At 50.5% G+C, this 122,200-nt stretch overlaps 8 protein-coding genes and 2 pseudogenes across 9 annotated transcripts; 5 read left to right on the top strand and 5 right to left on the bottom strand.

The window, feature by feature from the left end:
• The first annotated feature begins 817 nt into the window (after positions 1-817).
• PPP2R5B (protein phosphatase 2 regulatory subunit B'beta) lies at positions 818-9,071 on the top strand. The gene is made up of 14 exons (XM_032879412.1): positions 818-1,172; positions 1,644-2,094; positions 2,841-3,037; positions 3,535-3,636; positions 3,986-4,078; positions 4,205-4,335; positions 5,404-5,463; positions 5,562-5,670; positions 6,201-6,254; positions 6,325-6,375; positions 6,494-6,613; positions 7,483-7,610; positions 7,828-7,929; positions 8,291-9,071. The coding sequence occupies exons 2-14, from the start codon at positions 1,896-1,898 to the stop codon at positions 8,436-8,438; spliced, it is 1,494 nt and encodes a 497-aa protein (XP_032735303.1). The 5' UTR covers positions 818-1,172; positions 1,644-1,895; the 3' UTR covers positions 8,439-9,071.
• Positions 9,072-9,081: 10 nt separating this feature from the next.
• Positions 9,082-10,339, bottom strand: GPHA2 (glycoprotein hormone subunit alpha 2). Its single transcript, XM_032879414.1, has 4 exons — positions 10,302-10,339; positions 9,889-9,991; positions 9,542-9,726; positions 9,082-9,411 (listed from the first exon to the last, which is right to left on the bottom strand). The coding sequence occupies exons 2-4, from the start codon at positions 9,983-9,985 to the stop codon at positions 9,310-9,312; spliced, it is 384 nt and encodes a 127-aa protein (XP_032735305.1). The 5' UTR covers positions 9,986-9,991; positions 10,302-10,339; the 3' UTR covers positions 9,082-9,309.
• A 1,908-nt stretch (positions 10,340-12,247) lies between these two features.
• MAJIN (membrane anchored junction protein) lies at positions 12,248-39,372 on the bottom strand. The gene is given in 13 exon segments (XM_032879413.1): positions 12,248-12,598; positions 13,206-13,323; positions 14,071-14,143; positions 17,962-18,025; positions 19,239-19,336; positions 19,338-19,362; positions 19,364-19,446; positions 19,645-19,676; positions 20,741-20,866; positions 21,038-21,113; positions 24,049-24,094; positions 31,523-31,640; positions 39,304-39,372. Coding segments are annotated over 12 exon segments (888 nt in total). The 5' UTR covers positions 31,624-31,640; positions 39,304-39,372; the 3' UTR covers positions 12,248-12,552.
• Positions 39,373-46,765: 7,393 nt separating this feature from the next.
• Positions 46,766-47,225, top strand: LOC116880372 (annotated as a pseudogene).
• Positions 47,226-56,099: 8,874 nt separating this feature from the next.
• On the bottom strand, positions 56,100-62,274 carry BATF2 (basic leucine zipper ATF-like transcription factor 2). Of its 2 annotated transcripts, none has more exons than XM_032879417.1 (3): positions 62,119-62,274; positions 60,701-60,802; positions 56,100-57,752 (listed from the first exon to the last, which is right to left on the bottom strand). In XM_032879417.1, exons 1-3 carry the CDS (start codon positions 62,155-62,157, stop codon positions 57,084-57,086), a joined length of 810 nt encoding a protein of 269 aa, XP_032735308.1. In that variant the 5' UTR covers positions 62,158-62,274; the 3' UTR covers positions 56,100-57,083. The 2 variants fall into 2 exon arrangements, with proteins under 2 accessions (XP_032735308.1, XP_032735307.1); XM_032879416.1 differs by having other exon boundaries at positions 56,100-57,755.
• A 12,438-nt stretch (positions 62,275-74,712) lies between these two features.
• On the top strand, positions 74,713-80,911 carry ARL2 (ADP ribosylation factor like GTPase 2). Its single transcript, XM_032879419.1, has 5 exons — positions 74,713-74,842; positions 77,626-77,736; positions 77,838-78,000; positions 79,510-79,590; positions 80,455-80,911. Exons 1-5 carry the CDS (start codon positions 74,778-74,780, stop codon positions 80,587-80,589), a joined length of 555 nt encoding a protein of 184 aa, XP_032735310.1. The 5' UTR covers positions 74,713-74,777; the 3' UTR covers positions 80,590-80,911.
• Positions 80,912-83,435: 2,524 nt separating this feature from the next.
• On the top strand, positions 83,436-94,817 carry SNX15 (sorting nexin 15). Its single transcript, XM_032879418.1, has 8 exons — positions 83,436-83,629; positions 88,692-88,727; positions 89,071-89,191; positions 90,565-90,680; positions 90,799-90,946; positions 91,268-91,411; positions 94,006-94,257; positions 94,556-94,817. Exons 1-8 carry the CDS (start codon positions 83,531-83,533, stop codon positions 94,660-94,662), a joined length of 1,023 nt encoding a protein of 340 aa, XP_032735309.1. The 5' UTR covers positions 83,436-83,530; the 3' UTR covers positions 94,663-94,817.
• Positions 94,818-95,574: 757 nt separating this feature from the next.
• Positions 95,575-98,021, top strand: SAC3D1 (SAC3 domain containing 1). Its single transcript, XM_032879420.1, has 3 exons — positions 95,575-95,659; positions 95,824-96,404; positions 97,418-98,021. The coding sequence occupies exons 2-3, from the start codon at positions 95,831-95,833 to the stop codon at positions 97,918-97,920; spliced, it is 1,077 nt and encodes a 358-aa protein (XP_032735311.1). The 5' UTR covers positions 95,575-95,659; positions 95,824-95,830; the 3' UTR covers positions 97,921-98,021.
• Positions 98,022-98,139: 118 nt separating this feature from the next.
• Positions 98,140-109,800, bottom strand: NAALADL1 (N-acetylated alpha-linked acidic dipeptidase like 1). Its single transcript, XM_032879421.1, has 18 exons — positions 109,607-109,800; positions 109,349-109,521; positions 109,138-109,259; positions 108,697-108,819; positions 106,678-106,961; positions 106,476-106,580; positions 104,539-104,624; positions 104,304-104,423; positions 101,348-101,433; positions 101,201-101,264; positions 101,048-101,115; positions 100,728-100,819; positions 100,556-100,646; positions 99,419-99,500; positions 99,159-99,332; positions 98,997-99,084; positions 98,796-98,888; positions 98,140-98,455 (listed from the first exon to the last, which is right to left on the bottom strand). The coding sequence occupies exons 1-18, from the start codon at positions 109,798-109,800 to the stop codon at positions 98,269-98,271; spliced, it is 2,232 nt and encodes a 743-aa protein (XP_032735312.1). The 3' UTR covers positions 98,140-98,268.
• A 6,342-nt stretch (positions 109,801-116,142) lies between these two features.
• On the bottom strand, positions 116,143-117,310 carry LOC116880602 (annotated as a pseudogene).
• Between the last annotated feature and the right edge of the window lie 4,890 nt (positions 117,311-122,200).

Raw genomic sequence — 122,200 nt, forward strand, 5'->3', positions numbered from 1 at the left:
GATATAAAGGATATTGGGGTCCAGGGTCCTAAGAAGGAGGCCCAAGACTGTAGGCTGGGAACATTTGTCCAGAACACCAAACTCCTGGAATCCCACCTGTACCTTGGATGCCCTGCAGTAGAGTTTTAACAAGAGACCCCACTATCACATCTTTGGGCCCAGAGGGGGCTAAGGGTCTGTCCAGGGAGGCCTGCTTGCCTGGGAGGGGGATGGCAGTGCCAGGGAGCACCTCCTACTTGGATGCTTTGCCATTCCAAGGCTGGCCCTTTAAACCCCAGACCATGATGTCACCATAGACAGCAAGGGATGGGAGGGGGACTGCAGGCCTGAGGGCGGACTGCATTTCCCAGCAGTCTTGGGTACACCACACCTCTCCCAGCAGGCACTGGCTCACTGCAGAATATTAACCAGTTCCGTGCCCGTTTCCAAGTGGGTTCTGGTGTCGGGCCATTCCGGGGTGAGGGTGGGATTCCCCAGTGGGTGGAATGCCTGGGGCACAGATGAAGCAGGTCAAATCTTTGGGCCTGGTGTAGGATTGGGCCTCTTTCCTGCCAGGGTTCTGGCATCACTCCCAACTTCCTGGTTCAGACTCCTGAGTCCTCTCTTCCGGTGCAGTCTCCTTCCTAGAACGCAGGAGCCTAGCCCCAGTTGGACCCCATCCCATTCTGCTTAAGCTTTGACCCCAGGCTCCTGCAGGGGTTACCCCTGGTCTGGCAGGACCCTTTAAGCCGGGCGGGGACTACATTTCCCAGCGGCCCCGGGAATTTCCTGACGCAGAACCCCCCCCACCCCACCCCCCCCAGCCCTCGGGGAGGTGCGGGCCGGGCGGGGGGAGGTGACTTGATGTCATCCTGAGCAGCTGGGCGGCGGGTGCCGGTGCGCACAGAGCCGGGGTTCCCGCGGCGCAGCGCGGCGCTGGGTCGGGTCCCAAGACTTGAGGAGAGGTCCACACACTGCCGGGTAGCCCAGAGCGCGCCGACCGCCTGCACCCCGACCTGGGGCTGAGCTGGGGGCATGCTCCGGCTCTCCCGGAGCCAGAGAGAGAACCCAGGAGCGCCGCCACCCAGAGCCAGCGCCCGGAGCGAAACCGCTGCGAAGGAGACCTGAACAGCCTACCCCTCCCCACTCGCAGCCCCCGGTGGTCGGGGGACGGAAGTCGGGGCTTCTGAGAAGTGAGTGGCCCCCACCAGGAGGCAGATGAGATTTGGGGGACGAGGAAGGAGGAGCTGAGGTAGAGGAGCTTGCCAGATTTTAGAAGGGAGGGGTGGCGTGGGGATAGGGCCCCCGTTCTTGGGGAAGTCTCTGGTGGCCTGGATTAGTGGAGAAGAAGGGGGCCCCATTCTGTTAGGGGCCAGGGATAAGGATGGGGCTCCCCATTCTACATAGGGACTGGTGTGGGGGATAGGCCCCATCCCAAGAGGGGTTGTTTTGGAGCCTGGGATCTTTCCATCTGGGAGACGGGCGGGACATGCTCCTCTGGGAAGGGGCTGCAGTTGTATTTAGGATCTGGGTGAGGGTAGGAGGGAAACGAAGACTTGAGCACTCAGACTTGGGCAGCCCCACACACTGTCTTTCCTGGAAGAACTGACAGGCTCTCTCTGTTTCTTTTGCTGGTCTCTCTGCCCTGACTTCATTTTCAAAAGAGCCAGGGTGAGAACCCTCACTGGACTCTTCGGGACCCCCAGGAAGGACCTGAGGCCTGAGCCATCATCCTCTCTACTCTGCCTGCCCCCCAGGACTGGGCAGTTGCCGAAGGCCCTGGGGGGGGGCCCAGACTGTGGTTGTGCCCCCCCCCCAGGATGGGCCCAAGTTAGTCAGCCTCACCCCATTCGGCATTCTCCAGGCCCAGAGGGAACCCCGGGGGCTCTGAAAGCTTGACCCACCACCTGGCTGCCATGGAGACGAAGCTGCCCCCCGCAAGCACACCCACCAGCCCTTCTTCCCCGGGGCTGTCGCCCGTGCCCCCACCCGACAAGGTGGATGGCTTCTCCCGCCGTTCCCTCCGCAGGGCCCGGCCCCGGCGCTCCCACAGCTCCTCTCAGTTCCGCTATCAGAGCAACCAGCAAGAGCTCACTCCGCTGCCCCTGCTCAAAGGTGAGCCGTGTGCTGGCTGCCAGGGTCCCTGAGCCTGACAGTGGGCAAGCAAGGCTGCAGCGGGTAGTGACAAGCAGCCGGCAGCTGTGGTTAGAGGGTTTAGATGGCCCCTTCCAGGCGAGGGACTCCACCACTGGAGATGACCCCCACCCCCCAGCCCTCCAGCCCTCTCTGCTGACGCATGGCCTGACTGGCCTGTCATCCTTGGAGGTGGGGCATCTGGAAGTGGCGCCACCCTGGGGGGCAGACCAGGGCCAAGGGTGGGGCGCATAGCGTGGCTTCCAGGAGGCCACAGCTAGGGTCCTGGAGCAGGTGCTCAGCCTGGCTCCCCGTGACCACCGTGTAGTCTCCCCACCGCTGGGCCACAGGGCCCCCGACTGGCTGAGCCAGGGAGCACCCAAGAGCTCCTCAGCCCCCACCGTCCTCCTCCTTTCTGGTTCTTAGAAGGAGAGGAAGGCATGGCGGTTTCAGGCACCTGTGGAAAGCCCAGGCTTCCGGGGTCCCTTCCCTGGCTCTGAGTCAGGCCATCATGCCGTCTGCGCCTGGGTTAGGAGGGAGAGATGCAGCTCCTCCACCCTGCAGGAATGGAGGATGGGACGGGAGTCGTTTGCTCCCTGCAGAGAGTGGGGGATGACACAAGAGCTGGGGGTCCGGGGCAGGGGAGGCCGCTCTGGATTCGGAGGGCAGGCCAAAGCCCGGAGCTGTGATAACTGGGGCACAGGCTCAGCCCCCTCCCTTCTCCCCAGATGTGCCAGCCTCTGAGCTGCATGAGCTGTTGAGCCGGAAGCTGGCCCAGTGTGGGGTGATGTTTGACTTTTTGGACTGTGTGGCTGACCTGAAGGGGAAGGAGGTGAAGCGGGCGGCACTCAATGAGCTGGTGGAGTGTGTGGGGAGCACCCGGGGGGTCCTCATTGAGCCTGTCTACCCAGACATCATCCGCATGGTAAGCGCCTGGCCCCTGACCTCTGGGGGAGGGCTGGGGGGACATGGAACCCTACTGACCTGCTTCTGCAAAGAATAACCCGCCACTACCGGTCCCCCAGCCCCACTGTGCCTCCCTCAGCGCCTCCTGGGCCTGACCCACCATGCACTTTGACTTATGCCCTCCCGAGGCCCGGTGTGCCCGCCCACCACGTCCCTTATTGCCTTGGCCTGGCTCAGGCGCTGCCTCTTCCACGGAGTTTCTTAACGTTCGAGCTAGAAATCTCCTTTGTGCTGACTAGAATGTCCATAGACCTTACCGCTTAACATCTTGTCTTCCCCGCTGGACTGTGCCCACTAGAGAGCAGGGATGTGTCTTGTTTATTTCTGGGTCCCCAGCCCCCTGCCCAGGGCTTCCGTGAGGCAGGCACTGAGGCTCATTAGAACTCTGGATAGGGGACCTCCTGGCTTCTGCCTCCGACGGCTCTTCCTAAAAGAACCCTGCCCCTGCCCCCCCAGATCTCAGTGAATATCTTCCGGACCCTACCACCCAGTGAGAACCCTGAATTTGATCCTGAAGAGGATGAACCCAACCTGGAGCCTTCTTGGCCACATCTGCAGGTATGGGGGCTGGGGAAGGCAGGAAGCGGAGTTTCAGTAGAGGGGAGAGGGTCTCCTATTCTGGCAGAGAGGGGGCCGTAGGGCCGGGGGAAGAGGGAGGCTGTTCCTGAACTCACCTTTTTTTTTTTTTTAATATTTTATTTATTTATTGGACAGAGAGAGATCACAACTAGACAGAGAAGCAGGCAGACAGAGAGAGGGAAAGCAGGCTCCCCACTGAGCAGAGAGCCCAATGCGGGACTCGATCCCAGGACCCTGAGATCATGACCTGAGCCTAAGACAGCGGCTTAACCCACTGAGCCACCCAGGCGCCCCCTGAACTCACCTTTTTGTCTGTCCCCTCTCCCAGCTGGTGTATGAGTTTTTCCTCCGTTTCCTGGAGAGCCCAGACTTCCAGCCCTCCGTGGCCAAGAGATATGTGGATCAAAAGTTTGTGCTGATGGTGAAGTGGGGAGCCCAGGCTGGGTGGTGCCATGGGACAGGGGCAGGCTCTCTGAGGGGTGTGGGGATAGGATGGAAGCAGCCTGGGCTTGGGCTCCCCCCTGATCCCTGACCCTGGGTCCCCTAGCTCCTGGAGCTATTTGATAGTGAGGACCCCCGGGAGCGCGAGTACCTCAAGACCATCCTGCACAGGGTCTATGGCAAGTTCCTGGGGCTCCGGGCCTACATCCGCAAACAGTGCAGCCACATCTTCCTCCGGTGGGTGCCTGCTGCCTGCCCAGCTGAGACCTGGGGAGGGAGGGGAGAGCTACAGGGGAGAAGAGGGAGGCAGAGTCTCCCGTGAGGTCAGCAGGGAAAGGGTATTTATTTCCATTTTACAGATGAGGAAATATAGACTGAGGGAGATGAATTGGTTTGCAGGGACTAGGTCAGTCCTGGGAGCCTAGGATCAAATCTTCTGACCTTTATTGTGGCCAAGCCATAAAGACCCAAGTAAAGAGATTGTTTCTGCAAACGTGGATTGAGCAACAGTGCCCAGTGGGGATAGGGGCCCACATGGCCTTGTAGTTGAGATTGGCTTTGGAGCTCAGTGGCCTGAGTTTGGTTCAAATGTTTAGGTGAACGTGGGCACATTATTTAAGTTCTCTCATCTCTAAAATGGAATGATAGCTCTACTCACCCAGGGATGGTCATCAGGGCGAAATGAGACAATGTCTTCAAAGCACACAGGATGTAGCTCTTTGGCCAAGGCTGGGAATCTGAAACATTAGCTCTTACAGTATTGGCTACAAAATAGCCGAGACCCGGTGCCTGTCCTCCAGGAGCTCCGGGTCCATCAGATCCCCGGCTTATTAACTTTGGGGCAGGAGTTATTGAACTGCTGAGCCTCGATTTCTTCATCTATATAATGGATCTAATAAACCCTATCTCACAGGATAATTTTGAGAAGTATGTAGCACAGAGTAGACACTCTTTAAGTGTTTGTCATTCTTTCGGTTGAAAGGCATGAAAGCGAAGGATGCAAGCTAGGGGCCTGCTGACTGGATGGGGTCCCGAAAATGAGAGTTAGGGTCTGGGGGAGAAAGAGACAAGTTGGAATGCCTCATAGAAGAGAGGTTTGAGCACCAGTGCCTGGGCTGAGGAGGGTGATTCAGAGGTGGGTGTGGATTTCAGTGGGGCCTGGTTTGGGAAGGGAGCACAGCCTCTGGGTTGGGAGACAGTCAGATTAGTGTGCAGGGTGGGGGCGGCAGGCACGACGGCTGAGGGGGGCGCTAGGCCGATTCTAATTGCTCTGAACCCTTCCGCAACCTTCCCTTCTTCTCACAGGTTCATCTATGAACTCGAGCACTTCAATGGTGTGGCCGAGCTGCTGGAGATCTTAGGAAGGTGACTCTCTGGGCCTTGGCTGGAGCCTTAGGAATCTGGGAGGAAAGACAGAGGCCGGGTCATCTGAGCCCTCCCCCTCTCTTCTTCCCCCGCCACAGCATCATCAATGGCTTTGCGCTGCCCTTGAAGACCGAGCACAAGCAGTTCCTGGTCCGGGTCCTGATTCCCCTACACTCTGTCAAGTCACTCTCCGTGTTTCACGCCCAGGTAAGGCCCAGGCCTGGCCCTGCCACAGGAGAGAGATCCTGGCAGAGTCAGGGCAGCCGTGGGGTCAGCCCGACACTCCGCTCCGCCCACACTAAGTCATGAACTACTGGGACCTTCCCTCACCTTTTTCTTTGCCAATTCTGTTCCGTCTACCATAGAGAATTTCCACGACACTTTAAAGCTGATGTTAGACATCAGCTTTGTGCAGCCTTCCCAGTCCTTTCCCTCCCAACCTGCTCTAGGCAGGATTAAATTCTTCTCTTTCCATATTCCCATAGATTATGATGTAGATTTCAATTATGGAAACTTTTGTGAAATTTATAAGGGCTATCTTGGTGCCTCTTCCCTCTGGAAGGACATGGTTGTGTCCCCGCACACAGAGCATGGTGCTTGGCCCAATCTAGGTAGTCAGTCGGTAAATGCTTGGTGAATGAGAGAGGAGACTAGGTAAGGGAGCAAACATCTGGCGTACGGTCACAGTCCCTTCCTGACCCCAGTCGTCTTTCTCCCCCCAATCCCCCCCACCTCAGCTGGCATACTGTGTGGTGCAGTTCCTGGAGAAGGATGCCACCTTGACAGAGCACGTGAGTACCTCTGGGGGGAAAGGCAGGCCGCACCCCTGCAGGTCTGACTCTCCTGCCTCAACTCCCACAGGTGATCCGGGGGCTGCTCAAATACTGGCCAAAGACCTGTACGCAGAAAGAGGTATGAGGAAGGGCTCTGATGTCCCCCAGAGGGGGCTTGGGGGGCCCCGGTTCCGGAGGGTGGTCACATGTGGGTGGGGGGAGATGGGAACTGCGATCTCCTGTGTCCCGAACCCCAGGTGATGTTTTTGGGGGAGATGGAAGAGATTCTTGATGTCATTGAGCCCTCCCAGTTTGTGAAGATCCAGGAGCCCCTCTTCAAGCAGGTGGCCCGCTGTGTGTCCAGCCCCCATTTCCAGGTATGGGGTGGGAACAGGTAGGGGTGGGATCCGGGATATGGACTAGGAGGGCTGGCCAGTTGACCTAACACAGCTCCCTCCAACCTCAGTTTCTCCTCTGGACCCACCAGGGTCTGATAACGGGGAGATAACTGGACTTCAGGTCGGGAGACCTAGGGTCAGGCCTCAGCCCTTTAACCCCACGGGCTAAAGGTCCCAGGCCGTCATTTGCCACTCGAATCTGATGACACTTCCTCATCTGTGGAGTGGACCACAGTAGTCTCTTCACAAGGTAGTGATGAGGACTAAGGAGAGTGTAGTGCCAACCTATCTGGTAAACTCAAGTGTGCTCCAAAATGGCGTGTTATCCCCGCTCCCCTCTTGGTGGCTTTTGATGTCAGGAGTCCCACTCCAGCGCCCAGCCAGGCAGTCCCACTTCCTCAGGCTGGTTGGAATTGCTATTTTCCTGCACGTGTGTGCAGACTTTCGCCCATTCGTCTGTGCCTTAACCTGGTGAAAGTCAAGTCTTCCTCACAGGGAGTCTGGCATTGAAGTTTATTAAAGACCTCGTTTGATTCTTACAACAGCCCTGGGGAGAGAGCTGTTAATAGCCCCATTTTACAGCTTAAAAGACTGAAGCTGAGAGGTTAAAGGCCTCACCCTAGGTCATCTGTCCAGTGTGTAGCAGAACTAGGATTCAACCTGAGCGGTGGACTCCAAATCCAGTGCTCTTTTGTCTTCACTATATTGTCTTCTCCAGTGGGTCAGATGAGCCCTTGGGTGTGTGGAGGGTGGGGCACCCTGGGTTTGGTGGGTAGAGGAAGATACCAGGCCTTGCACCTGCAGGGAAGCCACTGCCAGGCGCCCACTCTGCCACCTTGCTGTCCCAGGTTGCAGAGCGGGCTCTGTACTTCTGGAACAATGAGTATATCCTGAGCCTCATTGAGGACAACTGCCACACTGTGCTGCCTGCTGTGTTTGGGACCCTCTACCAAGTCTCTAAGGAACACTGGAATCAGTGAGTGCCTAGGCCTTGACCTAACCCACAGAAGCTGGGTCCAGGGCCGGCCGGTCCAGACCCGGGAGGGTCGGGGCTGGGGAAAGGGGCAGGCTGAGAGCAGAGCTGTTCAGAGCCGCGTGTGTGTTTGGGGAACAGGTAGGCAGAGTGCTAGGGAGGGAGATGGTGCCAAACTGAGCTGTCCCCATTTCCTCACCCCTCCCCGGACCCTGCCAAGAACCATCGTGTCTCTGATCTACAACGTGCTCAAGACGTTCATGGAGATGAACGGAAAGCTGTTTGATGAGCTCACAGCCTCCTACAAGCTAGAAAAGCAGCAGTGAGTGTTTGGCTGCACGTGGGGGGAGAGGGAAAAAGCGGGATGGAGCCGGCTCCTGTGGTTGGAAGGAGCCTAGGAGGACGGCCCCACAGCCTGTGTGATCAGTGTTTAGTCTCTGTGTTCCTGCTGGGCCGTCCACGCCCAGCTCCCCAGTGCAGCCTCCAGTCCTGTTCCCAAGTCGTCTCCCAGGTCTGGAGCTTCCTCCCCTTCAGCTCCATGACCACAGGCTGGGGCCTGTTTCCCAGCGCTCTCTTCCCTAAGTGGAAGGTCCCGTAAAGTCCCTTCATAGTTGGGTGGTGGTGAGCGAGGCTGGACGGTGGGTGGGCTCGGGTAGGGGAGCTGCCTCGCCCTCTCTCCTCAGGGAGCAGCAGAAGGCCCGGGAGCGTCAGGAGCTATGGCAAGGCCTGGAGGAGCTACGGCTACGCCGGTTACAGGGGACCCAAGGGGCCAAAGAGGCACCCCTCCAACGGCTTACACCCCAGGTGGCCACCAGCGGGGGTCAGAGCTAGAGATCCCCTAGAAGGGGAGGAGCTAAATCCAGAGCTATCAGTCCCTCCATCCCCTCTCCTACCCAGGGGCCTAGAGAGACGCGCACCTACCCCTGGCCTTGCCAGAGTGGGCTCGGAGGGCTCCCTGCCTGGCCCAGCGTGGGCAGCTTCCACTGTGGGGGAGGAGGAGAGGAGATGGTGGTCCTGGCAACAGAACTCTCAGGCCTTTGTGGCAGGACTTGACCAGGGCAGGCTTGGCCAGGAGGCTGCCGCTGGGGACTGCACCTGCCCCGCAAAGCTGGGCTCCAGACTGCAGGCAGGTTCTCCCCCTGCTCCTGCCTAGAGCAAGGGGACTCAGCCCCTCGCCTGCCCCGCCTCGTGCCAGCACGAGGTCCTTCCTCACCCTACCATGGGATCCATGGTTTATTTATTCTCCCCAGCTCACCCCCGACACCTGCCCCTGGGGCATCCTCTTCCCTCCTCTCCCTCACCCTGTACTTCCTGGTCCCCTTTTTATTTATTGGGCAGGGGAGGGGTGAGGGCATAGGCAGAAGAGATTCCGCGTGTCCTAGGGTGGGGGGTGGTGTCACAGTTAACCATGGTCTGTCCCCCTTCCCCTGGCTGGGGGTAGACTTAATAAAGAGAGAAACTTGAGAACTGCTTGCTTTATTTAGGGGTAGGGACAAAGAGCGGAGTGAAATGACGACAGACTGGTTAGGAGGCCAGGCCGAGGCAGGGGAGAGGCCGAAATTGCCCTCTTCTCTCGAGGTGACAATCACAGAATCTTAAGAGAGCTGGCTGGACCTGTTGTCCCCAAGGAGGCTCAGGATATAGAGGATATACTCCAGCTCAGACCCTCTGACCAAGGCAAAGGAAGAAGGGAGAGAACGGGCTAGTAGCGCGAGAGGCGACACATGTCACACTGGCAGGTCCTGGCCGTGAAGATCTCCAGCTCCTCCCTCCGGTCCCCCCCACACTGCAGCTGCACCTTCACCTGTGGGGGAGGGGGACCCGTGTTCCACTCATGTGGCCATCCATTCCATCCATTCTTGGGCCTTCTTGATCCCCGTCTCTTCTGTCTCTCCCCGCCCCCAAAGAGCCACTACTGGGCTGGGCTCTCTCACCTTCCTCAGGCCACTGATGGTACAGCACTGAGAGACGGAGGTCACGTTATGTCGATAGCCACTGGCCACCAGCACGGAGTACCGGGAAGGGAAGGCGCTAGACTCACAGTGGCCCACACAGGCCTGTACCACATGGGAGCCCTGGCAGGTGCCTTGGCGGTCACTTCGCACTGTCACATTGAAGGCTAGAAGGAGACAGGCGAGTGGCAGACAGTGCCTCTGCGAAGCCAAGCCTAGCTCCTGTCGCCGGAACCTCAGGGTGGGTCCATGGAGGGTGCTGCCCGCCCTTCCGTCCCATGCATTAGCTCTCTGCTCCCACCCAGCTGTCTGTTCCCAGGGTTACTCACGGTGCAGGTGGCAGCCTGGGATGGGTGCCTGGCGACCCCAACCTTCCATCACTGCCAGGACCAGCAGGCAGAGGAGCAGCGTTTGGGAGGATGCCATGGGGATCTGAAAGAGCGGTCTCTGGACAAGTGTGCAGGTGGGAGGGCCAGTCCTTTACTGTGTGCCTGCAGGTGAAGGAGCCAGAGTTAGGCTGGTTTTCCTGACTGGGGTGAGGCAAGCCCGGGAGTGGGGCTGTCTTTTCCTCTATTTGCCTTTGGGTGCATGGGCGAGAGTGTGAGCAGCTGTCAGCCCACTGCAGTGGTTCTCCCCCGGAATCTCTTCTACCATCTGGAGCACAAACATTGGCCTCCCCTCCATCTGCCCCATCTGCAGGCCCCAGGCCCTCCCGGGGCTCCTGCTGCCTCAGGGGGCTTACCACTTCCGAGGCCCAGGCACTGAGTGGCTCGCCGAATGGGTTCCTCAGATCTTCCGCCCGTCTCCGGACCGCTCGGCTCTCTGGATCTTTATTTGCCGGCGTCTGGAGCCACGCCCTCTTGGGGATCAGCTTACAGGCCTGCCTCCCGGGCAGAGGCCTCAGAGCAACCCCACCTGGGAGATGCAGCTCTTCTCTGAGGTGTGGTCCTCAGAGAGTGGCTGCTGCGGCTTTCTGCGCCCGAGGTCCAGGGCTGGGGGAAGTGAGATGTGGAAAAAAGCCCGGGAGCTGGTGGAGTGGACAGCTTATGTGCAGTTGGGGAGAGAGGGATCAAGCCTGGGCTGAGTTGTGGCCGCCAGGGTTCTTCTCTGCTGCGTGACTTTGGGCAAGACACGCCCCTGTTCGGGGCCTTACCACCCCAACCCTAGAGCTACTAAGCCTGTCCCTTATCCACTGCACAGGAAAAGGGTTGGGAGGATGTTTTTAAGGACAAAGGAACTGACACCAGTAAGGGGCTCCTGAAATACGCTGGGAGGCAGAACTGGGGAGATGGGGGGTTCTAAGTCCGTTTCAAAGCTTCATTTTCACTTGTCATCCTGGGGGTCAGCCACAGAGTGCGGCTCGCCCTTGACCCTGGAATAACAGGGACCTGACTCCTGGAACAGTCTGAAGCTGTCAACCCCAGCAAAGCCCGTCGTCCAGTCCGGCTCTGGCTCTGGTTTTACAGGTAAAGCAGCGAAGGCTTAGAGAAGGAAAGCTACCAGAGGTCACACAGTCAATGTCAGATCCAAGCTGCTCTCCATACCTGGTGCTAAATTACACTTGGGGCAAGAATGGGGCAAGTTGGAAAAGATCCCTGGTCAACAGTAGCTGCACGGGCTAGGGCACGGCAGAGATCAGAAAGAAGCCGGTGGTGATTTGGCCCTCCACACCCCAGGGCCACTGCCTCACTGACTGATTCAGAGACGCAGGGCCAGCCACACACACCACCCTAGCTTGAAGGTGCCTGAGAGCTCACTGAATCCTACCCCTTTGTTGTTCAGATGAGAAAGTCTGAACCAGAGAGGAAAGTGACTTTGCCAAGGCCTCACTGTAAGCTAGTCGGAGTCAGAGTGGCGCTTGGATCTCTAGATCCTGGAGTTGTGCCTTTCAGCAGCTTTGCAACGCAGGCCATGTTCGGTACCGTAGGACAAAGGCTATAAACTCAACAGTTCCCCTTTGGCCCTTCTCCCCTCAGGACTTGGGCCTGTCTACACCAGCCAGGTCTTCTCCCCATCCACGGTAACGCGGCCAAACAAGGAGACCCCAAGGGACTTCAACATTCCAGCCCCAATTCTGCCATTGATCACAGAAACCTAGCATCTGACAGATCATCAGTTCTGTTTAAAGACTAGAAGTGACAAGGACTCATTATCTCACAAGGTGGCCCATTCTAATACTGGATATTTATAACAGATTCCTTTGTTCTGAGCTAAACTGAGTTTCCCTAAATTCCCATCTATTTGATCTGTGGCCACACAACGCAAGTCTAACCTGTCTGTCCCAGATCAGCCCTTGGGTTACGTGAAGTCAGAGCTTGGGTGCCCCGGTCTTCTCTAGCAGCCCCAACCCGGGCCGACTTGCAGTTAATCTGAGAAGCTTTATTTTACTTTACTGTCAAAAGCCAGAGGGATAGGTGAATGGAAAGCATTTATCTCCTGAGAGTGTACTCTGGGGCCAAACTGCGTGAATTTGGGATAGATGATATCTTGAGGGTCAGCAGGGCTCAGGAAAGTGAGTCTTCTAAGACCCCATTCTCTAAGCCCTGGTGCGGAGGCTAAGGCTAAGGTTTGTAGTCGGGTATGGACCCCACCCACCCAAAGCATCCCCCCAACAGTAACTAGGCAGACCCAGGGGGAGGCTTCAGGCTTTGCTTCCCTGCATCTTCAGGGAAGAGTTTGCTCTCTCTCTACTTCATGAAATTCAGTCAATAACTCTTCATAAATAATTTATTTTCATTAGGATCCTAAGTGCTGGAGATGAAAGACCTAAACTGGCCCTTAGAGAAGTACAGTTCTCAGACTGGAACATTTTAGGAAGTTCTTTTCTTAGTGTTTTAAATTGAAAAAAAAAAAAATCCATTGTAAAGGGGCAAAGGATAGGACAAACCCACAAGGGGACTCCGGGAGTTTGGAGCCCGTGTTCCCCATGACAGAGGACGGAATGTGAAAAGTCAGTGCGAGAGGACACTCTTCCCCTGCTGCGTCTGGAAGGCTCACTGGCTGCTCCTTCTGAAGAAATAGCGAAAGGGGAAGAGAGAGCTGTGGGAAGGAGAGCAGAATGGTTTGAGATTCGGGAGGTCCCTCCCTTCTCCCAGTCCCATTAAGGCTCCATTAACGAGGGCATTTTTGCTTTGGGGAATCACTGTATGGATTCAACTCCGGAGCCGCATTTGAAAAGGTACCCAAGTTAGCTTATACTCAGGAGTGGGGCATGATGAAGGAGAATTGCAATGGGGCGGCTGAGCTATAGAGAGAGAGGGATCTGCTGACTATCTTCTGCAGAAAGGACTCTGAAGACACAGCCTAGATGCAGAGGGGGAGAATGGAAGCATTTTGGTAACCAAAGAGTCCGAATGACCCAACGATAAGACTAGTCTCTGTCCAAGCAGCATTTGTGGAATGAGGTCCAATGCCAGGCACATTGTCGGGGGGCGGTTTGTGTAAGACTGAACAAGACACAGTCTTTATTAGATTCAGTTAGGGCCCTTGTGCAGAGTCTCACTTCCCTCAAATATCCTGGGGGAAATAGAGATTATGCAGGTAATCTGTTTTCTTTTCTAATTTCCCTGAGAGACTCCACGAGGCCGACTCTGGAGCTGGACTGCCCTGGGTCTCAGTGTGATGGTAAAAGCGACACCTGTCCTACCTTAGAAACCCAAAGAAGCCACTGGTTCCCAGCTCTGGGGGTCCTTTAGGTGGAGGTGGATTGTTTTGCTGCAGTGGGGGGATGATCTGCTCAGCGAGGCTGTCCTCCCACTTAGAATCTGAGAGGAAAACAGGGAAAAAGTGTTAGTTTGCGGGCTGCTTTCATGGGACATAGTGTGGACCAAGGACAGCCTCACACCAAGACTTGTTTGTTCTGACCTTCCCAGTTTCATCTCAGCTCAGGAGATGTTATTCTAACCTTGGAATATTTTTAGTTGGGCCCCTGAGATTTTTTACACTGCTCAAGTCCTAGCCACCCACCACAGATGGTTTTCTCATGGAATGACGACTTGTTGAAGAACTCAACATGCTGACATCCCAGCATCTGTGAGGACTACGGTCCATACCGAATCCTTACGCTAGACAACTACCTTAACATGCATTCCCAGCCCCTCCCAAGCATCCACTGCACCTTCAATATTAACACTAATGCCCTGAAGGGAAGAGGGGGAGAGACAGCTTCCCAAAGATAACTCTTCAAAACAGTGAAACACATCCCTCCCAACTTTTCTGCAAAACTTATCACTCCATGTAGAAATGTTTTCAAATAGTGGGAGCATCATTTTCACCATCAGAAGCACAGGAAGTACATGCATTGTTTCCCTTTGCTTCTCTTGGGGGTTGGGGAGCTTTTATTATTCAAGGACAGGCCCCCGGACCCGGAGGATGGCCAACAGGCATCTCCACGGGAGCAAGACACATTGCCCAGCAAGTGTGCCCAGACTCAGAACTCCATGCTGCTCTGCTCATGAGAGAACTAAAGAGGACAGGACGATTATTAAGAGAATAAAATTCCCAGAACCTACCCTGTTCCTGGATATCAGCGGTGTTAAATGTTGGGGTCTCCTGCCATTCCTGCTGGGTTTTTCTTCCTCCATTCTGATAAAAAGAGGACAAAGAGAAGTTTTAAACTTCACTCCTATGGAGCTTGGTGAGCTGAATGCTATTTGTTGATTGGTGGTTAGCCAATGAAGACTTCATAGGGGAAGTGCTATTTGAATGGGGACTGATGGCTGAGTGGGATTTTGTCATAATTAGGGCGAGGAGATGGTCAGGGAGAGTAGGGCATTCTAGACAGGGACATGATGTACAAAGGCACAGTACATTAACAAGTAAATGTGATGAGTGTGACTAGAGCTGGGACAGTGTAAACATGACTATGGCCTAAGCAACAAGCACACTACAACTCAATCTTCTCCCTGGGGTACTCCTTTGTAGAACTTCTTTTGTACTTTGAAGGGGACATCTTATAACCCAGTTCCAAGCCCACAACATTTCCAGTGGACACCCTGATACTCAGAATCATGGTTCATGTATTTTCTTTGGTATTCTCTGCCAACTGGCCACTCCCCTCCCCTCACCTGGAAAGGACCTGAGGGCCTGACTACGTAGCAGTGCTGAGAGGTTCCTTGAGCCATTGTGCTGGTGAAGAATCCTACAGCAAGAACTATGTAGACTGGCAGGTGGGTCAGGAGGCAGAGGTATGATAAGCTTCTAGGAAAGTTAGGATGTAGCCCCCATCCAAAGCATAAGCTGTATTTCTTTTCTTTCTTTCTTTTTTTTTTTTTTAAGATTTGATTGATTGATTGATTTTTGAGAGAGATAGAGAGTGAGCCAAAGAGAGAGAGCGCAAGCCAGGAGGAGAGGCAGAGGGAGAAGCCGACTTCCCACGGAGCAGGGAGCCCAATGCGGCTGATGCCGGGCTTGATCACCAAACCCTGAGATTATGACCTGAGCTGAAGGCAGACGCTTCACCGACTGAGCCACCCAGGCACCCTAAGCTGTATTTCTAAGAGAAACTTTTCCACAAAACCTCATATTCCAGAACACATAGGCTGCTACTTAAGTAACATTCCTGTAAACATGAAAGGAAACTCTGGGGAGGAAGAAAACCATCTCTTACCTCTTCTACGTCTCTAGGAGCACTGGTTTATAGGGATACAGCTCTGATTTGTAGCTTGAGGAAATGATTCTTACAAATTTAATGAAACTATGATTGGAGCTTAAATTCTGCCGCATTGGCCCTAACGAAAGCATCTACTTAGGCTGACAGGGGACAGAAGGGCAGAGGCCCTGGGGCAAAGGTAAAGATCTCCCGACCAGGGGAGATTTCCCTCCCAAGACAGTCTAGCATTTGTGCTGTCCTGAAAACTTGACAGATGTCTTTTTAGGCAAATGTCATAAGAAAGGAAAAACACAGCCTGAAATAAGATTGAGGGCACCATCTGGGACTTCCAACAAGACGTAACGCGCTTACAACCCAACACAAGGCTGTTCTATATGTTCAGGGCCAGATCTGCTTAGATGTATAGTTGAAGCAGAGGTGGCAGAGGTGGCAAAAACAGGAGACAAAAAACTACACACATGACAATCTGTTTTACTTCTGAACTCTTCATCTGCTCTCCCCTACTTTTTATCCTTAGGAAGTATGGATCTCTAGTCTGGGACCTGAAGTTAATAAAGGGAATGGGTCTGCTTTTCCTTCCCATTCCCCCCAAAACACCTCTTATGAAACAGACCCCTTATTCAGATACATGTTGTGTTCTAAGCTTTCCCTGTACCAGATCCCAGTGGTGTCATGTTCAGACATGACCATCCACACTGACTGTGACCCAACACCCTGAGTTCCAAAAGGGGAGAGGAAATATTAAGCATTGGACCATAGGAGCAAATTCAATTTTTCCAGCTCAAGTGACTTACACTGAGAGTTACTGTGATCAGTCTAATTCAGGAGAAATCCTCTCTCCGGGAACAGGGTCTACAATGGAGACCGTCATTGGGCTTTGAGTCAAAATCAATAAACATGTTCCTTTTGGGTTTTTTTTTTCTTGTTTTTCTCTAAACCCAGTATCAGGTTGAAAAGGTAATTATGTTGAGTAAGAAACTGTGGGTACTGTTCTTGAAGGAGATGATGTGTCAAACTAAGAATAGGAAGGTATGAAGGATAGAGAGTGAGGGAAATGTTCTTTTAATAGTAATTATCTGGGTTGTATAAAGCGTCTTTGTTCTTCAGATCTTCATGTACTCCTCCTGTACTTTCTCATGTCTTTTTCTTCCTTCTTGAAAGGATGGGAGTATAGAAGAGGGCAATCATCTCCTACAATCACTCAGTGGGCCACTCTGCACAATGGGTCCTGTGCCCTGCCCCTACTCCCAGAGGTGGAGGTCCGAGTCCCTAAGGGTTCTCTCTTCCCCCAACTAAACAGTAAGTTACTGGAAAGAAACCAGGTTTTACATGTTTGCATGCATCCCAGCAACTAACACAGTATCTTGCAAACAGGAGGCAGAATAACCATTTAGAAATGAAAATCACTTCACTTTTCTACTTTAAAAATGTTTTAGGGAAATTTTTAGGGAAATCCTGTGCTCTTGGGGCGCCTGGGTGGCTCAGTGGCTTGAGCCTCTGCCTTCGGCTCAGGTCATGGTCTCAGGGTGCTGGGATCGAGCCCCGCATCGGGTTCTCTGCTCAGCGGGGAGCCTGCTTCCCCCTCTCTCTCTACCTGCCTCTCTGCCTATTTGTGATCTCTCTTTCGGTCAAATAAATAAATAAAATCTTAAAAAAAAAAAAAAAAAAAAGAAGGAAATCCTGTGCTCTTGAAGGCAGCCTTAAGCCCTTCATGATCCAGCCTGTGCCGACCTCTGCAGCAACATTTCTTAGCACTGTACTTTCACTTAAGCCAGGCCCCAGGTACACTGGCTTGTAGTCACCAAATGTGCTATACTCCTTCCTCTTGGTTAGTTCTTTGAGCTCCTCCAGGAGCTCTCCCTCACATCCACCTGATTTGGGTGAGGTTCCCCTTTGTGGTTCCTTTGTTCCCTGTACTTCCTTTATTCCCATACGTAGCACATCTATCAATAATTGCCTAGCTTTATACCGTTGGCATTTTTAGAGGAGGGCATGATATCTTTAACACATGGCACGCAGTAGACACCCAGTAAGTCTGTTGAATAAATGCATGGATAGGTGTTGGCTCTGTAACTGGTCATGCTGTGGGACTTGGGAAGGTGAGGGAGGTGAACTGGGAGTATTTAAATATGGAAGGTCAGAGCTACTTTAGAGAGATAAGTGAAAAGTAAGAAAAAGGCACAAATAACATCTATCTCAAGAGGGGAAGAAAAGAAAAAGAGCGCTCTTTTAGAGACTACTGTGGAACAGAGGCTCTGAAATGGAGTAGCAGCAGATATAGGAATATCTAATTGGGGAATAAGCCTCACAAATGGAATCAAATACTACTGGGGTCGGCCCGTGACTGCCCTGCATGAAGTTTTCTCTTACCAGTATCCCATGCTGATACATGCCTAGCTCATCTATAAAAACTAGATGTTCCCAGGCTCAGACCCCAGTGTAGATGATGGCAAAAAGGTTTCTAAAATGAAAAAATTCTCTATCGGATCCCACCACAATTCAACAGACCTGTTTTCTTATCTCACTGCAGAGTACAAGAAGCAGCCTTTTAAGCTAAGAAGAAAAGACCTTTTAACAAAAGGATTCACCCACGTGCAAAATGCAGCCATTTTGGGGACAGGTCGTGGCAAGGCTGGAATGGTTGGATATTGCTCTGCAGATGGTGAAACCGGAGAGTGAGTTCAGTCAGCTCCGTCTGTATTTAGGACCAAGATGTGCTGGTAACAGGAAGCCTGACTTGTAACAGAGCAGGACCAGCCAGAAGCCTTAAAGCCTCCATTTTGGTGCTTACCCTCCTGGTTTCCATAAGGGGCTTCTTTTTGCTGGGGCCTTGGCTGGAAATCCCCATCTTGGTCCTGAGTGGGGGAAAAGCCCAGGAAATGTTACTGGCAGCAGCAACATCACCACATTTAAGCAAATGTGGCCCAAATGAATATTTCAGCAGGTTGGCTATTTTTATACCACTCCTGGCCTGCAGAATAAATCGTGTGGCCAAATTCTCTTTGGGTGCTGCTTTAATTCACAGCAGAATCCCAATTTGAGACATTTAGCGATCTGGGGTTGAGAAAGGAAAAATGCGGTTGCCTGCAGGTAATCAGATTTTTAAATACTTGCCTGCATCAAACCCAGAGAAAGGCAAGACTGAGGCCTCATGCCCATGGAAAATTCAGTCAAACAGAACTGAGCAAAGCTTCATACCTCCAAGTACCTTCACATTCCACCTGGCTGGGAAAGAAATTTCCTAACTCTTCCCTGACATGTGCATCTGGAGGGTAGAGGGCTCAACTCCCTCATGGTCCACCCTTACCGCTCCTGTGGGAGACTGTATGGTCCCGGGAAGGGAGCAGCCGTTCTCCGTGAAAACAGGCTGAAAGCACATTGGGCTGGAGGGCAGACCACATCTTAGATTATTCCAGCTGCCGTCTCTGGGTGCTAATAAGAATGACTGTGTTACCTTACTGATCCACTCTGTCCCTGACAGAGACTGGGAAGAAGAAGATAAGTAACCCCCACGACAGCAACTTCGGCAGGTTAGGGATGGGCTCAAAATTGCCCCTAATGTTGCAGCATCTCACGCAGTAATTGGTACATAACCTCTTGCAGACATTTCCATTTTAGCCTACTCTATCTCTTAAGGTAGAATTCCAAATGTTTACAGCTTACTAGGTAAAACAGAGTTATATATATATTTTTCTCATTCTTTTGCAGGTTTCTCTATGTTCTTGTATAATATTTGGGGACTTCCGAAGTCTTACGCCTTCTGGTAACATGACCATACTAAATGTTCACTAAGTAGGAGTCTGATTCAATGGTATAGATCTGATTGCATTTCCTCCCAGCCATTGTCTGATGAACAGAAGAATCCCATTTTGCTGAAGAAGGAATTGTGTTCCAATTGTATTGCAAACATCAACTTGCCTCCTTCCCTTAGTCCACCCATGGAAATAGACAACTACCAATGAACCCAAGACAAAAAGTGACTCACTGAAGGTCAAGATTGCGTGGCAGCAATCATTGGCAAAGCCTAGCCAGGATGCAGGATTTAGATACTCTCCCAACACCACTGACCTGTCCAGCGCTGGCCTGCTGGGGGAGCTGGGCACTTCCACTCGTTTTCGTTTCCTCGTCATGGCTCCTGCCGCTTTCCTCTCTGCTAGGACCTTCAGAGAGGAACCCGACTCCTGTGACTCCTTTTCCAGAGCTGCTCACAGTTCACGAGGGCACAGTGAAGAGAACTCCCCATCTTTAAATTGCCAGAAGTGACTTTTAACACCAGCTTTTCAAGTAAGGATAGGCATTCTGTTAGAGACCGTCTCAGAAATCTAGCCACCAGGAAAAAGATGGTCTCATGTATACAATTCTGCCTGCATCTGAGCAGTAACTAAGGGGCAGAGGAATAGGTAAGAGCAGAACCTTTTGGACAACACAAGGCAATAAAGGCAATTGTCATCTTGTATAGAAAAGGCAAACTTACCAAGCCAAGAGGACTGTCATTTATTGGCTCCCCTACAACAGGAAATTTAAATGTCATAATGGATCAAGATGTTTCTTTTTTTTTTTTTAAAGATTTTATTTATTTATTTGACACACAGAGAGATCACAAGTAGGCAGAGAGGCAGGCACAGAGAGGGGGAAGCAGACTCCCTGCTGAGCAGAGAGCCTGAGGTGGGGTGCGATCCCAGGACCCTGAGATCATGACCTGAGCCAAAGGCAGAGGCTTAACCCACTGAGCCACCCAGGCATCCCAGGATGTGGTTACACTTGGATTTCTGGCTATCATTTATTTCTCAGAACTTGTCCTAGACAAAAACCTCTGTGTCTGCCCTTCTCCTTTCTGCCTGATACCACTTTTGGTAGAAGTACAATGTCTTCAAATTCTCTTCCTGCCCCATTTTAGAACTATTGTCATCTACAAGCTCAAAAGTATTACATTCGTACTGTATTCTAATGATATGCCACTTAAAAGGGAATGATCCTTACTAAAAGAAATAAGATGGAACTTCAAACATCAGTGATAAACAAACTGGGGAGATATTCTGAAGCAAGGCCTTTACGCTCTTTTCCCAATAAAACTGGCAGGTATGTTTGTCCCTCTATGAGTAAAAATAGCAATGGCCTTAAGAGATTAAAAATTGGGAATGCCTTTAAGACATCCCTAAGGTGAAAGTCACTGCATACTCTAAAGTGAAAGGAGGTATTTTTTATAATAGATCGCTTTTGCTGAGTGATTACTGTCAGACTTTGTACTCCCTTTCACCTACCAGTATGTATATATATTTAATCCTTTTAACAACCCAACGAGATAGGTGCCATTCTTATTCTTCATTTCACAAAGAAGGCACAGAAAGATGAACTAATTCATCTAAGGTCATACAACTGTTAAGTGGCAAATCCACCAGGATCTGAACCATGCGGTCTGGCTTGGAGCACTCGGTTCCTAACCTCTGCCCCGTGCAGTGCTGGGGCCCAGTCTGGCTGACCATTTTGCCATACTGAGCGTGCACTGCTAACCCACGGACATTCAGCCTTCCTATTTCTTTTCTACCTCTCACTGCCATCATTCTACTTACCAGGTGACAGGTTTTCATGAAACCATTTCATCTCCACATACAGAGTGAAAACAAATGGATAGGGGACCAAGACGATTTCCCCATGCTTGAATTTCAGGTGGGACACTCTCTCCCATTTGCTTTTATCTGGAAAACGGTGCTAAGGAGTGAGGAAAGAAGTCAGTGCGTATGAATCCTTGAGTACTACTTTAAGGATAAGACCCTCTCCTTTCCCTGGTTTGGCCTGTGGGTTTGCAGCTTCCATTTGGATCTCCAATGTGATCTGCAGCTCATTTCTATCCAGAAATGAAAGGATACAGGGAAATACAATGAAGTGCTCTGTAGCAAATGGCTGCAGATTATCCAAGTTTCCCAAGACTACACGAATAGAATCCTGGAAAACAGACAAACCAACCAACTTGAAATGACTTTAATACTGTCTGGTCCCGGCCAATCTTTCCGTTTATACCTGGCGCTGCTTTTTCTATACTCTATATTCCATTAAAGCTGAACTATTCCCTGAACATGCCTTCTGCTTCTCCATTTCTGTGCTCCTGCAGAGTCTGTTCCTCTGCCTGAAATGCCCTTTCTACCCAGCAGCCTATGTCCAAATCTTACCTATCTTTTAAGGGCCAGTTCAAAAGCGATCTCCTCCAGAAACTCTTCCCTGATTCCCCAAGTTGTAAATTAACTATTAGTCTCTAACTTCACAGTAGTTAGCCTTGGATCTTTATTACATTCCATTCACATATGTTTTATTTTCCTTACTGAGATATCTGGAGCTAGAATATACACCTGATTTATTTTGGCATCCCTTCTATGGTGTCTACCTCAAGTAAATGTATACTGACTGTGTGAATGAATAGTACTGGTATTTATTGATTTGTAGTTTTTTTTACTTTAGCTTAAGTTCAGCCTTTTCTTCTACTTTTTAAAAATCTTAACTGATTAGTCTCTAATTAACCTATGCTTATTAGTATTCACCAACTAAACAGTTTGGTATCATAAAAAGACTACTGGATTTCTATGGGAAAAACACCTGAATTTCAGTCTTAATTTTGTCATTTCTCTAAGCCTCGATTTCCTTGTATTGGGGCTCACAGAAAGCAGAAATGGTGCTTTATTTATTTTTTAAAGATTTTATTTATTTATTTGACAGAGATCACAAGTAGGCAGAGAGGCAGGCAGAGAGAGAGGGAGGAGGAAGCAGGCTCCCCACTGAGCAGAGAGCCCGATGCGGGGCTTGATTCCAGGACCCTGAGATCATGACCTGAGCCGAAGGCAGAGGCTTTAACCCACTGAGCCATCCAGGCACCCTGAAATGGTCTTTATTTATCTTTGTATTCTCTGTACTACCATAGTATGTGGCTTAAAATTTTTCAAGTTTATTTATAATCTCTATGCCCGACATGGGGCTCAAATTTATGATCTCAAGATCAAGTCATATGCTCCACCAACTGAACCAGCCAGGAGCCTCTGGCTTATAATCTTAATAGCTAATATTTATTGAATAATCATGATGTCAAGTGTTATTGTTACTATACACATTAACAGTTACAGAGACCTTATGAGATAGGCACTCTATTATCCCCATTTTATAGACAGGGAAGCCAAGAGAAAGAGAGGTGAAACAACTTACCCAGTTCCACAGATAGTAATGGTGGAGCCAACATAGGAACCCAGGCAGTGGGGTTCCAGAGTTTACCCTCCTAACCATGAGGCTCACTACCTATCAGTAAATACTTTCTGGATAAATGAAAGAGGATGGTAATGTCTGACTCAAAACTGAGAGTAAGAACATATAAGAAGCACTTAGAAAGATTTGGTGGGCTCATAAGTGCAGACAGACGCTCTCTAGCTGTGATGAGGTACAGAGCTGCTCACTGCGTGGCCAGCACTGCACACATCCAACTCGAGTCGTGACCACAGCCTGGAGACAGGGGCTTTTAGGAACTTCACTGACAGGTAGGAAAATAGGCTCAGAATACAGGTAACTTCCCCCAAATCCCAGTGTGAAGGCAGAACTTAACTCAGATCCAAATGTGAATGGCTCTAAGGTCTATGCTCTCTCCACTTTACTATGCTGCCTTAAGTTTTTCTCTGCCCGAATTAACTGAAGCAAAGTGAAATAAACACTGCTCTACTCACTATGAAAATAAGCAGAAAACTGTCATGGTCGTATATTAAAATAACTGTTAGTTATAATGATGTCTGTGAGCTCCTGCAAGAGCCTAACATATCTTTCAACACTTAGCCAAAGAGGGATGCCTGGGTGGCTCAGTCCTTAAGCTTCTGCCTTCAGCTCAGGTCATGATCCCAGGCTCCTGGGATCGGGTTCTGCATCAGGCTCCCTGCTCAGCGGGAAACCTGCTTCTCCCTCTCCCACTCCCTCTGCTTGTACTTCCTCTCCTGCTGTGTCTCTGTCAAATAAATAAATAAAATCTTAAAAAAAAAAAAACCAAAACACTTTGCCAAAGAGCTAGAGATATACCATACCTTAAGGCTAGGACTTAAATTTCTGGTTTCAGAGTTTTGTTTGTATGTTTCATTGTATTCAAATTCATTAAAATACGGCAACAGATGTGTTCATAAATTAGAACAGTCCTAAATCACGGAGTTGTGAAGTTAGAAGACAAATAACCTAGTTTAGCACTCTCATTTTATGAATGAGACAATTAAGACCACGAGAACAATTTGCTGGGGGGCTGCACAGCTAATTGGTGGCTCAGCCACGGCTGGAATCCAGGGCCAGCACCCAGGGCTCTACCTCCTTGGACAATGCTTTCACCAGTTTACAAAGCCGCTGACTTGCTCCATCTTCTCCCTGTGGGAGAACCTAAAGCTGGGTAGAAGAGGAATGAAAATGAAGTGGGAATAGAGCAAACTGCAAATGTTTCCAATTAAAGCGAAGGCACAGCAGTTTTGTCTGTGTATTTACAGTTGAGTTTCCTGAACGTCAAGTACAAGGCAGTAGTTGGGAGGGTGAGGTTTCCCAGAGCCCTGGAAGGCGGCAACCCTCCAGAAGCTTTCTCTATGCCAGTTGCCACAAAAGAGAGCTGTGGAGGGCCAGGGCCGGGAACTCTGGTGGAAAACAATAGAACTCCACCTCAAAGGTGCTGACACTTCAACTAGGAGAACTGACAAAGGATACAGGCTTTAATTTTCCTGGAAAAACTGAAGTTTCTTTGCAGAGGAAATACGGCCAGGAGGAGCCAAGAGATCAGGTGGAGGCTGTGACTCAGTTCACAGGAAATAATTAAGATCTGGATATGGACACATCCTTGGCTTACAGAATAACTTTCCCAGAAGTCGTCTGCTTCTTTCCCTACCTCCAGTTCCTTGACGATGACTTCCTTATTCTCTATTTCTTCCCCTCTAGAAGGTAAACAGATCAGAGGTAAGTAAACCGAGAAGGAAAACTGTGAAGACAGTAGACTCTACTGTCAGTAAAGTGAAGACTGTAGAACAAAAACGACACTTCCATTCACGACTAAGTAACCGTTGTGTGTGTTGACCCAGGGCTTGTGGGAAAAGGTGACCACCTAGGTGGTGTGGTCTGAGAACCGGTAGGAGGCGGTACCAAAATATCTTTTCCAGTAACCCGCCAAGACCTGAAATTCCCACTGTGAAAGTTAATTTGTTAGAGGTGTACTCAAGTGTAGCCTGTGGACCACCAGGAGTCTTCAAGACCCTTTCAAGGGATCTCAAAGGGCAAAACTATTTTTATAGTAATAATAAGATGTCATTTGCCCTTTTTTGCTGTGTTAACATTTTATTTTATTTTTTTTTAAGATTTTATTTATTTATTTGACAGACAGAGATCACAAGTAGGCAGAGAGGCAGGCAGAGAGAGGAAGGGAAATAGGCTCCCTGCTGAGCAGAGAACCCGATGCGAGGCTCGATCCCAGGACCCTGAGATCATGACCTGAGCTGAAGGCAGAGGCTTTACCCCACTGAGCCACCCAGGTACCCCTAACATTTTATTTTTTAAAAATTTTATTTATTTGGCAGAGAGAGACACAGCAAGACAGGAATACAAGCAGGGGGAGTGGGAGAGGGAGAAGCAGGCTTCCCCCTGAGCAGGGAGCCCGATGTGGGGCTCAATCCCAGAACCCTGGGGTCACAACCTGAGCCAAAGGCAGAGGCTTTAACCCACTGAACCACCCAGGTGCCCCCGCCCCACTTTTTTTTTTTTTAATATTTTATTTATTTTGCTATGTTAACATTTTAACCGTTAGCGCAAAAGCAGTAGAGGGCAAAATTGCTGGTGCCTTTGCACAAGTCTAGCCAGTTGCACTAAACTGTACTATCAGTTGTGGTCATCTTAACTGCCACACAGGAAAAAAAAATCCAGCTTCCTTTATATTTCAGGAAGCAGGAAAAATTAATAATTTATAAAATCTCAACCCTTAAATACATGTCTTTTTAATACATAATGTGATAAAATGGAAAGTACTCATACAGTACTTCTGCTGCACACCAAAATACGATGGCTGTCTTGAGGAAAAGCACTTGTACAATTGGTTAAATTGCAAACTGAACTAGCTGGTCTTTTCATGGGATGTTGTTTTACTTCAATGATCAGTTAACAGACAAACTGTTCAAACTATTCAGATTTAGGAATGTGACATTTTCTCATGAAGAGTGAGCTTATCAATTCAAGGAAAGCAACTGACAGGGCACCTGGGTGGCTCAGTGGGTTAAGCCTCTGCCTTTGGCTCAGGTCATGATCTCAGGGTCCTGGGTTCGAGGCCCACATTGGGCTCTCTACTCAGCAGGGAGCCTGCTTCCCCCTCTCTCTCTGCCTTCTTGTGATCTCTCTCTCTGTCAAATAAACAAATAAAAATTTAAAAAAGAAAAAGGAAAGCAACTGACAGTTTGTATCGATGATACATTTTAGGATTTCAAGCAAAAATTTGAAGTTTGGAAAACTTCTACCCACCACACTGAGGTTGACAGCTTTCAAATTTTTAAACACTTTTCTAAAATTGGTAGGGATATTAGCAAATATGATTTTACAAAGTTGCATAATGAAATGTGTCGACATTTGGATGATCTATATAAGTCAGTGAACCAATATTTTCCAAATGACCAATGAAACACACCACGTTACAAAATCATTATGGTTAAAGACTCATTTACAGCACAAGACAAACCAATGGGTTTTAGTGTAGCAGAGTTCAAAAAGTTCACTGATACGATTCAGATTCCATATTGCAACTAACCTTTAAAAAACTACTACATTGGGGCGCCTGGGTGGCTCAGTGGGTTAAAGCCTCTGCCTTCGGCTCAGGTCATGATCCCAGGGTCCTGGGATTGAACCCCGCATTGGGCTCTCTGCTCAGCAGGGAGCCTGCTTCCTCATCTCTCTCTGCCTGCCTCTCTGCCTGCTTGTGCTGTCAAATAAATAAACAAAATCTTAAAAAAAAAAAAAAAACCTACTACATTAACGGGGAACCTGGGTGGCTCAGTTGGCTGAACGACCAACTCTTGATTTCAGCCCTGGTCATTATCAATCCCAGGTCTTGGGACTGATCTCCATGTAGGACTCCAGGGTCTCTGCTCTGTGTTCAGTGCATAGTCTGCTTGAGATTGTCTCTTTCCCTCTCCTTCTGCTCCCCAAACCTGCCTGCCCTCTCTTTCTCTCTATCTAGACAAATAATAAAGTCTTAAAACAAAACAAAAAAACTACCACGTTAGGGAAGCCTGGGTGGTTTAGGCAGTTAAGCCCCCAACTCCAGCTTTTGGCTCAGGTCATGATCTCATGGGATGTGAGATAGAGCCCCGAGCCCAGCTCTGTGCTGTGTCTGCTTGGGATTCTTTGCCTCTCCCTCTCCCTCTGCCTCTACCCCTGCTCATGCACAGGCACACATTCTCTCTCTCAAATAAGTAAATAAAATCTTCAAAAAGAAAAAGACTCTCCCTCTGCTTCTCCACCTCCTCTCTTTCTCAAATAAATAAATCTTTTTAAAAAACTACATTAACGTGGCACCTGGGTGGCTCAGTCGGTTTAGAGTCTGCCTTTGTCTTCGGCTCAGGTAATGATCCCAGGGTCCTGGGATCAAGTTCTGCATGGGGCTCCCTGCTCAGCAGAGAGCCTGCTTCTCCCTCTCCCTCTGCCTGCTGCTCTGCCTATTTGTGCTTGCTCTCTGTCAAATAAATAGATAAAATTTTTAAGAACTACATTAAAACGAAACAACTACCACTTGTTAAGTTTTGATGAAGGGTCAAAGAAGAATATCCACGATGATCTGTGAAGGCTATTACCAAATCCCTACCTTTCCCAACTACACATCTATGTGGGGCTGGATTTTTTTCATATAACTCAACCAAAAAAAAAAAAAAATTCACAACAGATTGAATGTAGAAGCAGATATAATCTAGCAGCCTTCTATTAAGCCAGACACTAGTAAGATTCGCAAAAATTTAAAACGTCAATCTTCTAACGTTTTGTCTTGAAATATGGTTTTTCCAATAAAAATGTATTAGCATTTAATGGATATATTATTATTTTAAATTAACACACTTTAAAGTTGTAGTAAGATATATATAACCTAAAATTTGCCATTTTAAACATTTTTTTAAAGATTTTATTTATTTAAAAATGATTTTATTTATTTGACAGAGAGAAAGACACAGCGAGAAAGGGAGCACAAGCAGGGGGAGTGTGAGAGGGAGAAGCAGGCTTCCCTCCTAGCAGGGAGTGCGATGTGGGGCTCAATCCCAGGACCCTGGGATCATGACCTGAACTGAAGGCAGACGCTTAAAGGCACTCCTTTTTAAACATTTTTAAGTATACAATTCAGTGGTATTAATTACACTCATAACCATGGTGTGCAACAATCATCACTATTTTCAAAGTTTTATCTTCCCAAACAGAAACACTGTACTCATTTAGCAATAATTCCCCATTCTGCCCTCCACCTCACCCCTGATGAGCCCTATTCTACTTTCTCTCTATAAATTTTCCTATTTAATATTTCATGGAAGTGGAATCCTACAATATTTTTTCCTTTTGTTATTGGATTATTTCACTTAGCATAATGTTTTCAAGGTTTATCCATGTTGTACCTGTATCAGAATTTCATTTCTTTTGCAATTTCTTTTTATGGCTGAATAATACTCCATTGTATATATATATATACACCATACAGATAACTCTATTTTGTTTATCCATTCACCAATTTGCTGGACCCTTGGGTTGTTTCCGTCTTCTGGCTATTGTGAATAATATCGCTACAAACAGTGTTGTACAACCATCTGCTTGCATCCCTGTTTTCAATTCTTTGTGGCACATACCTACAAATGAAATTGCTGGGTCATGTGGTAATTACACGTTTAATTTTTTGAGGAGCTGCCAAATTTTTTTCCATGGCAAGTGCGCCACTTTATATTTCCATAAGCACTACACAAGGGCTCCAATTTCTCTACATCCTTGCCAACTGTTATTTTCTGGGTGGTGTTTTGTTTTTCTTTTATATGGCTATCCTAGTAGGTATGAAGTTGTCTCATTGTGGTTTGGGTTTGCATTTCAGTAGTGACTCATGATACTGAGCATCTGTTCATGTGCTTATTGGCATTCGTGTACCTCCGCTGAAGGATGTCTAGTGAAGTCTTTTGTCCATTTTAAAATTGGTTTATTTTTTTGCTGTTGAGTTGTACTTCTTTCTGTATTCTAGACATTAAAGTCCTACCAGATATATGATTAACAAATATTTTCTCCCATCTGTGAGTTGCCCTTTAACCCTGCTGATAGTGTCCTTTGATGCACAATTAAAAAAAATTAGGGGCACCTGGGTGACTCTGTCATTAAGCATCTGCCTTTGGCTTAGGGTATGATCCCAGGGTCCTGATATCGAGCCCCTCATCAGGCTCCCTGCTTGATGGGAAACCTGCTTCTCCTTCTCCCACTCCACTTGCTTGTATTCCCTCTCTCGCTGTGTCTCTGTCAAATAAATAAATAAAATCTTTAAAAATTTTTAAAAATATTTAGTCGGGGCACCTGGGTGGCTCAGTAAGTTAAGCGTCTGCCTTTGGTTCAGGTCGTGATCCCAGGGTCCTGGGATTGAGCCCTGCATTGAGCTCCCTGCTCAGGAGGGAGTCTGCTTCTCCCTCTGCCCCTCCCCTCCATGCTCTCTCTCTCATATAAATAAAACCATTATAAAAATTTTTTTTATTCAGTCAAGTCCAAATTTATCTAATTTCTTTTGTTGTCAGTGCCTTTGGTATTGTGTTTAAGAAACCACTGCCAAATTCAAAGTCATGAAGACTTGTCACTATGTTTTCTTCTAAGAGTTTCATAGTTTTAGCTCTTAAATGTAGATCGTTGATTTATTTTTTAAAATATTTTATTATTTATTTATATTGGGGGCAGAAGAAGAGGGAAAAAGAGTCTTTTAAAAAATTTTATTTATTTGACAGAGAGAGAAATCACAAGTAGGCAGAGAGGCTGGCAGAGAGAAAGGGAGAAGCAGGTACCCCGCTGAGCAGAGAGCCCAGTGTGGGGCTCGATCCCAGGACCCTGAGATTATGACCTAAGCTGAAGACAGAGGCTTAACCCACTGAGTCACCCAGGTGCCCGAGGAGAAAGAGTCTTAAGCAGATTCCACACTGAGTGGACCCCAACATGGGTCTCAATCTCACAAGCCTGAGATCATGACCTGAGTCAAAACCAAGAGTTGGTAGCTCAACTGTGCCACCCAGGTGCCCCTAGATCTTTGATCTTTGTTTAGTTAAGTTTTGTATACAGTATAAGGTAAGGGTCTAACTTCATTCTTCTACATGTGGATATCTACTCCTCTCAGAACCATTGATTAAAGAGACTGTTTGTCCCCTATTGAATGGTCTTGGCATTCTAGTTAAAACAAATTGATCAGGATGCCTGGGTGACTCAGTCGGTTAAGCGACTGCTCAGGTCATGATCCTGGAGTCCCAAATCCAGCTCCTTGCTCCGTAGGGAGTCTGCTTTCCCCTCTGACCCTCCCCCACCCTCGTGCTCTCTCATTCTCTCTCAAACAAATAACTAAAATTTAAAAAAAAAAAAAAAAGTGACCATAGATGTGAGGGTTTATTTCTGGGCTCTCAATTCTATTCTATGGTCTATAAAGTTGTCCTAATGCCATTACCATACTTTTTGATTACCTGTAGTTTTGTAGTAAGTTTTTAAATTGGGAAGTACAAGTCTTCCAATTTTTTTTTTTTTTTTTAGATTTTATTTATTTATTTGACAGACAGATTACAAATAGGCAGAGAGGCAGGCAGGGATTTTCTACATGTAAGATCACATTTTCCACAGATATAATTTCACTTCTTCCTTTCTAATTTGTATGCATCCCTGTCTTGTTTTTGATATTAAGGGAAAAGCTTTTTTTTAAAAATGAGTGTGATATTAGCTGTGGCATTTTCCTATATGGCCTTTATCATACTGAGGAAGTTCCCCTCTATTCCTAGTTTATTGAGTGTTCTTATCATGAAAGGGTGCTGGATTTGGTCAAATGTTTTTTCTTTTCTTTTTTTTCTCTTTTTTTTTTAAGATTTAATCCATCCATTTAACAGACAGAGATCACAAACAGGCAGAGAGGCAGGCAGAGAGAGAGTGAGAAGCAGGCTCCCCGCTGAGCAGAAAACCCGATGTGGGGCTCGATCCCAGGACCCTGGGATCACAACCTGAGCCGAAGGCAGAGGCTTTAACCACTGAGCCACCCAGGCGTGCCCCTTTTTTTCTTAAAGGAGGTGAAAGTTTACTGAATGCACCTCAAAGGAATGGCAGACAATACAGCAGAGGAGCGGCTCTCTGTCTCGGATGCTTTTTATCAATTGGGATGTGTTTTTTTTACCCTTCATTCTATTAATGCAGTGTACTATACTGGTTGATTTCTTTTTTTTTTTTTAAAGGTTTTATTTATTTGAGAGTGAAAAGAGAGAGCATGAGAGAGAGACAGAGAGCACAAAGGCAGGGGGGAGGGGCAGAGGGAGAAACAGACTCCCTGCCAAGCAGGGAGCCCAGTGCAGCACTTTATCCCAGAACCCTAGATCATGACCTGAGGTGAAGGAAGATGCTTAACTGACTGAGCCACCCAGGTGCCCCTATACTGGTTGATGTCTGTATGCTGAACCATCCTTGAATTCCTGGTGTAAGTCCCAGGTATATGAGCAATGCCAGTCGCCTCATTAATTTTTTAGAAATATACTTTTTTTTTTAAGATTTACTATTTATTTTAGAGAGAGGGAGAGCACGAGCAGGAGGAGGGGAAGAGAAAGAAGAAAACAGAGAATCTCCCAGCAGACTCCCCGCTGAGCGTGGTGCCTGATGTGGGGTTCGATTTCACAGCACTGAGATCATGACCTGAGCGGAAATCAAGAGTCAGATGCTTAAGTAACAGAGCCACCCAGGTGTCCCTAGAAATATAGATATTTTTAATAAAATCTATTATCTGTTAATATTTAATGATATATTATTTTTAAATTAATAAGTATGCTATTTTAATTTTTGTTTTAATCTTTATATGATACATATTGGCAGGTATAACCACAATTATCAAAACCTCTTTAGGATCCTTGATAATCTTAAGAGTGCAAAGGGATCCTGAGATAAAAAATCTTGAGAGCCCCTGCTCCAAATGTATGCCATCACTAACTTAGAAACTTACCTGAATAATAATATGTGGAATATAAAATATCTGGGAAAGAGAGTCCTACAAACTTCAGCCAGTCTCCAGGACTGAGTGAAGGCAGAGAAGAGATGACCCGTGGGAATGTACCAACCTGGATTTGCAAAGGCTACTCTCCTAGCTTTAAAATTACCTGATGCTGTTGCCATATCTAATTTTGAATTTATACACATTGGGTCCTGCGTGAAGAAACCTCGTCTCTGGAAACGGGTAGGTGAAGGGTTTTAAACTCATTGCTTCCAAACAATAGCCTAATAAAACAGAAATATGAGAGAATTGTTAAAAAGCTAAAGACAGTTCCTTATCAACTTTATGGTATGGGAAAGAGAGTCTGCTCAATAAATAGCATCTCTTCATGAGTAAAATGTCCAACACTCAATACCGCTGTCCCAGGCTCAGTTTTTATACTAACCGTCTACATTAATCACCTGGATCATTCTCCTACCTGCATGGGGAAGATATATCGTGATTGGGGATAATCTCTATCCTTGAAATCAAAACACCTGAGTTCAAGGTTTGTCGTTTGCCTTACACCTCAGGCAAATCACTTCTCTCCGTGAGACTAATAATAGCAACATCTGATGACTCACCAGGTTTTTGTTAAGATTAAATCTATCTCCCAAATATCTCCTGAATCTATTCTCCTCCCTTGTCCCCACTTTCCCTGGAACCTAGAGCCAGTGGGAAGAGGGCTCAAGTCAAATAATGAAACAATCCAAATGCATCAAGGTGGCATAATGAGCAAGACCTCTGCTGTTAATTTTAGGTGAAGTTAAGGGATGAGCACATCGTCCTGTCACAGCTAATACAGCAAATAAGGATGTACACTAATGTTTTCCAGTGTTGCCAAGGAACGCCTTCTCCTTCCTAGCTCTCAACCATTCTTCCTCTTTACCGGCTTGTGAGACTGCCCCGCGCCACAAGAATGCCTACTATCCTCTTAGCACTTGCTTTACTTTTCCTATTCCAGAATCTTTGCCCACTTGAGGTCCTCTCTGGGGGAAACTGGAGAAAGGGGAAAGATGGAAAAACGAGAATAGCAGGTCTCTTCTCCTTTAAGAGGGCATTTGGGACACACTCAAAAGTAAGAATCAAGCACAGTGACTAGTGGTATTCGAAGTCATTAGGACTTTTCCGTGCTTCTTTTTACTTGCAGGGATAATAAACCCTGCATTTTCTGTCTCTTCATACAGAAGTTTAAGTAATAAATAATGAGATTAGAGGTCCAGAGTTCCTGAGGATAAAAGCTACCCACACACAACACAAAGTATTGATTTCAGAGGCAGCTAAGATGCCGTAGACCGAACAGGCACAAAGAAAGAATAATTGAGGTTTGAACCTTAGCTCTGATACCCCTCCTTATTTTCTCTAGGCCTCGGTTTTCTTAGTTAGACAATAATAACAAAAACTAACAATAGTTTTTGTTATGCTCTATTTTAAGTGTCTTACATATATTACCTCACTTAATCCTCACAATAAGCCTGAAATCAATAGTCTAAATTTGATAGATAAGGAAACCGAGGCACTGAGAGATGAATTAACCTCCCCATAGGTATATGAATGTCGGAATCGGGATTCAAAGTGAGGTAATATAGGGCCAGACTTGTTGTGCTTATCCACTTTTCCACTCTGCTTTCTGAGGGTTTTAGTTTTTAAAAAAAGTACATTTTGTAAGTACTAAAATATTATGTACACAGAAAGGACTATTTTTATTATTCTTTCCTCCATATTACCCCAATACCATTTCTACTCAGCAAGGAAAACTCTTGTTTGGTAGAGTCAGGAGATCTATGTGCCCAAAGAATGGAATTTCCCACAATTTGCAAAGTTCATGTCTGGGCCTGCCAGTAAAGAGATATTCCAGTGTCTGATCTCGGCTGCTTGGGATTAGAATGACAGGAGGCTGGAGCCAGAGCCCATGAGACTATTTAGACTAGAATTGCAGTCAAAAGTGAAAAGAAGTAGTTGGTGCCAACTGCAAAGTTACCAGAGGGGAAATATTGTTCATATCCTGAAGGAAAAAAAAAAAAAAGCTCACTGATTCCCATGTTCAAGGCATGGGAGGAACTGAGCTAGATTTGATTGTGTTTTTGGTGCTAAGGTGACACTTTTTCAAAGTAGGAAAGGAGTCTACCCGGTGAGACTTGGGTTGCTGCCACAAAAATGTAGCTTTCACTTTTTATTCAGAGGGTTCTCCTAAAATGCAGTCACTCTCTGAGGGAGTAAAGGAAATGAAGGACATTTGCTGGAAATGACAGTCCAGAGAGGAAGCTTCATGCACTGTGCCACAGCTGGCTGTCTGAGAGAGGTAAAAACAGCCCTCTCTGGCTGGGGCCTGCCTGTTAATTGGTGGCTGCCTGCTTCAGAAACAAACACCACACACACTAATTACCTCATTTGAAAATAAAGATTAGGGAGCATAATCCAAAAGAACCACATAAGTGGTAGTGGTTCAAAGATTTCACAAGGTTATTTTCCAACATGAGTACTGCAGTCATGACGACACTATGGGATCTTAACAGATGAAGGGTCAGACTCTCAACCCATTTTTAGGTGATCAAAAAACACGATGGGTTTAAAACAAAAAAGAAAAGATTAGAGGCAATATCCATTAGTTGGAAAGACATAAGATTTGGACTTGGAGGATCAAGGCTTGAGCCCTAGCTCTGCCTCTTATTAGTCATTAGACCCCGAGCAAGTCACTTGGCCTCATCATTTCTGTTTCTACACTTGCAAATGGGAATCCCATCTACCCCTTGAACTGCTGAGGTATTAAATATGATTATATTGTAAATAACACTTCATAAACTCTAGAGTATTATATAAACATTAGCTGTTTTGATATATTTGAAGTTTCTCTCTTACTGCCTCACTAGAAAAGCAAATTTAATAAGAGAGGAAAACTATCTTTCATCTCAGTGCAAAAATCTGACACATCCCAATCAAGAACCTTTCTTTGAAAATCCCCAATAATTAGCTTTAAATGACATATTGGCAAGGATGTTAGATTTTTAAAGGTTTTTAGTCATTTGTTTCCCATAAAGAAACATCTGGGTCAGTGCATAGAATCTAAAGCAGGGCTGAAGGCTCTATGAGGATAATGATATTGACTACTGAGGTGGAAGGAGATGAGAAGGAAGTCCTGTCACTCAATATATCTGGGGACATTTGATGGAAAAATCCTCCACAGGGTTAAAGAATAAAAGAGCTTTCATAAGCATTTATTCAAAATACATTTACTGGGCAGATCTAATACGACAGGCTCTGTGACTGAGGGTGGGCAACAAGATAGGGAAATCCCACTGATACTGTGAATTTACTACCCAAGTTTTAGAACTTGGATTGAAGACGGATGACCAGCTTCTCCTTTTGCCTTCACAAGTCCTTGGCTGGTCTCAGACATCTGCCTAGCTCTACTGAATTATATTCAGAATAGAGATTCTATACTAGAGAATATTTCCAACTAGAGACTCACGGTTGCCTATGGCCTCAAGTGCCCTTCATTTTAGAGGGTACGAGAAGAAACTGGTTTCACCAAAGTAGGAAATAACTTCCAGAGGGTCACATAACTCAGAATGCAATCAGGATTAGCATTCCCCAAGACTGCTGATTCCTTTGGCCCACACATTTTCCATTACAACACATCACTGTCAGTCACTTTATAAACTGTAATCCCTGGTTATCTCGTAATTGTGGATGACTCAAGACAAACTCAATCTGGGTACAAAGGGATCAAATAAAAATGTAAGCTTTTCTGATTAAATGTTCTTAGAATTATTTCTTGGAGGTGTTAAAGGGTCACATTCACATTTGTTTGTCTTCAAGCTCTATTTTCAAAAGGAACTATTCTCAGTTTCTTCACCTTACAGAGTGACTAGGACGGCTAATGAAATAATGAAGGTATAATTGCTTATTGTAGCACTCTGCACATAGGTTATTCTTTATTTAAAAACTAAGCAGGGCACCTGGGTGGCTCAGTTGGTTAAGCCACTGCCTTCAGCTCAGGTCATGATCCTGGAGTCCTGGGATCAAGTACAGAATTGGGCTCCCAGCTCCGCGGGGAGTCTGCTTCTCCCTCTGACCTTCTCCCCTCTCGTGCTCTCTCTCATTCTCTCTCTCTCAAATAAATAAATAAAACCTTTAAAAACTTTTTTTTTAAAAATCAGTGTTAAGATATGGGACAAGAAGATACTAATCTAAGACTACCCAGGATACTTTCATGCTTATCAATGTCATTTTTTCTCATTAGGTTTCTTCCCACTCTTTAGACACAATCTTTAAAACGCTCTATTGAACAAATTGGCATTTGTTCAGGAATAGATTTGCTCTTGGAAGTGTCAGATTTTGTTTTGTTTTGTTTGAGAGGGGAGCAGTAACTAAACCTAACAGAGAGGTAGGAAGATGCCCCAAAATGAAACTAAAAGGCCTACTGGACAACTCAGTAGACCAGAAAGGAGTCTAAGTTAATCTCTTCTGCTACTTTTGGGACCCAAGTGCCACTTCCACTTACATCTTAACCATTCTAAAACCTAGTGGAAAAACTGCCTTTGGTCGATAGGTCCAGATCTGTGCTCCCTATTCTGGAAAAACAACAGAATGATACTGCATCTCTCCAGCCTAACCAGAAGCTGTGACAATCAACCTATTAGCATTCACATTATAGTGCAGACCTCTAAACATCCTAACAACACCAGGAACCCGAAAAGCATTTGGATGTAAAACTGCTGGCAAAGAAAGACATTTTATTTTTTGGTTACACCATTGGGTGAGTTGCCCTGAAGCAGTTCATGTAGGAAAGAAAATTTTAAATGGGGGAAAGAGTATCAATAGTTTCAGAAGGCCAAGTGGTGGAGAGAAAAGAATCTTCTATAATTTTGAGCTAAAAACTCTTTAGTCTTTGATGGACCTATATCAAGGGTCTTAGTGACAGAAGACTGATACAGTAAAGTGTAAAAAGAAAGCTTCTAAAATATACAGCTTTGTTCTTGCCATGAAACAATGGCAGATTCTGAAGAAGTTAAGTTAATAAGAAAACTAAATTACTTTTTATGTAAAGAGAGCAAATTTCACATAGGAAATTTGAAATATTTTACTAACTTTAATCCAATGCTGGTGAGATACTGGGGAAATAAGAATTGTATTTACAAAAAGATGTATCTGACTTGAGATCATCTTCTAATTTGGCCAAGATCTTACAACAAGGGCAAGACTAAAACTCAGATGTATTGCTAAAGCAAGATAGTCTAGCTGATTATGAACTGGCCTAGACACCATATTAGCCTCAATTGTTTTATTTTACCACCTAAGCCTAGCTCTCAAATAACAAAATCAGTTATTATTGCTAAGAAACATAAAGCTTTGTACTTTGAAAAACCATCAAACCATAGGGATCTGATGGTGAACAGATCTTAACAAACAACCTCATATTTATAAAGCACTTTCAATGTATATAATGCTTTCCTGTCCCTATCCCACAAGATCAAAAACACCTCTATTAAAGTAGGAAGGCAGATTCAGCTATCTTATATTCTAACTGCTCTCTTCATTTTTACTTGATTTCTCTCACTCTCATGTTCATTCAACATTCATTCATTCAGCTCACAAACAGTCACATACCTACTATGTCCCAGAAACGAAGTGTCGGAGATATAGTGGAGAATAATAAGAAGTTGGTCCTCACCTGCAAAGAGCTTACAAATAATTTTAAGTGTGATGACTGCCACAAAAAGGAATAGGGTGATGTGGCAACGTGACAGAGACTCTTACCCTAGAATGGAGATCATGGAAGCCAATTGTAAGTAACAGACTCACATCTGAGGGATGAGTATGAGTAAGGGAGGCACCAACAGAGAGTGAGTCTGGGGTGGGTACAGGAAACAGCAGATGTAAGAGTCCTCAACTGGGAGAGAGCATGGCACTTTCAAAAGACAGAACTGTAGTGACCCAGAAGATAGTGTGCAAAAAGGACAGTGCTATGAGAGTAATACTACAGAGATAAGCAGTGAGTTAGCACTAGGCACTGTTTAGAGCATGTTTAGAGTAACAAGAAAGACATGATAAACTTGTCTTTAAGGGCTTACATTTCAGGTGTGGAGAGCAACAATGAACATATAAATGTAACCTGAAGTACTCTAAATACTCTAAAGAAAAGAAAATAGGGCTTTAGAGTAAAGAGTGACTGGGAGGCTGGTTTAACTACTGAGGCCAGGGAAGGCCTTTCAGACAAGATCACAGCGGAGTTGAGGCTTTCATGGAAAGTGGAACGACCATGCAAAGTCAAGAGGAAAAGCATGTCAAGGTGGAAAAAAACCCCAGCAAGCACAGATGCCCTGTGATGGGTGGTTTAATGGATGGAAAGGTCAGTGTGACTGGAGCACAGAGAATGAAGACAGGCTAGTGGGAGATGAAGTGAGAGATAGGCAGGAACCAGATCACGTAAGGTCTGTAGGCCACTGTAAAGAGTTCAAATTTTATGGTAAGGGTTTTAGAAAGACAAGTGAAATGATTTATGCTTTAGAAAGATGAACTGTGGGGCGCCTGGGTGGCTCAGTGGGTTGGGGCCTCTGCCTTCGGCTTGGGTCATGGTCTCGGGGTCCTGGGATCGAGCCCCACATCGGGCTCTCTGCTCAGTGGGGAGCCTGCTTACCCCCCATCTCTGCCTGCCTCTCTGTCTACTTGTGATCTCTCTCTCTCAAATAAATAAATAAATAAAATATTTAAAAGAAAGAAAGATGAACTTGGTACCTGGGTAGCCCAGTTGGCTAAGTGTCCAATTCTTGATTTTGGCTCAGGTCACAATCTCAGGGTCATGAAACAGACCCCCGCGTTGGGCTCCAAGCTGGGTGGGGAGTCTGCTGAAGATTCTCTCTCCCTCCCCTCTGCCCTCCAACCCACACTCATGCACTTGCTCTAAAATAAATAAATAAATCTTAAGAAGAAAAGAAAAGAAAGATGAACTATACAAGGGTAAGAGTAGAAGCAGGAAACCAGTCAGGAAGCTTTTGTAGTAATCCAGGGGAAAGATGCTGCTGATTTTGACTGCGGAATTTCAGTAGTTAGTGAATAGTTGAAGTTGGGGTATATTTTAGACTGATGGCGTAGCTGTGGGAATCAAGGATGGCTCTTATATTTTTAGCCTTTGGTATTTTATTAGGTAGATAATGGTACATACTCTTTACTGAGCTGGGCAAGGATTCTAGGGAGAGAGATTTGTGGAGAAAACTCCCATCATTCTGTTTTGGTTAAGTCTGAGAGGCCTTTCAGACATCTTGGTGGATATGCCAAGGGAGTGGTCGCCTAGTGTGCAAAGGATGGAAATCAGGATGGAAATAAAATTTAAGTCATCAGTGTTTAGATGGTATTTAAAGCTACTGAACAGATGAGATCATCTAAGAAGCTATAGCTAAGGAAGGGATGAAGGCCTTACTTACAGTCCAGGTTATGATTCACGGAGTCTATCCTAAGACCAATAGGAAGGCACTGGAGGGTACAATAAAGAAATGACCACACAGCTGTGAGTTAAAGATGTGTGCATCTGGCTGTAATATAGGAAATAACCCAGAACAAGAGCAGATTAAAACAACAACAACAACAACAACAAAACCAGGACCAGCCTGTGGTTCAAGGCAGAGGCTAGTAAGGAGCCTGGTCTACAGTCACTGGTTTGCAAGATGCCTAGGGAGTCGTCTAGCTATGACTGCGTGAATTGACAGGGGAGGCAGAGAGAACAAAGATGATTCCTAGTTGTTTGAGCGACTTACTGCAGAGGGAAAAAGGGCCACTTCCTGAAAGGCAGCCTGACAAAGCAAATTTTTGAAGGGGAGGATGTGAAGTCCTTATTGGGACATGCCCAATTTCGAGGTGCCAAAGAGAGGTTTTAGGTAGACTGCTGGGGTCCTGCGGCGGGTGTGCTACCTGCGGATGTGCAAACGAAGGAATCAAGTTCAGAAAAGCCGAGGAGGTACAGGAAGCTACTCGCGCTGGAATCCTTCCACTTCTCCGATGCCAAGATTCAATGAACACAGACGTCTCACCGAGGGCCGTGACTCCAGTCTCTACCCCCGAGGTGCAGTCAGGCCTTCGAAAGCAGAAGCTCGCTGAGATCCCGAAGACATGACGGGACAAGAAATGTCTCCATGGAACAAGTCTTGCTTTCATGGCAACCGCGAAGCCTGGGTCCGAGGGAGGCCGCAGACCCGAGCGCACGCTTTCCTTCCCGGGGCGGGGCCGGGAGAGGGTCCCAAGGGGGGGGGGGTTGTCCCAAGTGGGGAGGTGTTGCAAGAGGGAGTGGGGAGGGGGTTTTCCAGGAGGGGGTGCGGCCAGAGGCAGCTCCGCGCCCCGCGCCGCTCAGCCCGGGAGGCGGGTCTGCACCGGCGCGCCCCGGCCCTCCCTCGCACCCTCGCGGCCCGCAAGCGGCCACCGCCTGGCCCTCGGGGTTGGGGGTGCAGCTGCGGAGCGCAGGCGCCGGGGCTGTAACTCTCCCTCGGAAAATTAAGGCAACGAAGCGCCGACCTCAGGGGAGAACCAGGCCGCTGTGGGCCGTTACCTCAGACCCAAGAACTTCCCGGGCCCGGCCGGGCTCTTACACAGGCTAAGGGTTCTTCGCGCCTCGTAAAAGTGGTCTCGGCTGAGGCTGCCACGAGAGAGCGCTCCCAAAAGGGGCCGGCGTCGACTGCGCTCGAAGCGCGGCTCCAGAGCTCACTCAGTCCCCGCCCGAGCTTTGGCTTTTGCCGCGCGCCCGCCAGGCGTTCTGCGCGCGCGCAGCTGTCCTCCCTGCGCCCTTTCTCGGCCGACCGGGCATTCTGCGCATGCGCAAATGCTCTTCCTGGCCTCGTCCAGTTGGCGCGCTCTCCGAGGCTGGCCACGATGTGCGCGTGCGCGGTGCGGCGACACCGCCCAAAGGTTGGGCGGAGCCGAGGCTGGGCGTGACCCATGGCTCCACCCGCCGGAACGCAGGCTCTTGGCGCCTTTTTGTCACTCTGCAGCCTGTTCGTTATTGTTCAGTAATCGTGCACGCAGTCCGTGCCGTGGTCCGGTCGGGAGCTGTCTACCGCGGAGTTCCTACTACGTGTGGAACATCGTGCAGGCACTTTCTGTACTCTCTCTCCTCTGATCCTGTCCGTGGTGTTGTAAAGCAGTTATTAATATCCTAATTTTAAAGAGGCCTGGGAATGGGAGCGACTTGTGGAGGTGCAAGGACGCGAACAGGGATCTCTGATTTCAAAGTCCAGCACCTTCTCTCCCACTTCCTGCTGATCAAATTCTGACCATGTTGTGAATTATTAAGCAATTTGGCCCCACATCACGGGAGGGGTAGGAGGGTTGGGTTTGCTGCGTTCCTGATCATGGATGGACCATGATCGCGGTCCCAGCTCATACCTATAGTCCTCCTGCATTCTTCTGCCTTCCTCTTCACCGCTCTTGCTGTTCCTCAGCTTAGAATGTCTCCCCCACCCCCACCTAAAAGCTCTACTCCACAAGCCCAGATAGTAAGCTCTTTGAAGGCTGACTTTTGTATATCTTTGGTACACAGGAAACTAAGCACCTTCTATTGGGTAGTACACATAAGTTCCTGGAAAAAGCAAGGCAGGAAAAGAAAGAAAAAGAGTGGATGGAGGGCGGATGAAAGAGGAAAATTGGTCTCAGGAGGGCACCTGCTCCATCTTAAGAAGGCATCTGCTATGCAGTGTCCCAGTAAGGGGGGCTTGTGGGAAGTGTGACCTGGTAATGCCAGATATGATTTTCACAGGAAATTTCTCAATTAAAAAAAGTTGGCAACTGATTGAAAAACTTGAGTATACTGTGGACTGAAACTAACACATTTGTGACTCTGACCTTCCTTGGCACAGAGTAAAAGTTGACCAAGCTAGTCAGACTTGAGTCCCAGGCCAGCACAGCCTTCTGGCATCTGTTGTGCACATATCCCTTGCACAATCCATGCTTGGGGACCAAGAGAAAGACCCTTTTTTGAGCAGGGGCAGGGCATGGGGTCCATGCAGAGTAAAGGAATCAGGATTCTGGTGAGGCTGGAGAAAACTGTTCTGTGCCTGTTCTGTTTACTTGTAATCTACCTACCTCGATATTATTTGTAGCTAAGATTATAGTAGGCAAGGTTATGAGTCTTAAATGGCCACTTGTGTGATGTACGTAATTTCCTACGGAGGATGGCAGCTGGTCGGGTGTGATGGACAGGGGAAATAACCAATGGACACAAATACACTTTAGTTTTCAACCAGACTGGAGGGAAATAGGCAGAAACACAGGGATTCTAACCAAAAGTCTTATTACAACCCCAAATGACCAAACATCCAACTTCCTGTCATCAACAATTACAGTGTATCAAGTGAAATAAAAGGGACACACAAAAACTTTGAATGAGTAAGACTGAATGGTCTGCCAGGGGACAGACACAAGCACACACTGCTGTTGAGGCAGCATGACAGCAGCACCTGGAGAACCCGAGGTGGCCTCCCAGCCCAGGTGGTCCACGTTATTTCTTTCCAGTTTGAGGAGGGCACCAATCCCATGGTTGGGTACCATCTTTTGTGATGAGGCCAGGCTCCTTTCACTGGGGCTCTGGCTGAGGGTCCATAATGGGATGGAGCTAAAGGGAGGAATTCTTATCTGAGATAATAGGAGACCCTTGGGCCAGAAAAGGGGCAGAGCCAACACCTAAGCAGTAATGTTAAGTGCCAAAATTCCAGGAGGAACTTAGAGCAAGTCTGTGTTATCGGAGAAGGCGAGAAGGCGGGCTGTGATAAGCATTTCTATTAAGAGGGTGGATTCAGGAATTCTGTGCCGGTTAGATAAAGGGATAACAAATATTTACTCAATCAACAAATACTTATTTGAATAACTATAAGCACTTTTCTAGCCCTTTGGCAATACATTAGTGAAGAAGACAAAATTAACCGTCGTATGGAGATGACCCTGAGATCAAACTATATGGGAGGATTGTAGCTTGCTATCATGAGCCAGCCAGGAGGGCTGTATGACCCACTGACCTTGCCTAAAGAGCTAGAGGGACACAGACACTGGGACACTGGTCGCTGCGGACAAGACAATGGGAAGGGAGCCACTTGTGGGCCTGAGGACTGCCTTGTCCCTTGGGATTCTTCTTTACCTGAAACTGGTATTACATTATTACTATTTATTATTTTTTAATTTTTAAAAAAGATTTTATTTATTCATTTGAGACAGAGATAGACAGGAAGTTTGAGCAGGGGGGGAGAGGCAGAGGGAGAGGAAGAAGCAGACTCCCTGGCAGATAGATGGCAAGGCCCAGAGATTATGACTGGAGCCAAAAGCAGATACAACCATCTGAGCCACCCAGGCACCCCAAAACTAGTATTACATTTTTTTTAATTACATGTAGTACAATTTACTGTTGTTGGTGTATATGCCTATGATCTTTTTTAAGGTTTTATTTATTTATTTGACAGAGAGAGAGACACAGCTAGAGAGGGAACACAAGCAGGGGAGCGGGAGAGGGAGAATCAGGCTTCCTATTGAGCAGGAAGCCCAATGTGGAACTCAATCCCAGGACCCTGGGATCCTGACCTGAGCTGAAGGCAGTCGCTTAACCCAGGGCCCCAAGTCTGTGATTTTTTTAACATATGCATAGATTCAAGGATAGATCAGAATAGAGAACGGTTTTGTCACTCCAAAATCTACCGCAGGTTACCCCTTTGTAGTCAAACCCCCCCTTCTACCCCAACCCCTGACAAGCTGTTCTCCGCTCCTGGTTTTGCCTTTTCCTGGTTTTGTCATGTACATGGATTCTCCAATAGGTAGCCTTTCTGTATTGGGCTCTTCCTCACTCTTTCTCTGAGTGATACATTCAGATTTATGAATGTTGTATATCTCAGTAGCTCATTCCTTTTTATTGCCAAGATATATCCAATTGTATGGATATCCCACCACTTTTTTATTATTTGCCTATTGATGGACATTTGGGTTGTTTTCCATTTTTGGCAATTTCGAATAGAGCTTCTATAAGGATCGAAATCCCAGTTGTCATATGAACTTAAAAGGCTTCATATTTCTCAAATAGATACCGAGAATGGGGGTCACTGGGTTGTACGGCAAGTGTATGTTTGACTTTGTAAGAAACCACCAAACTGGGACGCCTGGGTGGCTCAGTTGGTTGGACGACTGCCTTCGGCTCGGGTCATGATCCTGGAGTCCCGGGATCGAGTCCCGCATTGGGCTCCCCGCTCCACGGGGAGTCTGTTTCTCTCTCTGACCTTCTCCTCGTTCATGCTCTCTCTCACTGTCTCTCTCTCAAATAAGATAAAATCTTAAAAAGAAAAAAAGAAACTACCAAACTGTTTTCCAGAGCGGCTGTACTGGTTTGCATTCCCATCTGCAGAGTATGAGAGTTTTGGTTGCCATGTGTCCTTGTCCATTTTCTGTTTTAATTTTTTTTTTTTTTGGCCATTCTTATAGATGTTAATGGTATCTAGTTGTAGATCTAATTTGCATTTCCTCATGACTAATGATGTTGAGCATCTTTTGATATATTCTTGGGATTCTTGAGAATTAATAAACTCATACCGCAACTCATAAACCGACCCACAGTGCTAGAGAGACTTCTGTGGATTCACACATGGCCTTGCAGACTGGAACATTTTAGCAGCAATGCTCGGCACATGATAATTGGAGTCAGAGCACATAGGCTGGATCTGTCCAGCCAGCAAGCAGGTGGCAAGAGGCTCCTGGTGGCTGAGCACGGTCTCCTCTGTTCCAGGCTTTAGGGAGAGGAAAACATTTTGTGCCTTTGCCTTCAGGATGTGCCCCTTGTCAGACTCTACATCGTTCCTGCCATGGTTTTTCCCCTGGATCTCCTATTTAACATCTTCTTTTCTTTGCTAAATGACTGTTTATTGCAATGCACACTGCATGCCAGGCACTGCGCTAGGCTCTAGGGTCACAAAGTTGAAGAAGATTTCTACTCCCAGTAGGTTCTCATTCTAATGGGGATTAACATAAAGCAGCTTTTTACTTTTTAAAAATATATATTTTATTTACTTATTTGTGAGCTCACAAGCAGGGGAGAGCAGCAGGCAGAAGGAGAAGCAGACTCCCTGCTGAGCCAGGAGCCCAACATGGGACTCAATCCCAGGACCTTGAGATCATGACCTGAACCAAAGGCAGATGCTTAACTGACTGACCCACCCAGGAACCCCCCCTAGAGGATGATTCTTAACCAGCTAGGAGTCGAGAGGGCTCCCTGGAAGAGGAAAGACCTAAAAGGATTCCTGAAGGATGTGTGGCTACTGGGCTAAGAGACACAAAGAGGGCATTCCAGGCAGAGGGACAAAAGACCCAGAGATAAAAAATAGCATGCTGTGTGTGCACTTCTGTGAGAAGCTCAGTTTTACTTGGATCTAAGGATAGAGGTGTGGAATGGCAGAAGATGGAGTTAATGAAGGAGATGGGGCTGGATCATGGAGAAGCTTGTGCTGAGGCACGTGAATGTATCTCCAAAGCTATAAGGTGTTTCTAAAAGCTAGGTTTTGGGGGGCACCTGGGTGGCTCAGATGGTTAAGCATTTGCCTTCGGCTTAGGCCATGTCTCAGGCCTCTGAGATCTCAGATCTCAGGTCCTGCTCATTGGGGAGCCTGCTTCCCCCTCTCCCTCTGCCCCTCCCCTCCCCTCCAGTCCCTTCTGTGCATGCTCTCTCTCTTTCAAGTGAATAAATAAAAATCTTTAAAATCAATCAATAAATAAAAGCTAGGTTTTGGTGGGCTCAGTGGGCTATGCATCCAACTCTGGATTTCCGCTCAGGTCAGGATCTCGGTCTTGAGATGAAGGCCTGTATGGGGCTCTATGTGTAGAGCTGTTTAAGATTCTCTCTCTCCCTCTTCCTCTGCCCCCATCCCACCTGCTTATGTGCACTAGCTCTCCCTCATAAATAAATAAATAAATAAACAATTTTTAAAAATAAAAGTTAGATGTTGGTTTTAGAAGTGCCTTCCTTTTCTACTCTGTTAATTCTAACTCATCCTTCAAGGCCCATCTCAAAGTCCTCCTCTTCTGGGAAGTCCTCTCCGATCGCTCTAGCCAGAATGATCGACTCCTTCCTGCGGCTCTTTGCCCTGCTTTGCACTTTCTAGTCAGTCTGCCTGGAGGGTGGGAGCTATCATTTGTCCCACTTTGGGCTCCTCATGACACTCGACGCTGCATCAACTCATAGAAGGTGCTAATAAATGTTTGACGAATGTGAATGAATACGTGAATGGAGGAAATTTTCGGGGCAGCCCAGCTCGAGAATCTGATCATACTAGTTCTCAAATTTGAGCATGTGTCAGAATCACCTAGAGGGCTTGTGGATTGTTGCAATTAGCCCCCCAAGTTTCTGATTCATGGGTCTGGAAGGTGGGGGGACCTGAAAATGTGCCTATCGAACATGCAAAGTTCCCAGGCAATCACGATGCTGCTGGTGAAGACCACACTCAGGGAACCCTCGATGTGGCTGTGGTTACAATCCACGTGCTTCTCATAGCCAAGCCGTGGGCCAGGCATTATCAAGGGGCCCTCATTGCTGCTTCTTATCGCAGCCATCTGACCACCTAACCCTTCGGGGGATCCCTTCCTGGAATTTCCTTAGTCTTGCGCCTGTTCCAGCCCTTGGACCTGGAGCTGGAGCTGGGCATTAGAGTGCCCTCTCCTGGTCCATTGCTTCCAGGGACTCCCTAAGGCTTCTCAGAGGAACCCTGGTCGTGTGGGTTCCCTAACAGGCTTCTCTCTGGCTGAGTAGTTCTGCCAGTGAGCCCCAGAGGACAGAACAAATCCTGGGTGTGACCTGTGAAGAATCCTGGGATATAAGACGGCTCTTTCTAATAGGGTCAGAAAGGGGTCTTGTCTCCTTTAAGAGCTGCTGCTTCCTGGGCCTCTGCAGCTCCCCATCTACCTCTCCCAGGGTGGGAAGGAGCCCGTTCATTAACAGCTCCACTTCCTGCAGCACCTGGGGCTCCCCCTCCCCTGAGTCCCTGCCACCTCCCTTTGGGCTTCCCAGGTCAATTACCAGAGCCGGGTGATAGTCTTCAGCCCTCAGCTGGGGGAGGCTGGAGGCTAGAGACTGGCCTGGTGAGGCCACAGGGAAAACTGGCACAGAGAGGCAGCCCTGGGCGTAGGACCAAGGGGGTTTCCTAAGGGAAACTACCATTTGATTGGCCAATTTTTTCTCCTTCTTTGTTTTGTTGGGTGTCTGGGTTCTCTCCAAGGCTGTGAAACCCTGTGAGTACCAAAGTGGGAGACTTATAGTGCTCAGGGATGCAACAGATTGGGAAGGGGCCTCAGAATCCTTCTGGGCTCCTCAGTGCCATCTGCCCCAGATGGAGTTGCAACTGGTGGGCTGTCTATCCGCAGGTCCATGGCCAACAGTGAACATGCCTTCACTGCCATCAAGCCTGATGGAGTCCAGTGCAGCCTCTTGGGAGAGATTATGAACATTTTGGACAAAAGGGATTCCTCCCCATTGCTATGAAATGAATCCAGGCTTCAGAAGACTTTCTCAAGGAACACTACATTGACCCGAAGGACTGTCCTTTCTTTGTGCCGGCCTGGTGAAGTACTTGCGATCAGGGCCTGTGGTTGCCATGGCCCACAAGGGGCTGAATGTGGTGAAGACAGACGAAGTGATGCTCTGGGAGACCAACCCTTCTTACTCCAAGCCTGGGACCATCCATGGGGATTTTTGCATCCAAGTTGTCAGGAACATTACCCATGACAGCGATTCCATATAGAGTGCAGAGAAGGAGACTGGTTTGTGATTTTGGCCTGAAGAGCTGGTAGATTAGAAGAGCTGTGCTCAGAACCGGATCCACGAGTGACGAGAGAGCAGACCTCAGCGCTTCGCCCACTCTGTTTCCTCTCCCTCTCGTGGTCAGGGGGCCAGGCTTTAGCAGATCCAGTTAGTTTTGAGAACTTCCTTATAATCTGGAGGGGAATAGGGAGTGCTCCCTGTTCAGCATTATGTGCTACCATCAGATTAGAATGTTTCATTCCTCCCACCACCACCCCGAAAAGAGAATCGTTCTGGGCTCAGCTTAGATCTTGGAGGCCTTTGTGAATTTAGTGGGGAGAGTTGGTTTCTGCTGGTGGTATCAGCCATAGGACAGAAGCAAGGACAGAGGACATAGGACATAGGACAGAACCCCAGCAAGGAAGTGAGAGAGACTCTGGAGAGACCCCTTTAGAAGGCTGATCCTTGGAAAGGCTTTGTGTTTGGACCTAGCTGGGAGTGTTTAGAAGTTCAAGTGTGACGGCGCCTGGGTGGCTCAGTGGGTTAAAGCCTCTGCTTTCGGCTCAGGTCATGATCCCAGGGTCCTGGGATCGAGCCCCACATCGGGCTCTCTGCTCAGCAGGGAGCCTGCCTCCTCCTCTCTCTGTTTCTCTGCCTACTTGTAATCTCTGTCTGTCAAATAAATAAATAAAATCTAAAAAAAAAAAAAAGAAGTTCAAGTGTGCCAAGAATCCTCCAAAGAACATGATCTAGACACTGGTGCCAGGCCTAGCCCAGGGAATCACATTGCCGGGGGGCACTCTGCATTTGTACCAAGGATTCCAAGTGGCTTTTGTCTAAATTAAAAAATATATGTATATTTATATATATAATGAAAATCTTCAAACGTATAGAAAAGTTGTACAGCTATCTCCCCAGACCATCATTCTGATTTAATTCTACTTGCTTCATCACATACCCGTCCATCTACCCGTCCTTCTTGCCATCCATCCATCCATGATTTTTTGAGAAATTCAAAGAAGTTCCAGACATCAGTATACTTCCCGTAGATCCTGCCGCATGCACTTCATTAAATAGAAATCATATTGACTTATGAGGTTTTTTTTAAGATTTTTATTTATTTATTTGACAGGCAGAGATCACAAGTAGGCAGAGAGGCAGGCAGAGAGAGAGGAGGAAGCAGGCTCCCTGCGGGTCAGAGAGCCCGACGTGGGGCTCGATCCCAGGACCCTAAGACAATGACCTGAGCTGAAGGCAGAGGCTTTAACCCACTGAGCCACCCAGGCGCCCCAAGTTTTTTCTTCTGAGATAAAATTTACGTGAATGAAACGCCTAAATCATAAGTGTACATTTGCTGCGTCTTAACAAATGCATACACCTATGTAACCCAATCCCTATCAAGATATGGACATTACTTGGGGCACCTGGGTGGCTCAGTGGGTTAAAGCCTCTGCCCTCAGCTCAGGTCATGATCCCAGGGTCCTGGGATCAAGCCCCGCATCGGGCTCTCTGCTGGGCGGGGATCCTGCTTCCTCCTCTCTCTATGCCTGCTTCTCTGCCTACTTGTGATCTCTGTCAAATAAATAAATAAAATCTTTAAAAAAAAAAAGATATGGACCATTACCAACACACCAGAAAGTTCCCTCGTGCCCCTCCCCAGGCAATCCCTGCCCTCATTTCTACCACCACTACCACCCCCAGAGGTTACCACTATCCTAATTTTTATCCATCGTAGATTGTTTGCTTGTTTTAGAACTTTATATAAATGAAAGCATAGAGTGTATACTATTTGTGTAAGGCTTCTTCCACTCAGCATAATGTTTGTGAAATTTATCCATATTGGTGCATTTTGTTCCTTTTGACCACTGGGTAATATTCTATTGTATAAATGTATTATGGTTTATTTATCCATTTTTCCAAGTGATGAGCATAACTATTACAGTGATTGTATTAGTAGAGTTGTTAATAATATAGGAAATGCCTATGCTATTCTTTTTTTTTTTTAATGCCTATGCTATTCTATTAAGAAAAAAATTTCAGGGGCGCCTGGGTGGCCCAGTGGGTTAAAGCCTCTGCCTTTGGCTCAGGTCAGGATCCCAGGGTCCTGAGATGGAGGCCCGCATTGGGCTCTCTGCTCAGCAGGGAGCCTTCTTCCCTTCCTCTCTCTGCCTGCCTCTCTGCCTACTTGTGATGTCTGTCAAATAAATAAGTAAATAAATAAATAAATAAATCTATCTTTAAAAAAAAAGAAAACAATTTCAGGATACAAAATTTATATACAATAGGATCTTAACTGTGTGAAGAAAATAATTCATAAGAAATATGTTAAAATATCAACAGTGAGCTTTGCTCTGCTCTAAAAGCTTTTTATATTAATAAATTTTATTTTGTTTATTTTTTTAAAGATTTTATTTGTTTATTTGACAGACAGAGATCACAAGTAAGCAGAGAGGCAGGCAGAGAGAGAGGGGAAGCAGGCTCCCTGAGCAGAGAGCCCGATATGGGGCTCGATCCCAGGATGCTGGGATCATGACCTGAGCTGAAGGCAGAGGCTTTAACCCACTGAGCCACCTGGGTGCCCTTTATTTTGTGTACTTTTATAAATAATTATAGATTCACAAGAAATTGCAAAGGCAGCCCAAAGAGGTCTTATATGTTTCATCCATTGTCCTCAACGATTACATCTTACCTGACCTTGTACAATATTAAAACCAGAGAAGTGTCATTGCTACAAAGTGCGTGTATAGTTCAGAATCATTTTATCAGGTGTGTGAATTCATGTAACGAGCACATGCAAGGTAAGGAATTGTTCCATCACTTCAAAGATGCAACCCTTTATAACCATAGCCATCTCCTCCCCAACCATCCCTAACCCTTTGCAACTACTAGTCTGTGTTCCATCTCTGTAATTTCTTCATTTTGTGAATGTTCCATAAGTGAGATCATGCAGTGTGTGGTCTTTTGAGATTTGGCCCTTTTCATTCAGCATAATGCCTTGAGATCCATCAAAGTTGTTAAGTGTATCTGTAGTTCATTCCTTTTTATTGCTGAGTAATATTCAATGGTATGGATACCCCCCCACACACATACATACACACTTTTCAAAGTTCCTACTGAGCATGAAATATTTTAATCCTTAGGAAAAAAGAAAAGTTCTGATGGGGGGTGGGTAATGGATAGAGAAGAAGTTCATGCCTTTAAGGGAATGTTGTGTTGAATTAAATAAGAGAATTTTAGCTTTGGGATGCCCTTGGCAGTCACCTAGGTTAAGTTTTTCATTTTGCAGGAGTTTTCCTTGCAATATCCTGACAAGCAGTTGTGCAGCCTCTGTGTAGATATTCCTAGTAACGGGAACTCACTATCAAATACAGCATTAGATTGATAACAAAATATACCTTTCTTTTTTTTTAAATTTTATTTATTTGACAGAGAGAGACACAGTGAGAGAGGGAACACAAGCAGGGGGCGTGGGAGAGGGGCGAAGCAGGCTTCCTGCCAAACAGGGAGGCCAGTGTGGGTCTCCATCCCAGGACCCGGGGATCATGACCTGAGCCGAAGGCAGATGCTTAATGACTGAGCCACCCAGGCGCTCCAGGTAGAACCTGGGCTTGACTGAGAGAAGATATCTGTCGTTGGTTATCTTTGCCCTACCTAGGGTCTCTTCCCTGTCTCCCCTAACCAGGTAAACACAAGCCCAAGACAGTAAACAAAGCCTGCAGAGTCTGAGCAAGCCATTGAATATGCTAGATCTAGGAATGACCTCTCCAGGGAGATTTCAGTATTCACTGGTGTAGAAAAACAATAGGCTGCAGACCTTTCAAAATGGAATGAAATTCTGCATGAGCGCACACAGAGATACCCACAGTCCCCTAGCAATAGTCCTCTTTCTGCATTGTAGGATGCCCCCCAAAAGGCACTGAACCACTAATCCAAGAGGAAAGGTCTCAGGTTCTCTCCTGCTTCCAGTCCTTTATAGCTGACCCAAGATCAATTTCTTCCCCTTCAGCTTTCCTTGAGAGCAGATTCTGATCTGTCCATGGTTCTGATTGTTGATGGATTTCACTGGACAGCCATGTGTGGGTCCTTTCACTCATTCCTTCCCGATAACTAACATTTATTGAGCACTTACTATGTGCCAGAGACTGTGATATCCTCCTTACATTTAGCCTCTTTTTACTGAAGTCTATCAGATGTAATGAAGAGCACAGATGATAAACGTACAGCTTAACAAAGTTCCATACAGTGAATCCATTTCATACATCTAACCAAAACAAAGATCAAGAAATAGAACATTATCATCACCCAAGAAGGCCTTTCATCTCCCCTTCCAGGTGCTACCCTCCAATTGTAACCACTGCCTTGACTTTTTTTTTTAAATTTATTTGACAGGCAGAGATCACAAGTAGGCAGACAGGCAGGCAGAGAGAGAGGAAGGGAAGCAGGCTCCCTGCTGAGCAGAGAGCCCGATGCGGGGCTCGATCCCAGGACCCTGAGATCATGACCTGAGCCGAAGGCAGAGGCTTAAACCACTGAGCCACCCAGGCGCCCCTGCCTTGACTTTTGATAGCATAGATTACTTTGTTCCTACTTCTATACTTTATTTATATAACTAGATCATACAAACTGTCTTCTCTTTTGTGTCTGGCTTCTATAGCCCAACATTACTTTTGTGAAGTTTATTCATATTGTTCTAGATAGTTGTAGTTTATTTACCCTTGTTGCCATGTAGCATTACTTTGTGTAAAACATTCCACAATTTAGGGTCGCCTGAGTGGCTCGGTCATTAAGCGGCTGCCTTCAGCTCAGGTCATGATCCCAGAGTCCTGGGATTGAGCCCCACATCATGCTCCCTGCTCAGCACGAAGCCTGCTTCTCCCTTTGCCTGCCACTTCCCCTGCTTGTGTTCCCTCTCTCGCTGTGTCTCTCTCTGTCAAATAAATAAATAAAATCTTAAAAATAAAATTCCGCAATTTGTTCATTCTACTGCTGATGGGGCATTTGAGTTTTTTCAAGTTTTCTACCACTATGAATATCGCTGATAGAAACATTCTTGCTCATATCTTTAGATGAACAGATGTCTTTCCATAATATATAAGATATTACATATACATGGATATATGGATATGTATATACATACATATATACACATTGGGTGGAATGTGGCACATTTTTCAATTCCCATTTTTCAGATGAGAAACAGAGGCTTGAAGAAGTTGACCAAGGAAGTAGTGGGACATGAGCTGGGATATGAATCCTATCCTGTCTGGCACTGGAGCTCAAGTTCTCTAGCAATCATGCTTTACTGCCTTCCAATGCATGGGCCATTTAAAAGTATTCATGAGGGGCGCCTGGGTGGCTCAGTGGGTTAGGCCGCTGCCTTCGGCTCGGGTCGTGATCTCGGGGTCCTGGGATCGGGTCCCGCGTCGGGCTCTCTGCTCGGCAGGGAGCCTGCTTCCCTCTCTCTCTGCCTGCCTCTCTGTCTACTTGTGGTCTCTCTGTGTCAAATAAATAAATAAAATCTTTAGAAAAAAAAAATAAAAGTATTCATGATGCTGGGGCGCCTGGCTGTAGAGTATGCGACTCTTGATCTTGAGGATGTAGGTTCAAGCCCCATGTGAGGTGCAGAAATTACATAAAAATAAAACATTTTTTTAAAGATTTTATTTATTTATTTGACACAGAGAGAGAGAGAGGGAGAGATCACAAGTAGGCAGAGGGGCAGACAGAGAGTGAGAGGAAGCAGGCTCCCCGCCGAACAGAGAGACCCATGTGGAGCTGGATCCCAGGACCCTGAGATCATGACCTGAGCTGAAGGCAGAGGCCTAACCCACTGAGCCACCCAGATGCCCCAAAATAAAATCTTTAAAAAAGAAAAAAAGTACTCATGATGTGCCAGACTGGTTGCTGCTATTGAGGGAGATAAAAAGATAGGAAGGCACAGTCACACAAGAAAGACAATGATAGATGGGTGTGATAGGAATCTGAGGGAAAGGGGGTTAATTTTATCTTGGAAGATCACAGGAGGCTTCCTAGAGGAAAAAACATCTAAGGAGAAAAGGCAGGGGACAGATTTTGGGCATGCCAGGGTGATGAGGGAAGGAGTGCCAGCCTGAGACAGTCTGGGGGCAGAAGAAGAGGAAGTCCTCATAGAGTCACAGCTGCAAGGGTCCTCAGGGGTCACCTTGCCCAGTCCCCATTGTCCACGCATCCATTTTTACATTGCTGGCTTCCAAATTGATATACTCAGTCTTGACCATTACCCTGCTCTCTAAACTCTTTTCTATTTAGTTGGATGACAAACAGGCATCTCAAATTAAGATTGCCAAGACAGGGCTCCTGATTTTGTCCCCACACACTCTAAGCTGCTCCTCTTCCCATCTTTCTTGTTCTTTGAAACCACCAGACACCAACTATTCAGGCCTCCAACAGCATCATCATGCTTCCTTGCTCCGTTTCCCTACATCCAATCCATGAGCATCTCCCATCAGCGATATCTACAAAGCATACCCTGAATGTGATCTCTCATTACCACCTCCCCACTACCACCCTGGTCATGATTACCATCACCACTCATCTGGATGACTGCAACAGCCTCCTTCCTGCTTTCCCTGCATCCACTCTCCTTTGGAAGGCCACAAAGAGAAGCCTTCTTTGCCTCTTACAGGTTCTGGTGGTTCCAAATGTTGCTTGGTTTGGGGTTTCCTAACACCAGTCTCTACCTCTGTCTCCATGTGGGCTTCTCCTCTGCACCTTCTCTTCCAATTATTGGGGACCTCCTTTTATTGGCCATTAAATTTAGGGTCCACCTGGATAATCCACAATGATCTCATCTTAAGGTCCTTAATTACATCTGCAAAGATCCTTTTTCCAAATAAGGTCATATTCATAGGTTATGGATGGACACATCTTTTATGGATCCATCATTTGACTGAGTACAGAGGTGAATCTCAGAAGCTAAGAGAGTTTAAATTGAGTTTAAGCTTTAGTTCTCCAGTGAGTGATTATTTTTCAAATCACATTAGACTCTCGGCCTGCACATACTTACTATCTCAGCACTGTCCATGCATCCCCTCAAAGGTCATTCTGTGGAGGGACTGTCTGCGTTGTGTTTGCTGCAAGGCTAACTTGGGGCCATGAGTCTAGCCAGGGACCTTGCCACTACCCCAAACCCACCAGATCATTGCTGGGGGGTATAGCCACTGTGACTAAGGGCCAAAATAGTTTCCTTCTGAAAAATGATCTTCCCAAAGAGAGCTAGCTACCAGCTATGCTGGTAACAAAAGAAAAAAGACGGGATCCAAGAAAGGGCTGGTTTTGACCAAAGATGGGGTAGGTAAACATCCCCAGTGGTTCTCCCCTTCCTGGTTTTTATGCCCTTGTGTAATCCACTCCCCTCAAGCATGGGTTGAGGCTACAATACAGTAAAAGTGTCAGGATCATTTCTAAAATTTCCGTGGCTTCTGTATTGCTCACCTTTTCTCACTCTCTAGCTTTCTTTCTCCAAGGGAAGCCAGCTCCCATGTCGAGCTGCCCTGTGGGGAGGCCCACATGACAAGAAACGAATCGCTCCTGCCAACAGCCTACAAGAACCTGAGGTCCTTGGTCCAGCAGCCCTCAAGGAACTGAAACCTGCCAACAACCTTGTGAGGAGGCTTGGAAGTGGACTCTCTGAGGCCCGCAGACAGCCAAGGAGTGAGCTTGGAAGCTGATCTCCCCGCCCCAGGTGACATTCCCAGTGATGCAGCCTTGGCCAATACTTTGGAGCTCGTGGAAGACCCTGAGCCAGATGACCCACGCTGAGCCATGCCCAGATTCTTGCCCCCACAAAAACTGCGAGATGATAAGACATTTGTCAGTTAAGCCACGACGTTTTGGAGTAATTTGCAGAGCAGTGATAGATACATTCAGAAATAAATTCCAAGGATATATTCAACCATGTTGAAGCCTTATGCTATAACTAACTGTGTTTACAAATTTGAGGATTCACAGATATTAGCTCATATCCCTTCCCAAGAATCCTACAACATCTCCACCCACTCCTTTTCTTTTTCTATTTTTAAATAAACATAATATCAAACTATAGTGACAGTTACACATTCTATTTTTTTCTGCCTCATGTGTTGAGCGTTTCCCCATCTCATTTACTATTCTTCAAAGCATTCTTTTTTCCTCACATCTCTTCAGCGGCCCATTATAGGAATGCATCAAAGTTAATTTAGTCACTTCCCTCCCTCTTTTATGTTTTGAGCTTAAGGTAGGGTTTTAATGCCTTGACTCACATTGATGAGTATAGAAGGTAGAAGGCAGGATCATCTGTGTTTGATTAACACAGTGCTCCTGATATCCCATCAGGTCTGTGCCACTTCCTGGCTATGTGTCCTTGGGCTTGGTACTTAACACTCCCAGGCCTCAGTTTCCCCTTCTGAATAGTGGGAGTAATGCCCATACCTACCTCACAGAGTTATTAGAGGCCTATTAGAGGCATAACCTGGAGTTAACCCAGCACAGTATCTGACAAATTTTAGGGTATATGGACTCAAGCCAGGCCACAGTATCCTCGCACACACATACACCCTACTCCTTGTTGAGTCCTGGTGCATGGTGCATTATATGGACTCTCATTCCAGACTCTAGCCGACCCCCAATCAAAGGCACCTTGGCTTTCCTCCCACCAGCCTGCTCTCCGTGAACCTGGGCTGACCCCGGCTGCGGCACCATCCACAATCCTGCAACCATCACACTTTGTCTAGTTGTGTGGTCCTGGGCAAGTTCAGCCCGGCTCTGGGTCTCAGCTTCCTCCTCTGTGATATTCAGAGGGGGTTAAATGGGAAAGTGCACGAGGGATTGCCCACTTCTAAATAGAGTTTAGAGGAGGATTAGTCCCTCTTCTTTCAAAGGCCCTTCAGTTTCAACCATGCCGAGTACGACCATGGATTTAATGAATGGGCAAAGGCAAAAAGAATCGGAAAACACTTTAATTTATTTACCATAACATGTGTGCCGAGACTTGTGCTCAGTGTCCTGGAGTGTGTCAAATACCAGCATAGTGTCTGTTTACATGTGTGTGAAAATCTGGGGGAAGATTTGGGGTTTCTCATCTCTGGCCCATTACAGAGCTTGTCCTGAGTCTGAGTGAGAACCCCTCCCCATAACCCCATCCCAGCGATACTGCAGCTGAGTTCCTGCCTGGGAGAGGCAGGGAGCTATTGGGGAATAGCTTGGAGAGCTGACCTCGGAGAATCTTCCAGAGGTCTTGGTATGGCTATGGGTGCTCCTCCTGCAGAAATGCCTGGGGGGTTGAGGGGGACTGTTCCAGGCTTCTCCAGGCAACTCCAGACTACAGGTTCAGTTCCTTGACACTGAAAACACTGCTAGGGGAGAAAGAGTCCACTTCCAGGCCTTCTGGGCCCCTGCCTGGCCTCTCCCCATCCAGGCTTGGACTCTGGACTAGCCCCAGCTAGGGCGAGGTTTCAGGAACTGTCCGTGGCTCTGGGAATCGAAAACCAGAAGAAAAAGCTCCTCCCTGCTCCCAGCACGTAAACCTCCTCATACCAGCCCCCAGTTTCTAGGACTTTAGCTCCTAGGGTGCCCAGGTCAGGATCCCACCAGGAGAAGGAAGAGCAGATGGTGGTGTTTCAGGTCCCAAAAAAAGACTTTGTGACCTTGGGCATGTCACATGGCTTCTCTGGCCTCTGTCTCTTTATCTAAAAAGGTAGAGTGATCATCTGGATCTTTGCGGAATGACCATGAAGTTGAAATAAGATAATGGCTGTCACAGGGCCCGGTGGAGTGCTGGGCAACAGCGATGACGTTCTTTTCCTGGTGAAATGGTGGGCCAGCTGGTCAGCCAAGAAAGGCAACCTCCAATGGAAGACAAGGAGATGCCTGTGTGCTAAAGCTGCTACTTCAGCCCAAGGAAGGGGTTAGCTCAGCTCCCAGGGATGAGTTAGAAGTGGACTTGAGCAGAGGAGAGCAGGGGGAAGGCCAAGAGGGGGTGGGGGCTGGGATCCACACCCAGCCCGAGCTGATGTGCAGCTGAGAGCACCACAGGCTTGTGCTCCTTACCCTGCAGGCAGGCCAGCCCCAGAGCCACTGAGAGGTTGTCGCGGGAGGACCCCAGCTTCTCGCTGGTGGGGTGCTCCATCACAAGGGGTTGTAGAGGGCCGCATAGGGCTGGGGGGCTGGGCAGTAGGGTGTCGAGCTCAGAGGAAGGCCTTGGAAGGCCAGAGCCAAGGGGTGAGGCTGACTGGACAAGGCTGGGGGACAGCTGGGCAGGAGGTGCGGTAACTTTGGTAGAGCCGAGGGACAGAGAGGGCAGAGGGGACAGGGGGAGGCCAGGCGAACTGTGAAGCTGCAGATCTGGAGAGAGCCGGTGAGCCGAGGGAGAGGAGACTGGGGTCTGGAACAGGCCCAACGGCTGTTCATGGAACATGGGGTCCGGTGGCCGCTCCGTCTGGCCCCAGCCGCCAGGGGTCACTGGAGCCAAGCAGGTGGCAGAGTCCACGAGGCACATGCCTTCATGTGTGTGCAGGGTCCAGCTCCACCATGCCAGCTCGGCCTGCAGGGCCTGGATCTCCTTCCGCAGCACGTGGTTTTGCTTCTCCAGGGTCTCGTGCTGCTGGGGGCAGAAGCAGATGGGTGGGGCAGGGGATGTCAGCCAGCACGTGCCGTGTACCCTGCCCCCAGCATCCTGAACTTAGGGTGAAAGGTATACTGCCGTCCAAATGCCTGAGCGGGGGCCCCTTGGCTCCTCTCTGGCCGGCTCTCCCACAACCCCCCAGCCCATCTCTCCCATTCTGCTCCTACTGGGGCTCAGACTGGCCTGCACTCCAATCCCATCTCCAGTCCCCTGAGCCGACTGGTCTCTACCAGCTGGCCACCTCCAATCGTCTGAGAACTCCATCAGCCTCCTGACGGGGGCATCCCTGAAACCATCCTGTTCTCTTGGTCCAGAGGAACCATTTGGTAATTATGACATCAACTGCACGTCCAAGTTCAAGACCTTCAAAGGCTCCCATGCCTCCCTGTGCACCGTGGCCCCAGCTCACACCTCCAGCTGTATCTGTCTGACGTCTCCTGCTCCCCTGAACTTCCCGTCCCTCCGGTGGACTCTGCTTCTTCACATTACCTGTCTCCTCTGCCCGCAAACTCTGCCAGCACCTCCTCCCCTGGGCTAACCCTGACATGGCCTTCTCATGACAGCTTGGAGGTCATTCTGTCTTGCATACCTCTAGATGGCTTCATGCCCTTGTCAGACCTCCCTAGCACCCAGAACTGACTCACAGAGGCACTGTGGGAGGAACCCTGGGTGGTGTTTGCACCAGAACATTCTACTCGGCACTCCTGAACCAGCATCTGGTAGGTTCTGTTCTGCTGGACTCTGGGTCCTGCTTATCCACTGAGAGCAAGCAGTTTCTAAATGACCATTTATAGTGACAGCAATGAAAGAACTTTCTTTCCACAGCTCCAAAGGGTGAGTGACTTCCTCTGGTTCCCTCCCCTACATCACTGCTTTTGTGGACAATTTTTTATTTATCTTTTATTTATTTTCATTTATTTGAAAGAGAGAGAGCCTGCGTGTGCGGGGGGAGGGGGAGAGACAGAAGGTCAAGCCGACTCCTTGCGGAGCACAAGGCCCCAGCCAGGCTCCATGTGGGGCTCGATCTCATGACCCTCATGACCTGAGCCGAAACCAGGAACCCATGGAGCCACACAGGCGCCCTTTTTGCGGACAGTTTTTAAAAGGAGAAGCCACAAGGGTGTTTTACATAAAAAAGTTGCTGAGGGCATGAACACAAAATGCTAACATGCCTCAAAACCACCAGCAGCCCAACTCCCGGGCTGGTCTCTGCATGTGGAATGATATTTTTAAAACCTGGCATTAGGTCACCTCTGACCTAAATTCTCCAAAGGCTTCAATTCACCTCCAGAAACGGAGTCACTCGCTGGGTCCCTCCTACGTTCACTCGCCACCTCCGGGCCGCTCACGTGTTACCTCCTCAGGGAAGGCGTCCCCAGTTCCATCACCCTGCCCTCCCTGCTCCCTTGTCTCTTCCCTGCTGTACTTGGCCCCACAGTGCTCATCACCAGCTGACATCCCAAATCCTTCACGGATCATCTATTTTCTGTCTGGCTCCCCCATGAAAATATGAGCCCTAGAGAGTGTGGGGTAGGCTTTTGTCTGCTGTGTCCACAGCTGCATCGCCAATGCTGAGAACTGTACCTGCCACACGGGAGACACTCAATAGACCTTTCTAGAAGGAAGGAACACGTGAATGCATGAAGTCTCCCCCCTGCCAGGACGGTACCCCGGTTCTCACTCACACACGCTCATGCCAGCGCTGTTTCATCTGCCGGCAATGCCTTTTCCTACCCTCATCCGTTTGGAAAACTCCTATGCATCCTTTAAGACCAGCTCAGACTCATCCCCATGGACACCCCGATTCCGTGACCTGTGTTGCCCCACCCAGGTGCTCCTAGAGCGCTTTATTCTGACTCTATCATCTGCTCCACGGGGCACAACTGAGTTTCTTCTATTTGTGGGGCCCTGTTCCAGGGATGGGGAAAGAGCGGAGGACAAAATCGTTCCCTCCCTTCACGGTGCTTCCAGTCTGGTGAGGGAGACAAGCAACAGACCTCTAAAAACGTAAGTAAGAAAACTAGAGCAGAGTAACAGGTAGCAGCTGGGTCTGGAGATCCGGTGTTTTAGGAAAAGCCTTCTGAGGAGCTGACATTTAAACCAAACAGCCGGAAAGAGTGAGGATCCAGCCGGACTGTGGTCTGAGGCTAGAGGGAATGGTCTCTGCAGAATGGCTGGGTGTGCGTGGCCAGTGAAGGAACAGGGAGGACAGGGTGTGGGGTTAAGGGGAGAGACAGCATAGGGCCTTTGGCAGGGAGGGTCGTGAATTTCACTCAGCGCTCTAAGGACTAAGGTGTGAGCAGCTTTCCCAAGGGCCAGGTCCTGAGCCCAGCTCTGAACCCCCTTCCCTGGGATGAAACTGGTGATGTCCTTTCTCTCTGCACAGAGGAAGAAGAAAAGCTCCAAGGGTCAGGTTACCACCCAAGGTCAAGTTACCATCCAAGGTTAAGAGGCAAGGAAAATGGAGCCCCCTCCGCCCCCCCCCACCGCCCACTGGGGTCCTTTGCCTCTTCTAGTCTCCACAAGGGTCCTGACTGTGGGCAGGGGTTGTGGTCCCCATTTTTGGATGAGGACAGGGAAGCTCAGCGAAGGAGGTAATTTGTAGGTATGAGTGCCACGGGCTGGGGCTATAAAGCCAGTCCCTCTTCACCCTGAACCAGTTTCTCCTAGGGTGAGTGCTTGTCTCTTCTCCCTAGATCCGGGGCGCCTCAAGGGCAGGGCTGGGCCTCGGACACACCTTTGTGTCCCCAGAGGCCACCCTGAGTCTGGCACAGTTTGTACTCAGCACCTCTCTTCGGCTCAGGCGACCTGGAAACACACAACCATGGAGGGGGAGCTGCTCACAGGCAAGGAGATAGGGATGGAGAAGAGGCAGCCAGGCCAGGTAAGTGGAGTCAGGGTAGGGAAAGGAAGGCATCCCTGACCTGGTGCAGGGCGTCCGCCTTGTCCGTGTGCTTCTGCCGGCTGCGCTGGGCCGCTGCGCGGTTCTTCTGTTTCTTCTTCAGCCTCTGATGCTCCTCGGGGTCCTGCAGGGTGTGAGGCAGAGAGCTCAAGGGTTCTGGCAGCTGCCTGCACCCTCTGACCTGGCCATCTGTAAAGCCACACCCTCCCCGATCCAATTCCCCAAGGGTCTCCCGTCTCCTAGAGGACCCCCTCTGGCTTCCTGGGCACCCACACATGGCATCGCTCGCGTGGTACACCTTGTTGCAACACCTGCCTCACCCACACATCCTGCTTACAGCTCCCGATGGGGGAGGACAAGCGGAGAAGCCCAAAGCCTCAGTTCGAATGCAGACAGAACTGACTTCACGCCTACGATCTCCTTAGCAGCCATCTGGCTCTGGGCAAATCGTTACCTTCTCTGAGCCCCGCCACCTCATCTGTGCAAGAGCCATAAAGCAGGCGTGCGCCTCATCTGCAAGGTCAGGACCAGGGTCCGATTCGGCTCAGTGAGCCCATGCCCAGCCCAAGCCCGAAGCTCATATTCAGGGACTCAACAGACATTTATGGAGCACCTACTGTATGCTGGGCACTGAGCGAGGGAGACAGAACCGCAAATCAAGCAGGCAAAAATCCCTGCCCTCCAGTTGCTGACATTCTAGTGTGGCCGCAACCTGGAAGGAATGCATGAGTGGACCCGAAGCTCCCCAGCAGTGCCCCTCCCCTTCCCCTGGGCCCCACATTAGGGGGTCCTGGTCCATGAAACTTAGACAAGATATTTAACCCCAATGCCCAAAGTTTTGGAAGGTCAGGCAAGAGAGAATGTTGGAGCCCCACAGCCCAAATCCCCCTTCCCCTAGGTCACTCTGCAGGTGTGTTCTGAGCGTAGGGAGCTCAGATAAGACCCTGCCCTCCCTGGCTGAGGACTCCCTGATGCTCATTTCATGGTCACTAGGAGACCATTGCAGGTGCTGGGAGGGCCAAGAGACTGGAGCCTGGTGGGGGAAAAGACCTGTGCTTGACAGAAGGAAGTGGGCTTCTGGTACTTGGGTCCTAGGAGAGGAACAGGGCCTCCAAGGGAAGCCAAGCCAAAGAATTTGGGGAGGGAAGAGAATGCTCTCATAAGGGCAGTGGGGGGAGGGGTGGGCGAGGGGACAGCCATATTCAGAAGCCACATTCTAAACGGGATCCTGGCTCTGTCCTGTGAGAGCAAGAAAGCCCACATTTCAATCACCTGGGGAAACTGAAGCCCAGAGAGGGTTTATGTGGGTCCCACGGTCACACTGCCCATAAGTACAGAGCTGGGACTAGAAGCTCTGAACACGTTCCTCCCTGCCTAGGAACTGGGGACGCTTGGCCCTATTCCCCTTCTCATCCCCTGTCCCTGGTTCCCTGTACTCACCGTCCTGGTCAGCAGCCCATTGCCCCCACAGAGGTGCATGGCTTAGGCAGGGGGTAGGCAGAGGCTCAGTTCGGGTGTCCCTCTGCCACTGTGACCTCCCAGTGCCCTCTGGGGGCCCAAGGAAGTAGCAGCTCTTTAAATCCCTGGTGACCACTCCGCCCCCAGCAAACCAAGTTTCAGTTTCTTCTAAAGCCACCGGCTGCTCAGAATCCCTGGCTCGGGTTGGCTCACGTGGCTGGAATTTCCTAACACGAACTGGCCTTCCGGTTGGGTCCCTTTTCTGGAAGGAGAATGAGGGAGGGTGGCCAGAGGAGGGGAGACCAAAAGCCTGTTAGAGGGAGGGTGTTCTGGGGGAGGGAGAGCAGGCGGCCAGGCACAGAGCCAAGAGGGGAAGCCAATGGGTAGCCGAGGGCTCATGTGGGACATGGGAGGGCCTTTGGGCTCTGGAACTGCCAAGTGTCCAGGTTCGCAGCCCACCTCTGGCCCACTGGAACTGCGCGGCTTTGAGAAGGTGATTCACCCTCTCTGAGTCTTAGTTTCCTCATCTCTAACCAGTGTAGGGGGATGGTACAAATAGCTATTCACAGTTTCACGGAGGAACCAAGCAAGACAATACAACCACCCCCAAACCCTCTGAGACCAATGTTGAGGCAAGTGTGCAAAAATAAGCAATGGCCCTTAAGTAGGAGAACAGATGGATAAATTACTGTGTTTTCATTCAACAGACCACGCAGCAGGAGAGGGAGTGGTGTCTAGCGGTTAGGAGAACAGCTTCCAAGCTATGTGACTTGGGGACATAATTTCACCTTTCTGGGGCGCCTGGGTGGCTCAGTCAGTTAAGTGTCTGCCTTTGGCTCAGGTCATGATCTCGGGGTCCTGGGTCAAGCCCCACATCGGGCTCCCTGCCCAACATGGAGCCCGCTTCTCCTTCCCCCTCTGTCTGCTGCTCCCCCTGCTTGTGCTCTCTCGCTCTCTCTCGCTCTCTCAAACAAATAAATACAATCTTAAAAAAATAAGAATTTCACCTTTCTGCTCCTTTGCTTTCAAATCTATAAAGTGGGGATAAAAATAGTTCTGTTGGGAACGTGAAATGAGTTGAAGTGGGCAAGGCACCTGCCACTGTGCTTGGTACAGAGGAAGAGTTCAACAAGTATTTGCAGCCACAATCTGTCGCCGGTTCGGAGCTGCACTGAGCATCGCGTGCCTGCGAGTCCATCGTGTCCAGCTGGTTGAAAATCACAAGCTGCAGCAAGGTCCAAACAACACCAGCTCTGTAAGGTGTAATCATATGGGTACACAAATTTGTAATAAAAGTATAAAAATGTGGGGTGCCTGGGTGGCTCAGTGGGTTAAGCCTCTGCCTTCAGCTCAGGTCATGATCTCAGGGTCCTGGGATCGAGTCCCGCGTTGGGCTCTCTGCTCAGCAGGGAGCCTGCCTCCCCGCCCCCCTCTGTCTGCCTCTCTGCCTACTTGTGATCTCTCTCTCTCTCTGTCAAATAAATAAATAAAATCTTTTTTTTTAAAAAAAAGTATACAAATGTGCATGTGAGGGATGCCTGGGTGGCTCAGTGGTTTAAAGCCTCTGCCTTCAGCTCAGGTCATGATCCCGGGGTCCTGGGATTGAGCCCCGCATCCAGCTCCTTGCTCAGCGGGGAGCCTGCTTCTCTCTCTGCCTCTGCCTGCCACTCTGCCTGCTTGTGCTCTCTCTCTCTGTCAAATAAATAAATAAAAAATTTTTTAAATATTTTATTTATTTATTTATTTGACAGACAGAGATCACAAGTAGACAGAGAAGCAGGCTCCCCGCTGAGCAAGGAGCCAGATGCGAGGCTCAATCCCAGGACCCCGGGATCATGACCTGAGCTGAAGGCAGAGGCTTTAACCCACTGAGCCACCCAGGCACCCCAATAAATAAAATCTTTATTAAAAATGTGCATGTGAATGAGAAACATGAAATTCAGAATGTGAGCGCTAACACACAGGGATTTCAGTTGTGTCTGTGGTGTTTTGTGGCTTAAACCCTGATGATATTATTACCTACACATTGGGGTATACCTGGTTTCTTAGTTTTTTTTTTGTTGTTTTTGTCAGAGAGAGAGAGAGAGACAAGCAGACAGAGGGAATAGCAGGCTCCCCACTGAGCAAATAGCCCCATGCAAGTCTCCATCTCTGGACTCTGGGACCATGACCTGAGTTGAAGGCACGGGCTTAACTGACTGAGCCACCCAGGCATTCCTGATATATTTCCTAATAAAAACCTCTGTTAAAGACCTAGCAAGCCCTGAAGCCTCAGGCAAACGTCCATGGTTGTTCTCTCTCTAAGGGAGACCATGCATGGAAGGGACATCTGTCTGAGGGACAGAGGAGCCACTATTCCTGGTCGGAGAAGAGCATAGCAACATAGGTCCTGGGATCTGGTGACTAGAGCACCTGGGGACTGTGCCTGAGTCCTGAGGGTTCTAGCTAATGGTGTGGGATCATAGGAATGGTGAATAGCATAGATGTGACCTTCTGATAGGTAATGGTGTCCTGCAGTGCTGTGTCGAGGACTTCACAGCTGCCTCTGAGCTTCTTAGAAAAGAGCCCTGGGGGGCCTGGGGGGCTCAGTGGGTTAAAGCCTCTGCCTTCCGCTCAGGTCATGATCCCAGGATTCTAGGATTGAGCCCCGCATCAGGCTCTCTGCTCAGCAGGGAGCCTGCTTCCCCCCCTCCCCCGCCTCCTTCTCTACCTACTTGTGATCTCTGTCAAATAAATACATAAAAATCTTAAAAAAAAAAAAAGAGCCCTGTGAATGAGCGGCAGCATCTGCCATGCGGTGATTGATTAGTGATGTCTGTCGCAGGTGGGGCTGGCAGAGAGGATCTCGCGCTGCTCTGCCTAGAATCGGGCACCAAACCGGTCTGGGCTTTAGATTCAGACTCCACTCTGATACTTGGCACTCGAAGGTCGGTGACCTGCAGCGTCAGTGTTGTCATATGTACGCTGCAGATGACAATGAGATCATACCTAGTTTACAAAGTTGCTTTGAAGATGGAAAAGAATGAGCTGAGAAGAAAGCTCTTTGCATATTGCAAAGTGCTCTCCCACTAGAATCCATTCCCATTGGCAAGACTGGTGGGAACGCAGGATTAACGAAGCCTCCTAATTTTAAACACCCGGGTGGGTGGGATGGGCAATGACCGCTGGGCCTCCGTGCTTGAAAGGGGCCTGTGAGCAGAGGCTGAAGTGGGGCATCTCTGGCAGGGAGGCTGCCTTGATGTCTCTGGATGATTTTTATTCCTCAGAAACCAAGAGGGCCAGGTCATCGTGCCCAAGGCGGGCCCCTATGGGCTCAGTAAGCCAGTGCATGACCTCCAAAGGGAAGGATCTGGGGAAGACACACACATAATGTAACCAAGAAAAAATATCTGTGGGTCAGGGGGCAGTGGCTAGGGCCCCATTGTTCCCCAACTCAGCCCCAGCTCCAGACTCGGACCCCCAGTCTTTCCCTCTGCAGACCCTAGCCCTGGGTGTAAGGGAGACAGTCATTGAGTGTGCCTGTGGCCCCTCTCCAGAGGCCACAGCCCTGGAGGAAGTCTGAAGGATGCAGCGTTTATGGCTGGCCCTCCCTGAGGCGTGGCAGGGATGAGGGACACAGAATGGGTAATGTTTAACCATGAATGGCTGTGCGTGGCTTCCCTGGGACTGGCTGGGCAGGCTTCAGGGTCCCGCAGGGCAACTTCTCACTTAGAAGGGGAGGACACTAATGCCAGGAGAGGTCAGGTGGCCTGGGGGGAGGGGACAGAGCTGGAGGAAGGACACGCCTCTCTCCTCGGAGCCCTGAGTCCTCCTCGACAGCCAGGTTGGAAGGGCCTGATCCTCTAGGTCAAAGCCGGCAGCCCCCACAGGGGGGGGGCTTGGAGGCCTCCCCAGACTAGAGCTACAGAGTGAGACCTTGGGCAATGGGTCTTTCCTGTCTTACTCTCTGAAGTATCCCCAGGGCCTCAGACACTGCCTCCACATAGGGGGTGTTCAACAGATGAATAAACAAACGAGTCCCGCCGACAGCTTGTCAGAAACCCCAGAAGCTTCTGGACGAGTAAAGAAGCTTCTGCCTTACTCATTCCCATAGGACCTGCCTTGGGTTCCTGGGGGTCTCTCCTTAACCAGCCTCCTCATTTTACCAGTGAGGAAACAGAGGCACAGGGAGGATAGAGTCCCCCAGCTGGTTTGAGAGACGCCCTGCCCAGTTCCTTCCCACACCTTACAGGCTTGGAGGGATGCTGGGGATCTCCAGTTATCCAGGAATGAGGAGCCTCTGGCTAGGTCTCCCCCGCCATGTGCACCCCTCACTTGAGGCCTGGTCTTCTCTGCAGAGCAGAGAAAAAGGCCAAGTGGTTGCAGATGGAGCCGAGACTGGCTATCAACCTCCCACTTGCAACTGTGGATGGGCCTGCCTGGGAGTGAAGCCTCGGCCACATCGGTTCACACTCGGCCCAGGACAGGAGCCACACACCCAGCACATCAGCTGGCAGGGAAGGGTGGGGAGTCCACGGCAACAGAGGGCACTTCCTTCTGGGGAGATCAGAGGTCTTCCAAAGAAGAAACTCTTCAGCAGGGACATCGAAGGACAGGCAGGTTCCATCCTGGGACCTGGAACTTTTTTTTTGTAAGATTTTATTTATTTATTTGACATATAGAGATCACAAGTAGGCAGAGAGGCAGGCAGAGAGAGAGAGAGGAGGAAGCAGGCTCTCTGCTAAGCAGAGACCCCAATGTGGGGCTCAATCCCAGGACCCTAGGATCATGACCCGAGCTGAAGGCAGAGGCTTAACCCACTGAGCCACCCAGGTGCCCCTGGGACCTGGAACTTGATCTCGGGCAAGTCACTTAACTCTTCATGCCTCTTCCGTAAAATGGGCATGATAAAAAAGGATTTGATGAACTCGTATGGAAAGGGCTTAGTACAGTGCTTGGCACACAGTCACGTAAACTTCAGGTGAAACTTTTAACAAAGGTATTCAATAAATATCTGATAAATTTTTGTTCACATAACCAAAGGCTTCTATTTTATTTCATTATTATTATGTATTTTAAAGAAAAAAGTGGTGGAGGGGCGCCTGGGTGGCTCAGTCGGTTAAGTGTCTGCCTTCGGCTCAAGTCATGATCCTGGAGTCAGAGTCTTGGGACCGAGCCCCATGTTGGGCTCCCTGCACAGCGAGGCGTGTGCTTCTGTCCTTCCCCCTGCTCATTTTCTCTCTCTCTCCCTATCTCTCACTCTCTCAAATAAATAAAAAATCTTAAAAAAAAAAAAAAAAGAAAAGGAAAGGAAAAAAAGGTGGAGTCCATGAGGAATGAGTTTTTTCTCCCTAATGAAATAACTTCTCAGTGGAAAAAAAAAGTGTTGCTGTCCCTGTGTAAGCAGCAGTACTTAATATTTGAAATCAGTTGCTCTGGGCGCCTAGGTGGCTCAGTGCGTTAAGCCTCTGCCTTCGGCTTGGGTCATGATCTCAGGGTCCTGGAATCGAGCCCAGAGTCGGGCTCTCTGCTCAGCAGGAAACCTGCTTCCCCACCCCCTCTCTCCGCCTGCCTCTCTGCCTATTTGTGATCTCTCTCTGTCAAATAAGTAAATAAAATCTTCAAAAAAAAAAAAAAAACTTGAAATCAATTGTTCAAAATTTCTGATGCTTATAAAGGAGTATTAATAAAAGGTGGGAAATTAGGATTTTCTGGTTCTTAGTTTTCTTTTCTTTTTTTTTTTTTTTTTGGTTCTTAGTTTTCTAAGTGATCTAACTCCAGCTTATGTTCCTGACATGTCTAGAGATACCAGCTTCAGGCACAGCTGGATCATGAAGCCCAGACAACATCATCAGGAGCCAGTGTCTCACCCTCGCTCCTCTAGTAAAATGGGCAGGGGGAGGGTGCATCCCTCCACCCTCAGCCACTCTCCCACATGTTTCCACAAAGGGCCAAGACTTGGTTTGGCTTAAGTCATGTGCTATTCCTGACATCAGTCACTGTGGCCAGGTGGTAAGGAAAGATAGGCAAGGCTGGGGTCCCAGGCCCATCCTGGAGTCCAGGAGAAGGGGTCAGCCCTGTCTTAACCCAAGGCATGAGGGGTGAGGGAAAGGCAACCCCCACAGGGCTGTTGGCAAAAGAAGGGGAAACGGATACTGGGCTGACGCCACCATCTTGGCTCAGATTCAGATATGTAGAGGCTGCCGCTAGCCGTCCATCCCTTGGCGGAGTCACATCCCTAGGTGGGATGGACTCCATGCCTCCCATCTCTGACATCAATCCTGCACCCCCTCTTTCCATTGCTTCACAGGGACCCATGGGTGGAAAAGTGGTGGCTTGCTGAGGGGAAGATTCCAGATGAACCGAATGCTGGGCTGGGACTAGGGCAGCAACATCATGGGGACTCCCCAGGGCCGAGGGAGGAGAGGACTTTCACTTCAGCACGGCACCCTGTGAACACCCGTCCTAGCTGCAATTTGCAAATAGCCGGGCTTCCCAGGAACTGGGTGACTTCCCCAGGGCTCAGTGACCCCGTCACTGCTCAGTCATTAGTGGAAGCTGGGGCAGGTGCCCAGCCCTCGTCCTGCCGGGCCCCCTGCTGACCCCAAGCTTTGTGCTTCTGATTCTCTGTTCCTTGAACATACACATCTTTCCAGGAAGCGGACTCAAACTTTGGGAGTGGGCAGGGAGTATAAATAATCAACAAGTGAGTACTAGGGTCAGCAAAACTTCCCAGGGCTTTGCAGGATGTGGCCCGGGGGACGGCAGCTCCTGGATTTTTCAGGTGGCCCAAGTCCCACACAGGCTATGGTTCAAATCCCTACTCTGCCACTTCCAGCTGTATGACCTTAAACATGGCCCGTGGTTTCTCTGGGCCTCAGTTTCCTTGTCTGTAGAATGGGGGTAATACCCTGGCCAGAGCTGTCATGATGATGGAAACCATGGATGGAAAGCAGTCACCAGGAGTGCCTGGGTGGCTCAGTGGGTTAAGTGTCTGACACTTGATTTTGGCTCAGGTCATGATCTTAGGGCCATGGGATCAAGCCCCACGTCCGGCTCTGCGCTCCGGGTGTGAAGTCTGCTTGAGATTCTCTGTCTCCTTCTCTTCCTCTCTGCCCCTCCTCCTGCCCACACTCTCTCTCTCAAAATAGATGAAAATAAAATCAGGAAGGAAAGAAGTAAGGAAGTCACCAGCAAATTCCCTCTTTCCCTCTTTTCCCAGAGTCCCTGGACAGCTCTCCCTTGTCCCATCTCCACTGTCTGCTGCAGATGGCAGAGAAGCCCAGGCTGGGAACCCTGCTTAGATCCTAGACACCAAGAGGAGGGACTGTCACCTTGGCCTTTGAGGGAGCCTCTCCACTCTCCAAATGGCATTCCCTCATGTTGTCTTTGGTGTTGGTTCCCATAAGAGCTCTGGGCCTTGTTTGGAGGCTAATGGTGGGGGGGGGGGGGGCGGCGGCCAGGCAGGGTCACAAGCCAGAGTCTGGAGAGGCTTAGTGGGGTGGGATATATAAGCCCAGCTCAGTGTGGCCAGTGTCCCTCAAGCAAGAGACAAGAGAGCACGTGTCTTGGCTGACCCATCCCAAGTACTGTACCAAAGGCGTCAAGAACTTTGGCAAGGCAGCTTGGCCATAAGTCGAGGTCAGAAGGCTCTGGAGACTGCCCACCTGGTCTTCCTGGGATGGAGCCCCGAGTCGGGCTTTCTGCTCGGTGGGGAGTCTGCGTGTCCTTCCCCCTCTGTCTTCCACATCTCCACCACCTGGCTCATGCTCTGTCTCTCTCTCTCTCAAATAAATAAAATCTTTTTTTAAAAGTATTTAAAAATCCATATCCAACACCAGAGGTGGATAATCGAGGAGGGGGAGATGGAGGAAGGTGGTCTGAACACACCAACTTCTAGTTGCAAGATAACGAAGTACTGGGGGCGATGTAAGGTGAGACCCCCCCCAGGCCCAGAGCTAACAGTGCCTCGCGAGGTACAGGGAAGTTACAAGAATAAATCCTAAGAGTTATCATCGTAAGGAGAATTTCTTCTCCTTTTTCTTTTTCTTTTCTTTATTGTATTTACATGAGAAGCTAAACCTATCGCAGCAACCATTTCACCAGGTCAAACCATCATGCTGTAGACCTCAAACTTATGCGGTGACCGAGGTCAATCATTTTGCCTCTCAGGTTGCCGAGGGAAGGCATAGCTACCACGCATCCCACCAGTCCATTCACCCTGCCAGGCGCCGTGGCCACGAGAAGCCTGGGCACAGTATAGCTCTCGAGGACCCCACAGGCACACGTGGACGTGTTTGTTGGAAGAGCTCAGGCTCTCAAGTCCTTTCCCCACTCTAAAGGTTCTGGAAAAGCCTAAGGATGTCATCATGTGCTCTTGGACGGAGGTGTGCGTGAAGACTTTGTTTTGTCGTAGGTTGGAGTGAGGCAGCTGGGCCGAGGCCTAGAGTGAGGAGGCTTGGACACTCCTGCTTGCCCTATGAGGCATTCGGCCGGGGCCGGCACGTCGTACACACCCACCGGGGACAGCGCCTTTCCTGAGTGCTTGCGGTTTACAGGAAGATCAGGGGTGGGAGTCCTAGAACAGGCCAGAGCAGAACTGTGGTCTGAAGGCCACGGCCATTCCAGCTCTCCGTTTACTGATTAGTAGGACAAGACCTACACTTGGGTATGCTGCCACCAAGTGATAGTTGATGCTTCTGTCATTCGCCTGGGCTCCAAAGATGACTCTCACCAGGAAAAAAAAAAAATAGGCTTTCTCTTATCAAAACTATAGCTTTAAACAACGTCCATGAACGTTATACTTCAGAAGAAACAAATAGAAAATTCATCCAGGGCAAGCTTAAAAATAAGTATTTATATACACAAATAAATAAATAAAATACTTAGGTACGACTCTGGCCAGTGCTTCATGACTAGCAATTTAAGTAAGGCAGGGTCTTTTCGCCCGGCTTGCTGTTGTTCCAGGATAAAAAGAGTTCTGTTACTTTTCTTTTATGATTCTAAAGGTGATACACGAAATGTATTGCCGACTCAGAAAGGGTGCACCTCTTACAATTAAAATAATACCAAAATTTCCTCCCCAGACATTGGGTAAACACGTGTGCCTTTTTAAAAGGCATCTAGAGCTCCATCCTCAAGTTCTAATCCATTTACTGGGCCTCGAGAAACTCTCCCTCCAACAGCAGGTTTCACAGTTGTTAAGATTTGGTATTTAAATTTCCCGATTCTCTCTTGTGAATATATATATATTCACAGTTTTATATATAGCGACAGCTATATGGATCTTTCCAGTTTTCTTCCAAAGGTATTCCCTAAAGATTTGACTTTCTTAAGAGCACCCTTTCTTCCTTTCGATGAGGCAAATGAAAATACCGCCTGTCACTCACGAGGCCCCTGCCCTTGTCTTTAAAACCTGCTCCGCCCCTCCTCTCTACCCTCCCGTCTAGATCTCTAGCTACAGGTGATTGTTATTTTTCTAAGATTTATTATTTATTTCAGAGAGAGCGCGAGTGAGTGTGCATGTGCAGAATCTCAAGCAGACTCCATGCTGAGATCGTGACAGGAACCCAAACCAAGAATCCAATGCTTAACCCACTGAGCCCCCCAGGTGCCTCCCTAGGCAATTATTATTCAAAAGTTAAATATAGGACTGCCTTGGTGGCTCAGTTGGTTAAGCATCTGCCTTTGGCTCAGGTCATGATCCTGGGGTCTTGGGACGGAGTCCTGCATCGGGCTCTCTGCTCAGCGGGGAACCTGTTTCTTCCTCTGACCTCTCCCCTCTCCTGCTCTCTCTCTCAAAAACATAAAAGTAAAATCTTTTTTTTTTTTCTTAAGAAAAATCTTTTAAAAAAAGTTAAATACAGTTACATCCTGGCCCACTATTTCACAGAGCTTCCAGGTTTTTGTTTTTAAAGATTTATTTATTTGACAGAAAGAGAGATCACAAGTAGGCAGAGCAGCAGGCAGGCGGGGGTGGGGGGGAGCAGGCTCCCCACTGAGCAGAGAGCCCGATGAGGGGCTCGATCCCAGGACACTGGGATCATGACCTGAGCTGGAAGGCAGAGGTTTAACCCATTGAGCCACCCAGGTGACTGTTTTTGTTTTGTTTTGTTTTTTTGTTTTTTTTTAATTGCTATCCATTATAATCCTACCCTGTGGCCTGTGAGAAGCTACAACAGCTTGCACAGAGCAGGGCTTTCATCCTGACATTTAAACAAGGGTTTAGATACTAGAGGTGGTCATAAAGTAAATCAATCCAGGTGTGCTTAAGGTAATTTTTTTTTAAAAGATTTATTTATTTATTTATTTGACAGAGATCACAAGTAGGCAGAGAGGCAGGCAGAGAGAGGGGGAAGCAGGCTCCCCGCTGAGCAGAGCGCCCTGGGATCATGACCTGAGCCAAAGGCAGAGGCTTTAACCCACTGAGCTACCCAGGCGCCCCTTAAGGTAATTTTTAAGTTTCCCTCAAACCCACTTGAGAGTTAACAGTTGAATGGCAGTGATTTTCAAAATTCCATGACTAGGACTCTCACTCAGAGAGATGTATGGACTCTCACGTACATATAAATATCCGGATTTTTCAACAAACGTGACTTACCTTTACTCCATGGGCAAAGGCAGCAATATGGTCCAGTCGGTTCATTCCACGTAATTTTTTTTTTTAAGATTTTATCTATTTATTTGACAGACACAGATCACAAGTAGGCAGAGAGGCAGGGAAAGAGAGCAGGAAGCAGGCTCCCCGCTGAGCGGAGAGCCTGACTCGGGGCTCAATCCCAGGATCCCGAGACCATGACCCAAGCCGAAGGCAGAGGCTTTAACCCACTGAGCCACCCAGGCGCCCCCCACGTAATTTTTTTGCTAATGCTGCCGGGTTGAACCATACGAAACTGACATCTTTGTAGTCAAAACAGTCAGATCTGGGTGATTTCCTATGGTTCAACGAATTTGTGACCCTAAAGTAGTTTCTCGTTCTGCTTAATGGGCTGCACCCCATAGGAAAACACTGTTTTGTGAGTCATTGTTATTACTGTTATTTTTGAAATTAAAATGGGATTGAAAATGGATTTTTCACTTAACGTGGCATGACATCTGCTCCATCTCACCCTTCTCAAAAGCTTCATGGGATCTACCACACGGGTACCCCGGGTAACTGATTCCCCACTGGAGGCATTTACATTTTTCCCCCGTTTCTTGTTGTTCCAAACCCTGTCACGGTGAACTTCCTTATCGTAACTGTTCATGTGCTGGTGCTGGAATTTCTGGAGCATATACTCTCGGAGGCAGGGCGGTAGGCATCTTGTGATCTTAGTTGTGTCTCAAAGCCTTTGGATAGGAGTTAGGCTGCTGTCTCCCCTTTTGTGTGCCTGGTGGAGGGTAAACAGTACTGACTGAGGGCGCTCCCCCAGGCACCCTGTTCTGTCCAGCCCTCATCTATCCACAACCTTCTTCTGCAGGACTGGAAGCCCAGGATTGCTCCAGACTTCTCCCTCTCTAGGCCAACACTATGGAGAGCCCCTGAAAAAACGGGGCATCTTCCTGTCAACCAGACCTGAGTTTCCCTGCTGCCCAAGCTCCTTCTAGATTCTCCCGACGTCACTCTCACATCTACAAAAAGGAAACAAAAAGGTTGCCAGGGGGATGAAGGAGAAAACGTGGAGTGCTTTATAAACAATTCACAGAAATCAGCCATTATCTTCAGCTCCGGCGGAACTGTTCTTTCCCAAGCAGTAGAGAGCCTTCTACTAGCATTTACCCTGCAGTGGGCTGGGGGAAGGGCTCAGCCTAAGACCATAAGCTTAGCTCCCCATTCTGAGTTTACAATTTGCCTACTCCCTGTCCTCGTTTTCTTCACGTCTTCAGGACTTGAGCGCTGAGGTGAAGAACCAAACTCTTGAACAAGGTCATTCGTTCAACAAATATTTATTGAGTACCTACTGTATGCCAGCCACGGTATAAGCATCATGTGAAAGGGCTTCTCAACAGAGAGACCACGGTCGTCCTGGGCGGGACAAGTCTTCACGCGGGCCTGCTCCCTACCTTCACAACGACAGGGGCTGTACCTTGCAATTGGGACACCCCAAAAATGCCCCCGCACATTTCGCACATTTCGCAACGGCCCCTAGGGGGCATTTTCGCCAGCGATGTAGAATCCCCCGCCCACCCTCGACAAACCCAGGAGACGGGGGAAGGGGGAGGCCCGCTAACTGGCAAGTTGAGGATGATGCCGAGGTCCAAGACAAGCAAGATCGGGACCTTGTTTCCGGGGAACGGGGCCAATAACGAGCTTGTCGACCTCCTTGGGGCTCTGAATACCGACTCCTGGGTCACAACTCCTACTTCCTATATAGCCAAGATACAACCCGGGTTTCCGTTCCCAGCCGAGCCTGGGTTTCTGGGGAGGAAGGAATGGCGGGGCCCTCGTACCCCAAGCCCTTGGGAAGCGAAGGGTTAACGCGGGCGGCCCAGCAAAAGCCCCCAGCACCGCTAGAGGGACCAGCACGGCCCGGCGCCTTCGCGGTCACGTGGGAGGGAGGGCGGGACCAAACGAGAGGCTAACCAATAGGCTGCGCTGTCGGTGGGCGTGATAGCCAATAGGAGCAGGGAGAGGAGTCCCGGGACAAGGAAGAAACGGCGGCCGGGAGGGGGCTACAGGGACCATGGGGCTTCTGACCATTCTGAAGAAGATGAAGCAGAAAGAGCGGGAGCTGCGACTGCTCATGCTGTATCCTCCCGGACGCCGGAGCCGCGAGGGTAGCGGGGTGGGGGAAGCCTCGCCGGGCGGGCGGTGCCAGGCGCCCCCTACCGGGCGCGGGGGGCGCGGCCGGCGTGCACCAACTGCCCATTGTGCGTCACGCACATGGGCCCTACCAATCGCCCCGGCGCGGGGACGGGAGGAGGCCGTACCACTGGCTCGGGGCGGGGGGGGCTCCGTTCCCAAGGCCAAAGGTGAGGGCCTAAAGGCGCAGCGGCCGGGCCAGATGTCCTTATGTAGTGGGGGAGGGGGGCTCGGAGGCGTCTCGGATGCCACCACCCGTTGGTCTGGCTCGAGCGTGAGGCCCCTGTCTCCCCTGGCTCTGACCTTCCTCCCCCACGTCCGAGGGTGCTAGGCCCCGGCCCCGCCCTCAAGGTCGGAATTCCGGGGGTGTGCGGGGCCCACCCTGCGCTCCCAGCGAGGTGGGTGTAGACCGCGCGGTTTGTTTTTTTTCCGTGTGTGCAATATCTCGTCTTTGTGACCGCACGGCCGGTCAGTAACCACCCGCTCCACTACCCCGACGGTTTGTAGGCCCGAGGGCCCCGCCGACCTTCTGAGTCTGGTTAGCGGGCGCCTGCACTCGCGCCCTCTTCTCCGTTCCAAGCGCCATTGCGACTCTGCAATCCCAGAGCTGGGCGGGTCTTACCCGGAGCTCCGTTATCCCGGCAGAGAAGACACTGAAATGCGCAGATAACTTTATAATATTCACATCGTGTTTGTTATAAAGAGCTCAGAGAAAGGCACAGAGAATTCACTCATTCGATTAAATATTTATTTGAGTGCCTACCCTGTGCTAGGCACTGTCCTAGGGGCTGGGGTAGAACAGCAAAACAAATCCTTAACGTCAGGGACGGTCTGTAATGCTGTGGGGAGAAAGATGTTGACAAAGCAAATAGGTAAAATATATAAGATGCATGGAGAAGAATGCAGTTTAAACAAGGTCAACGAAGGCCACAATGAGAAAATAACAGTAAAGACAGATGAGGGATGAACCATGTAGCTATCTGGGGAAATTGGTTTAAGCAAAAGGAACAACAAGTGGAAGGTCTGGAAGGAGGTGCTCAGCTGGTGTGTTGAGGAGGGCCTGGTGGCTGGAGAGTGTGCAAGGAGATTAGGACAGAGGGGACAGAAGAGCCACTTCATGTAAGGCCTTTTGGTTCTTGGCCTTTAAATGACAAGTGCCGGGGAGCGTGATCTGAGATGAAGTGTGAGCTTGCTGCACCACACACGGGCGCTGTAGCATGATGGCTTGGACCAGGATGGAAGCAGTGAAGCGATGGGTGTTGGGGGACATTTTGACCAGAGGCCCAGCAGGCATTGCTACTAGATTGGACTCAGGTGTAAGCAGGAAAGTGAAGTCAAGTCTGACTTCTAGGTTTCTGGCCTGAGCAGTTCAGAGAATGAAGAACCACTTGCTGAGATGGGGAAGGGATAGGGAACAGGTTCAGAAAGATGGGAACTTGGGGTGTGGCACTCCCGTGTAAGTGTCAGATGGGCAGTTGGATAGAGGGACTGAGTCCAGGGAAGGAGCTGGGTGGGATGTGTACATTTGGAAGTCATGAGCATAAAGATGGTATTTGAAGTCGTGATCCTGGGTGAGAGCACTAAGGGATGAATGTGGACAGAGGAGCACTGAGGCATGCCTGGATAATAGGCTGGGGCAATGGGAACCAGGCAAGGGAATGGAGGTGGGAGATGGGAAGGAAGAGGGGGGCTGAGGAGCGCCCAGCCGGAGAAGAACGTGAGGTCTTTAGGGACTTTGGCCAGAGCAGTTTCAGGGAAGCAGTGGGAGCAAAAGTCTCACGGGTTCAAGAAAGAGCAGGAGGACAGAAATGGGAGAGGGTGAGTATGGATAGCATTTGGGGGGAGATTTGCTATAAAGGGAAAGAAATCAAGGAGTAAGTAGAGGGGAAGAGGGATCAAGAGCGGTTGTAGGGAGAGACTCCAGCTTGTCAGCTGATGTGAATGGTCTGGTGGAGGATGGTGGGGTGGGGGCGTGGGCATTGGAGATGAAGGCTGGGCCTCTAGACAGCTTTTCCCACCGTCATTCTACTGGTTTGAGTCCCCTGGGCCCCCTCTCGGGTGCCAGCCCTCTTAAGTGTTGGAAGGATGGGATGGGGGGGGGGCTCCACTAGCTGCTGAATTCACCCGTCGTTTGCACACTCAACTTAGCAGCAAAGGGTTTGGAACATTCTAGAAACAGGTGCGGGTGGCTACCTTCAAATACTTGCTCTTGCCGTTCTCTCTATATGGAAGGCTCTTCCCTTAGTCCTCTGGAAAGCTGGATCCTTGCAGTTTGGGCCTCAGGTCTAGAAGGGCCCCAGCTAAAGAAGGCTCCTGCGGCGGTCCTCTGAGAAAACTCCTTAGTTGTATTTCTTATGCTCCCCACGAGCTGACGGTGCCTTGTTTCTCATTTGTTTGCCCTCTGTCGACTGTCTCCGTACTGGAGTAGGAGCTGCCCAGGGTGGGGACTTTGGCTCTGGGGTACCCCCGGCACCAGAAGAGAGCCGGGCACATAGTAAGCATTTATTTATTTAATAAATAAATAAATTTATTTTTTTTTTGGAGTAGCCTGAGCAGCCTTTGGTTAGGCAGAGATGAGAAAGTCTTAAATGCTCCAACCTTTTCCACTTATCCTGGGCCAATAAATGTGTGTGTCAGGCACGGGCTCAACTAATATGATCCGTGGTGGGAAACAACTCCTCCCCTAAAAGAAGGGCCTGGGGACTTCTCCTTAACCTGCCACGCCCCAGTGGTCTGGACAATGCTGGCAAAACAACCATCCTCAAGAAGTTCAATGGGGAAGACATTGACACCATCTCCCCGACGCTGGGCTTCAACATCAAGACCTTGGAACACCGAGGGTGAGCGGGGACCCTGCGGAGGGCTGGCCCTGGAGTAGGGCAGGGAGCATGGTTGAGGGGACTGGCTGAGCCTCTCGCCACCACCCCCCCTTCCTGCCCAGGTTCAAGCTGAACATCTGGGACGTGGGTGGCCAGAAGTCCCTGCGGTCCTACTGGAGGAACTACTTCGAGAGCACGGATGGCCTCATCTGGGTGGTGGACAGCGCTGACCGCCAACGCATGCAGGACTGCCGGCGGGAGCTCCAGAGCCTGTTGGTGGAGGAGGTGGGCGGGGCACCTGCCAAGCCTGGGAAGCCAGGCCGCCAGGCCTCCAGCGCCATCCAGCCCCCAAGACTCGGTGCCCAGGCGTGGATGCGCGAACCCCTTCCTCAGCGGATTCCCTGAGGGGCCCATGACCCCAGAGGAACACCTAGGGCGGGGTCTCTTTCTTCTCGGAGCACCCTTTAGGAGACAGAGACCACCTGTATGCTTGGTCCCAGGAAGCCCCAAAGTGCTGTGGGCAGGACATGCTATGAACTGAGACCTGGGTTCATGTACCTCTGATGTCACTGCCCTGAGTTCAGGTTCTGCACCTGAATGGGGCTTTAAGGAGGATGACTCGAGGCCAGTGTGTGAAGCTTTGGGAGGCAGTGGAGCCTGGCTCAGGAGTTGGACTCTTTGCTGTAGGCAAGACACTTAGCCTCTCTGAACCCTCATGTCCTCATTTCTAAGATGGGCATTAGAATTAGGGGGATCATATAACTCATTATCTGGCCCCAAACAGTTTTCTTTAAATAAAATTTTAGGTTTACAGAAAAGTTGCAAGGAGTTTGAAGAGACACCCTGTCTGCTGTTCGTCCTGCCTCCCCTAGTGGTAACATCACACATAACCACCTGCATTTGTCAAAACAAAGAAATTAACATTGGCAAGTTATTCTTGACTGTAGATTCTACTTACATTTCACCAGTTTTTCTATTAATGCTCTTTTTTTCTGCCCCAGGACTTGATCCAGGTTACAACACTTGAATTTAGTTGAAAACCAGGACACTTTTAAGAACGAAAGAGGGACTTGTTCCTAATTATGCAGGGACAACAGACATAAACAGGACCATTCTGGGCATACAGGGGCGCGGTCACCTGGTCTAGCACTAGCCACCTCCAGGGGGTGTCAGGCAGGTCCAGTGAGATCGTGGCTGTCCGTGCTCAGCCCTGGCCTGGCACCTCAAGGCATTTTTTTTTTTTTTTTTGCATCTCGCCTTTTATCAGGCCCAGATTCACCTACCTACCTGGAGGGACTCCCAGTCAGAAACACACATAGAAGGAACTGGAAGCAGAGGCAGAGAGAGAGGCCCAGCAGGGTAGTGAACAGTGGAAGTGCTACATGACATTGGAAGACAGAAGGGTCACTCCCAGCAGACCCCGTGGCCTTGGGATGATTGCATTCTTTGTACAGCTCAGGCCATCACAGAGCAATCTAGAACAAAGGGCTCATTATCTTGTCCATCACCCCCTTCCCATTTATGGAGGAAGAAACTGAGGCTTGGAGGAGAGAGGAGGTGCCTGCTGGGCCCCCACCTAAGGCTCCTTCCTTCCCTGCCCCCTCCCCACATATGGTTGGACTCAACAAGGCATGTCTACATTCATTACCCTGTTTGGGCCTCTCCAACCACCCTGAGGCCTTACCCTAATTTTCCGGGTTGCTCTCTGACCCCGCCTGCTCTGGGTGATCAGAGGAGAGGCGGGGCTGCCCTCTGAGTCCCCACTCCCCACCTTCCCCATTTCTCTCCCCCCAGCGTCTGGCTGGAGCCACCCTCCTCATCTTTGCCAACAAGCAGGACCTGCCCGGAGCACTGTCCTCTAACGCCATCCGTGAGGTGAGTGCGGGCCTTGGCATAGGCCCATGGAGGAAAAGGGGCCCACATTTCTTGGTTAACTTATTTAAAAAGCATGTGTTAGCTACTCTTCTGGGGCAGGGCGTATGCAGGACACTGGAGATTGAGCGATTAACAAGAGCTAGCTGTTACCCGCCCCAGGCTGGGGGAAGGCAGACATGCAAACCTTACCCTACAGGGTAACAGCGGCCGGCCCAGTGGTGAATCCTCATTCTGTGCCAGATCTTGGTGTGGACGAACCCCTTCAGTCCTCACCCCCGGCTCCTGCAGGAGGAGCCATTACAATCCTGCAGAGGGCGAAGCAGGTTTAGAGAAGCGAGGTCATGCAGAGCCAGGGTTCCCGTGCCGGCCCTTGGGACCCCAGATTGTAACCTGCCTCCTATGTAGAGCGTGCGCACCAGCATGAGAAAGAGTGGGGTTAGAATCTCAGGTTCTGTCTCTTACGAGCTATGTGACCTTAGGCAGGTTGCTTGACCTCTCTGAGGTGTTCTCCTCCATGAAATGGCCAGCAATCCCCGTGGCTCCTTGGGATTTGGAAAGAATGGATGGGAGGATGTTTGTGTGGCACAGAGCACAAGGCCTGGATCCTAGCAGGTGCTCCTGGATCCACAGCAGGTGCTGTGCTGTTACTGAGGGGTAGTGCTGGTCTGGGGGTGTACACAGGGCCCAAGGGTTCTGAGGGGCTGATGAATCTTCACCAGGGACCAGGGGGGTACTTCTGAGAGCCTTTGAGGGAGGCCCGGATTTCTCCTGGGCCAGGAGAGGGGAAGGGGCTGTGGGTGGCAGGGCCTGTGATCACCGGGGGTCCCTCCCTGCTCTCTCCCTCCCCAACCCCCACCTCTCCAGGCCCTGGAACTGGACTCCATCCACAGCCACCATTGGTGCATCCGGGGCTGTAGTGCCGTCACCGGTGAGAACCTCCTGCTCGGTGTCGACTGGCTCCTGGATGACATTTCCAGCCGCATATTCACAGCTGACTGAACCCCTCCGGATGCCCCCCACCTCACAATCCGGCCCTCCCCCACCCCCACCCCAGCCCTCCTCAGGCACCATCCATGGGGGTATGGGAGTCAGCCAGCCTGACCAATGCCCCGACCCCACCCTGTAACCTGCCGCTGCTGCTAATGCCGCCCACTGCTGCTCTGTGGCCCCAGGCTGTCACCCTGCCTCCCGACCCACTGCGGGCAGCTGCCATACTGAAGGGACAGGGCTGGGGCCGGGAGGGGGCTGCCTCTGCTGCTACCAAGGCTTGGGCCTCACCCTTCACTCCGCTGTGAGAATAAACCGTTCCTTGCCCCAGTTCCTGGTAGAGTCGTTTGTTGCTTCCACAGCTCTACGAGACCCCCAGGAGCCCACAGAGTAGCAGGGCACCGAAAGGAACAGGTCGTTCCAGTCAGAGGGTTCACTGCTGCTGTGTCAGAGGGACACATGAAGAATTACAGGAGCACAGGCCGGGGGCCGAAACTAATTCCATTTGGAAGAGTCCAGGCGGGCTTCCTGGAGGAAGTGACCTTAACATGGGGTGTGAAGGCCAAGTAGAAGTTCTCTATGTAGAGGAAGGGGAAGGGGCAGTTTACGGTAACAGTTAATAAGGAAAAGGGACACAGCCCCCCATCAGGGCTCATGACTTGCTGAATGGAAAACGGGCTGAATTTCAGCTCCCAACTCCCCACCACAGCCAGGAACCCAGAGGCAGTGAACTGCCTGTTCAGCTCTGCGGGCAGCTCTGGCTCAAGCAGTGGGAACCACGTGACGGAGAAATGACGCTCAAGGACTCTTGGAAGTGGGGAGGGGAGAGGACTCAGGTGTAAGAGGACAAGGTCAAGCAGAGCTTGCTAAGCAGACAGAGCAGGGAAGGGTCTTCTGAAGACTAAGGCGCTCTCCGGAGCAGGGCTGCCCCACAGATGTCCGGACAGGTGGCTGTTTTCACAGGGCTCCCTACCCTGGTCCTACCGGTGGCCGCTAACAACGCTGGGTTCTGTTCGAAGCTCTTCCCGGTATCATCACATTGAAGAAGAGCCCTCAGCAGTACAGACTCTCTGGAGCCCTTCTGTAGAGGAACTGAGCCTCCAGGAGGGAGAGAATGACTTGCTCAAAGCCACCCAGCGAGGAGGTGGGGGAGCTGGGATATGGACCCAACACTTTCAACGACTACACCATACTATTCCAGGTTTTTGTCTCTGCTCAAAGCTTAGTAAGCAGCATTCTTGGTTTAAAGCATGAATTCTGCATGGTTGGAGACAAGGAAATAACAAGGTTGTACTCATTACCAAGGCCTGTGGAGGGGAGGGGGTGTCTGAGCTGTGGCAGCAAGTCTGCATCCTGTGGTCAGGCACGCAAGGGTGGGAATGTGGGGAGCTGGGCTGGCAGCTGTGCCTTTGCAGCTTTCCTCTCTCCTACCCACGGAGAGGGCTCTTTTGTTTGCTTTTTCTGGTGATGGAAATGGTGGAGTTGGAGTCCAGTCCGAAGGCGGTGGGGGGGGGGGGGTAGGGGGGTTGGGGGGGACTGATCTAAATAGGAATGGGCTTGGAGGAGACAGAGCAAAAGAGAAGAAGAAGTGAATTGGGGAATTGGGAAATGCAATGCAGAGCCAGGGAGGGGAGAGAATGATGGGCAAGAAAGAGATTTGGGGCCAGTCCTGCTGGGAGAGCTTGAGAGAACAAAAGTGATGCTAAAAGGGGTTTCTAGAGGTGTGTGTGTGTGTGTTGTTCAAGGGGACACCACCCCATCTAAGCTCCTGGATAATCTACCCCATGTTTCCACGAGTCTCATTTGGGAGTTGGCTTTGTATCTTTCTGGAAACTAGCCATACAGTGTCCCCTGTAAGAGTGGCCGTGAGCCTTAACCCACACACTACCGCTATGAACCTTCACAACCTGGCTGTCCTGGTATTGGTCAGGGTCCCCAGCGGCCTGCCCTAGACACGGATCACAACCACCTTCAGCAGAAAGGATGGTTCTTGGAAGGATACTAAGAACTCACAGCATCCTGATGGCAGACTCCGGATGCCCGACATCAGGTTTGGAAAGCAGAGTGCCCAGAGGCTCAATCCGCAGCCAACAGTGCACATCAGGAACAAAGTGGTCCCTTGGCCCTTGCATTGTGCCCTCTATCCCTCACTCAAGAAACTCAAGATTCAGGCTTCAGAAGAGACCTGCCCCACACAGGACCTGGGGCAAGGAGCTGGCATCTTTGGATTCTAGGGTAGGAAGCCGAAGGGCTACACCTAGACAGAACCACCTCCGAAGATATGGTTCTAATGGAGAAGGGGCGGTGGACAGACCAAGAAGGGGAAAAAAAAAAGAGTCATCCTCTGAAGTAGATTCTATTAAAATATCTCCTATCATAAACATTATAAACATTCTAGAGATGAGAAACTTGGGCTCCAGTAGTTAAGGGAAACTCACGCAGCCGGTAAGAAGTGTGACTTCAGAACCTGTGAAGCCATTCTGCTGCTCTGGAGGTCAATTTTGCCCCCTCTACCCTTGCAGAAAACATGAACTAGCGAATCCTATGGAAGGAGACAGGGAAATGATTGGCTACACCTGGCACGCACTGGACACGATAACAAGTTAGGTGGGTAGCCAAAAGAAGGGAACCGGGAAGCAGAGGTGAAGTCGTTTGGACACGTAGGCTGGGGCGGGCTTAAACGTTGGTCAGAGCGGAGTGATCCAACCTCCCCGGTCCTTAACTCTCAAATCACCTAGTTTACGCTTTACCAGCCACCGAGAACTTTTTAGACGCTCCCTGGCCGCACACCGCGGCCGAGAACTGCGCCGTCACTTGCGACCGGCTCCCTGGGACGGAGGGAGGCGGGCGCTGGCCCCGGAGCGGCGGCGGCTGGCAGAGACTGACCCGGAGGGGCGGGGGCGGCGTGGAGGAGGCAGAGGCCGGCGATCAGCTCTACTCTTGCTCGGCTGCCATGTCCCGCCAGGCGAAGGACGACTTCCTGCGGCACTACACAGTCTCCGACCCCCGGACCCACCCCAAGGGCTACACCGAGTATAAAGTGACCGCGCAGGTGAGGTGGGGCCCGGAGGGGACCTTTACCCTTTTAACAAGGGGGGGCAGTGTTTTACTTTAAGGCAAGGCACTGCTGGACGCTCCCTTTCTAGATGGCAGAAATGCATTTCCCCTTTAAGAGGAGGCTGCGGTAGGAGCCTGCGTTTACTTCTTTAACTGGTTGGGAGGGGGTGCGGCTCTGGAAGGGCGCTGTCCTTTTAAAAGGGCGTGGACAGCAGCTTCTTGGAGTGCGAGGGGTGGGTTCCCACGCCCAATGTGTGGTGTCTGCTCATTAGACTGTGAATTTCTTTAAATTAACGCGAAAACTCTGGCTCCGTCCAAATTTTAGTTATTTCTCCAGTCTCTTGGAGTAAGTTGTGTTAACTGGTTTGTTTGATATTTACATAAAAACCCCTTTTAAAAGAGTTTAATTAAAAAAAAACAAACAAACCTATCTATGCCTAAAAATTCGTACAGCTCCGGAGAAATTTTCAAGTCTCTGTCTTCACGGTCACAGCAGGAAGTCAATAAAGACTAAAGTTGATTACGAAGCAGTAACAACGTTATAAGCAGATTTTATAGATACAGGGAGGAAACTATGAGAAATTTAAAAAAAGGAACGGTATAAAATTTATCTGCAGAATGATACCCGAGAACTGGTTGGGGGAAGACTTTTCACTGTAAATTGTTTCGTACCTTTCGCATTTTAAACTAGGCAACTATTAAACTGATGCATTAGTAACTATTAAAGGGAAGTGAAAACACAAAGACCCTCCTTCCAGAGCGATTTAAGTGCAGAATCTTAGATGTTTAAAACAGCTTTCCCCATATTTTTTATGTCTCCCTTGCCTCTGCAAACACACACACACACACACACACACACAGTCCCTAGGAAGACCGGACTGGGGTGGGAAGGGTGCGGCAAGGGACTTAAACCTTTTCCTATAAATCTTTCTGTTGCTTTTAAGCAAGTAACATGCATTACATCGGTATGTTTTTATGACTTTGAAAGAGAAATAGTTTTCCCTCCTTTACTATCCCCGTTCGTCTGCCATCTTGGTGAGAACCAATGCTGCTAATTCCTTGTTTATCCTTGCACAGCAACCCTACGTTTAAAAGCAGATATGAGTATCCAGTTTATCATTTACGCACAGCTCCGCAAGTCACATGGCGGTATTCCTCAGTTTTTTGTTGTTTCCCCTTGTAAATTTTTTAAAACGGAGACATAAGTTGTATAAGTAATGTGCATAAATCCTAAGTGTACAGCTCAGTAATTTTCTCATACCTATAGATCTGCGTAGGCAGTGCTCAGATCAGGATACAAACATTTCCTCACCCCAGAGACTTTCTTTGTATCTTTCCATCTATAGTTCTCCTCCCACAGAGGTAACCACTGTCCTGGCTTCTTTCACTATAAGAGTAGTTTTGTTGGTTCTTGAACCTCATCCGAATAAAATCATTACACAGCAAGTACTTGTAATTGGCATTTTTCACTCTCTATGTAATGTTTTTGGAATTCATCCATGTTGTTGCATGTGTAAGTTTTATTGCCATGTGATAGTAGTCCCTTGTAGAAATATACCACCATTTCTTTATTCATTCTCCTTTTGATGGACTTTGAGTTGTGTCTAAAAAATTTTTTAGTTGTTATGAGTAGAGTTGTGTGAATACTCATGTACAAGTCTTTTTAGGGACCCGTGCACCCATTTTTCCTTGGTGTGCACCCTGTGCACCCATTTTTCCTAGGAGTGGGATTGCTCAGTCATTTGATAGCTACATATGTAGTTGTCCTAGAAATTACGTTTCCCAGGTGCCCTTTGCTGTTCATCCTAGCTGAAACTGACAAAATATTTAAAAGAGTGTTTAAGTAGCTCTGTGGTTGGAAGTTGGCCAGGTTGGTGGCTGATATTCAGAGCCTGATAAGAACTTGTTTCTTGTTGTCTTTGTTTTTGTTTTTTGGCCTTTACCCCTATGCTAAATGTACCCAAAGGGACAGAAGAACTTTCCAACAAAAATGGATCGATCAGTCTTCTGATATCTTTTAATTCCCTGAGGAATTAAAAACAGCTGTCCTTGTTTTACACCTTGAGTCTTTATAGGACCACAGGTGAGGCTCCGGAAAATTCAAAGTTGGCCAATTTTTTTTTTTTTTTTACTGATCCCTAAACCTCCCCTGTTATCTCCAAGGGCTCCTCTTTGTGCCTCTGAGATGTTAAGTGTGCTACCCTATCTTCTCCAGGAACTTTTCTCTAGGTCATCTCTTTAAAGTACCAGCTTCCGGGGTGCCTGGCTGGCTCTGTTGGTGGAGTGTGTGACTCTTTTTTTTAAAAAGATCTTATTTATTTATTTGACAGAGAGAAGGCACAAGCAGGGGGAGAGGCAGGCAGAGGAAGGAGAAGCAGGCTTCCTACAGAGGAGGGAGAGCCTGGTGGGGCTCAATCCCAGGACCCCAGGATCATGACCTGAGCCAAGGCAGTCGCTAAACCAACTGAGCCACCCAGGCACCCTAGAGCATGCAACTCTTGATCTCAGGGTTGTGAGTTCAAGCCCCACGTTGGGTGTAGAGATTGCTTTAAAATCATTAAAAAAACAAAAGAAGGAAGGGAAGGGAGTGGAGGAGAAGGAAGGGAAGGAAAGAAGGAATTTACCAGTTTTCCAAAGTGGTACAGTACTTCAAAGTACCGTTTTATACTCCCATTCTCACGAGTATTTAAGCATCTTCAGTTTTCGGCGTTTTAGGTAGGTGGGTGTGTGATATCTCATTGGAGTATAATTTGCATTTCTCTGATGACTAATGATATTGAGCATATTCTCATCTTTTTTTTTTAAGATTTTATTTATTTATTTGAGAGAGCATGAAAGTGAGGGAGATCACAGAGGGGGAGAGGGAGAAGCAGGCTTCCGGCTGATCAGGGAGCTCAAATCAGGGCTCAGTCCCAGGACCCTGGGATCATGACCTGAGCCAAAGGCAGACGCTTAACTGACTGAGCCACCCAGGCGCCCCCATATTTTCGTTATCTTACTGCCCATTCAAACACCTTCTTTTGTGGGAGGTTCCTGCTCACATATTTTGCCCAGTTTTGAAAGTTGAGTTGTTTGTCTTTAGTACTGATCTCTGGTTCTTTCTATATTCTAGATCTGACTTCTTTGTCAGGCATATATATTCCTGAGCAGTTTTTAAATCTAGTTTCTTCTACCCAAGATATTTCAGGCTGACTCTGGCATGAAAAGCAAAGGCCAGGGTTTTGGTCCCAGCCTAGCAGTCCCTCTTACTTGGTATGTGATTTTTTTTTCTCATTTTTATTTTCAACCGAGGTACAGTTGACATAGAATATTACAATATTATGTTAGTTTCAGGTGCACAACATAATGATTTGACATTTCTCTTCATTAGGAAATGCTCACCATGGTAAGTGTATTTCACCATCCGTCGCCATACAAAGTTATTGCAGTATTATTGACTGTGTTTCCTGTGTTGTACTTTTCATCCCGATGACTTATTTATAGTCAAACTGGAAGTCTGTACCTCTTAATCTGCTTCATCTGTGTCACTGATTCCCTCCATCCGCATCCCCTCTGGCAACCACCAGTTTCTTCTCTGTATTTATAAGTCTGTTCCTGGTTTTGTTTATTTTGTTTTGTTTTTTAGATTCCACATATCAGTGAAATCACGTAGTGTTTGTCTTTCTGGGTCTGACGTATTTCACTTAGTGTAGTATCTTCTCAGTCCATCCATGTTGGCACAAATGACAAGATTTTATTCTTTTTTATGGCTGAGTAATACTCCATCGTCTGTATCTACAACATTTTCACCAACAGTTGTTATTTCTTACATTTTTGTTCTGACTGGCATGAGGTGGTATCTCATTGTGGCTTTGATTTGCATTTCCCTGGTGGTTATTGATACGGAGCATCTTTTCATGTGTTTGTTGCTTATCTGTATATCTTCTTTGGAGAAACATCTATTCAGGTCCTCTGCCCCCACTTTTTTGGGATTTAGTTACCTTTACTCGTGTCCTCCCTCTCTCCCTACCTCCCTTCCTTCCTTCTTCCCTCTCTCCCTTCTTTACTTCCTTCCTTCCTTCCTTCCTTGACCCAGTGGGGGATACAGAAAGAGTGGGAGAGAGAGAGAATCTTAAGTAGGCACCACACCCAGCACGGAGCCCTACATGGGACTCAATCTTACGACCCTGAGATCATGACCTAAGCCACCAGGCTCCCCCCTCTGCCCATTTTTAAATTGGATTGTTTCAGTTTTTTGGTGTTGAGTAGGAGTTCTTTATATATTTTGGATATCAGCTCATTATCAGATAGGTCATTTGCAAAATGTGCTGTGTAATCTTGCACAGGTCACGTCCCCTCTCTGCCCCTCCACTTCCTCATCTGGTAAATGGGCATATTAATCGTATCTGCTGCCTTGGGATCTAGGATAATTAAAAGGGGATTCTAGAAAACTATCAAGTAGTCCACGCTGTAGTGTTATTTTCTAATTATTATGAATACACCATAGTGAGTACAGAGTCTTCTTTCCAGCTCAGACCCCAGTCTTCTCCTCCAGGAGTCGCAACCCCAGTGATGCTGTCTTCCGCATTCAGGAGTGTTTGCCCACAGAGACTTCTCACTTAAGGAAGGAGTGGCTCCTGGGACAGAACCTCACTCTTTAGAGAACTGGAGGGTCTCTAGTTTCAGAAGGAGATGCAGGGACTTGGGCCTTCGAAGGAAGGGAGATAGGGCTCGCTTCGGCAGCACACACAGAAAATGGGAACGATGCAGAGATCAGCGTGGCCCTTGTGCTAGGATGACATGCAAATTTGTGAAGGAACTGAGATAAAAGTTGGGCTGAGGACCAAGGGGTCTGGATGGGATCCTTCCATCTGGCAGATGAAAAAACTAGCACGTGATAGAAAAACTGCTTCAGATGACACAAAGCCTTGAAGCCAGGACCCCTTGATACCAGTGGCCAACAGCCAAAGGCCACGATGAGGGCTGGGAGGTACCTGGGGCGTCGCTGGATTTTACTGGGAAATGGGGTGTCAGATGTCAGTCTCTGATCTCACCTGGTTCTTGCCTTTCTTCCTCAGTTCATCTCAAAGAAGGACCCAGAGGATGTCAAAGAGGTGAGGCTCCTGGGAGGAAGGGGGACCATTCCCCAGGTCCAGATGCAGGAGCAGCAAAGGAACAGCTGGTAACTCCTCAGCCCTGGGAGGAGCTGGCGCTGTGCCCCAAGCCACGCACGCATGCGCACACAGGCACGCACGCATACACACAGGCACGCACTCACGCACGCATACAGGCACGCACACAGACAAGCACGCATGCACACAGGCACGCACGCATACGCACAGGCACGCACTCACACACGCACACGGGCACGCATGTGCTGTTCCAGGCTGGGAATGGGGAAAGCCTCTTTCCTCCGCCACCGTTGCCAGCCTAGGTCAAGTCTTGCGTCCCTGGCAGGTGGTGGTCTGGAAGCGGTACAGCGACTTCCGCAAGCTGCACGGGGACCTGGCCTACACCCACCGCAACCTCTTCCGCCGCCTGGAGGAGTTCCCGGCCTTCCCCCGCGCCCAGGTGTTCGGTGAGTGTTGACCTAGGCATTCAGGCCAGAGATGGAGGAAGAGGTGGGCAGAGGGGACCCCTGCTGGTGGAGGGAGCCTGATGGGGCCCCAAAACCTCCAGCAGAAGCACTTCTTGGGGGGGCCCTTAGAGACAGCCTCATTTCACACCTGGGGAAACTGAGGCAGGCTCGGAGCAGCCTAGCCTTCAGTGTGTGTGGAGCCCTTCAGCAGTCCGTCTTCCTTAGCCCCATTTCCAGGACAAGGCAGCTGAGGCTCAGGGTCCTAAAGGGGCTTGGCCTGTCAGTGGCAGAACCAGAATTCCTCTCCAGGAGCTGGTGTCACCTCTAGACCCACGCTGTCCAGAAGCAGCAGCTGTGAGCCAGAGGTGGTGAGTCTGAGCCGGGGATTGCCGTATGGGTTTAATGCCCACTGAAATAGACTGTACACTGTGGCGATAATTTATATATCGATCACACGTGCAGATGAGACTATTTCAGATATACCGGGTTAGGTGGAATGTATTACTAAAGTTGAGTTAACCTGTTTCTTTTTAACGTGGCTAAGAGAAAATTAGTAATTGCACATGCCACTCATGACGTATTTCTGGTGGACAGGAGTGATCTGCTGTTTGGATCTCTAGACTAGCGGGAGATACTCTTTCACAGCAAGGTGAAGGGTTGCTGCCGGCGGGTGATCGGGTGATGCCAGGCTGTGGGCACTGTAGCCGGCTGCTAGGTCCGAGGTAGCTAATTCTGCAGCATACCTAGAACAGAGCAGGGAGAATGGGAAAAAGCAGCCGCTTGCTGTGTGACCTTAGGCAAGTCACTTCTCCTCCCTGAGTCTTTTTTTTTTTTTTTAAGATTTTTATTTATTGATTTGACAGAGAGAGATCACAAGTAGACAGAGAGGCAGGCAGAGAGAGAGAGAGGGAAGCAGGCTCCCTGCTGAGCAGAGAGCCCGATGCGGGACTCGATCCCAGGACACTGAGATCATGACCTGAGCCGAAGGCAGCGGCTTAACCCATTGAGCCACCCAGGCGCCCCCTCCTCCCTGAGTCTTAACGTTCCTCTCTGTTGCATCAGAGCCATCTGAAATTATTTTGTTTCTTGCGGGTTGCCCACCTCCCCTGTCTGAGATGTGAACCTGTGACAGCGGACACCGTGCCCTCCTCCCATTCACCTGCTGAACCTCGCACCGTAGTAGGTGCTTGATAAACATCTGGTACACGGAGGACGAGGGAGCTTGGTCCCTGCCCCCTTGGGGGAGCTCGGGAAGGTTGCTGGGAGAATGGGGAGGAGAGCCACTGGCTGCTGGGATCCTCCGTGGCAGAAGAAGGTAAGTGACCCCTGTGGATCACTGCTTCTCTCCCCATTTCTCATCCTGGGGGCTGCAGGCCGGTTCGAGGCCTCAGTGATTGAAGAGCGGCGGAAGGGGGCCGAGGACTTGCTTCGCTTCACTGTGCACATCCCTGCGCTCAACAACAGCCCGCAGCTCCAGGCCTTCTTCCGGGTATGTGTCGCTGCCTGTCTCCCCTCCCCAGCGCCTGGGAGAGCTCCCTGCCCACTGGGCTGCACCCTGAGGCCATCCCCCCTTCCCCACTGCCCGTCCCTGTCTTTCTCTTCTGCAGGGTGGGGAGGTGACCCGGCCCTCCGACATGTCCAGAGACCTCCACATCCTGCCACCCCCTCTGATGCCCACGCCACCCCCTGAGGAGCCCTGGTTGCCCCAGCCGCTCCCTGCGGAGAGGAGAGGCCTGGAGGAACTGGAGGTGCCAGGTACATCTCTGTCGGAATGGGAGCCAGGGCTGGAGGACCTGGGGGTGTTGGAGAGGACACACTCCCTCCTCCGTGAGCTTAGTAAAAATTCTGGGGTCTGTCCCAGCTCCTCTGCTGCTAAAGTGCTGAGAAGCTCTAGCCAGGCCATTTTCCTTCTCTAGGCTATAGTTTCTTCATCTGTAAAAGGGGTACAACCCATGTGAAGAGTGGGCTTGTCTATGCCCTTGGGCGCCACAAGGAGTTAGTAAGAGGGTAACTGCATTTTGAAAGCTGGGAAATGATAAGGATAGGCATGAATGTCCCCAATGATTGGTTCCACAGTGGATCTCCCACCGTCCAGCCCTGCCCAGGAGGCCCTGGATCTCCTTTTTAACTGCGGGAGCACCGAGGAGGCGTCCAGTTCCCCTGCCCGAGGCCCCCTCACAGAGGCTGAGCTCGCCCTCTTTGACCCCTTCTCCAGGGAAGGTAACAAGCTGGGACAAGCGGAGGGGGGCTGCGGTAGGGGCAAGGAGAGGGGGGCAGAGCCTCTGACCAACATGCGTAGCACCTGTAAATCCTAGAAACACGCCGCGCCTGCGGGCAGTGGGCAGCCTCAGTGAGCAGTGGAAGCAGGTGCCCTGCTGCTAGGGCCCATGGGTTGGATGCCCCTGGACAGTGAGCAACCACAGGGGAAGGAAAGGGAGGTCTGCTCAGGGAGAGCTGGGTCTTCTAAGAAAGCTTTGGAACAGTCAGGGGTCACACTGTCTTGGTAGTATTTGAGTTCCTTCCGTTGAAAGCCCAAGGTCAGGGTGTCCTGGCCGGCTTGGGGGTCACACCGCAGATCCGGAAGGCAGGACAGGCTTCTGGTCAGGGGAGTGAGGCTCGGACTCAGAGAGCAGCACAGGATGCCCTCTTGCAGGAGGCGTAGGCATGGCGGGGGCACCCCAGACCTGCCATGGAAGGGGAAGCCTCCCCACTTCCCGTGGAGGTCTGGGTCCTGGAACTGAGAGTCCCAGGCTCTGAGACACTGGAAAGGGTTCATCATTGTGAAAGGGTTTCAGTTTGGAATCCTGCCGTATTCTGAAGCCCATTTTGTTGGCTTTTCTTCTTTGGCCTTTGGTGACCTCCTGGGCAGACCGTCAGCTTTGTGATCGGTTTCAGGCGTCTGGGTTCGCTCCCCGCCCCGGGGCCGATCCAAATGAGGACCTCAGTCTTCGGCCCAGTCATTCAGCTCCATACTGCCACCCCACTCTCCTGGGAGGAGTGTCCCTTTACTCTTCTCTTTCTGCTTCCACCTGTTCCAGGGGCTCCTCCATAGCTGGGATAGGAAAGAAGGGATTAGGGGGAAAGGAGGGAGTGGTGTCACGGGGACCTGTCTGCCTTGCCCCAGTTGAACCCCCACGGGTGCCCAGTGGCCAGATGCTCTGACTGGAACTGTCAAGGCTCCTGCCAGTAGCTCCCATCAGACATTCCCTCACCCCATAAGAAAACTCCCGAACTCTGGAATGCCTGGGTGGCTCAGTTGATTAAGCATCAGGGTCCTGGAATCGAGTCCCGCATCGGGCTCCTTTCTCAGTGGGAAACCTACTTCTCCCTCTTTCTCTGCTACCACTCCCCCTGCTTTTGCTCTCTCTCTCTCTCTCTGACAAATCAATAAAATCTTTAAAAAGAAAAAACTTGGGGCGCCTGGGTGGCTCAGTGGGTTAAGCCTCTGCCTTCGGCTCAGGTCATGATCTCAGGGTCCTGGGATCAAGCCCCGCATCAGGCTCTTTGCTCGGCAGGGAGCCTGCCCGCCCCCCTTCCGCCTCCCCACCTGCTGCTTGTGATCTCTCTCTCTGTCAAATAAATAAATAAAATCCAAAAAAAAAAAAAAAAAAAAGGAAGGAAATTTTAACTCCCCACCTCCTGCCCTGCCAAAGCCTGGAAGTACGGTTCCCTCAGATGTTGCGTTGCCTCCTTGTCCCACTGTTGTGGGCACTTCTAGCCAGTCCCTCACCATCAGAATCATCCAAGCAAGGAGCTGGCACTTGTCTCTGTCTTCAACACATGCATCAGACTCTTGAACTCAGGCTAGGGCATCCCCTGAACTTTTCTGCCTTCTGCTCCATGAGCAACACAGGGAGGGCTGTATATCCAGCTGGGAAGTGAGAGGTCATCTTAACTTCCTGCAGGAGGCCCCTCAGTCTCCTCCCGGGGTCACTGGGTTGGAGCTAAAAGAAATGCCCGCCCTCCCCCTCCAGGCCAGTGGTGCGCCCTGGTGCTTCCATTTCTGGCTCCTTCCCGCCAAAGGCCTTTTCTCCAAAGATGGGCCAAATCGCTAGCCTTCCCTTTTGTTTTTTTTTTTAAAGAAGCTTTATTTTTTTTTTAAGATTTTATTTATTTATTTGACAGACAGAGATCACAAGTAGGCAGAGAGGCAGGCAGAGAGAGAGGAGGAAGCAGGCTCCCCGCTGAGCAGAGAGCCCGATGCAGGGCTCGATTCCAGGACCCTGAGATCATGACCTGAGCTGAAGGCAGAGGCTTTAACCCACTGAGCTACCCAGGCACCCCTAGCCTTCTCTTGTATAAGCTGCAGAAGGGATGTTTGGCCTCCTTTTTGCCAGTCCTGGGGTCTATAACGAGCCCTCTCTGGAATGTGAGGATACCCACCACCCACTGTCTTCCTGTTTGGGTCCTCAGCTGAAGTTGTAAGATGTGAGATTCTCTGCATCTGTTACTCTGACATTCCAGGGTTTGGAGCATTTCTGCCCTGGTTTGGCATCCTTCAGTTAAACTTTGTGGTGGGAATTCTTAGATTCAACTGTAGTCAGGAGGGAAGTAGGTCCAGTGACCCAGACCCCGCAAACTAATGTTAATACAGACAGAAGGTGATATTGTTTTTACAAAAGCATAGAAACTCCACCAATTAAATCGATCGTGGCCAGTCTGTTACATATGAATGGCTTTTGACTTCCTTTGGCAATGCTTCCCTCCATCTGCGGCAGGTTGGTACCCTGATGGGCAAGAGAGGTCTGGGGATGGGTTGCAGGCCCTGGGAAATGGAGGGCAGCCTGGCCTGAGCCCTCCATATCTGATCGTAGAAGGTGCAGGCCCCAGTCCAACCCACATGGGTGAGTTGGCAGCGATGGAGGCAGAGTCTGAAAGGCTGGGCCAGGAACCCTGGGAGCCTGGAGGGCAGGAGGAGGACGAGGAAGGCCGGCCGGCCCCCACCTATCTGAGCCAAGCCACAGAGCTCATCACCCAGGCTCTGCGGGATGAGAAGGCAGGTGCCTTCGCTGCAGCTCTGCAGGGCTACCGGGACGGCGTGCACATCCTGCTGCAGGGCGTTCCTGGTGAGTACGACTGGAAGGCAGAAGGTCAGGCCTGGAGTCTTAGGTGGTGGTGTGAAGGGAACGGAAAATGAGAGACAAACCAGTCAAGGATCAGAATTGCCACCACTGACCAACTGCATAACCTGGGGCAGTTTCTTTACCTCCTGTGGACTCAGTTTTCTTATTTGTAAAATGGGGCAAATAGACGGGGTTCCCAGGGAGGTGGGGAGAGACACATGTTGATGCTCTGTGAGCCATTAAGGGCTTGGCTAAGGGTTTTGAACCCAGGGATCTCAGCTGAGCCATTCTCTCTCCACAGGTGACCCATCATCTGCCCGCCGGGAGGGTGTGAAGAAGAAGGCAGCTGAGTACTTGAAGAGAGCGGAAGAAATCTTGCACAAGCACCTGTCCCAGCTCCCCTCCTGAGGAGGAGTGAACCCCAGCCCAGGACTCTAGCTCCAGCACTGCCAGCCACTCCTTTTCACGCTCCCTGGGGCCTGGCCCAGGGTCCTGGTCTTGTAACTCTAGGGGTCATTTCTGTATGTAACTGGACCAACAATGAGACAAATACGAATTCAGAGCTCCTTGACCGCACTGCCACTTTGGAATCAGGACAAAACACTTCTGATCCCGCCTGTGTATCTTGTGGGGGCCGCACCCCTGGTCCTGAGCTAGCAGTTCACCCATCTAGAACCGGGGTCTGCTGACCATGGCCTGCAGCTGCATCCTGCCCAAGGCTTTTTTTTTTTTTGGTAAGGCCCATGAGCTGGAATTGTTTTTACATTTTTCAATAGTTGAAAAAAGATCAGAAGCGTAGTATTCTGTGGCAGATGAAAATTACATGAAATTTAAGTATTGAAAATAAAATTCTGTTGGAACACGGTCAGATTCATTCACTTGATACTGTCTGTGGCTGCTTCTCCGCTGCACCAGCAGAGGTGAATAGTTGCCGAGTTGCCCAGTTGCGACCTGCAAATCCCAAAGCACTTACTATCTGGGCCTTTGCAGAAAAAGTCTGCTGACCCCTGATCTAGAAAATGGGGAGAACAGTCTCCAGGGAAACGAGTAGAAAATGACAGTAAGGCCCATTGAGCCAGGTTACTGGGTGAAGGGGAGGATGAAGAGGAACCGAAACTGGGGTTACCCATCTTGGGAGGTGCCCAAAAGCTAAGCGCGAGGTTTCACGGTTTGGCGAGCTGAAGCCCGGAGGGCGTGGCTTCACGGCTCCTCCGCCTCTCCGGCAAAGCGATTGGTTGCGGAAGGGACTACAGGCTGGTGCATCATGGGAGTGGGCTGGGCTGGGCTGGGCGCGGTGCATCCTGGGCGCTTTGGCGGCGCCTGAGTCGGCAGTGGCGGCGCTGAACTACTACGCAGGGTGTCTCGGGAGGCCTACTCCAGGCCTTGTGGGAGGGGACAAGACTCGGTGAGAGGACGGCGAGAGCCCGGTAGGGCGGGTAGGCGGGGCCCAGCTGGGATCCGTCCGCCCTGGCGCTCGAGCTCCGCCCGCCCTCCGCCGGCTTTCGCGTAGAATGGGGCGAGCGGCCGCCTTAGTCTCCGGGATGTTGAGTCCCTATCCTTTCCCCTCAGCGCCGCCATGGCCGGCTGCGAGCTGCCCATGGGCACTTGCCCAGACATGTGTCCGGCCGCCGAGCGCGCCGAGCGCGAAAAGGAGCGCCGCCTCCACCGCTTCGAGGTGGCGCCGGGGTGCGGCAGCGACCCGCCCCGCGCGGACCCGCAGCGCGCCGTGAAGGAGTACAAGCGGCCGGCCGCCGGCAAGGCGCGGCCCCTGCCGAGCCAGCTGCGTCCGCCGTCCGTGCTGCTGGCCACCGTGCGCTACCTGGCCGGCGAGGTGGCCGAGCGCGACGACGCATCCTGCGCCGAGGTGGCCAACTTCGTGGCGGACCGGCTGCGCGCCGTGCGGCTGGACCTGGCCCTGCAGGGCGCGGGCGACGCCGAGGCGGCGGCGGTGCTGGAGGCGGCGCTGGCCGTGCTGCTGGCCGTGGTGGCGCGGCTGGGGCCGGACGGGGCGCGCGGGCCGGCGGACCCGGTGCTGCTGCAGGCCCAGGTGCAGGAGGGCTTCGGTTCCCTGCGGCGCTGCTACGCGCAGGGCGCCGGGCCTCATCCCCGCCAGGCCGCCTTCCAGGGTCTCTTTCTGCTCTATAATCTGGGTGAGTCGGGGTCTCCGCGGCGGTACGGGGTAGGGGTGGTGCCTCCGTGGGGACAGTGGAGGCCGGGGAAGGAAAGAGAAGCTTTGCAATCTCACCATTAGCTCCCTCCCCATCCCTGCCTTCTAAATGTGTGTCGAGTCAATGCACAGGATCCACTGAACCCCCACGTGGGCCTTCTGGCCTGTCCCTTCCCCTATTTGTGTCTCAATTTTGGGGGGGGGGTAATAAAAGTGGAGAGGACGGGGTTGGAAAGATTGGCCTAGTGATTTTCAAACTTTTTTTTTTAACTCCCTGTTCAGTACTGCACAACAGCCAAGAATATACCTGACACACAAGTTTCAAGACATTACATCCTTCCTATGAATGGACGGTGCATTCTCTGTCGTATTTAATTGTAATAAGATGCTCTTGGTTTCAAACCCCACTAATGGGTCAGAAGCCTCAGTTTACAAAAGTGGTCCAAGGTTCTAATGTCCATGATTCTCCTGGAGGGGAAGCAGAGGCAGAATGTCCTCGAAGAAAAGGCCTTAACCGGGTGGACACCTGAGCCAGCTTTTTAGGGCAAGTGGAGAAAGGGCTGTGGATTTGAAGAAAAATCCAGAAAACTTGGATTTTGTTGTGTCAAATTCTATTACATCGGAACTCTGAGACAGCCCTCGGACAAGTCGTGAACTTATCTGGGCCTGTCTCCCTCATCCAAAAACAGTGCCTCCCTTCGTTATGAGGAACCAGACTGTTTGAAGGGGCTCTGGCAACTCATTCGGATAAGACTCTGGAGGGGGCTGCTGGAAAAAATCCCGCGGGAAGGTGGGCTTGGCCCAGGGGAGGGGCGTGGCCAAAGTGGAAGGTGGGCGGGCCAAGGTCGGAGGTGCGCTTGGCTGTAGGCGGGAGGTGGGCCTGGCTGAGGACCGAGCCTTTGGGAGGAGAGATCGGGGAGGCCTAACGGGACGGGATGGAAGGTGGCCGGGTATGGGAAAGAAAAGTTCTGCTCACCCTGGCTTCTGCCTTCACAGGCTCCGTGGAGGCCCTGCATGAGGTCCTGCAGCTGCCTGACGCCCTTCGTTCCTGCCCGGCCCTGCGCCGGGCCCTGGCTGTGGACTCAGCCTTTCGAGAGGGCAACGCCGCCCGCCTGTTCCGCCTGCTCCGCGTCCTGCCCTACCTGCAGAGCTGTGCTGTCCGGTGCCACGTAGGCCGTGCTCGCCGGGGAGCCCTGGCCCGCCTCGCTCGTGCCCTGAGCACCCCCAAAGGCCAGACCTTGCCTCTGGGCTTCATGGTCCACCTCCTGGCCCTGGATGGGCCCGAAGAGGCGCGGGACCTGTGCCAGGCCCACGGACTGCCCTTGGATGGACAGGAAAGAGTTGTGTTTCTCAGAGGTCGCTACACTGAGGAAGGGCTGCCACCTGCTGGCACCTGCCAAATGTTGGTGGGGAGCAAACTTGCAGGGCGCACCCTGGAGGAGGTGGTCATGGCTGAGGAGGAAGAGGAGGGTGTGGACAGACCCAAGTCCCCAGCATGAGGAGGAGCCAGGCACACTCCCAGAGCCCAGGACTGGCTCTGAGCCCTCAGGTTTCTTTTTTCATAATTCCTACACAGTAAAAGTGTTTTATTTGTTTTGTAGGACAATAACTCTGCTTGGTTGATTTAGGGGAGGGCAGGGAGGAGTTGAGACAGGGTAGGGGTATACCCTGAGGAAAGCATCTCATTCCCATCCAGTGTCCCCAACTGGTGGGACCCTAAGCTGTTGTCTCAGAAGCTTGATAGGGTCCCGTGATTGGGCCCCAGGTTGGCATCAAGGAAGACTGGGACACACCCAAGGAAAACTGGAGTGGGAGAACGTCAGGTTGAAGGCCGTGGGGAGCTGGGGTCAGAGGTCAGCCACAGGCCTTAGGGTGGCCGCTGCACCCTCCAGGGCCACCACCAAGATGCTGAGCTGCCTCCGCACTTCAGCCCAGGCTTCCGATCCAAGGCTGGTGTTCATGGCCCGGGAGCAGGCATTGGCCAGGCCGGGGAATGTGGCTACAGAGCTGGTGCGGGGTGCCCAGAGCACATGGCTGACAGGAGACGTGGGGGAAGCATAGTCACTCAGGGACCAGGAAAGAGAGGGGCTTCAGCCTGGAACGGGCTCATCTGTACATAGCAAGGCACAGAGGCGCCTCCCCACTGCCTCTGAAATCTGGGACCCTTAAAGCAGTGGTGGTGAGAGACCGCTTATAGTCCCAAGGTGACCTTGACAGATTTGCACCCGTCCTTTGAGCCTGATTCCCCAACTGTTTCAAGGGGCTGGGCTGTGCTCTAAAGGCCAGGAAATCTCTTAGCTCCTCCTCCCTCCAGTGGCTGCCTCTGGCCAGCCTACCCACACTGTACCTCCCAAGAGCTTTGGAACAGGCTCACCTGTAGTAGCGTTCCTCTGGGAAGGCTCTCGGGTTTAGGAAGGTCCGCTCCAAGAGCATCAGCTGGTCGTTGAGCATCCGGACCTGCAGGGGGCTGGAAGCGGTGGGACCTTTGTCACCCCGGAACCAGCAGCCCAGTGGCCAGCCTGCCTCCTGCCCCAGATGCCGCCCTCCCAGACACCTGCTTAGTGCCCTTGCTCACTCAGGGGAGCCTTTCTGCAGCACGGATCGGTGCTGCTCCAAGGCCGCGGCTGCAGCCTCAAATTTCTCCACTGCAGTCACCAGACACCCTGTGGGGAACAGCCAGCATCTTAGCCCTGGAGGGCAGAGCTCCCCACACCTCCATGTCAAGGGGACTCCATACCCAAGCTGATGCTGTGCTGCTCCAACAGGTCCCCCAGGTTCTGCTGGGCAGCCTGCAGAAAACTTCGGAGGGTCTCTCCATAGTCACTGACGTTCAGAGGAAGGAAAAGGCTGTCGCTGAGCCTAAGAAGCACGCTCCCTGCTGTCCGGGCCACAGCCTGGTGGCTGCTGAAGCCTGCGGGTAGGGTGACCAGGCCAGGGCTCAGTCTTCGGTCCCTCCTCCCTCAACCTCAGGATTCCCCTTGCCCGCCCCCTCCTCACCAGGGTCCACAAATTTGTCCACGTAACCAAAGATGTCGAAGGCTGTGTGGTAAGTGGGGTAGATCCTGGCTGAGGTCTTGCTCTAGGGGAACAAAGCCACGGTGACAGGCTTGGGATAAGAAGGGGGTCGGGGGGGATGTACCAACAGTGAGCTACAGCAGAAGGACATTATCTCAAATCATTGCTACAGCCATGTTAGGTTCTAGAACTCCACTTAAAGAGGAGGAAACTGATTAAATTATCTGCCTGACCTCACAGCTAATAGTGGCCAAGCTGGGTCAGTGGCCAGTTTCTCATTTCATATGAAGGGGAAGGCTCGGGATTCCAATCAGAGGATTCCAATCCCAACTCTACCACCCAGGAGCGGTAGGGCCATGAGGGGTTGAAGAAGCTTTTGGAGCATCAGGCAGGGAGACAAAGCTGGACACTCCATATCCCTTACCTCCTTTCACCCTGCACACCAGTGCTACCAATCCATCCCTGTTTCATACTGTTCCTTAATCTATTCTGGGGTAAACATGTTTTCATTTTTTAAGATCTCGAATCAGGATGCCTCTTTAGTTTTAAGATTTTATTATATTTTTTTAAGATTTTATTTATTTGACAGAGAAAGACAGTGAGAGAACACAAGCAGGGGAAGTAGGAGAAGGAAGGAGCAGACTTCCTGCTGAGCAGGGGCCTGATGTGGAACTCGATCCCAGGACCCCCGATCACGACCTGAAGGTTAATGACTGAGCCAAGCAGGAGCCCTAAGATTTTTATTTTTTTAAGTAATCTCTACGTCCAACGTGGGACTTGAACTCATGACCCCAAGATCAAGAGTTGCATGCTCCTTGCAGAGCTGAAAAGCCAGGATGCTTTTCAACTCAATGTCATCCTACAACTAACTGGCAGTGTGTCCCCGCGCCGCACCCCCCCACCCCGCCAATGGTGCATATCACAGTGTTGCATCTTAAAATCAGTAGTAGCTTAAATTGGATAAAATAACATAGGCGAGTGTAAACAGTTGCTCAGAGAGGCTAAGTTTCTTAAGCTACTGAGTGAGTGAGCCAGACTCATTAGAGAGGCTCTAAGAGAGGAAGGGGCTGGGGGAGCAACATACCGAGGGGGGGCGGGGACAGAGGCGTACGCACTCACCCGGTCATAGGTGTAGGCGATGTCCATGGAGGAGACGCCCAGGAAATGAATGAAAGGGGCATAGTCGCTGCCAGCGCCCAGAGAGCCCAGGCTGCGAAAAGAAAGACGGTCGGGCTGGAGGGTACTGGGCCAGGCTGCCCTCCCGGGGCCCCTGTCCTGGCCCTGGGCTCACCTGGGGACCACGCCGTAGGCTGGGCTGCTGCGGTTGGAATACCGGATCCAGTTGTCGTAGATGCTGAGGCCAACAGGGCTTGGTGCGGGGATCTGACCCGGACGGGAATCTAGTCTGGGGCCGGCCCCTCCCCAGGCCCAACAGGTGGCCCTCCGCCGGGCCCACCCGAGTATCCATCCTAAGCACAGGCCTGAGGGTCCTACAAGGCCTGGCCCCAGCCTCAGTACCCCCGCCAGGCCCCTCCGATCAGGACCCGCTCCAGCCCCGCCCGCCCCGACCTCACGCCGCCCTCGCCATCCTCCCTGCCCCGCCCCTTTCACCTGTTTGGCAGCGGCAAAGATGACGCTCTGGACCGGGGGCGTCCCCTGCGCCCTCAAAGTGGCATTGGCTGTGGGCAGACGGCAGAAGGACTATTCGGGCCGCCGCCCCTTCGTTCTCCCTGTCCCAGTCAGCCCAGCCGCCGCCCCCCATACCAAACACCGAGATGTCCACGTTGATGTAGGCCACGGTGCGCTCCTGCAGCTTGCTGAAGAATTCCTGCGGGTTGGGGGGCCGACGTGAGCCCGGCCAGCCTCCGCCTCGGGAATCCGGCCACCGCCCGCCTCGCCAGGCTCACTCACCTCGGTGAATTCTGTGGAGCCAATGAGCCCAAACTCCTCTGCGCCCCAGCTCGCGAACACTATGGATCTGCGGGGACGCCAGGTCCCTGGGGAGGGGGATAAAGGGCTGGAGGACAGGGTCGCCGGATCTTCGGGGTGGCTTGGGGGGAACGCTGGGGACGTGGAGAGGAGGACGGGCCGGCCCTGGTGGGGCAGCCAGTGACAGGAGGTCTCGGTCCCCCAGCCTCTCCAGGCCATCCTTCTCCGAGTCTCTGTCCCCCTTCTCCCAGCCTCCCTCAAGTGCTGGGACCCCGCCCCAACACTGCCCTCTGTACCAATCCCAGGTGGTCCCTTCTGCCTGAATGCCCTGCCTCCCCCTTCCTTAGAGGGGAGTAGAGACCTCCAGACCCTCCATCCCCCACTGTCTCCTTCCGGCACCCCATGCCAAACTCTCCCACAACCTTCACTCAGTGATAATAAAGTGAGGCTCTCCTTAGGGCCTTAAGGGACAGAGGCTTACTGTCTCCATTTTGCAGATGAAACTGAGCCACACAAAAGTTAAATGACTTGTCCAGCATTACACAGTTGGTAGGCATGAAGCCAGGGTTCAAGTCCAGGGTCTGGCTCCAGAGTCCAGGGGCTTAAGGAATTGGCCACCCCGCCTCCCACAGCCCCTGGCAGCCTACAGCACCACATGTCCCTGTTTGTGCTCCCATCTTGAGCTCCATCTCAGTGTCCTTTGATCCTTTCTCAGCTTTCTGTTTTAATTTTATCTTTTTAAGTAGACTCCATGCCCAGCGTGGAATCCAATGAAGAGCCCAACTTGTGGCTTGAACCCACGACCCTGAGATCTAGACCTGAGCTGAGATCAAGTGTTGGATGCTTAACCAACTGAGCCACCCAGGCGCCCCTCTCAGCTTTTTATTTTAAATCCAAATCGTTAAAGTATAAAAGGATTATGTGCTTGCCATGACTAATTCTCACACTCTTTCCTGCCCAAAATGCATAACCTGACTCTAATCAAATGAATCCAAATTAAGGGACCCTCAACAAAGTAACATGAGGATCATAAAAGAATAAAGGAACTCTCACAGATGACATGCGTCACTACCACACATGCAATGTGTGACCCTGCATTGACACCTTGGGTCAGAAATTTCTTTTGCTCTTTAAAGGTCATCATAAGAACAGGTAGCAACATTGTTCTTTCGCTGATTCTGATCATTATATTGTAGCCATGAAAGAAAATGTCATTTTTAGGAAATACACCATGATATGTTTGTGGGTAAAGGTGCGGCGTTTTTGCAACTTTCAAACACTCCAGAAAACAACAGAGAAAGAAAGAGCGAACATGGTAAAATCTTATCAGGAGTATCGGGGTGAATGGTGTCCAAGGCTCCTTAGTACTGTTTTGGCAAGTCTCATGTAAGTCTGAAATTATTTCAAAATAAAATACTTGTGGGGCGCCTGGGTTACTCAGTTGGTTAAGCGACCGCCTTTGGCTCAGGTCACGATCCCAGGGCCCTGGGATGGAGCCCCTGAATCTGGCTCCTTGCTCAGCAGGGAGCCTGCTTTGCCCCCTCCCTCTCCCTACTACTCCGCCTGCTTGTGCTCTCTCTCTCTCTCTGTCAAATAAATAAATAATATTTTTTAAAAAAATTAAACACTTGAACAGAGACAGAAATTCCTACACTACCAAAGGGAGTAAAGCCACACTCCCAGTCTCTCTCCACAAGCCCCTCCCTCCGCTATCAGTTGATCTCAACCACACCTGTGGTTTTACCAGTCATGGATGCCAGGAACTCCTCAGTGTGTGTCAGGAGTCTCTTTTCTGAGCTTGGAGATCGGCACCTTCAACTGCCTGCTTGCCCTCCCCCCAGGAATGTCTCTTAGGCACCTCAAAATCAATGTGAAGGGGGACACATGCATAAAGATGTAATTTGTGACATCAGTACCGTAAAGGGGAAGGACAGAGCTCTATAGGAGTGAGCTTTTGTATGAGATCCGGTTGGTATCGATTCAAATTATATAGTTAGAACTTTAGAATGGTGATGAAAAGTTCTAGAGATGGATAGTGGTGATGGGTGTACAACACGGAATATACTTAATGCCACTGATCTGTACACTTGGGAGCAGAGGGAAAGAAGGTGCATGTGGGTGGCTCGGTCACTTGGGCATCTGCCTTCAGCTCAGGTCATGATCTCAGGGTCCTGGGATCGAGTCCTGCATGGGGCTCCCTGCTCAGCGTGGAGCCTGCTTCTCCCTCTCCCTCTGCCTCTGCTCCTCCCCATATCCCCCCCACCCTGCCCACTTGTGCGTTCTCTCTCTCTCAAATAAATAAATATATTTTTTAAAAACTTAAAAAAAAAAATCCCATGCCATCTTCCCCCCAACCTTGGACTGAACTCCAAACTCCCCAGCTGGGTGGCCCCCTGGTCCAGGCTCTCCTTTTCACATGCTATGCCCTCCACCTGGATCCCCACCCCACCCCAAACTGCCACTTCCGTAGGGAGGCGTTCCTGAGCTCAGGCTTGTGCGGGGAGAGCCCCTTAGATAGTCCTCCTTATGGCGACGTCTTTGCATGCAGCAACTCGGGTGTTCACTGTGGGGGTCTGCTGTGCCTGGAACTGGCTTGGCATAAAGCAGGCACACGGGGCATATTTGTTAACGACTGTCTGTTATCCCTGCCTCAACTCTGCTGAAGATCCCTGAAGGCAGAGGCTGGGGACCACCTTGCTCCTGGCGGCACCCGGCCTCGCCACTGCACGAGTTCCCCACATCCCACCGGGCGACTTGAGCTAGGCCAGGGCTGGCGTCCATGCAGGTCGGCCCCCGGGGCCCTCGAACTTGGCACAAGTGAGCACTGGAGCGGGAGACAGAGGAGGTGGGACAGGATTCCCGCGAGCGTAGGGAGGCGCGAGCTGGAGGTGACCGCCTGCTGGGACGGTCCCTAGACCAGGGACCGGGGCTGCCTCACCCTTCTTCAGCAGGGTCCCCAGGACTCTGGAGAGCTCCAGGAGGACGGCAGTGCCACTGCTGGGGTCCACGGCCCCGTGTACCCAGCTGTCGCGGTGGTTTCCGTAGAGCACGTAGCGGTCTGGCGAGAGGAGTGGACACTCAGACACTCCTGGGGGTGTGGGCGGGGCCAGCCAGGCCGGGCGCAGGGGGCGTGGCTAGAGATGCCCGGGGCGGGGCCGGCCGGAGGGACTCACCTGGCTCCACAGCGCCGCGGATGATCCCCAGGACGTTGGAGGAGTTCCGCAGCTCCCGGCGGTTGTGGACACTCACGTTCACCTGGCTTGGGGAGCCCAGGGGGCGACCAGAGGCTTGGCCCTGCCCACTCCCGCTCCCAACCCAATGCAGGGGAAACTGAGACCCAGAACGAGAAAGGGACACCACCAAGTCTCTGGCCCGCAGGTAACTAGAGAGGCAGCAAGGACCTCCCGCACCATCCTTCCCTGCCCCCTCCCACCACCCCAGTAAATCCAAAGACCAAGATCCAAAAACAAAATCTTTCTTATGCCGGAAGCAAAACCCAAAACTTTTTGTTCGCTTTTTCCTCTGCCGCTTCCCACTCCCACCCCAGCTCCTCCTCCTTGCTCCCACCCTGACCCCAGGCTGGAAGCCCTCTCTGCACTTAAGTTACAGGTGGTTTGTTTTGTTTTGTTTTGTTTTGTTTTGTTTTGTTAAGATTTTATTTATTTGTCAGAGAAGGAGAGTGCTGAGCCCAAGCAGAGGGAGAAGCAGGCTCCCCACTGAGCAAAGACCCAGGCATCCCTTAAGTCACAGTTTTAAACTGGTGGTGTCAGCTGGTGGCCCAGACCCTGTCTCCACCTTTCCTCCACCCCACCCTCTGAGGACCCTGGGACTCAGTAGAGGCTGGGGGCCCTGCTCACCCCCGCTCTGCTCTTGGCCAGCCTGGAGGAAGGAATGGGGGCAGAGGGAAAAAAGGTGCACAGCCCTAGGGGTTCTCATGTCCTCGGGCAGTGGGCCCTGAGTCCTAGTCCCAACCCTGGCCTGCTTCCTGGATGCCCTCCGGACCCCTCGCAAGGACCAAGTACCCCATCACGCTGGGAGTGTGGATTCCAGCAAAGGAGCTGGAGAAAAGGTGAGACTCCACAGACACCCTGTGGGGGGCCCCAACTTAGGCCAAGGACTGGGTATGTTAGATGCTCATGATACCCCAGGACAGGCCCCTTTGCTCAGGAGACTCCAGGGACTACCTTCCAAGAACCCCTCCCCCCCCACACCACTGCACAAGCCACCCCTCCCCTATGAACTCTCCACTTGTGTTCTGTTTGATCAGCACTTAATATTAAATGTCCTCTAGGGCGCCTGGGTGGCTCATTGGGTTAAGCCTCTGCCTTCGGCTCAGGTCATGGTCTCAGGGTCCTGGGATTGAGCCCCGCATCGGGCTCTCTGCTCAGCAGGGAGACTGCTTCCCCCTCTCTCTCTGCGGGCCTCTCTATCTACTTGTGATTTCTCTCTCTGTGTGTCAAATAAATAAATAAAATATTAAAAAAAATAAATGTCCTCTATTCACCAGAAACAACAAAACAAAGAGGAAGCAAGCCCCACTCTTCTGATTCCAGTTCTTTCCATGGACTCATTCAGTTAAGTACTTATTGGATATTTAGCAGGCACTGGGCAGTGACTGAGACAGACACAGCCCTACCCTTGTGGGACGGCCCATCCCCCTCTCCCCCAGCAAGATGAAGCCTGAGGAACTGAGCGACTGCGGGGAGAACTGGCTGAAGGGAAATGGGGGGGGCACTACGGGGTCCGCCCCCCAGAGGTTACCTGGTGGCAGGCGGGAAGGTTAGTGCTGGCCAGCAATGGCAGGAGTATGGGGAAGGGTGTTCCAGGCAGAGGGAACAGCGAGTGCGGAAGTCTTGGTTTGGGAACGAGCTTGGCATGTTCGAGAGAGGGGGTGGCCGAAGGGTGGAGGTCAGAGGTGAAGTGGGCGTGAAACTCCACGGGGCCTTGTGGGCCGCGCGGCTGTTTCACTGGCTCTCCCAAGACAGGACAGGTAGGTGTTCTGGAGTCGGGAAGGTTGGGAGAGAGAAGAAAGGGAAAGGCGAGGCCTTGAGGTGGACAGGGAAGCGGAGGAAGAGGAGAGGAGCCGTGAGGAGGAGGGGCCCCAGCTCACCTGCCTGCTGGGAAGTCACCATCAGACCGGAAGCCAGGCCCCAACCTGTAGTCACAACGCAGTGCTCCCTGCCAGGCAGCCGGGGCCATGGGTCCCTGGAGGTTACTGGGGAGGAGGTGAATGGTGTGGGCGTTGAAGGTTGGGGCCACTGGAGGGTGGGTAGGGGTCCCCCCCGGGGGCAGGGGTGGGTACGAGAGCTTACCAGAGAAGGATTTTGGCATCATCAAAGCCAATGGGTTGAGCGGGAATTGGAGGAAATCCAGGCGCAGCATCAGGATCCAGGCGAAAGGAAGAGGGATTGGCTGGAAGGTAGGGAGTCAGGGGATCCCCAAAATACTCATAATAGGAGCCTCGCTCCACCCCAGATGGAGGCAGGTGCCAGGAGTTTGGGAAGGTCTCGTTGGCAGAGCTCTGCCCATCATTGATGTCTGCGGGGTCCGTGTATACCAACACCCCAGCGACCCCGTACTTGGCGGCGTTCACAGCCTGTGGGAGGTGAATGAGACTGGGTTTAGGGCAAGGGGGAGGCGGGCCCAGGTCCCTTTCCCGCTTCCTTCCTTGCTATGAAAGATCTGTCTTCCCACAGGCAAGAGGATGTTGGCACCAGTCCTTGACTGCAGTGCGGCTGGAGGCAGCAACGGACCATGGGGCATAGGTGGGCCGATGCTGATCAGCGCGGAGGGCACAGAAACGGAGTATTGAGCCACGGCCGCCAGGCAGCTGCCTAGGGGAGCAGGGTATGCGCATGCGGCCATGGGCACAGTGGCCCTGTTCATAGGAGCCAAGAGTGGGGATCGGCCCAAGTGCCCACTGGGAGGAGTGGACAAGCCAGTGGGCCTCCGCTTGCAAGAGAGTATTATTCAGCCTTTGGAAGCAATGATGCTTGGGCTCCGCATCCATGTGCCTTGAAAACATGACGATCGGTAAGAAGCCAGACACAGAAAGACAGATAGTGTGTGATTCCTCTTATGTGAGGTTTCTAGAACAGGCAAATTAATATGTTTCTAGAACGTGGGTGAGAGGTTCCCCGGAGCTGGGGAGGAATGAGGGGAGCATGAGTGTTTAAGGGGCACAGAGTTTCATTGGGAATGATCAGAGTCCTGGAAATGGATGGTGGTGACGGTTGTCCAACACTGTAAAGGTGCTTAAGGGCCAGCATTAAACACTGGAGGCTTATTTTATAATTTGATTCGATTTAATTTTATGCTGGCGTGTTTTAGCACCATAAAAACAAAACAGGACCTGAGAAAAAGAAAAAGAACAGGGACGCAATTTATGCACCAGTTGAGAATGATCTCCAGGATGTATTAAGGTAAACAAACAAACAAACAAAAGCACTGTTTGAAACAGTGGGTATAGTATGCTGCTTTTATAGAAGAAGGGGGGAAATAAAAAAATCATATTCATATGCACCTCTTCCAAAAGAAACTGTGGGTTGATCTCCTGAAATCTAAAACAAACAAACAAATCAGCGGGTTACCTCTTTGGAGGATGGCATTACAGGAGAACTTTTCCACTTGACTTTTTTTTTTTTTTTAAAGGGAAATTCTATGATCTGTATAATTAGACCATGCCTCTTCCCTCCTTTTTTTTTTTTTTTTTTTTTTGCAGCTTTTATTGGGCACCTCTTTCAACTACAGATAACGTAAAATTTACTGCCCTCTCTACTTTATAGCACAAAGTTCAGTGGGATGAAGGACATACATGTTACTACACTGCCATTGCCACCACCCACTGAGTTCCTCATCTTGCCAACCTCAAACTCTGGAGTCACCAAACACTAATCCCTAGTCCTTTCCCTCACTCTATACCTTTTTAATTAAAAAAAAAACCAACTAACTAATTTTTTAAAACCACAGACATGACATACTTAGTCAAAATTTTTAGTTGAAAAGATGCGGTCTGGGAGGCAGGCATACCAGAGAGATTTAAGCTAAATATTCAGAACTCCTTTGCAGGAGAACTTGGACTCCAGAATAACAAAGGTGAACACTTTGCCTGATCCACTGATTTCCCAAGGCTCAGAGGGGTAAGAGGAGGCCTCCAGGGTCACACAGCACATCACCAGTGCCAACAGTAGAAATGGAGCCCGCTGCTTCTGTCCCCACGCAGGGCTCGGTGCACCACCCAACACCACTCCATCCTGTCATGAGCTGGCTCCCGGCCCACCCAGTTCCCTGCCCTGTTCCCAGCCCCCAGTTCCCTGGCGGCGGCTGCTTACCTTGGCCCCTCGTCCTGCACCTCCGTAGCGGGTCAGCGCAATGGTGCCTTCCAGTTTGATGCCCTGAGTCTGTAGATTCATAAAGTCTTCTTCTGTTCCGCGGTTGGCATAGACGAGGAGGCCCTGGTAGCAAGAGGAGGTGATTCTCAGAGCCTGGCCCAGGAAAGAGGGGATGAGGACAGGAGAGCGTGGCTGCTGTGTGGCAGGGTGACGATGTTGGACTCGATTTTCTTGCCTCAGCCAGAGCTTGTAAGCTCCCCAGAAGCAGAGTCACCCCTGGTCTGGTCTTGAGTAAGGGTTTGCAGAATGACTCGGTGATGGATAAAAGGAGCAGCAATGGAGTATAGGGGGAGGGCCCCGGGTCAGGAAGGGAGAAGCTGGGATGGAGGCAGAGGGAACGGGGCGCTGGCGCTGGGCAGGGAGGGGATGTCCCAGACCCACCTGTGGGGTTCCTGGGGGAGCGTAGGCAGCATATGGGGGCACCACGTCGGGCCCCGCCTGCTCCCCAGTCAGGTTCTGCTCGCTCTGGCGACAGGAGAACACGACGCTCCCGGTGGGACTCACTGTGGATGGGAGGAGGCATCAGGACTGGGCCTGGCAGCTCCCCCCGCCCCGCCCTCACAGGTGTCCCCCGGCCTGAGTGGCACCTCACCAACGGCCACGCGGTTGGGCTGCTCCTGGCTGGGGAACGACAGAAGCACTTCATAGGCGGGGGCCTCGGCTGCGTCCAGGCCCGACTCCGGGTCCTGCCATCGCTGCAGCAGCAGCTGCACCAGGGCCTCATCCTGGGGGCTAGAGGCCAAGTGAGGCTCTCTGGAGAGTTTTCTGTAGGGTGGGAAGACGCATGGGCAGACGCAGGGGTGGGGGGTGGCACTGGCAAACAGGCAGGGAGGCGAGCCAGCCCTCTCACCTGAGGTTCTCTCGGATCCTGCTGGCGTCCAGCTGCTGCATGACGGTCTCAAGGATCTCCAGGTCCAGGTCCTGGGAGACGCTGGGGGCTGGGACATTGGCCCCTTTAGGGATGGCAAAGTGGCCCAGGATGATCCCCAGCCCCAAGAGGGCAGCGGCTCCCACCACCCCCCCAAGCACCTTCACCCACTGCATCCTGCGGCGTCTTGGCAAGCTGCGGTCACTCCTTATAGACGGGTGTCAGGTCTAGTTAACCATTACCTGGTGGGTGGCCCTGCCCTTTGGCCCCCAGCCGTAGGGAGAGTCCTGGAGCATCCCGCAGGGAGGGCCAGGAGTGGTTCACAGCCATCTCCGTTCCGGCATCAGTCACCTGGAAGGGACCCCCAGGGGTGTCAAGTCCACACAGGCACGGTGAGGCCAAGACAGAGACAAGGGCTCAGCCAGATCTCCCGGTAAAACAGAGGGCCAAGCCCAAATGGGAACTCAGAGCCCCGGTTAGAGCAAGAAGGGGCCAACTCCCTGCCATCCTTACCTGTCTCCTCAGTGTCATTTCTGATATATATATATATATATATATATATATTTTTTTTTTTTTTAAACATTTATTTATTTGATAGAGATCCAAGCAGGCAGAGAGGCAGGCAGAGAGAGAGGGGGAAGCAGGCTCCCCGCCGAGCAGAGAGTCCGATGTAGGGCTCGATCCCAGGATCCCGGGATCATGACCTGAGCCGAAGGCAGAGGCTTTAACCCACTGAGCCATCCAGGCGCCCCTCTAATATATATTTTTAAAGACTTTATTTATTTGAGAGAGAGAGAGAGAGTGAGCAGGAAGAGAGGGAGATGGAGAAGCAGACTCCCTACTAAGCAGGGAGTCCCTTGCCTGGCTCCATCCCAAGACCCCAGGATCATGACCTGAGCCGAAGGCAGACCCTTAACCAACTGAGCCACCCAGGGGACCCCTCCTCAGTGTCATTTGATTTCCAGCATTTCCAGCCCTGACTGTTAGAGCAGGTTTTGAGTTCAAATTGCTATCCTTGCTAGACATAGGCTGTGTGACCTTGAGCAATTCTCTTAGCTTCTCTAAACCTGTTTTCTTAGCTGTAAAATGGGGATAATAGGCTTATTTCACAAAACTGGTGCTATTTCCATTAAAGAAGGCTGCATCCATGGAAACATCTAGCCAGTGTCTGGCACCTAGTGGGAGCCCAAGAAGTTTTAGCCACTCCTGCCTCATCTGGATCCCTAAAATGTGAAGAGGGCTCCACAAGAATTCTCCTTATGTATCCTGCAGGGGGTCCCAGCTTATGGCAGGACATCGAATTCTAAGAGAGGGAGGCCATTCTAGAGGTCAGAGCCAGGGAAGCCCATTGCTCCTTGGTGACCTCCATCCCCTGACCTTATCTGGAATCCATTCATATGTTCATCCATCCATCCTACTTCACCACCACCCCACAATCACCTACTTTTCCATCCATCCATTCAGCTGTCTATCAGTCCATCCCATCATCCATCCATCCACCCAGCTACCTGCCCCCCCATCCTTCCACCTACCCACCCACCCATCTATCCATTCGTTTATTCACTCCTTCACTAATACCTGCAAACTGCATTCATTCACTTGGCTCTGTGCAACACCCATGCCAGCCCCTGAGGAGGAGAAGGTGCCCAGATCGAGGTCCTGGGAGACCCAGGAATTCAAGTCTAGTATGGAGACAGGCAGGCTTTGGGCTCAACCATGTGGTAAGCGCCCCTATAAAGGGAGGACCAGTGTGTTTCCACTGGGGAGGATGAGGACTTCTAAGAGGAAACATTTGAGGGGACCTTCCAAGGTTGAGAAAGCATTCAGCATGTAGAGGAGCAAGGGGTAAAAGGGTCAATGCAAATGGCCCAGCGTGTGCACAGGGAGAGAGAGAGTACTTCCTCAGTACAAATGCTGAGCCTCCTCCGGGCCTCAGAGAGTTGGGCTGGGTTGAGGAGCTCCCTTGGCTGTGACTCCTCCTACCCGCCATCATCTATCCTGCCTTGGGCCTCTGGCAGCCATTGGTTGTCCCAAAGATGCCCGAAGAGCTGGAGGAACCAGGCCATGGAAAATGTGTGTGTGTGTGTGTGTGTGTGTGTGTGTGTGTGTGTGTGTGTGAGATATTTCACTGCCCAGTCTCAGATCAGATCAGCCTCCTTCCTGCTCACAACCCTGTTTTGTGTGCACCACCTGCCCCTCACTCTCCGTGTCCATCTCCCTGCGTGCTGCTGGTTGGGAGGATTAGCATGTTAGTGTGGGAGGACTACGGAGGGGGCCTAGCGCCATCAGTGACTTCAGGGAGGCACACCAGGAAGCCACAGTTTCTGGCTGGGTGTTTATCAGCGCTCCAGATATGACCTTGGATCTTATCAGAAGGGAGCAGATGCATTCCTGAGGACACAGGAGGGAGGCAGGCAGTGGGAGCGACATCAAGATCCACTGATAAGCTGAAGAACAGCAGTAAGGACACGAGGAAGCAGCTGCTGCATGTTCTACACCACCCGCTCCTGGAAGAATTTTGCCTCTTAAACATGGGATGTTCCAGACAAGAGCGTGTGACAGCTGTGTGTGACATCTGAGACCTCCAGCTCTGGCTGTTGGAGTCAGCTGGTGTTCACACAGCTGTAGGCACGGACATAAGCCTGGTCAGTTTTCCTTTCCCCATCTTGGCTGGGTGGGAGGTGTGACCCCTCCCTGAACATTACCTTTTTTGAGACTGTTATAGCATTATAAGTCAAAGCCAAGGTCTGGAGCGCAGGGAGGGGAGGGCTGGGGTTTGAACCCTACTACGAACCTGTAGCTCCGGGGAATGCCTTCATCCTGAGATTTCCAAACACCGCAAGTGCAGGGAAGAGGTAGTTGGCAGCACGACTCAAGACAGATTTCTCAAAATCCCTTGAACAAGTAAACTTGAGCTTCCTTTGTCTCTTAAAAATTTTCCCTTTTTTTTTTGGTAGGAAAGAAAAGAATGAAAAGGCACATAGGGATTTAAAAGAAACACAAAGAATCGATCTTAGGTATGTTTGGTTGATTTATAGGAGCTTCTCTGGGGGGTAAACAATTTGTTTACCACGAGGAGCTGTCCAGCTCTGAACTTACTGCACGTGACAGTGAAAAGTGATCGTGGCAGGCAAAAACCACGGCCGGCCTGGTGCAACCAACATTAAAAACATCCAGACACAGCCAGGAAAGTGTAGGGACGAAGGTGGGGTTTGTTTTTTATTGTAAAAGAAAAAGTAATTCTCAGGAATCTTAACAGAGAAAAGGCGTATCTCACCCCCAGAGAATAGACACAAGGACACAAAATGACGGGGGTTCTGACACCGGGGCTGTCCCATCTCCTCATAGAGCAGAGATGGGAAGGGGACAGTTGAAGCCTACAAGTGCTTCTGCAAAGACAAAGCCTCAGAAGCACTACAGATAGGATTAAAAGCTAAGCTTCTTTCTTTTGCTTCTTGAAAAATGTTAATATACAGAAGACCTGCATTAGCGACATGCTAGAAAACATTCCCAGGAGCTCCTTGTCAGTACCACACTCAGGTCGACCAGCTAACTCTTCTTTCTAAACCTCCACATGTACATGTGTGTCTTTCAAACCAAAGCCACAGGACTCAGGTGACTGCCCCTTCTACAACGCGCTTCCACCTGTTACCTTACCGGTATCCACCTCCCTGCCCCCCACCAAGGGTGGGCAGAGCACAGAGGACCCTGCAGTGGCAACAAGGGAATAACAGAGAGCCCCAGATCGCCAGCTTTGCCAGCCCTGCCTCGCTCACCCGCACTCAACAGGAGAACCTTATGTCCAACCGGACTATTATGCACCCCATATCTGGCTCCCAGCAACCGCTGTGTTTTTCCTCCTTTAGGAAAAAAAAAAACAAAAAACACACATATCTGCACACCCATATATATAATTTTCCACATTTAAATATGAAAATACTACCCTGCTTTGTGTTATAAATGGAGGACCAAGCAGTAAGGACTTTTTCTTTTAAGAATGGGGTCATCCTGGGGCGCCTGGGTGCCTCAGTGGGTTAAGCCTCTGCCTTCAGCTCAGGCCCTGATCTCAGGGTCGTGGGATCGAGCCCCGCGTCCGGCTCTCTGCTCCGCAGGGAGCCTGCCTCCACCTCTCTCTCTCTGCCTGCCTCTCTGCCTACTTGTGATCTCTGTCTGTCAAATAAATAAATAAAATCTTAAAAAAAAAAAAAAAAAGAATGGGGTCATCCCTTCCTTCTGACGCTCTTGTCTCCAGGGAAGGGCCATTTTGCCCCAGGTGAGGGAAGCTGTACCACGAGGATGGGGGGAGGGGCATTTCCTGCTTGGTTCTCTCCTAAGTCTCACTTTTATTTTTTTTAAGTTTTATTTATTTATTTGAGAGAAAGAGAGAGAGCAGGATCAGGGGAGAGGGAGAAGGAGCAGGGAGCCCGATGTGGGGCTTGATTCCAGGACCCTGGGATCAGGATCTGAGCTGAAGGCAGATGCTTAACCCATTGACCCACCCAGGCGCCCCTCATAAGTCTCCCTTTTATCTTTTTTTAATTTTTTATTTTTTTATTAACATATAATGTATTATTAGCCCTAGGGGTACAGGTCTGTGAATCGCCAGGTTTACACACTTCACAGCACTCACCATAGCACATACCCTCCCCAGTGTCCATAACCACACCCCCCTCTCCTGACCCCCCCTTCCCCCTGGCAAGCCTCAGTTTGTTCTGTGAGATGAAGAGTCTCTTATGGTTTGTCTCCCTCCCGGTCCCATCTTGTTTCATTTATTCTTTTCCTATGCCCCAAACCTCCCACATTGCCTCTCAACTTCCTCATATCAGGGAGATCATATTGATGAGGGAGCAGGAGGCTGGCTGAGGACAAAGCAAAAGCTGGCACCTTGCACCCCCTCTCTACCCACTCCCCTCCCCTCGGTAATATGTGTCACATTCCTCAGGCACCCCTGACTGCCCTAAAAGAAAAACAAATAGTTAACCTGCAGAGATCACAATCCTGCAAGGCAGGAGTCTCCCTTGGTTTACAAATGTCCTTGAGATTTACAACAAAGAAGTTACCTTATCAATAGCCCAATTTCCAGAGGCACAGAACTCAGTTCCTCAAGCCCTAATGTTGCCCTCCCCTCCATAAACAAAACTGAAGGAGGCTGAGGTAGAAGGAAAAGTAAAGTTAAATTTCTTCTAAACCTAAATCTCACTTACAAGGATGCTTGATAGCAGGAATGTGACATTCCACCAGGAAACTCCCAATTGTCTTTATGTTAGTGCCTCATTAGAGGGAAAATGGCCTTGGCTTGACAGTAACCAGGCCTTCAATATCCTGACAGTCTTCTTTACCCTGATAGCTCTTCTAAACACCCGCTTTGTCCTCACCTACCCAACTCCTGTGTATATAATCAGCCACTCCTCACATCCCCGGGGCAGCATCTCTGTCTGCCCATGGGTCCTGTCCCTGTGCTCTAATAAACCACCTTTTTGCACCAAAGACATCTTAAGAATTCTTTCTTAGCCGTTGGCTCCGAACCTCACCTAGGTTCAAGAACTTCATCAGTATGATAATTATCTTTCTCCAATTGACTTATTTCGCTCAGCATAATACCCTCTAGTTCCATCCACCTCGTTGCAAATGGCAAGATTTCATTTCTTTTGATGGCTGCATAGTATTCCATTATATATGTATACCACTTCTTCTCTATCCATTCATCTGTTGATGGACATCTAGGTTCTTTCCATAGTTTGGCTATTGTGGACATTGCTGCTATAAACATTCGGGTGCACGTGCCCCTTCGGATCACTACGTTTGTATCTTTAGGGTAAATACCCAGTAGTGCAATTGCTGGGTCGTAGGATAGCTCTATTTTCAACTTTTTGAGGACTCTCCATGCTGTTTTCTTTTTCTTTTTTAATATTTTATTTATTTATTTGACAGAGATCACTATTAGGCAGAGAAGTAGGCAGAGAGAGAGGAGGAAGCAGGCTCCCTGCTGAGCAGAGAGCCCAATGCAGGGCTCGATCCAAGGACCCTGAGATCATGACCTGAGCCGAAGGCAGAGGCTTTAACCCACTGAGCCACCCAGGTGCCCCATCCATGCTGTTTTCTTGAGTGGTTGCTCCAGCTTGCAGTCCCACCAACAGTGTAAGAGGGTTCCCCTTTCTCTGCATCCTCTCCAGCATCTGTCATTTCCTGACTTGTTAATTTTAGCCATTCTGATAAATCTCCCTTTTAATAGAAAGTTGGTTATAGGGGCCCCTGACTAAATGGAAACAGTGGTGTGTCTCCCTACCCCTCCCTGCTAACGTATTAGACTGCTTCAGTGACAGGGGAGGAAAGGGGTGGGGGCTGTAAGAAGATTAAGAACTTGACCCTGGCGAAAGAAAACAAGAGATATTACCTGGGCATGAGGGGTAAAAGCAACCTTGATATTCCACCCTTTGAGTTACAGCTATTAGGAGAGCCAAGAAGGGGCAAACATGGAGGCAGGATAGAGAACTAGGAGGGGTTTGATGGTTACGAGTCTAGTCCACTTCGTTTTTGTTCTGGAAGGGTTTATCGCTAGTTTTGCTGAGAAGGCGCGTGTCGATGAGGGCTCTTGTCACCAGAAAGGGGTCGCGGTTGGCAGGGGTCTTCTCCTGACCAACAGTCCAGGTAACGCTGATGCTAGCCCCCAGCTGGCCACGCCGGCAGAAAAGTCAAAGATGTTGGACATTTCACGAAATCCAGTCTGGTGCCAGGCATTATCCAGGCTCCCCTTGGGACTGTAGGCTCTGATGTACTGGTGTCGCTTGCTCTGTTTCTCGATGGACTCCTCAATGTACTTCCGAACATTCTCTTCTCGCGTGGCCTTGGCACTGAAGTTGGCATAGACATCCCGGTTCCTGGGAATGGGCCCAGGATCCAAGGTTGCTATCACTGCAAAGTCTTCACCTACATGATGCAAGATGAAGGAGGCCACCCTGAGATGATCTCCTGCATCGATTCCTTCTCTGGGTCCTGTCTGGACTTCCCACTGGACAGGCATAACCTCAGCATTTGTTCCAGCAATCCTGATGCTGGCGTACAAGCAGGCCTGGTTAGTGAGTCCCCAAGACATCCCTGCCACAGGCTTTTTCTGCTCCCACGCCACAGCAGTATGGCCTTGGGGCCCTCCCTGAACATGTTGGATTGTGGTGCTGATGGAAACCACTTAAGGTAGCAAACTCATCTCCTTTTCTTTTCCCACTTTGCTCAGCGATCCCACTGATGGCGAGAGTTCTCGGGTCCCTCCAGGACCCCTGACCTACGGTGCCAGTTCTTCCCGCTTTCCCTGTCCTCCCTCCGGCCCAGCCCCTTGCAAAGCCTCTCCACCGCCTACTCCTCTCTGTCTTGGCCACCTCCACTGGGGAAAAATCCTGTCTCTCTGCCCACTCTGCACCTGTACCCTTGACCCTGAATGGGCCTGCCGAGTCACAGGACCTCACTGGTCTCGCTTTAAGTTTATGATCCCAAACCTCAAGCCAGCCCTCAGCACTGCCCAGCAATCCCAAGGTCTTCGCCTGGTCCTGGCCTTCTCACTCTTCCTCGCTCCTAGAGGGCAATTTCACCATCAGTCTGCTGCTCTGGCTTTCTGGAATGCTGTTCCCCCAGCCATCTTCCGGGCTCCTCCCTCAGGTCCCCCACATCTTTGCTGCAGTGTCCCTTCTTCATGAGACCGTCCCTGGTCCCTGGGCCCCCTCTGACATCCACCCCACCTTGGTTCTCTGATCCTGAATTCTCACCACCCCAGAAGAGATTCCAGGTCCAGAGTCTCAAGGCAGCCACAGGCTCTGACCGCCACTCCCTAGTCTCTTTCTGCCCTTTGGAGTTAGACCAGGGGACTCCAACCTTGGGGGAGAGGGGCGTGGCCCCCTTCCAGTCCTAACCCAGCGCTTATCACTGGAACCCTCTTCTGGGGTGGTGGGTGTTCAGGACCAGAGGAGTAAGGTGGGGGGGGGGGGGGGATGTCTGAGGGGGCCCAGGGACCAAGCTCATTTTGGAGAGGTTGACCTCCCACCTATCTGATTTCCAAGGGCCCACAAACAGGCGGTGAGTGGCGGCTCAGCTTCAGACAAGTTTATTACTGTGACCTGGAGAGGAGCTGCTGGCGTGGCTCCCCGGGGAAGTGTCTAGTCTCCAGCCTTGGGCCCGGCCAGGGCTGATATTGGCGTCTGTGGGTCATGGGAGCCCCAGGCTACAGGATGAACAGTGCTACCTTCCGGGAGCTGGGCTGCTACAGGCTCGGGGAGCTGAGTGAGCAGCGGGGGAAGGCATGCCCTTCCTCCCTATGGGCCGCAGTGGGGCTGCCCCTGCACCTGGAACAGTGCCACCCCCTGGATGGCCTGGGCATCCTCCTGGATGGCCTGGGCTCCCTCCGCGACAGCCTTCACCTCCTCCTGGAGGGCCTTTGCTTCCTTCCTTAGGCTCTCATATGACAAGGTTGGCTGGAACAGAAGGTTGCAGCGCCCAGAGGTGGGTAGCGACCCCAGGCAGGACTGCGGGAGGTGCCCTAGCAGGGCTGGGAGGCAGGGAAGAGGAGGCCTGGACAGAGGACCTTACCAGGTTTTGCAGCTTTTCCCCCAGGGCTCGGTTGTCTGCTTGGATAGTGCTCAGTGACTCCCAAAGTCTAGAATTGAAAAATATCCATTCAGCCCCCAGGCCCTTGTCCAAAGCAGCGTCCTTGGGCCCCGGCTCCCATCTCCTGCGTGAGCTGTGTGGCCTGGAGCAGCCGCCTGGGAACAGGGTTTCATTGGAGCCCAGTCTTCTTGTCGTGGCAAAGCCACAGGCAGGGAGGGAACTGTTCTTCCCAAGTGGCTGGCAGCAGCAGGCACAGACGGGGATGACGTGTCTTTTTTCTCTTGTTTAGCAAGGGAAGGACCGGCTGCTCTAGGGAGCGGGCTAGCCATCCTACCCTGTCGGGCTGCAGTGGGGATGGTGACAGAATTCTCTGTTTCCAGGCTAGCAAGAGGGTCAAGCCTGGAACCAGTCCTGCTTGAGTGCTCTGGGTATGAACAAAAGTGCTGACCACCCAGACCCACGCTCTGGGATCCCCCGTGCAGCCCCGAGGGACTGTGTCCCACTGCCCCACCCCGAGACCAGACCGCCCCACGCCTGCTGCTTCACAGACCAAACTTCCCCATCTGGTTCTTGGGCAATTAAAGGAGGGGGGTCCCTTAGAGGCAGCCAGAGACTGCTTGCAGACCAGGTGTGCGGGCACACAGTCGACTGATGGGGAAGAGCTGTGGCCCCCAAGGCTGTGGGGCAGGTTCCGCTCACACAGGAGGACACTGATGCTCGGGAGGGAAGGGACCTGCTGGCCAGTGAGGAGGTCATCCAGAGCAGAATGGTGAGAAGGCAAGGGAAGGAGGGAAGGAGGGAAGGAGGAGGGTGAAGGGAAGATGCAAACCCAGGGCCACCAAGCCCCAGGACCTGACCTCAGTGGGGAAAAACTCTGTCACCCCTATCTGCCCCCACCTGTCCCCACCCAGCTCACCTCTTGCAATCACTCTGCAAATGGCTGATTTCCTCTGAGGTCCGCCGGGGGCCCCAGTCTTCCTTGTCCAGGAACTGGCACTCTTGGTTCTCTAAGACCCTGGGACGAGTGCACAGAGAGGGTGGGACCAGAGAGTCTAGAGGTTGGCGGAGGGTGGGCTGGGCAGATTGGGGAAGGGGTGGAGGCAGCCCCAGGCTGAGTCCTGGCCCGGGTCTGAATGTTAGCAGAGGGAAGCCCCCTCCGCCTCCCCGCCCTGCACACACACACGCAGCCTTGCAGCCTTACTCTTCAGGCTTGTTGGACTCCGTGGGCTCCGCTGTGCTCAGGAGGGTAAACAGGAAGGTCACGGTGGGTTCTGGCTGCAGGTCTAACTTTTGCTCTGAAGAGGATGGCTTTGGCAGAGAAGGTGCCATGGTGACGGCACAGCATGAGGCTGGTAGCATGGGGGATGTCCCCCTCCCTGCCGCCCCTGCTCTCTGCCTTGGGGAGCCCCGGGGCTTCCTATCACCTCTAAGCCTGGCTCCCCAGAGACCTGAGGGTCTTCAGGCTTTGGCTTCTCCGCAGGCTGTACTTCCAGCTTTACCACCGGCTTAGAGTAAGCTTTTTGTCTGCCCCTGGGAGACTGAAGGACACAGAAGTGCAGTTGGCAAGCCGCGTCCACCAGTCCTGCCGGTTTCCCTCTTGCCAGCCCTGTCTGGTTTCCTTGGGGCAGCCTCCACGACCAGTTCTGTCCAGCAAACCAGACCCTTCAAAATTGGGGTTACCACATTTAGCAAGGAAAATACAAGGACACACGGTGCGATCTGAATTTCAGACGAAAAACAAGCAATTTTTAAAAATTTAAGCGTGGGACACCTGGGTGGTTCAGTGGGTTAAGGTTCTGCCTTCGGCTCAGGTCATGATCTCGGGTCCTGAGATCGAGCCCCGCATCAGGCTTTCTGCTCAGCAGGGAACCTGCTTCCCCTCCCTCTCTGCCTGCCTCTCTGCCTACTTTACTTGTGATATCTCTGTCTCTCTGTGTCAAATAAATAAATAAAATCTTTAAAAAAAAAGGTTTAAGTATGCCATACAATGTTTGGGCAGTACTTATACTAAACAAAAGATTCATTATTTGTGTGAAATTCAAATTTCGCTAGGTGGCCCGTGTGTTAGGTGGCAACACACCACATGTTGACAATATTTCATGAACTGAATCCCCGCAAATGCAAATTATCGGGTATGGGGGCACGAGGGGCACCCTATTGAAAGGAATCCTATAGAAGCTTGTAAAAAGGTAGAGAATCCCTCCCATTTTGGGTGTAGAAATTATCTATCAATGGGACGCGGAGAGGCAAAGAGTGTGCCATTCCAGCCCCTGCGTTATGAGTACCCTCGTTCATAATCCCCTTAATATTTTGCTGTCCCTGAACGACTGTCCGCTCAGACCGCCCAGGAGCCTCACTTCCCAGCACCAGCCCGAACTTCACCCCCTCCACACTCTCGCCTATGCTGTTCTTCCCTCTCCCGTTCCCTCCCCGCTCTGCAATCTGAACCAGACCGGCTCTTTTCTCTGCTGAGCAAATGTGCCTCCCCTGGGACCCCCTTCCCCTCGGATCCCGGATCCCGTGGATAGGTTCTAGTGGAGCCAGCGTGGGTTGAGCCTGAGGATGCGTCTGTCTCTACAGGGCAGTGTTAGATGTCCCCCAGAACAGGCTTGAAATAGCAGCTTCTCCCCAAGTGACAGAAGGTCGCAAGTCAAGAGATGGAATCGTCACCATTTTTGACTCCCAGATCTTCCAGAAGAATCTTGTACATCTGCGGGCCTTGCGACGGAAGACAATCCAATCCCATGGCAAATAGTGACCTCAGATGTGGCCTTCACACAGAGCTTCCATCTGGGCTTTTGATAGGCCCGCGGGTTGGGGCAGGGATCCCACATCATGTGCTCTCCGCAGTACGTCGGTCGAGCCTTTCCAGATGGCTAAAACTTTTTAATTCTTGTCCACATGATGGTAACAGGATCTTTTTTTTTTTTTAAGATTTTATTTATTTATTTGACAGACCAAGATCACAAGTAGGCAGAAACAGAGAAAGAAGCAGGCTCCCTCCTGAGCAGAGGAGCCTGATGTGGGGCTCCATCCCTGGGATCATGACCTGAGCTGAAGACAGAGGCTTTAACCCACTGAGCCACCCAGGTGTCCCAATGGTAACAGGATCTTAGTGGCCAGCAATACTCTGCTGGGAAAGGGGTGTTGCCTAATTCTGGGCACTCACTGAGCTCCAAGGTAATACCAGTGCTCGCATGGCCATGTTTGATTTGTCCCAAGGGCAAGCTGCCAGCGTGTAACGAGATCCACGAAACTAACCAGGACCTTTGCCCCTGGTAACATCACTTTGGTAACTAGGCCTAAAGACACAACTCCAAGGGTGCCTGGGTGGCTCAGTCGGTTAAGCGTCTGTCTGCTCAGCAGGGAGCCTGCTTCCCCGTCTCTCTCTGCCTGCCTCTCTGCCTACTTGTGATCTCTCCCTCCCTCTGTCAAAAAAATAAATAAAATCTGGGGGTGCCTGGGTGGCTCAGTGGGTTAAAGCCTCTGCCTTCGGCTCAGGTCATGATCCCGGGGTCCTGGGATCGAGCCCCATATCGGGCTCTCTGCTCGGCAGGGAGCCTGCTTCCTCCTCTCTCTCTCTCTGCCTGCCTCTCTGCCTACTTGTGATCTCTGTCTGACAAATAAATAAAATCTTTAAAAAATAAAAAAAAATAAATAAAATAAAATCTTAAAAAAAAAAAAAAACAATTTACACGGAGGCCAATTTACACCAAGAAGAAAAACCAGAAGCAGCCTGAAGGGGCCAATATATAAGACAAGGTCAGTAAAGAATGGCATGAACACGATCGAACACCATTCACTCTGCGGTAAAAGGTTGACCAAATGCCGTCCGGGGGACACACCTTGGTAGGGTTCTGAGAATACACAGATAGGTGATCGGGACCCAGTTCTGCCCAGGAGAAGCTCCTGGGGCCGGGGGAGGCCCTAGGTTCCCAGGTGACCCCAGCGCAGGGAGATGGGCCCTAACAGAAGCCATACAGA

This window comes from Lontra canadensis, unplaced genomic scaffold (assembly GCF_010015895.1).
Source record: "Lontra canadensis isolate GAN:19392208 unplaced genomic scaffold, GSC_riverotter_1.0 scaffold66, whole genome shotgun sequence".
Classification (NCBI taxonomy): domain Eukaryota; kingdom Metazoa; phylum Chordata; class Mammalia; order Carnivora; family Mustelidae; genus Lontra; species Lontra canadensis.

Coding starts and splice junctions, on each gene's coding strand:
- PPP2R5B (XM_032879412.1), top strand. CDS start 1,896: ATGGAGACGAAGCTGCCCCCCGCAAGCACACCCACCAGCCCTTCTTCC. Junction 2,095..2,840: donor TCCGCTGCCCCTGCTCAAAG/GTGAGCCGTGTG, acceptor CCTTCTCCCCAG/ATGTGCCAGCCTCTGAGCTG. Junction 3,038..3,534: donor ACCCAGACATCATCCGCATG/GTAAGCGCCTGG, acceptor CTGCCCCCCCAG/ATCTCAGTGAATATCTTCCG.
- GPHA2 (XM_032879414.1), bottom strand. CDS start 9,985: ATGGCATCCTCCCAAACGCTGCTCCTCTGCCTGCTGGTCCTGGCAGTG. Junction 9,727..9,888: donor CCCAGGCTGCCACCTGCACC/GTGAGTAACCCT, acceptor GTCTCCTTCTAG/CCTTCAATGTGACAGTGCGA. Junction 9,412..9,541: donor CCATCAGTGGCCTGAGGAAG/GTGAGAGAGCCC, acceptor CCTCCCCCACAG/GTGAAGGTGCAGCTGCAGTG.
- BATF2 (XM_032879416.1), bottom strand. CDS start 62,157: ATGCACCTCTGTGGGGGCAATGGGCTGCTGACCAGGACG. Junction 60,803..62,118: donor ATGGGCTGCTGACCAGGACG/GTGAGTACAGGG, acceptor CACACCCTGCAG/GACCCCGAGGAGCATCAGAG. Junction 57,756..60,700: donor AGGCGGACGCCCTGCACCAG/GTCAGGGATGCC, acceptor TTCTGCCCCCAG/CAGCACGAGACCCTGGAGAA.
- ARL2 (XM_032879419.1), top strand. CDS start 74,778: ATGGGGCTTCTGACCATTCTGAAGAAGATGAAGCAGAAAGAGCGGGAG. Junction 77,737..77,837: donor AAGACCTTGGAACACCGAGG/GTGAGCGGGGAC, acceptor CTTCCTGCCCAG/GTTCAAGCTGAACATCTGGG. Junction 78,001..79,509: donor AGAGCCTGTTGGTGGAGGAG/GTGGGCGGGGCA, acceptor CTCTCCCCCCAG/CGTCTGGCTGGAGCCACCCT.
- SNX15 (XM_032879418.1), top strand. CDS start 83,531: ATGTCCCGCCAGGCGAAGGACGACTTCCTGCGGCACTACACAGTCTCC. Junction 83,630..88,691: donor AGTATAAAGTGACCGCGCAG/GTGAGGTGGGGC, acceptor TTTCTTCCTCAG/TTCATCTCAAAGAAGGACCC. Junction 90,947..91,267: donor GGAGGAACTGGAGGTGCCAG/GTACATCTCTGT, acceptor TTGGTTCCACAG/TGGATCTCCCACCGTCCAGC.
- SAC3D1 (XM_032879420.1), top strand. CDS start 95,831: ATGGCCGGCTGCGAGCTGCCCATGGGCACTTGCCCAGACATGTGTCCG. Junction 96,405..97,417: donor CTTTCTGCTCTATAATCTGG/GTGAGTCGGGGT, acceptor CTGCCTTCACAG/GCTCCGTGGAGGCCCTGCAT.
- NAALADL1 (XM_032879421.1), bottom strand. CDS start 109,800: ATGCAGTGGGTGAAGGTGCTTGGGGGGGTGGTGGGAGCCGCTGCCCTC. Junction 106,962..108,696: donor GTGCAGGACGAGGGGCCAAG/GTAAGCAGCCGC, acceptor CACCTCCCACAG/GCTGTGAACGCCGCCAAGTA. Junction 101,265..101,347: donor GCTCCACAGAATTCACCGAG/GTGAGTGAGCCT, acceptor CCCAACCCGCAG/GAATTCTTCAGCAAGCTGCA.